The 144,179-nt window shown below is 40.3% G+C and overlaps 1 protein-coding gene across 2 annotated transcripts; it reads right to left on the reverse strand.

Moving 5' to 3' along the window:
• Positions 1–8,518: 8,518 nt before the first annotated feature.
• On the reverse strand, positions 8,519–117,783 carry MAP3K1 (mitogen-activated protein kinase kinase kinase 1). 2 transcript variants are annotated; one of them, XM_054032018.1, is made up of 21 exons: positions 117,356–117,783; positions 45,870–46,020; positions 44,654–44,857; positions 41,691–41,891; positions 40,617–40,733; positions 39,853–40,001; positions 36,942–37,063; positions 35,297–35,378; positions 34,989–35,169; positions 33,255–33,545; positions 32,650–32,771; positions 28,965–29,056; positions 28,486–28,675; positions 26,875–28,135; positions 26,678–26,749; positions 25,110–25,262; positions 20,456–20,618; positions 15,733–15,864; positions 13,500–13,642; positions 12,859–12,990; positions 8,519–11,483 (listed from the first exon to the last, which is right to left on the reverse strand). In XM_054032018.1, exons 1-21 carry the CDS (start codon positions 117,781–117,783, stop codon positions 11,334–11,336), a joined length of 4,536 nt encoding a protein of 1,511 aa, XP_053887993.1. In that variant the 3' UTR covers positions 8,519–11,333. The 2 variants fall into 2 exon arrangements, with proteins under 2 accessions (XP_053887993.1, XP_053887994.1); XM_054032019.1 differs by lacking the exon at positions 26,678–26,749.
• Positions 117,784–144,179: the final 26,396 nt, after the last annotated feature.

Genomic DNA, 144,179 nt, shown 5'->3' on the forward strand with positions numbered 1-144,179 from the left:
ACAACCTATGCTCCAAATCTGGCTGCACCAGATATGGGGAAAGAATGAGATCATCTGGAATGGGTGAAGCATGTTGACAGTTCAAGCCTCCCTGCAGAGAAGTTAGAATGTTATGCTGGGTATTTATACTGAGTAATTTTTAGGAGTTTTAAAATAAACCTATTAAGCTGTAGAAAAAAATGAAAAATACTCTAAGTACAAAAACATCCTTAACCTCCCTTTTTTCTTTAACATTCTCTTCTTTATTATTCTAGCTACACACTTTTTTTCAAGAAGAGGCTGACATCCCTATCTAAAAGTTGGGGATGATGCCGTTACTTCACTCTTCTGGCTCTATCCAAACACATTTGACATCTGTTATATACTAATAACATTTTCCTCTTCAAAATGGAGTTGCACTTGGTTTTTAAAGAGATTTACTTGTAGGAGGAATTGAAGGAAATTCTCACCTCCCTCTCTTCAAACCTCTCTAAACTGTTTGCTGGCAGCCTGGCACTAACGATCCAGCACTTCAGGGGAGCCAGTCACAAAGCAGCTAAAGTCTGTCATGTGTGTAGGGGCAGGATTTTATAATTGTACTATGAGAATTAATGTATGATTTGATTTCATCCTGCCAGCCACCCTTTTTGAATAGTAGAAAGAATGACAGACCAAAACAATCCTTCTGACTGATTATGGTCACCCTTTTGTTTTAGGATAAGTTATAATGTCTACTATGGTTTCCTATATGTATTACAAATTAGGCACTCTAGTTAAATATACATTTCTTTGTTTTAAGGTTTAGAAAGTAAGAGACAGGATCTTGTATTGTGTCTATGTTAAGGAGATTAGAGGAATGTTGAAGGCCTGGGCCCCAATGTAAATTGTTTTGATTATAAGATTTAGGAAGGCTTAATTTACAATGACTTTTCTTGCTCAACATAAAAACTGCTGTATACCTTTGAAGGTCTCTGTAAAAGATTGTTTGTGTGAATGAGGAATGTATGTATCAGGAAAAGATAAGATGTGAAGGCCATTGTTATAGTCAGATGGTCAAGGAAGGAGTGAAGAGACTTAACTACACCAGAGAACCATCAATGCATATCCATAATGAAGGAAGGGCAGATTGACGACCCTGAGATGAGGCTGGCACCCCTAAGGACAAAACAAATTAACTGAATTGAAACCAGGACAGGATGACCCTCTCGGAAATGTATTGGAATGTTTACATCAGAAGATAACAGAGACTGACACAGCAAAATCCATAGACCTCAACAGAGAAAAAAAGACTACAGTAACTCCTCATTTAATGTCATCCCGCTTAATGTTGTTTCAATGTTACGTCGCTGCTCAATTAGGGAGCATGATCATTTAAAGTTGTGCAATGCTCCCTTATAACGTTGTTTGGCTGCCTGCTTGTAAGATTCTGTGGAACAGCAGTGACTTTACAAGGGAGTATTTCACAAGTCCCTCTTCTCCGCCTCCTCCCCCTTCCTCCCAGCTCTTCCCTTAGAACTTTCGGGGAAGGAGGTGGAGGGGCAGAGACAAGGCGCTGCGTCTCCGCTCCTCCCCTTCCCCCCCAAAGTCCTAAGCACCACCAAACAGTTGTTTGGCGGCGCTTAGGACTTTGGGGGGGGAAAGGGATGTGGCGTGCTCTGGAGAGGAGGTGAAGTGGGGGTGGGAAGAGGTGGGCCTGGAATGGAGGGGGAACAGGAAGAGGCGGGCCTGGAGCATTCCCGGCAGTCGGAGCCTGTTCTTCTTCGGGGAAGCTGCTGCGAAGGTGCTTCCTAGCGTCCTTGCCTGCAGCGGGCTGGGCCTGTGTGGGGTAAGCCAGGGGCACTTCCCAACCACAGTACAGCACTGTACAGTATATGCCTTTTGTCTGCCCCCCCAAAAAAAAATTTCCTTGGAACCTAACCCCCCGCATTTACATTAAATCTTATGAGAAAATTGGATTCGTATAACATCGTTTCACTTAAAGTTGCATTTTTCAGGAACATAACTACAATGTTAAGTGAGGAGTTACTGTATAAGAACAGGGTGGTTTGCCATGGGACTTTGGGTTTGTCTTGCCACACTCCAGGAGCATCAGATCACGACCGACAGAGCCCGGCTCCCCTCTGCGACCAATCTGGCTGGCCACTAGATGGATCCAGACTCTGGACTGGTACTATAAACATCAACTGGCAGGACTGTGTGTATGTATGTGTGTGCATGTGTATGACTGAAAGCATATGCTAACTGCTGTATTCTCAATAAATGCAACATTTTTGCCTTCTCCTCTATAAAAGATCCCATGTGCTTTGTATAGCATAACATGTGGATGGGACCCTCAACAGTTTTGGAACTGGGTTGTCTCTGGTCAGAGAACAACCATATTGTAACCGGGTACCCCAAAACCCAACAAAGTTATACTTGTAATGCAGACAGAGCATAAATGTTAAATAACTTTCCTGTCCCTTGGAACAGATTCTTCTGTATTTCTCTCTCTCGTGTATAGATTTTTGGATAGATTTGCAAAATATGGTCTTGATCCTGCACTATTAAGGTTAGTGGGAGTTTTTCAAACAACTTGAGGGGGAGAAGGCTCAAGCCTTATTGATCCTTATATATTGTGACTATGACACTATTTTTGGTCCACAGCATCAAAATCCTTCATGTAGATTCTCCAATATGCTTCTCAGGAATTTTCCAAATACCGTATTTTCCGGCGTATAAGACGACCTTGTAACCCAGGAAAATCTTCTCAAAAATCGGGGGTCGTCTTATATGCCGGGAGCTGAAACTTCCGAGCCGGACTGCGGTCACCGCATATGGTGGGGGGAGCTCAAAAACGGATCGGCCCATTCAGAGGCTGCTGAGTGTGTGGAACCGACCTTGCTCCTTCCTTCCCACGAACCTGAGCGATGCCGCTCACCAAGTGCCAGCGAGCCAGGAGTTGCCTCTCGCCCCGCGGCCCTGACCCGTGTCTCCCGGGCTGCTGCGGCTGCCTCCGCTCCCTCCCGCCGTGACAGGAGCGTGGGAACCAGCTGCGGCTGCCGCAGAGTGCCCGGGCGGGGGGATCCCTACTGGGAAAGGGAGCCACGATCCGCACAGGAGCAGGCCAGGGGCAGAACGGGGCGAACAGCGGGGGGCGGGAGGGCATCTTGCCCCAAGGGGTGTCGGTTCCCGGACAGAGAGAGCGGTGCTGTGCCCAGAAAAACACGCCTCTTTCACCCGTCTGGCCCGCCCTTGTATCCTATTACCTCCTTCTCTGCCTCTCAGATCTCGCTCCTGAGGACTGCAGTGAAGTGGCGCAGGCGCGCATGTGCGAGATCTGAGAGGCAGAGAAGGAGGTAATAGGATACAAGGGCGGGCCAGACAGGTGAAAGAGGCGTGTTTGCGCTACTGCTCTGATAGTCTTGGAGACAGGGAGGGCTGGGCAGGCAGGGAGAGCTGACCAATCCAAGCAGGCTTTGTATACAACAACCAGCCAATCGCCGGTAAGGTACATCGCTTGCCGTGATTGGCTGGTTGTTGTATACTGGGTACCACATACAGTACAGCACCAGTATCTGTACCTGTTCATACAGTATAGCACCAGTACATACAGTACAGTATACAAATGTCCAACAGTCAAAACCCCATCATGGCTCCACCAGCAAGAAGAAAGAAATATGAAGCCAATTTCAAACTTAAAGTTGTAAACTTTGCCATGGAACATAATAACTGCGCTGCTGCAAGACAATATGGAGTAACAGAAAAGATGGTTCGGGACTGGAAAGCAAATGAAAAAGCATTAAAGAGTATGCCAAGGGGTAAGTGTGCATTAAGAAGAGGCACTCCACATTGGCCAGAACTCGAAAAACATGTAGCAGACATGGTGAATGAGCATCGCCAAAATGGTTATGTAGTGACACGAAATAAAATACGTTTGTTTGCACTTCAGTGGGCCAAATCTAACCCAGATCACAGCAACAGATTTAAGGCCACTGTATCCTGATGTACTAGATTCATGGAAAGGCATAATATGGTACTGAGGCAAAAGACGAAAATTGCCCAAAAATTACCTGCAGATCTTGATAGCAAAGTAAATAGTTTCCATCGATACATAATAAAACAGCGCACTAAACATGGCTATGCGTTAAGTAGTATTGGAAATATGGATGAAACTCCAATGAATTTTGATATGGTTGGAAATAAAACTGTCCATCAAAAAGGTGAAAAAACAATTTTAATTAAAACAACAGGACATGAGAAGTCCAATTTTACAGTGGTACTAGGATGCACAGCTGATGGCACCAAACTGAGACCAATGATTATTTTTAAAAGAAAAACAATGCCGAAACTCAAGTTCCCTGTTGGCTGTTTTGTACATGTGAATGAAAAAGGCTGGATGGATGAAGAAGGGGTAAAGCTACGGCTTGATAATGTATGGAGCAGGCGACCAGGTGGACTTATTCAAAAATGTAGTCTACTGGTGTGGGATATGTTCAGGGCTCATTTAACTCCCAGCACCAAGCAAAGGCTTGCAAGACTAAACACAGATGTGGCAGTTATTCCTGCAGGATTGACATCGTTGGTACAGCCACTGGATGTGTGCCTAAACAAGCCATTTAAAGATCGCATTCGAGAACAGTGGAGTGAATGGATGGTTAGCGGCGAAAAGTCATTCACAAAAGGAGGAAACATGCGTGCTCCACAGTTGGATGTTTTGTGCAAGTTTGTCATAAAAGCCTGGAATTATATTGATGCAGAAACAGTAATCAAGTCTTTCAAGAAGTGTGGCATATCAAATTCATTAGATGGTATGGAGGACAACTACTTGTGGCAAGATGAAGAGGAAGCCGAAGCTGAGACCACACCATCTGATACGGAATTCGATCCATACGATGACTGCCTTACAAATGTATCACAAGATGTCATTGATGTACTTATGATATCAGATGACGAACAGGAAGATTTTTGAAGGCTTTTAAAGGGAAACTGTCACGCCAGCAAAACCTGTAAAAATACCGTAGCTTGCAGTTATGATGGGCGTTGCTAACTCGCCAGGGACTTGCCCGGCACTTGCTCTCTCTCTATTGTTTGTTATCTTCCTCCTATCATCATCAGTTCCAGTTTGGTTGACAGCTTAGAAAACAAACAGCATGGCAGCTCCCATGGGTTTATTGTCTTATCCTTCCTTTCAGCTTTAGAGTGAATTAGGAAAAGTTTAATCCACTTGCACTGTTTTATGTTTACATGTTTGATGACAAACAGCCTTATGTTTATAAGTGACAGTTTTCCTGCTAAGTACCTGCATGTCATAAGCATTTGAATTAAAATTACCATATTGAAATCAAATCTGATGTTTTTTTAATTTTTATTTGGTGTGCATTGGAAGAGGGGTAGTCTTATACGGCGAGTATATCCCAAACTCTATATTTTAACTGGAAAAGTTGGGGGTCGTCTTATATGCCCAGTCGTCTTATACGCCGGAAAATACGGTAAATCATTGGTTTTAATTGATTGTATGTTTTTCCTTGACACAGGTAATATTTGATTTCAGCATAGTTTTAGATATATTACAGATCTACAATAGCTTCCATCCACAGACTGACCCACTCTAATGCGGCTTAACTCTTGAGGTATAGGAAGAACACAGGACATGACACGACAGTACAGCTGCAGACAGGCCATTGTCCTAAAACCATATTTCTACCTGTGTAGCCAATTCATATATAACTGCAGTTCACAGTGTCACATTTTAAAGGCCAGTACTCCATATTTGGGCCTTTGCAGGTGAACTTAATAACTATAGACTCAATTCTACATTCACCCTGGGAAAGTACAATCCTTTTAATAAAGGGTTGGGATGGAGGTCCAGTAATGGAGGAAGTTGGTGTGTGCATCTGTGCATATTAGTGCTCAAAGGCCCCTCTTTGAATTAAGTGCTGTACAAACACAGACAACAGGAAAACATCAAGTATTTTGGACAAATTCTGTAGTTTCAGGAATTACACCCCCAACAAAAGGAAACACCTTGGAGAAAGAGATGAAATTACATTAGGGATAAACTGGGGAAAGTTTTCATAAATGAGAAATTAACTGATTTGCCAATGGTCTCAGAAGTATGTTCATAGTAAACTTAGACTGGTGCTATGCATGATAAAAAGAATGGTAGTGAACCTGAATGTGTGTACCTATTGTTGAATTTTAATATTGATTTTAACTGACTTCTAATCTTGCCTTGAAAGAATCAGAGACAGATTAAAGTGGTTTCTTAGTGTTTCCTACTAGGATAATATGAAAATAATAGTAACATGAAACTATCCCTACATTAAGATGTAACCTTTTGCTTCATGTTTACCCTTTTAGTGATGAGCTGTGCTAAGGGGGACCACAGATCACTAGGGCAGTGAACATAAAGCAGAATTAGCTGGTCTTATGCCTTCTGATTACACTTTTATCCAAGCTGTCCTTTGCTATTGTCCCTTCCACAGCAAATGCCTACTGTTCCATTGTAATCATGATACTGATGATTACTGTGGCTGAAGCAAGGTGCATCCTGCAACCTCCCTTACCCAGAAATGTCGAGCGTCATACTCATGCATTGCTTCCCACCCCGGCTGACACTTGGATTGCTCCCTGTCCCTTGGTAGAATGTTATGAGTCTTTTCGAGTGTAAATGTTAAAAAAAAAAAAATGGACACAAAGAGCTGGTGCTCTGTGTTGTGTAAGAGTGTTGGTCTTAGGATGTATAGAGGGCTAAAGTAACAAAGTAACCTTAGAGCAGAGGTGAAGGGAATAGTAGTAGGTGGGCCTGAGCCACAAAGTTTGGATTTGGAGCTGAATTTCCCTAAAGTCTGCATTGTTTTGATCCAGGCCAGTTAAAGCAATGGGACCAGGAGAAAAGTTTGTCCCCAGATTCAGTTCTGAATGTCCTCAAAGTGCTTATAAAATGCCTCTGCCCACCCTGTACTCACACTGATGCTCTCCTGTCTTGCATGTCTTTCCTGAGAAAGGGGGATTAACCCAGTCTGGGTGGAGGAAAGTATTATTTTGCTGCCATCTTCTGGACTGTCTATGTAACGACACCCAATCTCCCTATCTTTAAGCTTTCACTATTATCAAACTTAAAAGCTGAACTCCTAAGCTTTAATATACAAATAAAAGTACATTTAAGATACCAAATCAGTAACAAAATACCAGCCTGGACTTATATCACAGGACATATAAGCCCCCATCACAGTCTCCTGTCCCTGCAGAGGAGGCCTGTGTGAGATTCCTGACTTAACTGCACCAGGAACAGAGAAACCCAGCAATGACAGAATGTAGCTGGCTTTATTAGGGAAATGCATCTACTTGGGAGGAAACTGAGCTAAGGGAAATTAACTACTCCATCGGGCTAAGCAATTAGGTATGTAAGTTGAAAACGATTTGAGAGCTGTGTTCTTCCATGGAGCTCTGATACCAAGAACTGATATCCAGTGAGCATAAAAAAAATCCGAAGAAGTGAGGTTTTTACTCACGAAAGCTTATGCCCAAATAAATCTGTTAGTCTTTAAGGTGCCACCAGACTCTTTGTTGTTTTCATAAAAAAAATGTAATTAAAATAATTGTTTGCTAAATTATAACCAATGAGGACCTTTTTATCATGAGCGTAGGCCTGGCTTGACATGATTAATTGGACAAACCACATCCTGCCCGCGGGACCCTAGAACAAGCCTTAAGGATACATATTTTCAGATGATTTGAGTATGAAGAGAAGTTTGACATGATTACTACTTTAATGCAGAAACAAAAAATTTTATTGTAGCTCTAGCAAGCAGAGCTGATTAATTTTTCTTTCACTAGAGACATACCATAATAGCCCAGAACTGATTTACTAATTTCTACTCACCTGATTTGACAAAGAGGTTTATTTTTTGTAGTAATACAAACTCTCACAAGCACTTTTTAAAGAATTACTGCCACTCTGTTTACATGTACCAGTATGTAAAATAGTAGCTCAAATTTAGGAGAGTGATTTTATATTTAAAAAACAAAAAACAAAGGAAAAGGGAAAGAAATAATGGAAGAATCTAAATATTTCCCAGTATAAAACCCATAATATAGGCCTTGATTCATCAAAGCACTTAAACCTATGCATATGACATCACCGTAAGTAACTCTGCTGAACAAAGACAGACAAACACATGGCAAGTGCTTTTTTGGATGAGGGTCATGATGAGCAGAGCAGTATTTCAATGATTTTTTTTTTTTAAATGACAGGCATAGTCATTGAATCAGATTGAAAAGCTTCCTATGTTTGGATATTTTTGAAAATATAAAAAGTTAACAGAGTCATGGAAAGGTGAGAAGTAAAAAAAGATAAAAAAAAGTGATGCTGATTAGCTGGACTGTTCAATTCTTTGTCAAATAGCTGAGGAAAGTATAAGATCCTTTCCTGAGGAGTCTGAAGTCTCTGTTTGCCTCACAGCGGCAGCAGGTGCTGTATACATCTGCGTATAAACAATGAAAATGTGCCAGAAGTGTTTCTCATAATGCAGCTGTTTTGAATCAAAGAGCAACAACATTTGTTCAAAATCTTTTATTTACTATAAAGACAAAAACACCAAAATAGGTACAAATTATACTATAAAATTGGTTCAACGGGGTAAAAACTTTTAATTAAAATATCTTGATATATTTAAAATAACAAAGGATACAACGAAGCCAAATTTTCTTAACCCAGAGATTTCTGTAAAATTTGCTTGCACAGTAAGGTGCTAATAGAAGTTAGCCCTTAAGCCCTGGAAGTCTTAGGAATCAGTCACATAGCAAATATAATTTCATTGTGAAAGTGAACTTTGGTAGAAGAAAATCTATAGGACACCTGAGGTAGTAGAAATTGGAATAAACAGCAGTAGACGTTATTTACAACTTAAGTACCAAATAACATTAAGAACACAAAAATAATTACACAATACGATTTTCAGTCCAGCTTTGATCCAAAGAAAATAAGAATATTACATCACATCTGCATTTTAAAAACACCACAATTACCAGCAAGCCGAGGGAAATGCAAACAAACTCAAACAATATGCATTTGGACATCTAGAGGCAGTCTGAGTTTGAAATGTGGTAGGCATGGTGATCTACAAAGTAATACTGATTAGCTGAGGTTCATCAGTGTATACAGTTTACATTTCTGCCAGAAAAAGTACAAATCTGACAACCGATCTTCCAGTACATGAATTGGCAAGAGTGCATCCTTTAAAGCTTGCACATAAGAAAGACTTGGAAATAAGAATTTTAAGCAGTTAAAAAAAAAAAAAAAAATGAAAGAAAAGTCAAGTACAATACAGTTAGAGCTACCAAACTTCACATTTCGGTATTTTTTTTTAACTCTTCAAAGTTTGCCAATTTTCCAAAACAAAGGAATGTAAAATTTCAAAAAGAAATACACATTCATGTCTAATGAAACTGTTTTATTAGCATGAGCACTATCATTCCTGTAAACTTATCTTAAACTTGTTTTACTTCCAATTTATGTTTTGTGTACATTTTTAATGTACTGTAGCTTATTTAGTTTGTCCTGAGTCTTTGAAAATAACCAATTTGATTTCAGTCCAGCAATTCAACTGGCTTCTGAAGAGTTAAAACATGAACAGTTATTAAAAAAAAAAAAAAAAAAGGATTAAACACAATCAGTACTTGATTTAAAAAGACCCCCCCCATTAAAAAGCAAAAGAACAGCTGCCATTTTCCTTCAGAATTACATGCATCAGAATCTAAAAACCTGCCTTTAAAACCATTAAAAGACGGTTTTAAAAAAAGAAAACGCCTGTTTAAAAAACTCAAAGTTTTGTACTACAGGTGAAGCTTTACATCAACTTTTGTCTTAACTTGCTTTTCAAGTCCAAGTTCATTTCTTGTTAAAATCAAGACTTTTTTATTAGGGTAAGGTCATATTTTTAACAGATTTTCAAATTACATAATCAGTTGCTACTGTAAATAGATGATGTATAGCAGAAGGAAAACAGCAGCTAAAACTTAATATCAGTGGTGAACATGAATACAGTTTTGTTACACAGGAAGGCTACGTCTTCACTACCCGCCTGAATCGGCGGGTAGAAATCGATCTCTCGAGGATTGAATTATCACCCCTCGTTGGGACGCGACAATCGATCCCCGAATCGACACTTGTACTCCACCAGCGCAGGTAGGAGTAAGCACTGTCGACGGGGGAGCCGAGGAGGTTGATTTGCCGCTGTCCTCACAGCGGGGTAAGTCGGCTCGGATACGTCGAATTCAGCTACGCTATTCGCGTAGCTGAATTTGCATATCTTAAATTGACTCCCCGCCCCCGTAGTGAGGACGTAGCCTGAGAGACTTGAATCCAGACCCTGGTCCTACTCCCACTTAGGTCAAAGGCAAAAACTCCCACAGACTTTAATGGGAGCTATGGGCAGGGCTCTTGACATGAAACTTGTCTACACAGTTTACCAAAAGAAATTGTTACACGAAAATAGGCTCAAAACCTAACATTTAACATGATCTGGGGTTACAAGTTGTTTTTATGCACAGAAATCTTCCTTTTTAAAAAAAAATACCTGCACTATGAGAGCCTGAAACTATCAGTTTTTTTTTTCAGATTTCAAATAAACCTGTATTCTTCAATCAGCAAGATATTCAGTGACATCTAGTTCTGAAGATTGATTGTTTTAAAGATCACCTTTCCCTGAATGTAAAATAAAATGAAAGTATAGAACCATAACTTCAAAAAGGAAATTACAGGGCCAGCAGTAAATGCACAGTGAATCACAGCTGCCTTGTCACATTTTTAATGACGGCAGAATATGGTTTTAAAAGTATTCATCCATGTTTGTATTTATTACTCCACTAAGAGAACATACTTTGTGAAATAAAAGGAACATATACAGAATTTCCTTTTTAGTCAGTGATGAAAAACTGAATGGAATTGCAGAACCCTCTGCTTATGACCACAATGTGAAACGGAACAGTGATTGCAACATTAAAATAGATCCTGAGCCCCTCAGCTGCTAATATTGCTGAAAAAGTGCTCCAAAAGAAAATAAATCTTATCTGCTAAACAATCATGCAGATTTAAAGAAAAATGTTTGCTTGTTCACCTAGAGCCAGATCTTTGAAAAGGCACAGTTCACATATTTCTTCACAAGTTGTGAAAGGTTGCATACTGAGCTTAGGTAAAGATCTCGATTTGTCAATCACATACTTAGGTAAGGATCCTCCACTGGCCTTAAATCCTTGATGTATAATTAAGACCAGTAGAATAATACATGCTGCGGTGCTAAACAGCACTGCGAGATGGGCATTGTTCCATATTCAGTAGCATCTTCAGTAAATCATAATTTTTACATAATTAGCTACCATGTAGTACGGAAGACTGGGTGTTTCAGCAGTTCCCGTGATGGGGGTCTGTCCTGAGGTTGAAGTTCTAAACACCGAAGGGTCACATCTCTTAAACCAGGAGACAGATGTGAGGGGATTGACGGTGCAGTAGTTGCGCTAGCAATCTACAGACAGAAATAAAAATGTTTTTAGAAGTTATCAACAGTTTTGATTTTTTTTTTTTACTCCATTATTCCACTAGATGCTGGATGACTGAATAACTCCTCATTTCCAAAACCAGTTTCTCTACAGATTACGCAAGTGATTACATTATGGAAAATAATGCTTTGGCCCTGACCTCACTTTGGGACTTTCCTGACCTCAGTTAGCTGTGATGTCTGCTTTCCCAATATTCATGCCCTCTGCTGCTACTCTTAGTCTCAGTTCTCTCCTTGCATCCTCTTATAATTCTGTTTCTAGGACAAGACTCCTTCATACCCATCAGCTCAATGAACTGGGAAATTCTCCTGCCATGCTTATACCGTATAAGCATTATTCTGGCACACCACTCATCTGTGTTTAACTGGCATAATGCAAGGAAGCCTATGGAACTGGTGTGGGTTGGGTATCTGTAGTATACCCTCCCTCACAGTGCCTTGCCAGTGCATTTCAACCATAACTTTGAAGCAGAACCACTAAGTCTGAAGTGTAGTTCACTCTGTTGATTCAATCCATAGCCTCTCTATATGAATGCCAATTAGGGTTAACTAGGATGATGGTTGTGGTGATGTAGACCCATAGCTATCATTAACTAGACTGAGACCACCAACCAATTCATGTATGCCCTTGAACAACAGAGGTAATATTTTATTCTAATGAAACCCGGTAAATTGTAATCTGTGCATGTTTACTGTTGTACTGGCTCATATTTTATTCTTTCATTTATGCATGCTATTCAACTAGATTATTTCTATTAAGATTTTTATAGGTTTTTTTTTGAAAATTGAATAAGAATTCTGATTGCCAAAAAAACGTGATCTAGAGAAAAGGGTTAATATCCTTTACCAATGCTCTGAGATTGCCAGTCCATCAAAAGGATGCCTATTTTATTCTAGCCCTCTGGGGCTGAAGCCCTGAATGCTAAATATCAATTTTTAGTTAAGGATATTCTTCCCCAAGTTATAAAATATTAATGTACCCAATTTTATAATTTGTACTACAGTGATATAAAACAGGAAAATAGGAAACAAAGATCTATGTCAGTGACATCACACATCACTCCTGCTTTGCTTCCCTAACTTATGGGTGTATTCATATCTTAGTATAGTGCTCCTGTCTAGAGGCTATTCTTGGGGGTGAATCGTTTTTCAAAAAAAAAAACCCAGAGGAAATAATTTGTAGCTAGAATGTAGCAGATTTACATTAGTGTAGTATTTGTATATAAAAAGGAAGCATTGTAATTATTATTATTCACCGTGTAACTTATTTCTTCCTAAAACCGACACTGCTGTACATGAAATCAAGCACTGAACTTATTTATAATACAACAAGGTATCTCACCTTAAATATCAAAGCTAGGTGATTGGAGTGCTTCTCAGCATTCCAAGGTGGTTTAGCACAAGCCATTTCTATAATAGCACAGCCAACGCTCCATACATCACAGCTCCTACCATATTGCTGGCCTCGCAGTACCTACAAAAGAAAGATACATCAGGGCGTAAGCTAATTAATTCCATGCCACTAACACTACACATGCATTATTTTATACACACAGAAGCCAAATCAAGTGCATTTTCATTATAATTTTGGGTTAAGTGAGTTAACAAGGGTGTAAATATTGACAAGTTTTATCTATGTGTGAAGTACAACAACAACAATTAAAGGGCCCGGCCAAACAAAAAATTAGTGTCCTGTAATTAGGAATGCTCAGGGCTATTTGCACGAAGGAACAATATGTCAAGATGTGGTCCAGCTCAGAGTAACCGGAACAACCATCTGGTAAGGGAAAACACCAAGATAGCAACAAAACATGATATATTTACATAATTCCAATTTTTTATGACAATGAAGTTATATGAAGCTCTGCTTCACTTATGGATACTGTTTCAAAGAGTTTTCGGTTACCATTTGGCTGAATTAATTATTTGCACAAAGCTCTACCACACATCCCCCCCCCAAATTTTTTCAAAGTGGCTTCTTACCTCTGGTGCCATAAATGCAATAGTTCCCAACAACTGTCCCTGAAACTCTCCAGCACCAGTTCCCTTTGACGCCAACCTGGCTGCAGCTCCAAAATCAGCAATTCTTAATCTATGACCTGTGCTGTCAATTAGCAAATTGGCACCTGTCAACAGCATAACAAAAACACTGCTAGTTGGCTCTCAGTCAAAAACACGATGAGATGCTTATCTGTATTAAAAAAGTACTAAGGGTCTGACAAACCCATGAAAGCAAGGAGATGAGGAGCTAAGAACGGAATACTGCCCAGAACTGTCTAATAGTGGTTGATCGGTCTCCATTATGCTTAGATAACATTACACACAGTGGCGTGAGAATATGTGAGATAAAAGATTTTGAGAAGCAACATGAAACCTCAGAAGTGGGGCAAACGTAAGAGTAGGAAGCAGAGTACAGCCCTGGAAGATGGTGGTGACTAGAACTTAGTGAAGGCCTTATACAGCTACAGTAACTCCTCACTTAACATTGTAGTTATGTTCCTGAAAAATGCTACTTTATGCTAAATGATGTTAAGTGAATTCAATTTCCCAATAAGAATTAATGTAAATAGGGGGGGCTAGGTTCCAGGGAAATTTTTTTCACCGGACAAAAGACATTATATACATATACAGTATAAGTTTTAAACAGTTTTAAACAAACAGTTTAATATTGTACACAGCAATGAATGACTGTGAAGCTTGGTTGAGGTGGTGGAGTAAGTGGGTGGAATATTTCGCAGGGAATGCCTTGCTACTAAATGATGAACTAGCACTTGGCTGAGCCCTCAAGGGTTAATACGCTGTTGTTAATGTAGCATCACACTCTACAAGGCAGCATGGACTGAGGCAGGAGGGAGGAAACACAATAGGTGCAGGGCAGTAGCTGCAAACACTTCCCTGCAAAAACTGAACCTGATGATGATCCCACGCTATCCAGCTGGAGCGTACCACTCCCTCCTCCTGACAGCACATGCTGTCTCTCCAAAGTGCTGGGAGGTGCATGCATGCATGCATGAGAGAGAGAGAGATGTGCATTGCCCCTTTAAGCAGATCAGACAGGAAGCAACAGCTTCCAGCAAGTTCCCTCCTTTTTGTCCCTCTCCTCCCCTTTGTAGAGATGGGGTACAGAATGGGGGTGGGAGGGCAGGAGCAGGGGGACATCCTGATATCAGCACCCCTCTCCCCCACCCTCCCCCAGCAAGCAGGAAACTCTGGGGAGCAACTCCAAGGTAGAAGGCAGGGCAGAAGCAGCAGTGGGGGGCAGCTGCCAAGCCACATACCTTACAGGGAATTTAGGGGAGCTGATAGGGGGTCTGCCAGCCCCCCCAGTTCTAATCCCTAGAAGGAGGGGCTGCTCTTCCAGAGATTCCTGCAGACAGTGGACAAAGCAGGCAGCTGCCAAAGGATGTTATAAGGGAGCATTTTGCAACTTTAAACGAGCTTGTTCCCCAATAGATCAGCAATGTAACAACAAAACAACGTTAAGTGAGGAGTTACTGTACCTATATAAGATCTCCTATAAACCTTACATCCCTTTATCTGAATGTAAGTGGCTCACATCCACTTGAAAATAACTCCAGAAAGAGGGGGCCAAAGAAAGCATTCCCTTGAAATTTGTTCTCATATCTTAAGTGTGAATATAAACTGCCAGAAGTAAGCCTGAAATCAGAGACCGGGGTGTTCCTACTGGATCTTTACTGTACAGTTATATCAACATTAGTTGTAAGCAAAATTCCATAGGTTTGGCGGTTTTCCTTATCATAAGGACCAAAAATTTAGATATTCGTCTGAATCCCTTACATCTACAAATTTAAGCGAAGACCAAGAGCTCAAATAATAAGATGCCCCGGGGCCAAATAAATATCTAGAAAACAAACTGGTGACCAATAATGAAAAATGGAGAAAAGCTATCTGAACATTTCTGAACCTTCAAAAAGATTTGAGTTTGGTTTGATCTGCTTATGTTAGCTGAACCAATTTGCTCATCCCTAAATCAACCTTTTGCATCAGCAACTGTCTCCAAAGTGTAAGGCGGTAAATGTCTCTAAGCACTATATGAACGTTTGGATGCAGTTTAGTAGCTTCAAGGTTCCTAAATACAACTAGGCAAATCAAGCATAGATCTCATCTCCAATAAGAGTGAGACACAGATAACTGCCCTCAAACAAAGCAGCTGTCTGAATTCTAATAATTAGACAACACAATCAGGAGTTCTTACCTTTGACATCCCTGTGGATAATCTGATTCTCATGGAGGTAAGAAAGGCCACGCAGCAGTTGTTCTGTGTAGTTAATAACAACTGATTCTTTGAAAGCTCCATATTTACTTAACAAATGAGCAACTGATCCCCCTGGAAGATAAATTGTTTATATTTTTTATCCAATATTTATACGCATGATTAGCAGTAGGTAGCTTTAGCTGCCATAATTGGACTAATTTTTTCTATGATTTTATTGGACACTAGTGACTCAATTTTTCAAAAATGTGTGCTGCACTGTATAAGCAAAGAAATCTACCATGAGCACAGCTGTGTAGTTTCCAACTGCAACTCAGCACAAATTTTAAAACTATTTGCCTTAAATATCCCTTTAAAAAGAAAAACTGAAAAAAGCCTTATAAAAGTTAGTGAGTTCTGTTGCTGATGGAAAGTAACCTACAGATATTAATTCAATTTACTGTACTAAGTATCAGAGGGGTAGCCGTGTTAGTCTGAATCTGTAAAAAGCAACAGAAGGTCCCGTGGCACCTTTAAGACTAACGGAAGTATTGGGAGCATAAGCTTTCGTGGGTAAGAACCTCACTTGCATCTGAAGAAGTGAGGTTCTTACCCACGAAAGCTTTTGCTCCCAATACTTCTGTTAGTCTTAAAGGTGCCACAGGACCCTCTGTTACTGTACTAAGTTTCTCAAGAAGAGCAACAGTTTTAAAATATTGTTATTGTAAATGGCGATGTTAGAACATAAACAAGCCTCCTATTTAGTGTTCCTCAGTGGACCTTAATTTTCTCTTTTTCTTACATTTATATATCTGTATTTAAATATTTAATATGCAATTACATTTTTTTAATTTAACAGAAAAAATGAAAACAAAATTGTTTTTCATTTTTGTTTTCTAAAGACAATATTTGCATGTCTCGTGTTCCTCTATCTACTCTTGATAACAACTACACCTGGGGAAATTCTGTGCCACTGTGCATGTGCAGAATTCATGTGTCCCGCAGAATTTTATTTTTTTCCTGCAGAAAATAGTCTGCCCCAGAAGTGTTGCAGTTCTACCTTTCGCCCACCGGAGGCCACTGTGGTGCCAGAACAGACAACAGCATGAATGCAGCAGGCTGTTCTGGTGCCACAACGGCCTGTGGTGGTCAAGAGGTAGAACTGCAGCACTTTCGGGGCAGAATGTATTTTCTGTGGGGAAAAGTTCTCTGTGTGCGCAGTGGCAAAAAATTCCCCCGTTTCCCCCCTTCTTACACCCCCCCAAAAAACACTTGTTCCATATTTCCCCCACCCACATCCTAAAAACCTCCAGGTTCACTCCAGGCTCCTTCCCTCTCCTGCAGCTCCTCCATTATCCCTGACACCCCCAAGCCTTTGCATTGCTTGGCATTTCATTCCATTGAAAAATCATGGAGCAGGTCCTCAAGGAATCAATTATGAAACACTTAGAGGAGAGGAAAGTGATCGGGAAAAGTCAGCATGGATTCACCAACGGGAAGTTGTGCCTGACTAACCTAATTGCCTTCTATGATGAGATAACTGGCTCTGTGGATGAGGGGAAAGCAGTGGATGTGTTATTCCTTGACTTTAGCAACGCTTTTGATACGGTCTCCCACAGTATTCTTGCCAGCAAATTACAGAAGTATGGGCTGGATGAATGGACTGGAAGGTGGACAGAAAGCTGGCTAGATCGTCGGGCTCAACGGGTAGTGATCAATGGCTCCATGTCTAGTTGGCAGCTGGTTTCAAGCTGAGTGCCCCAAGGGTCGGTCTTGGGGCCGGTTTTGTTTAATATCTTTATTAATGATCTGGAAGATGGTGTGGACTGCACTCTCAGCAAGTTTGCAGATGACACTAAACTAGGAGGCGTGGTAGATACACTAGAGGGTAGGGATCAGATACAGAGGGACCTAGACAAATTAGAGGATTGGGCCAAAAAAAACCTGATGAGGTTCAACAAGGACAAGTGCAGAGTCCTGCACTTAGGAGGGAAGAATCCCATGCACTGCTACAGACTGGGGACCGAATGGCTAGGTAGCAGTTCCACAGAAAAGGACCGAGGGGTCACAGTGGACGAGAAGCTGGATATGAGTCAACAGTGTGCTCTTGTTGCCAAGAAGGTTAACGGCATTTTGGGCTGTATAAGTAGGGGCATTGCCAATAGATCGAGGAATGTGATCATTCCCCTTTATTCGACATTGGTGAGGCCTTATCTGGAGTACTGTGTCCAGTTTTGGGTCCCACACTACCAGAAGGATGTGGAAAAATTGGAAAGAGTCCAGCAGAGGGCAACAAAAATGATTAGCGGTCTGGAGCACATGACTTATGAGGAGAGGCTGAGGGAACTCGGATTGTTTAGTCTCCAGAAGAGAAGAATGAGGGGGGATTTGATAGCAGCCTTCAACTACCCGAAGGGGGGTTCCAAAGAGGATGGATGGCGGCTGTTCTCAGTGGTGGCAGATGACAGAACAAGGAGCAATGGTCTCAAGTTGCAGTGGGGGAGGTCTAGGTTGGATATTAGTTACCTAGGGAGGTGGTGGAGTCTCCTTCCTTGGAGGTTTTTAAGGCCCGGCTTGACAAAGCCCTGGCTGCGATGATTTAGTTGGGAATTGGTCCTGCTTTGAGCAGGGGGTTGGACTAGGTGACCTCCTGAGGTCCCTTCCAACCCTGATATTCTATGATTCTATGATTGCTTCTGATGGGTGCAGGAAATACAGTTGTGTATTGTAATTTAAATGAATTATTCAAAGTTCTGTATTAATATGCCTAATTCATTTGCCAAAAAAATTACCAGAATCTTTTTTTTTTTTTGGTCTGTATTGTTACAGATACACTTGCCGATAGATATTTTGAAATAAATTACCAAAATAATTTAAAAGGGCATGATTATATTGTGTTATTTTAACAAAAAATATGCAGAATTTTAAAATATTGTGCTCAGAATTTTAGACGCAGAATTCCCCCAGGAGTATAATATTACCTGGACATCAGTAAAATGTGAGGACCATTCCTGACATTATCTATACCATAAAATCAAACTTTTTGACTTGAGTGCTCTTCTTCTCTTGCATTTTTTTCCACTCTGCTGGTGTTTCAGGCAAGTGTTTTCTGCACCATTACATTCAGTGCTACCCACTTGAGGTTTGCATGTTAGATGGCTGATAATACTGAGTAGTCTACCAGGATACATAATTGTTGAAGAAGATACAATGCTCTCCTTCATGGTCTCTTATTTGTCATTAAAGATACCACTCCATAAGTGTTTGGATTTTGAATAACTACAAGACACGTTTCTACTGAACTGTACTGGTAAACCCCTATTTTAGAAAACTCAATTTAACCTAAACTGTCTTTGGGGCCCTCTCCAGCCTGGTAGTGGGTTACTCTACCTGATTTTTCCTGATTGAAACATAGTTTTATAAAAATGTTGAGCATCCCAAGCAGCTCTAGCAAAGATTTTTTTTAAAAAATAATTTGCTCTGAATTTGATACTACGTGGTTGAGAATAAAATATTTTAAAACTAAGGTCTGCATCCCCGGAGCACATAACTTCTCCCCAGCTGAATAACAGATCTTTCCTTGATATAGTCACCTCATGATTTTTTGAGATGTGATGTGCAGTGTTTAAGGTTTAATACACCTTTTGTTGCATGCAATTTCCCAGTCTAATTTTGTTTTTGGAGGGTGGGGAGATGGAGGAGAGAGTACATGGAGATTAAAAAAAGAAAATCTGAAACTATTCAGCCCACAGAATTTAAGTCTCTTGAACTAACAACTGTGCTCTTAAATTGTGCACATGTGCTTGGCACACGTGTTGAAGTGCTCACCTGTGAGCATCAAGACAGTTTCTAGTGCACATTCTTAGTATGAAATTTTCAAATGTATATTTGTTAAATCAGCGGTTCTCAAACTGTGAGTCAGGGCCCCAAAGTGGGGCACGACCCCATTTTAATGGGGTTGCCAGTGCTGGCATTAGATTGCTGGGACACAGGGCTGAAGCTGAAGCCCAAGGGCTTTAGCTTTGGCCTCTCTACCCCGGGCAGGGGGGCTCAGACTCCCCCCCACTCCTGGCCGGCAGGGCTCGGGTGAGCTCAGGCTTTGGTCCCCTCTCCTGGGGTCATGTAGTAAATTTTGTTGTTAGAAGAGGGTCACAGTGAAGTTTGAGAACCACTGTATTAAATCAAACCCACTCTTTCCCCTAAAACGAAAACAGAATAGTTGTCTCTCAGTAAGGACTACGTCACTACTAACTTACAAACGTCATCTGCTTTAGCCCCATTCATAAAGTGTGGGTAGAATTTTTTCACAGCAAGAAATCCCTCCCCACCTACACATGCACTCCTGTAATTCAGGAACAGGTGCAAGGATTTTTGCTCAAACTTCCCAAATAAAATTCACCTTAAACATGGAAAAGTTCAGGTAAAAAAAAAGTGAGTGTTTTGGAAAGATACCAGTATGATCACTTGAAGACACAAGAGTTGTACAGTTTTTCAACCTAAAATACTGCTGGCTACTGGTGCCTACAACTATACTAATAAATGTGCAAAGTGCAGTCATTCATTAAAATATATTAGTGTGGAAAGACACAAATCGTAACACTCATTTAACACAGTGAAAACCCTGGAAAATGGAGAATTACTTTCTTCCTAGAAGAGGAACAGATGTGCATTTGCTTTTTTACCAGAAGTTTGGTTACCCTTTTGCTATGTACAGAATGCTGTTTACCTGCCATCCATTCTATAAAGAGATTATAGTTGCTCTTCTCACATGTAGCACCCAACATTCGAATGATATTAGGATGGTTCAGATGATTCATCATCCTTATCTCTTCTCTCAGTGCTTCGACTACCTCTTCCTGTTCAGATGATGTGTTCCTGACATACGTCACCTATTTCACAAAAACATTTAAATTTTACCTTAGATAATAGTTTTGAAATTAATGTCATAGTTTCATAGAATCATTAGGGTTGGAAGAGACCTCAGGAGATCATCTATAGTCCAATCCCCTCCTCAAAGAAGGACCAACCCCAATTAAATCATCCCAGCCAGGGCTTTGTCAAGCCGGCCTTAAAAACATCTAAGGACGGAGATTCCAACACCTCCCTAGGTAACCCATTCCAGTGCTTCACCACTGTCCTAGCGAATTAATTTTTCCAAATATCCAACCTAGACCTACCCACTACAGCTGAGCTCCATCCTCTTTGTAACCCCCCTTCAGGTAGTTGAAGGTTGCTATCAAATCCCTCCTCTCTTCTCTTCTGCAGACTAAAGGCCAATTCCCTCAGCTGCTCCCCATAAGTCATGTGCCTCAGCCCCCTAATCATTTTCGTTGCCCTCCGCTGGACTCTCTCCAATTTGTCCACATCCTTTCTGTAGTGGGGGGCCCAAAACTGGATGCAATACTCCAGATGTGGCCTCACCAGTGCCAAATAGTGGGGAATAATCACTTCCCTCGATCTGCTGGCAATGCTCCTACTAATGCAGCCCAATATGTGTTAACCTTCTTGGCAACAAGGGCACACTGTTGACTCATATCCAGCTTCTTGTCCACTGTAATCCCCAGGTCCTTTTCTGCAGAACTGCCGCTTAGCTAGTTGGTCCCCAACCTGTAGCAGTGCATAGGATTCTTCTGTCCTAAGTGCAGGACTCTGTATTTGTCATAAGAACATAAGAACAGCCGTACTGGGTCAGACCAAAGGTCCATCTAGCCCAGTATCCGGTCTACCGACAGTGGCCAATGCCAGGTAATGATCAAGTGATCTCTCTCCTGCCATCCATCTCCACCCTCTGACAAACAGAGTCTAGGGACACCATTCCTTACCCATCGTGGCTAATAGCCATTAATGGACTTAATGGACTTAACTTCATTGTCCTTGTTGAACCACGTCAGATTTCTTTTAACCCAATCCTCCAATTTATCTAGGTCACTCTGGATCCTATCCCTACCCTCCAGCATATCTACCTCTCTCTTCCCCCAGCTTAGTGTCATCCGTGAACTTGCTGAGGGTGCAATCCATCCCATCATCCAGATCATTACTGAAGATGTTGAACAAAACCAGTCCCAGGACCGACCCCTGGGGTACTCTTATTGATACCGTTTGCGTTTCCTTAATTGTTAATTTGGTTTTGGCATCATAGATCCATCAGATTAATAGGTATGCATGCCTCATTCTGGAGAGCCTCAAATATCGATTCCTTTCTGCTTCTACTCACTGTCCAGAACTCTGCAAGTTCTGGGTCTTAAATATTTTGAGTCCCTTTTGCTGGCAAGATCTGTAGGGATTTAACTCTAAGGCTGCTTGCAGCAATCATTCTCCTGGTATCTTTGCACATTAAACTCATTTAAACTATTCTGACTATAAAAAGAAGCCCAGACTATTCCAAATTCTTGGGAATCACAAAGCAACATTACAGACCTTTAACTCACTCTGAGTGGACAGAACAAATGCTGCTACAGTAAAAAGAAAATAAAAAAGACTCTCTCTCTACATTAACACAGCGAAAATTGAAAAACAGGGTTTGTGAGGGTCTGAGTCTACTTTTAGTTCGTCGATTCCTTTCAAAAACAGATAAGATTAGGGTGTCACTTATGGGCAGGACTTCCCTCTCCAGCCAAGTTCAGGTGGGAAAATGCCAGGAGTTCTCCAAAAGCAGAACCCTTGTGATGGAGTAGTCATGCAGCATGCCTTGTGAATTCTCACCAATGTGGAGCAGTTAATAATAGTTGGGGCCACACCTCCCCAATGAATCGTAGGATCGCATTTGCCTTTTTCATGGTGGATCAGTCATCCTGTGATTCATTAATACAACCAAGTCTTTCTCCTCTGTTGTTTCAAACTGATGAGACCCCATCTTACAGCAGAGATTCTTGTTCATTAGTCCTGAAGGATCACATTTTCAAAGGCACCTAAAGATGCAGATAGGTGCTTTTGAAAATCACAGTGGTTGCCTGTCATTGATTTCAATGGGAGTTAGACACCTAATCTACTTAGGTGCCTAATGGGATTTTTGAAAGCGCGTATCTGCATCTCTTGGTGCTTAAATACCTTTGAAAATTTGGCCCTAAGTGCATGACCTTGCACTTTGGATTATATTTCATCCCATTTCTATTACTCCAGTCCTTAAGGTCATCCAATCTTCCTGTATCATATTCTGCTCCTCCTCTGTGTTGATGCTTTCTAACTTTGTGAGCCAATGCAGAGGCAAAAAGAGGGGAATCTATAAGCAATTGGGAACATGAAACATAATTTCAAGTACAATGCTTGGAGCTGTGGTTGTTGGACAGAGTGTCTCAACAATTAATTGCTCTAAAGTGCATGCAGGACTCCGGAGTCTCAGAAATTTTTTGTAAATGCTACAAAATGAAGCACTGCAGAGACCACAGCAAATTAAGTATCTTTATAAAAGAGGCATTGTAGTCTATTTGGTTGACCACTGGACGAGGATATTGGGAGAGATGGGTTTTAGCCTTGGCTCTGTCACTAACTGTGTGACCTTGTGCACGTCACTTGTGACATGGGTTTCAGAAGTGCTGAGCGTTTCAGCTCCAATTGAAGTCCTCTCTGCAGATTAGGCTTAAACTCTTTGTTAGTCTCTCCTCTTCTGTGAAATGGTATACGTAAAAACCATCTTTCCACATCAGTTTATTGTAAGGATTAATTAATGTTTGCAATGTGCCTTGCAGGAGACTATTCACATTTTCAGTATTAGTACTACTGACTGTCAGGAAAAGGGCAAGAGTCAGAGGGAATCATTTGGTTTTGATAGAATCTGGAAGTGGTCTAGATTTAGAAAGCGGGTTCTTTAAAGATATAAATCAAGAGAAACACCTACATAAACCTGAGTGGGGGGGAGAAGGGAAACAAGATGAGAAAACCAGGAAGGACTTCCTGAATGGATTCTGAGTAATGAAAGGTTACTTACCAGTAACTGTTTAAATATATTGTGTCTGCAGATCAACAATGCAGGAGTCTTAGAACCCTTTCAAAGGAGTAAACTCTTGAGGACATATGTGAATGCTCCCTGAATCCACAACTCTGGAAGGGAGGGTATGAAAGCCTCCATCTCCTCCTCTTTCTCCAATTCCAGAAATATCTTTTTAATCTCTGAAGAAGTAGGAAGAGGGAAGGTCTAAGGCTCTGAAGACTATGCTGGTATTTAGATCCTGACTACTGCAGTAAAGGTAACCTGCTATTTCAGATCCATGGAGAGGCCCTATTACCCTAGGACACAATGGAATCAGTAGGCCACATGTGCTGGGACATGACTGAAATTGATCCTCGGTTCTCAATCCTTACTAGATTTGAAAGGACAGTATCTTGCAAGGAAATCTCCCTACGCCGTCGCTTCCTCTTTGTTCTGTAAGAGGAGTTGCACAGGAGTTGAAGGATTTAGAGCCCTTCATAGACCTGACATCCACTCAGAAGAGAGAGATCAGAGGACACTGGATCTGAAGACCTGAAAGTCCTTGAACCTGTACGTCTTAGATTATTCTCTGACTGATCTCAGAATTTAAGAGTCAGAGTTTATGGCCAAAAGGGATGACCAGATCATCTTGTCTAACCTTCTGTATATCACAGACCACTAAACACCACTTAGCCACCTTCATATCAAGCCCGATAACCAAACTTTAAAGTCTCGCAGACCTGAAACACCTTAAGCAGAAGATCTCTGCTGAGGTCTAGCAGCTCCTAAATCCTCTCTATAAAGGAGCTCTTGCATTTGTGGCTCCTCTCTCATACAGACTGTCATCTAAACATTTTCCATATTGAGGATGCTGGTCCAACCCGGATAACTCTGTGGGGTATAAGAATCACCTCTTAAACAACATCATCTTCTCCATAGCATACGAGTCCTTTGCGGGCAAAATCCTAACCGCTAGAGAAAGAATAGTTCAACAATTATACTAACAACTATCCAGTGAATACGGCCTGGACCAGGAGTCGAGATCTGGGTTTCATTCTCAATTCTGTCACTGACTTGCTGAGTGAACTTGGTTGAGGCACAAAAGTATTTAAAGGTCTACAGAAGAAAAGAGCTATATAAATTCAAACTATTACTTTTGCTTTTAGAGGAAGAACCCATGTAAATATAACATTCACACCATACAGAGAAAGGGGTGGGTTCTGTGATCACACCTGAAGATAGGGACGATTTGGAGAACTGGGAAACTTTTAATTTTCAGGATTCTAGAAACAATGCATCAGAAAGAGCAAGCAATGACTCAGAATACAGGGCATTGTGGATCTGCAGAGAACGTTGTGAAGGGCAAACATTATTACAAACTGCTCCCAGTAAATACATCTTTATTCAAGTTCTTTCCCTCTGTTTATTCAGTCATTAAACGTCTAGAAAATACTCACTGAAGTAGAGCATATACCTGTTTCACCGCCATTAATGTCCCAGTTCCTACATCTTGAGCTTGATAACAGGATGAAAATGCTCCAAGGCCTATTTGCTGACCTTTGAGCCATTCCGCATCTTCTCTGTAATGGTGTTTTGCTTTGGTATGTCCAGGCAGTGTTTCCGGTGTCTGCAAATTGAATTAAGAATTAAGATTAACTAGCTAAAATCTTTAAGTGCCTATATGAAAACTACGACTTTTAAAGTTAATTAAGGACAACAGTCTGATCCTTTGTCAATCAATGCATTTTCCTAAATCACCCGTAAGCTTCAGATCACTAAACCAGACAGCATGGGATTACTAATGCCAAACATGAGAATGGCCCTTGTTTAGGAATAGAATCTCTCAACTACAAAGAGAAAACATTCTTAAGTATTCAGAAAACTAGTTAGCTTATACAGAGATGATAGCTGACTATAATACTACAAACAGCAAGAACCCACTTCCAGTAAGTGTCTTTTTGAAAAGTAAATTAAACTATCTATTTTTAAATGTTAATTTGTTTTCAAACCAATTCTGTGTTTAATAAAATGCATCTTAAATTTAGACACAAGCGGAGAGAAAGGGCCTGAAATATTCAAATTCATACACTACTCTTCCCTCATTATTATTACATAGCACTTAGAAGCCCCATTTGAGATTGGATGCCATAATGCGAGGTGCCATAGCAACACATAGTAAGAGTCCCTGCCCCAAAGACCTTACAATCTAAACATACAAGACAGAGTAGGAGGGAAAACAGGGGCACAGAAAGTGGAAGTGATCTTTCCCTCTATATTTTATCTCTATTTGACCTCATCTGCTCTCAAAGTTTCAATTAACTTGATGAGACCTAAATCTACCTCTCTACCCTAACCTCTGCTCATTTTGTATTTCTGACATCTTATATTGGATGCGTCACCAATTCCCATTCGACATGGCAAAAACTGAAGTGTGTATTCTTTTCCTCATGACCCCCCAACAATTTTTGTCCCCCGCAACAATTCAACTACCCTTTCCACTATGGCTTCCAAACTGTGTAAAACGCCTCTTTTCCCTTCCATAAATAGGCTCTCATCAAATCACATCAGCTCTTCCTCTAAAATATCTATAAAAATATGATCCCCTCCATTCCTATTTCTAAAGCTCTTATCTATTGCTTGAGTAATGAATGTATTCTTCTCTATTCTGGCCTCCGTATATCTCACCTAGCTCCTCTCCCCACATATACTGCTGTTAATTCTTTTTCACTCCTGCTGCCTGCTTGTGTCACTGAGTTCCCCTCCTCAACTTCTGCATCAAGTTCAACCTCATTGTCAAACACCTGGCACAACTCTGTTCCTCCTTAAATCCAAGTTCTCACTTTTGCTTACTCCACCTTTCTTTCCCTTTGTTCTCCTCTAATTGCTTCGTACCCTTCTCCCCATTCTTGTCTTCAAACTTTCTTCTGTCACCTCATGCCTGGAAATCTCCTTGGTGCAGCAGATTGTGTCTTTCCTCCAAAAAAAATATCAAAACATTTCAACAATGACCTCCACAAGATTCTATCAGTACTTCAAACTCACACTGGCAGCTGCTTGTCTGTATCTGTATTTGATTCGAATTCCTAGGAACTGTGTCCTCCTTATGTCTGTGCACTGTTGAGAACACACTACATGTTCATTAAATAATGGCAGTGAACTGAAACATGGCCTTATTACAGAACTAAAAAACAACCCCCCCTCTTCCCCCCAAAAACCCCACCCAACCACAGTATACTCACATCCTGCTGAATAATTATGATATCTTCCCCATTTTCAACCTGTAGTTGGGGAACTATTGGTAGGGCATCTTGAGACGCTGACATTGCCATGGCAATAGCTAAAGCCTCCTCTTCTTCGGCTTCCATCTTTTCCTTGCATTTTTTATTATGATTTACATCATCTTTGTAAGTGTCATCGTTTTCCACCCGTTCAGGAGAAAGAACTGCAACTTCCGACTTGAATGTAACCGTGCCATCGCTTGCAGGCATAGAGGCCTCAAGTAAGTCCTCAATACTGGAATTGAGCTCTGCATTGACATCCAGTTGACTACTCTTCTCCTCTACTGGTGTGAACACGGTCTCTTCACTTGGTATAATTGCATTACTACAACTGCTACTGCTGTCACACTGTAAAATATCATTCAGATCAAGTGTCATATTGGTTTTTGAGGCTTCACCTGGAGTAGGTCGAGATGGCTTTGGCCTGTGTATATGACTGGATGGCATAGCTCTGGCCTGGGTAAAAACTGGGGAAAGTTTCTCTGGTTCTTTATTTTCAGAACAGTTTCTTTCTATGTGTAGAGAAAGTTTCCGTTGTGTTTGAGGAGAAGTTGAGGGTATTTTGCAGGGAATGAATCCCTGAGGTCTGACTTTAGACATATCTGTTACAGGGCCAACTGGTACAGCTGGGGTTGAGGGAGAGGGCAGTATTGGGAATAATGACTGGGAATGACTGGATGAGGGAGAAAAGTTCAAACACTGACTATGGGGTCTGCCTTTTGTTTGAACGGCTGGCTTTGGTTGCTCAGTGGTTACTGATGAAACAGGAAGTCCTAAAGAAATGCCAGCCAGTATCTCAGAAATGTCCTCTGGACCGGCACTCAATTTTTTATCACCCAATCTTCTTCCACTTTTCCCTGATAACTGGACAGTATTGTTAGGAGTATTACTTTCTGTTGTTTCTGGAGAGTTATCTGGGGCAGATAGCTGCATAAAGTCATCACATCTGCATTCCACAGAATGCACCTCTTCCATGCCTAGCTGGATGGCTTCTGCAATCTCCATTTCATCTGCTATTGCCAACAATCGTCGACGCATCCTTGTGTAATGAGTTGAGCTTGTCACACTCAACATTTCTAATAGTTTTACGAACACATGGGGTACTCTTGCAACCATTCTTGCAGCACTCAAAAATACCCTCCGGGACAATTTACCCACCATTGAGTGGGAATTATCAATTGACTGCAAGGCAAAATTCAAGAGGGACAGCAGCTTCTTATACCTAAAAATAAATAAATAAATAAGTGTGTGTGTGCACGTATTTTTATATACATTATAAAATATAAATAATACTGTTAAAGCTCATATGTACTAATTACTATTCTAGAAGCAATCTACACAATGCATATGAACAATAGATCAGTACATTGACAGCTAATATATTAATTATCGTATGAGTGTTTAAGTATATGTTTTCAGTAGGAAAGGCAAATTTTCAAAGCTGGCAACTAGCTGTCTAAATTGTGCATCCAAAAGTCAACTCTTTGCCTCGGATAACTTAGGCAGCCATTTTTGAAGACCTGGCCAACAATTCAGTTACAGAGAAGAAGAAATGAAATAGTTAAGAAATACCTGTCTACTACAGTGTCAGCCTGTAAAACATCCCCGCTGACAATGTGAGGATAAAATTCACCAGGGAATTCCAATAAAAGTCTGTCTATAAGACAAAGACGTCCAAGTAGGGCTTGCCAGTTGTTCGATTCAGTCTGGGTTCCAAGAATACAATTTAAGATGTAATCAACACCACCAATACCAATGGACCCTATGAAAAAATAGTTTATAAGATCAGAGTTAAACCAAGAGTCTATGAAATACTGATAGATCAAATCCTAGCTTACTGAAAGGTAAAGACAGCATGGTTATAAAGTACATAGAAACAGAACTTTTGTGTCAGAAAATTGAATAAAAAGTAGAAAATTCTCAAAGCAACACAGTTCCCTTTACAATATTGACTTTTGATACGTTCTTCAATATAGTTAAAATGATTCATGATATTTGCTTACAGACAAAATGTGACGATAAATTGCGTATGTACAATAAAGCGGTTTTACCAGATTTAAGTATTTCTCTACCAACTGCCAGCTCTCCTGCTTGGCCTTTACACATCTCCAACAGCGTTGAAACTGAAAGTTGGCTTGTGCGGCTATGGGAAATGAAAACCAAAAGTAAATCCCACATCTTATATTTTTAATTAACAACATTTTCACCATTAACATTTCTGGAATTGATATATCAATAGACTGGAGATTGTTTGATTTTCTTCATTAATGAGTTATGATGAACAAATTATTCTGACTGATTTCACATCATTTTCTCCCTTTATATCTTAAAAATGTTTTGGCATTGTTCACCTAGAATCATGCACTGCCTAAAAATCTACTGTAAAAATCTAATACCATGCATTCTCTTGCCTACATAATTAAAATCTAACAGTTTCTGAATTTTTATGTCTTCTGGAGAGAATCCTTTTAGTATAGAAAAAACAATCCGATGATACAACCTCGCCCACCTACATGAGTGGCCAAATCTTGGAATACAACACTACTCTGTTTAAAAAAAAAAAAAAAAAAAAAATGCTTATTTCACCTGATGTCATTCCTTTACATTTTTCAGATCAACACTTACTCTGTAACTGGACCAATACAAGATTACCATTCCAAAAGACATCTCTATTAATATGCAATTATAAGTGCCATATACTAATAACATAATGAAGCAGATCTGTATGGTATTTTATCACAATGGCCAATTGTGTGTGTGTGTGTGTGTGTGTGTAAATACCTATGGCTTGATATTATAGAATCATAGGACTGGAAGGGACCTTGAGAGGTCATTATGGAACTTTTACTTTCTAGTATATACAAAGGTGGAGAATTGAGCCTGAACCATTATATCAGTATGTGTTATTTTTAGGGCCGTCGATTAATTGCAGTTAACTCAAAAAAATTAACTGTGGTTAAGAAAATTAATCAATGGAATACCAATTGAAATTTATTAAATATTTGGGATGTTTTTCTACATTTTCAAATATATTGATTTCTATTACAACACAGAATAGAAAGTGTACATGCTCACTTTATTATTTTTGATCATTTTTACAGTTCAAACGTGTAATCAAAAGAAACAGTATTTTTCAATTCACCTCATACAAGTACTGTAGAGCAATCTTGATCATGAAAGTGTAATTTACAAATGTAGATTTTTGTTACATAACTGCACTCAAAAACAAAACAATGTAAAACTTCAGACCCTACACGTCCACTCGGTCCTTCTTCTTGTTCAGCCAATTGCTCAGACAAACAAGTTTGTTTACACCTACAGGAGATACTGCTGCCCGCTTCTTATTTACAATGTCACCTGAAAGTGAGAACAGGTGTTCGCATGGCACTTTTGTAGCTGGAGTTGCAAGATATTTACGAGCCAGATATGAGCCAGATATGCTAAACATTCGTTTGCCCCTTCATGGTTCAGCCACCATACTGGAGGACATACTTCCATGCTGATGTTTGTTTGTTAAAAAAAATAGTGAGTTAATTAAATCTGTGACCTAACTCCTTGGGGGAGAACTGTATGTCCCCTGCTCTGTTTTACCCATATTCTGCCATTCATTTCATGTTATAGCAGTCTCGGATGATGACCCAGCACATGTTGCTTGTTTTACAAACATTGTACTGTCACTGCAGATTTGACAAAATGCAAAGAAGGTATCAATATGAAATTTCTAACAATAGCTACAGCACTCAACCCAAGATTTAAGAATCTGAAGTGCCGTCCAAAATCTGAGAGGGAAGAGGAGTGGAACATGCTTTCAGAAGTCTTAAAAGAGCAACACTCAGATGCGGAAACTACAGAACCCGAACCACCAAAAAAGAAAACCAGCCTTCTGCTGGTGGCATCTGACTCAGATGATGAAAATGAACATGCATCGGTCCACTCTGCTTTGGATTGTTTTCGAGCAAAACCTGTCATCAGCATGGACGCATATCCTCTGGAATGGTGGTTGAAGCATGAAGGGACATGAGAATATTTAGCACATCTGACACATAAAGATCTTGCGACGCTGGTTACAACAGTGCCATGCCTACGCCTGTTCTCACTTTCAGGTCACATTATAAACAAGAAGCGGGCAGCATTATCTCTTGCAAATGTAACCAAACTTGTTTGTCTGAGTGATTGGCTGAAGTAGGACTGAGTGGACTTGAAGGCTCTAAAGTTTTACATTGTTCTATTTTTGAATTCAAATTTTTTTTGGTACATAATTCGACATTTCTAAGCTCAACTTTCATGATAAAAGAAGAACAGGAGTACTTGTGGCACCTTAGAGACTAACAAATTTATTAGAGCATAAGCTTTCGTGGACTACAGCCCACTTCTTCGGATGCATATAGAATGGAACATATAATGAGGAGATATATATACACACATACAGAGAGCATAAACAGGTGGGAGTTGTCTTACCAACTCTGAGAGGCCAATTAATTAAGAGAAAAAAAAAAAAAAAAAAAAAAAAAAAAAAAAACACTTCTTATCACACTGTCTGTACTCGGCTAGCTTGATTATCACTTCAAAAGTTTTTTTTTTTTTTTTCCTCTTAATTAATTGGCCTCTCAGAGTTGGTAAGACAACTCCCACCTGTTTATGCTCTCTGTATGTGTGTATATATATCTCCTCATTATATGTTCCATTCTATATGCATCCGAAGAAGTGGGCTGTAGTCCACGAAAGCTTATGCTCTAATAAATTTGTTAGTCTCTAAGGTGCCACAAGTACTCCTGTTCTTTTTGCGGATACAGACTAACACGGCTGTTACTCTGAAACTTTTCATGATAAAGAGATTGCATTACAGTACTTCTATTAGGTGAACTGAAAATACTATTTCTTTTTTTTACAGTACAAATATTTGTAATCAATGATAAATATAAAGTGAGCACTGTACACTTTGTATTCTGTGTTGTAATTGAAATCAATATATTTGAAAATGTAGAAAACATCCAAAAATATATAAATAAATGGTATTTTATTATTGTTTAACAGTGTGATTAATCGTGCATTTAATTTTTAATCATGAAATTATCGTAATTAATTTTTTTAATCGCTTGACAGCCCTAGTTATTTTGTATTACAGCAAGAATCAGTTCCCAACTTATCTGTTTGTACAGTGGATAGTAAAAACAGTCCATGCTCCAGAGGCCACAATCTAGAATTATTACAATTACTGAGTCCTGAAAGAATGGTACATAGTACTACAGAGGAATAAACAGAGAGGAATAATACTAGAGGAATATTAAGAACCAGACTAATAAAAGAGACTCAATTGGAATACCAAGCACTAGGTCAGGGCAATACAAGATAACCAAGAGTATAAAGAAGGATGGTGAGAACATACACCCAAAATTTCAAGTCAACATTTGTTGAGAAAGAAAAGATAGGCCCCATAAAGTCAACAAAAAGAACACTGCATTCGCTAAGTATTGCACATACTGAAAAAATATTATGAGGTGCCTCCAAAACACACCTAGAACTCTGTCACGGTAATTTGAATACTACAAAATAATTTCTCCAAAGACTTCCAGGACCTATACAACATATATTTATAGCCCTACTTGTGATCCACACCTCTTAATCTATAGCCACCAAGAGTCTGCATACTCTCTGCTTCTACATGAAATAAAAGTTCTGAATGTAGTTTTAAAAGATTATAGAAAACTTGAAGACCTACTGAATCAACCACCATACCTGTTGGCATCTGCACATTTAACTAATATAGTCTCTACAACTGGCTTGAGAAGTCGCTGTAGTTTTGTCCTTTCTGCCAAACTATGACAAGGAGTATAAACCAGCATGGCTCTTAATGTTTTCTAAGAAAGGGAAAAAAAGAAATATGAAGTCAGGTCAACTACACTTCAGCTTATTATAAAAACGTTTATAAATAGGTTTATATAACGCATATGAAACAGAGTGCTTATTAGTGTGACAAAGGGTTAATACCTTACTATAGTATATACTTAGTGTTAGAATTACTCAATCTGAAATCTGGTCTTATGAACATTGTAAGTATGATCAACACTCTAGCTCACTGTACCAGGCATCTGAATATATTTGGCCAGATCCTCAGCTGGTGAAGTCAGTGAAGCCATGCCAATTTACATCTGCTGAAGATCTCATCTATTCCCTTCTCAGACAATGCTTAAGAGCTAAATAGGGTCTGACTTTCAACTGTGATGAGCACTTACAATTCCCACTGACTTTTCTGGGAGCTGAGTGTGCCTATTCGTTCTAAAAATCAGTCTCCAAGCTACTTCACAAAACTGTCAAAATATGGTAAATAAACAACTACTTACTAAAGCAGCAACATACACTTTGTAGACAGGGTCAGCACAGACCATGGACAGCACACTGCAGCAGGATTCCACTACAACATCTCCTGAGATACCGGTCTGAGATGATCCACTAGCTGCTCCCAGAACTCCAGCACTTGTGTTGTTTCCATTGCTGCTTCCAGAATTTCCAGTGCTTTCACCATTAGCCAGTAATAGAGCACCACTAACATCATGGGAAAGACGTCTAAGTGCCATCTCCCGTATATTCCAGTTTCGAGAAAACAAGCAGCCAACTAACTCCATTCCAAATACCTAATAAAAGTAAACATATTCCATTTGACTTGGTTGCAAAACATAACATTTCAAGCGTAAGTATTTATGTACAGTATTTCAGGAAATGTCAAAAAAGGTTTAAAGGGAAAATCTTGTCTTAATCTTTTATGACAGAAAATATACCAGCAGTATCAGTTTTAAATATGCAGCCTGTCATATAAAATGAAATACTATGAATGGTAATGCATAGATCCTTCAAAGACTTAGCTATATTTTTGAAAATAATTATTTTCCTCCATTACATTTTTTTAAAATTCATTATAATTCTGAAGCCAATTACAAACTGCTAGTGAGCTTTACAGGGAGTAGTTCCCTTTGCTTCCTTCCTGTCTTCAGTGGGAAAATCCTTTCCGCATGAAAAGTCAAGATTGGTAGTTCTGCTGACAAAGACCCTCTATCCACGAATAGGTACAGACAGAGGGGACGCTAGTAGTTTCCCCACACAGCCTTCCTAAAGTGCCTCATCCATGTTCAGCTAGTCCCCTCTTTAGAGGTAAGAGAGTAGTTCATCTTCCATGGCATTCAGTACTTGGCATCTCAGTTATGGCTACCAACAAGAGTGTCTATTAGTGCTAATTATGTTTGCGATGTGACACCTGTCCACTAGGAATTAGGACCAAAAACACCAACTCTTTTTCACTGAAGAGGGTGTGATAGTCTCCAACTGAAAATCCCAAAGGAAAAAACCAGATTGGGGGTGGAAAAAGTTTCTGGATATTTTTTATTTATTTATTTATTTTTAAAACACAATCAACCAACTATGAAGCCGATGTGGTTCAGAATAATTTGTAGAGTACCATAATGTGCTTTAGATTGTGTCAGGAACTCCAAACACCCATATATTTCTAATTTATAAATGAGTGCACTTCAGAATTTTTTCATCTTTTTCATACTGTTTTCATTGCATGAGCGTAAGACCTCTGTCATACTTTTCTTAATATTCTTGGGTAGCCTACTTAGTAACTTGAACACAATACTCTGTGATATTCTTTCAGGCAGACTCAACAGAATTATGCAGGAACTCACTTTTTGCTGTATGGATGCTTGTAGCTATCATCAGGTGATTTCTCATATTATATTTTAAAAATGAGCAAGCAGGAGGTGCATAACAAAATGGAGCTTTGAAAGAATTTGGAACAGGGAGAATAAAGCTCCGCTGTTGAGCTTGCATTAAAATCAAAAGAGGGGTAATACATTTCCAAAGCATCTGCTTGCTGGCCCATATGCACAATGACAGTGGCTTCTTTGGAGGAAGAAACAAGACCTGGCACAAGTGGTTTTGCACAGGCAGCTACTGGGATGACCTTACCTTAAAAAAAAAAAAAAAAAAAAAAACAACCACACACACACACCAGGGAAAATCCCACCTCAAAATGACAAATTGTTTTAATTTGAAATTCACTTTGTAAGTTAAACCGTTACCTGAATCCATGGCTCAGCTAAATCTTTATAGGCGGAAGGGATCTGCTGAACCCCATAATGAGTAAGGTTAAAATTACTATCTTGTGTTCTCCTTTGCGATCCACCTGTAGGCTGCTGCTGATTTTGCTGTTGAACCACTCTGAGAACTGAAGGAGAATCCACAGGGCTTGGCAATTCATGACTACAAATAAACAATAAATATTTAATGTGGATGAAAAAATTAAACATTTACACACTTTAAAGCTCTATACTTTAACTACAGATCCAGAAATGTGAGATTCAATCTGTTCAGAAAACTGAATACTTACCTATAGAAATCATGAGATCTCCACTTAGATCTACAAAGAGGGCATATAAGTGGCTCTCTGTTTCTTCTACATTCTTCTGCCCCTGAAATGCAGTAATCACAGAATAACATGATGCCTAAAGCATATTATAGACTTATGGGAATGTAAAAACAAATGTATGGTTATAAAAATCAACAAATTAAATAGTAAATTTTACTTTAAATTAGAATATATCCTTTTCCTGATAAGGTAAATGTAGTTCTGAATTCAGCTGTCTACAGCATATTGTATGGTTTACAAGACAATCGAGGCATATTGGACCAACTTCTGTTGGGGAAAGAGACAAGCTTTCAAGCTTACACAGAGCTCTTCCTCAGGTCTGGGAATGGTACTCAAAGTGTCACAGCTAAATACAAGGTGGAACAGATTGTTAAGCACAAGGAGTTAATGTATGTTGCAAAAGACCATTCAAGATGAAGTGAGCAGTTAACACTCATTTGTCCTATGACTGCAGTGGTGTTAAGTGGCTTACAGATTGTTGTAATAAGCCATAAACCCAGACAGTTACAGTTTATACAATTACAACCCATACTCATGAGGATCACATCCTGAAGGAAATCTTACCAGAGCCCCAACTTCTGCCTACAAATAACCCTCCAACCTTGCCGAAGCCATAATCAGAAGAAAGTTCCCCACACCAACTCAAAGCAATACCTGATCCAGCCATAACAGATGCAAAACCTGCAGCCATATCTCCCCTGCTCCGATGAGCAATTATCCCACCCTCAATACACCTACAGATGCTTATCACAACACACCATTACCTCATCCTGTGCACTACATGCTCCGACCATCACTATATGTGGGTGAAACCAGACAATCGCCATGCTCCTAAATGAACTCGCACAGAAAAGTGATAAGACAAAAACACCCTATCAGTCATGGTCAAAAACTTTTCACAAAACCATCACCCTGTATCTGACCTCTCAATCCTCATCCTCAAAGGAAGCTCCTTCAAAAGACAAGCCTGGGAACTAAAATTCATAACTTGAAATCATGGACTCAACAAAGACACTGGATTTATGGCTCATTATAACAATCTGTAACCCACTAAGCCTCCTTTGTCCTACAACTGTAGAGGTATTAGCTGCCCACTTCACCTTAAATGGTCTCTTGCAACATGTTAACTCTTTATGCTTAACAAATTTGTTCCACCTTGTATTTAGCTGTGACACTGAGTATCATTCCCAGACCTGAAAAAGTACTCTAAGATTAAAAGCTTGTCTCTTTCACCAACAGAAGTTGGTCCAATAAAAGATATTATCTCACCCATCTTGTCTCTCTAATATCCGAGGACCAATACGGCTACAACTACACTATAAATTTTAACCACACTTTATTTGTGCTGCTTCTCCTAAGGCAACATTGTTCATTTACATTAATCACGATAGTCCACATTAATATCCACTAGTTGACAGAGTTTCAGTAAGTTCTCCACAAGCAACACAATGAAACAGAGCTTCACATTCATCTTTCAGGTCTGTATACTTTTAATATAAAGCTTGTTTCATTAACTTGCATTTCAAAGAATGGGTATCATCTATACTACAGTTTGTTTATGTATTTAAAGTCACCAGTAATAAATGTAAAAAAAACAATGACATACAAATTGACATGCAGTGATGATGTAACTTATTCCTGCAGCCATCTTCACACACAGTCAGGCTCTCTTCATCCAGCATGCCTAACAAACAAATGGGGCACATCTGTTCTTCTTCATCCTTCATACTATAAAAAAACCCAGACATTAGCAATATGAAAAATTGCACAGATCAGAAGCTAATATAGGCATTAAGTCAAATACTGATTAATGATCAATGCTAGTTGTCATAATACTCTATAACGGCATATCACATTAAAACAGTTAAGACCAAGAGCTAGGAGCCTCAGTGAGCGGCGTGATTTTCAGAAGTGCTGAGCACTCAGCAGCTTCTGTTGCAATCAATGGGATCTGCGTGGCATTCGGCACTCAGGAAAATCAGGCCACACAGCTAAAAAATGACTTAGGAGCATAACTTTAGGGAAAGACACAATTTTGAAAATCTTGTCCTAAAGAAATCTACTTTGCTGTTTACTCAATATTTATGATTGGAATGATTAAGGAATTATTAGTAACTTATACATTGAAACAAAACATATTTCTTCTTTGTTACACTTCATCCACCACTCAAGACATTTGTTCAAAAGTTGCTCTTTAGACCATCACAGCAGGTCTTGAATACTATTTGATGAACATGTGTAAAATTCAAAAAGCAAATGTAAAATAAATATAGCTGCTCTATATTTTTGCTGCAAGCAGGTGTAAATATTTACCGCATTCTCGTATGCAACAATATACTAATCAGAACTATTTTATTCAGATCAAAACACCAAATTTTTATCAGCTAAATTTTAGATGTACTTTCATTTTGTTTTCTACCATTAAACAATTACCTTAATTTCAAACTAATAATCTGAGACTACAGAGAGTTTATGATTGTATTTAAATTATACTGACAATGTATAATAAAATAGCTGAAATTTACCTATCATAACACATTTTTGCACATGGGCACAAATATATATTTTAATTATAATCATTAAAAGACAGAAATAGGAAGAACGTGCTTGCAACAAAATGGAACGGTGTGGTGTCAGCTTGCATTTGTGGAGGGACGGACAAGGACAAGCCGGACAAAGGTGATTAAAAGATATATTACCAGTTATGCCATTGTATACACCTACATAACTTGAAAAAAAACAACCTACATTTGTCTGGCAACAGTGAATTAAGTTATGACTATAGAATTGTATATATTTATGTTTTATTTGTGTATTCATTGTGCCTTACACAATCACTTTCATTTTCTAAAAAGTTTTTCAATAGAGATTTTTTGCAGATCTGAAAAATCCACATCAGTAAATTTACAGTGAAAAATGTTCAGTCTACAGTATCCTAAAAATACAAATTTCAGTGTGGTCATAACTGTATTATACTTTTTACTTTCAAGAATTATTAGTAATCCATTAATTTAAATAAAGTACAACAGAAACAAAGATTGTGTAAACTTATCTCTAATGAAATGGAAATATAGTAATACAGTGACTGTTATATATGAGATAACATGCCAAAATGGCTTCACTATAAAACTATTGCAATACATTTTGCTATATCAACAGCTGCGTGGGTTTTCTTCAGGTGTACCCTAATAATGCAACAATGTAATGTAATAAATCAGAAAGTTATCTAAGTTATTACTATAACAAGTCTTCCCAGACATATATCTAACTAAAGGAATTAATCTGTCAGAAGAATAATTTCAGGGAAACAATTGTAGTCATTTAACAGATCTGTATGTGTTTATACATAAATATGTATTTACAATGAAACAGTCTGACAGGGAAATACACAGGCAACAGGAAATACAAGGCAACAGGAAACCATGTTCATGATCTAAAAGCACAAACTGAAAACATGCCTAAATATATTAATTTTGCCAGATGAACACTGTAGTCTAAAGTAATGTACCAAGATTATTTATTAACATAAGGTTCCATTTTATGCTAAGGTAAGAAAGTGTCATTTTTGGTTTTCTTCTAAGCATCCTCAGAGGCGCATCCACCATAGTTTATTCAACCAATGTATATATTCACAGAAAACATTTAAAAAAAATTAAGAACATAAGACTAATAAAATGAATGTTATTCATTTTAGCCCCTAACAAATTTACAAGATCCGTTAAGCAAAAACAATGAAGTAAAAATAAAAATTTGAACCAGCTTTTCAAAGAATCATTAACTTTACTAAGCTTAAGTACTGGAAACATCATAAATATGCTTCCAATATGGTATGTGCCAGAATGAGACAGATTGAAAAAGAAAATAAAAAAATCCTTTTAAAATAATTTAGTTACTCAATGTATATATGTGGCTCAAAAGTGAATTTTGTATGTGTGTGTGTGTATACACACACACACACACACACACACACACAGACACGGAGTATACTTACTTGGCACTTGCAAGCATATGACTGTTGCTTCTAAGTGATATAGCTTGCTTTCAAAATTATTTGCACAGGAAAAAATGAGATATTTCCACATTTGTGAACATTTGCATGCATGCTGCATATAAACACATGCGCACACACAAACACGTCAGTTTTGGGAGCTAATGTGTACTCCAGTCTTAAAAATGATTGCATACTTTTTTTTTTTAATTTTCACTTTGAACAAGGAACAAAGAATAGATTCTCTGCAAAACATCAATATCGAACACATTTTTCAAACAGGTCTTGTAAATTCAATATGCCTGTGTTGGTATCAAGATGACTGATGTAAACTTGATTGATTTTTTTTTTTTTTTGCATACACAAAATTATTTTGTGACTTAAAATGGAAGCAGCTTTAAATAGATTAAAATAAAATGTAAGTGTATCTAAACCTCCAAAATTTGGGGGCAGGGGGAGAGGAGGGAGGGCACGGTGAGGGAGAATGCTACAGAACAAAGCTTTTTAATCCCTTTAGAAAAATACTAACCTGTTTTCTGAACTAGATGTAGAGGTACTAGATGATGACAACGTATGAGAATTTGACATGCGTGAGACAAACTTCTGGATGGTGTTACGAGATGGAGCTTTGATCCTTGAGCTACGCCTACTGTGATATTTCTGGAACAAACTCTCAACCTAACATTGGGAAAAGATAGTAACAGTAGTATTTATGCTATAAATACCTCACACATAAAAAGATGTTCTTGAGATTTCAATATTGATAATGAAATATATTTATCTATATGTTTATAACACATTATTATTATTAAATTGTAATTGCAGCTGCAACAGCAGGGATTTCACTATGGTCTTGAGAATAAAATGATTTGCAAGGAACAAACTAATTTACATAAAAATCATTAGGTCCATTTTTCTTTACTTTGTACAAAGATTGTGTGGCAGAAACTTGCTCAGCTTAATAATTTACTATTGAGACAACAGATAAGTGATACACTACAGATGCTGATGAAAATATAAATTTAAATTAAGTGGAAAAGAAAGTTTTATAGCATATTCACTGAACCAAAGATTTCTACTTTTCAGTTGCTCCTTTTATTGCAAAAATATTTTTCTAATATTTAGATAGTTTCAAAAACTAACACCCAGAAACACTGGCTAAATTAAAAACTTGTAACTCTATTCCTTTAAAACTTGGTACAGACTTCAGCCATTTTAAAAACATGCCCTAAAAATGCTGTAACTTTGTGTGTGTACTCACATCTGCTATTAAATACATCAGGAATTAATTACCTCAAAATTCTTCAAGGTCTTTCTCCAAAGCATTGGGTCTGGGGGTTCTAACTGGAACACTCGAAGCATGACAAACAGCAAATGAATACAAAATGTTCCACGCCCGCAACTGCATGTCTACAAAGAAACATATAGCAGATTTAGGGCTCTAGTGTGGCTTGATACTTACACATGTGCACATTCTTCATTTAAGCACCTACACGGTCTAGTACTTTGCCCAGACAGTGAAAATACAAGACCATGAATGGATGTAGAGTGAAATTAAACTTCTAAAATGTGACTAATGCTTCTGTTCTTCGTCAAGAAAGAAAGAAATGGGAAACAGCAAATTAGCTACTTTTCTCCTGACACTTTTCCCCTCAGAGGCTGTAGTTACCATTCATAACAAGGGATCTTATGCACCTGTTCCTCATATCACCCAGTACGAAGGCAATCAAGAAATTTTTTTCTGCCATTTATAGGCCTTTGCACCCTGTTCCAAGAACACACAAGTCTAGTTGTTCCCTACTGAATAGTCACACCATCATTAGGAGGGTCTATTTGGAGAAGATCCCATAGCAGGTATTAATACTACTATGAGACTGTTCAGAGAGCTTTCATATGCATTTGTTCTACATTTACCAGTGAACAGTGTGTATATATATCCAGGAAGTGTAGACCATAAGACATAGCTATAAGAAATTAAAAGTGCCTCCTTGTAGTGGAAGGAGCAAAACAGAAAGTGGCAAAATTTCAGCCAAAATAGTAGCTAGAAATGAATATCACATCCACTGAGGGAGTGTAAAATGGGTGAAAAATAAATGTGAAACACTAAATTTGCACATTATCAATGATTCCTCCGCTAAATTAAATGGATTTTTAAAAGAAAAGTGTTTGCTCCAGACAACCTAATGTCTGAAATATAGCTGGCACATAATCATCATACGTACACAATACACCTTTTAAATGCTATTTCATAGGATAGCTAAATATCTAACTTTGTTTTATGAATTTATAACTTCATCTAACTTGGTTCTATACAATTTCCAAACTCTGTAAATAAAAAATATTGTAGGCATGCTAGGTGATTCCTACCTGAGGCCCAATGAACACCCTATACTTGTTATCAGGGCTGTCTCCTCCAATTAAGAAAGAATTAGGTCCTATCTGCTGCAACAGGTACAATCTGGCTCGCATAACTTTGTTGACACGACGATTTGTTTCCTCAGGGCTATATGGTGAGAAGCCATCTGGAGACGGAGCTCTTCGAGGTGGTGTTATTCTCCCACTTTGAAACTGCAACAAAATTGTTTCCAATATCAACTATTTCTCTCTTCACTATGAAATTATTACACAAGACTATTATTTGTTTGTTAAGCGACAAATATAAGCTCAACAATGCTCTCAGCACTGACCAGAACGCAAAATGAGAAAAAGTCCCTACCTTAAAGGGACTACAAGGATTATCAAGGTGCATTTATTTTCTTCCAGGCTCAAATCCAGCAGACATCAGATGCAGCAAACATAGGAAGTTTTAAACAAGCTTGTTGAAATATTAACAGAGGAAGTAAAAATCCAGTAGCTGGCTTTTATTTTTCTTAAAATTTTTGTTCATTGATTTTATTGCACTATTTTACCTGAGTAATTAGAATTGAGAGACCATTATGGACTTGTGAAGGGCAACACTGAATACTGGTTCTGTGAGATGAAATTTCTTCATTTATAAAGTATATTAGCACTTTTAAATTCTAGCCATTGAAGAATAAGAGTTTAAAAGAAATTTTCAAAGGAAGATATCAGATAAAAGATGAAATGCCTCTCTCTTGTCTTAACTATGCAAACAGATTTCTCACTTAGGCCTCTATATTTTTTATTCTAAAAGAAATGACCCAACCTAGTATCAAAGTGCATTTGTCTTCACTTGAATTTCTCTAACATATTAAGATTTTTTAATACTTTTTCTGATGTTAAACTTAGTATTGCCACTGAATGGTTGGAATTTAATTGGAATTTCAAATAGTGAAGTAGAAGATTGTAAGTGAACTATTCTTGTTAGTCATTAATTCTAACATGGACTAAACCAGGGGGTTCTCAATCTTTTTCTTGCTGAGGCCCCCCTTAACATTCTATAAAAATGCCAGGGCCCAGTGGGGGCAGGAAGGGGGAAGTTGGGGCTCCGGGCCAGAGGGGACACCCTTGGGCATAGGCATAGTTTGACTTCTATTTGGGGGAGCAAGGGCTGGTGAGGCACGAGCCAGCTCCACACAGTGGGGTGCAGGGAGGGAGCGCAACCTCCACCCCAACTCACTCAGGAGGTCACTAAGCCTGTCTGGGCTGTGTGGGGACACAACCAAAAAAATATAAACTCTAAGGGGGGACTCAGCTCAGAAAGTTTGAAAACTGCTCAGGGTGCAGGGGGGGATAGCTAGGGTCTGTGTGAAGTGAGAGGTGTAGCTCAGGGTGCAGGATGACCAGACACCCAAGTGTGAAAAATCAGGACAGTGGGTGGGGGGTAATAGGAGCCTATATAAGAAAAAGACCCCAAAATCAGGACTGTCCCTATAAAATCGGGACATCTGGTCACCCTAGCAGGGGGGGATAGCTAGGGGCTGTGTGCAGGCAGGGGAGTAGCTCAGGGTCAAGCAGGGGACAGCTAGGCAGGCAGGGGAGTAGCTCAGCCTCAGGGTGCAGGCAGGGGGTTGTTAGGGGCTGTGTTGGGGGGGCTCCCAGTGCAGCTCGCAGCTTCAGTGGGCAGTGGCTGGAGCTCCCGACTTCAGTGCTGGGGCTCGGGGCACCGGGTTTCAGTTGCAGAGCTCTGTGGCCACCCTGAAAGGCCTCATGGACCCCCAGGAACCACTGGACTAAACTTTACTTTTAAATTAACTTTATTTCCAGTGACAAAAAATTACGAAAACTCATTCAATGGAAAAAAGTCCATTAGCTACAAATGGAGGAAAGGCAAAATTAATTTTCTTAATTATAATCTTGGTCTCTCCTAGCATGGTGTCACTGTTCCCAACGGAAGTTACAACTCGTGGCATTTCTGACCAATCAGTTGAAAGGAAGCAGAGTGCTCTTCTTGGAAACTGAAAGTCTACAGCAGTAGATCTATCACGGGAGAAAGAAAAGTAAACTGCACGCATTCTACCTCGTGCTCGGATATAATGCTGTTTTCTGTAGCAACCCCATGTGCTTCGGCCAAGATTTTCAGAAGTGGAAACCTACAGTCAGACTTCTTAATAAATCAGGCCACTTATTTAGGAGCCTAAATTGGGATCCAGGAGCTTAACTTAAGGTTTAATTGCTCTTTTGCCAAGTGGTAGCAGATGTCCAGGGGCCCGTGCAGGTTGGCTTCCCAGTGACAGAGATATCAGTGAAATGGAGTCTAAGTATTCTATACTTATTCTAAGTAAAGCTTGTTTTATTTATACACTTACACCAGTTCTGGAACAGAGGTGTTCACAAACAGCATGTAGGCAATTGCTTCTTTTAGAAATCTCAACCCAAAAACCAACACCTGGTTCCCAGGGAGCACCTCTGCTTGAAGAATTGACTCCACTCAAAGATCCAGGAAGGGAGCAAACTCTGCCACCAGAACTTTACATAAGCAAACTAACACATAGCATGTGTCTTTCCAACACTGGATACTTTCTCATGTGCTAAGAAAAAGATCTTGGAAGACTATGGGTAACAGCACCATCTGGTGACACCTGCCATAACAGATTCTATTTTTGAAAATCTTGATCCAGGTTTATTTGCTACAAAAACAACAGATCAAATCAAGCATGGAATCGCATCCTTCATATTTAGTTTCCTAACAACTATGAATGTAATATTTATTAGGCATACCACACGTTTCATTATCCTAAGTAAAATCACAAGTGGGAAACCCCTTTGAACATGCATCTTCTCTCCAAAACCAGTAGTTAGAGATAGCCTTTGTTTACAATTCAGAAGTACCAAATTTTGACATGTGTATAGCAATACCCCCTCTTCCATAAACGGTGACATCTCAAAATAAAGTCAAAACGATAATTATATTACATTTTCCAACTTACAGGCACTGGAGATACCCTTTTTCTTCTAACACCTGGTGATTCTGATTTAACAGTTCTAGAGGATGAGGATGAGGAGCTACTAGGAGAAGGGCTACGTCTTCCTTTCTGAGTTGCAGAAGCATTGCTTTGCCCTTCAACGTGAGGTTCTATTGATAGTTTGTTGCTTTCAGAGCCATCACCTTTCACTGGGATTGGTTTTACCACCTTGTAGGAAATAAGTCACATAGTTTGTGGTTAGTAAAATGATCATCTTCTAAATAAAGCAACAGAACACACTAACTTGAAGTCTGGTTTGGAAACATATGTACAATGTTTACATTTATTTGTTTCACATCTGATATATTCCCTTTATACTGAAATTATTAGCTATTCCCCAATTATTTTAGTGATCAGTGTTTGAGAGTCACATTTGAAATGCCAATGTGTGTGTATTATTAGATTAATTCCCATTCTGTTTTTCTTAGCAATCATATGTCCAAAATTAACATTCATTCATGTCTATAATGTTAAGTTTCTGCATGACTTATTTGCCACCTTTGGTGCTTCCAGGTTATAGCTGAAACTATTTATTAAGCAATCTGAAGTCAAGAAGAAGTGGCCAAGTTCTTTATTGTAAATAATTATGCTTTTGATCTTGCTCTTTTGCATGCATCTTTCAATGTTATTAGGACAAAACCAATCACAAGCCATCTTGCAGAAGAAGAGCAAAATGAACTACTTGCATTTTGGTTTACGTAAAGAATTTATCATGGAAAATGTTTTTTTCTCGTGATAATCACCTGTGCTAGACAAATGGGGGATTAATACATCAGAGTTTTAAGAATGTGATTTTTTTTTAAATTAGAAACAGAATTTTGGGGGGTTTTGACTGAGAAAAGGAAGAGAAAATGGTTTAAAGTTTTATTCTGTAAACAAAGCTACTTTGGATGTCAACAGAGGGCAGTGTTGTCACAATAATATTTTTAAGCAAAACAATATCAGCTGAGCTATTTGACTTTCTAAGTATCAAACACATTACAGATCTGTAAACTATACAGAATTAGCAACAATTCTTCAAACAGCCAATAAAAGTGAACAAAGGGACCATAACTAAGATACAGCGTAGTGGGGTTTTAAGAACAAATATTTATTAAGCCGTCTTGGCACTTTTCACAATTGTAAATAATCAGTAAAAAAAAATTCAAATTATTATTACCCTTTCTTGAACACTACTTACCACAGGGCCTCTCCTGCTTCTCCTTTCCAGCCATTCATGCTTCCAGGCTGGCATACATGTTGCCTTGAGTTTCTCCCTGATCATGCGCTCTTCTGGGCGGTCATCCATTTTCTGCAACCCCCTGAGGGTTTCTTTATTCTCCATGTCACGACTAAAATAAAGAAAAAACGAAAATAAAATCATAAATGTGATTGTCTTTAATTAAACTTAGAGACATAACACTGTGGTATTCTTAAACCTTGTACCATCATAAATTTCTCTCTCTCTTCTTACAATATAATTATCAAAACATTAATTCCAACTGGCTGGAGCAAGCCACTTAAGCGTTACTGTGAACAATCTGCTACCCTGCTATTTGGAGCATAACTGCTTTGAGGCATATTTACTTGAAATGTGTACTAGTCTGGGTATTAGACCTCCAATAAGAAAGGCTTCTTTATGAAATACTAATTTGAACCAAAACAAAAACCCCACATCAACCAATTCCCCGCCTCCAGAACCGCCCATAAAAAGCTCAGAAGTTTAAGGTTGCTCATACACCTATAGACACATGAAGGCTTGCAGTGTCTCATGTATTTTAAGACAATTTATAACATGAATAGTGTAGAAGATTTAGAAAGAGGAAGGTATAGTATAAAAATATGTCATGCCACAAGTTATTTGTGCAAAGAAAAGCTTAGTGAAAGCACTTAACACTTAATTTGTTTAAATTAGAAAGGGAAGTCATAAAAGTAAGGATTAGTTAAGAGCTGCTTTCTGGACTACTTTTGACTCAAAAGCATTCCCAGTCAGCTATCATCATAACAAAATATGTAGTCTGCTAATATCACTAAAATGAATGCTTATATGATTTTGACCTACAGCAAAGTAGTTGCCTGTGTTTACAGGCAACAAAAATACTCAAATACTTAAGTACACATGAGAACAGTCAGAAGGATTAACTGATTCTATAGAGCTCTCTGCCAAATCACCAAGAAAACCACATTCCTAGCCACAACACATGATTCCTTACCATGTTCTAGAAGTTAGTTCATTTAAAAGAAAATAAATTGTATTTTTTCAAAAAGCAAATCTATCGCCTAAACCCAATTAGACTGTCAATCTGAATGGATTTCAAAAATATTAAAAAAAAAATCAAATTAATGTGGAAAAAATAGGGCTTTTAATAATTTGTCTACACAGAACAAATAATTTGCATATTTGACGTTGTTTCATATATACACACAATCCCATCTTAACTTTCTGAAATGTTTATCTTAGTTATGCAGATAGAACTTCACTACTATACACTGTCTTCTATGAGTTTTTTGTAAGTAGTATTACTATTAGACAATCTGCAATACATAAATTATCTTTCCTGTGATAAAAATAAATTTAAAATGTCTCTTCTGTGCAACAATCCATATCTAATGGTGAAAAAGAGATTGTAAAGAATGAAAAAAAAATACTTTGATCAAATGTTTTTGTTGGCCCAAAACAGCATTGATCAATGTTACAAGAAATTTTTTCTCTCATTGTAGAGACAAAGGAAACAAACTATCTAGAGACAGGAAATATCTTTTTCCTGTTCAGTGCAGAACTGCCATACACAGATGGACACCAGAAAACAAAATATTTTCTTTTCTTTCAAGCAACATCCTCTAAACATACTGCTAATATGAGTTTGATTTTAGGTGTTTTATTGAAAGTGACCGATTAATCCTAAATTTCTAAATACAATAAAAATTCCATCCAAATAAGTAAACCATTTTAAACGCTGAAAAAGTCAGGCCCAATCTAAGTCATCAAGGAGATCAAATATATATTTAAACAAACCCAAAATTGGGATAGTCATATCTCTGCTGCATGAAAAAAGTGTCTGACTCCTAATATAAACAACAACAAATTCTTCAATATCGTGAAAGACAGAATATTATTTGTGTTTCTGTAGTAGTCAGAGTTCCAATCAAGAATGAGGCTCCACTGGGCTGAGGGCTACACAAGAATATACAAAATCACTCCCTAGCTTATATAGGGCCTTATTTATATTTCTTCCTTATTCAGCCAAAGCACCCCAGACGACTATGGGACTTTACCTGAATAAGAACTGGGCCCATATAATGGTACAGCCACAAAAATCTAGGTGAGAATTTGCCTTAGATATTTTAAACTACTTAAACATCTAAAATATACTGTAGCTGTAATTTCATGATACTAGCCATTTCAAATGCATGAAGACTTTTGTATACAAGACAGAAAAACTATGCAAGCAATAAGAGAATGAAGCATACTATTTCATCTGTTCACATAACCATGATTAACTTCCCAACTGATATAAAAAAAAGTCTTAGTGGCCCTTGAACTTGAATTCATGAACAATGTAATACAACAGTGAAGGCTTCACAATCTGTACTTGTTCTCTAAAAAGCAGAAGCAACTATCTGGTTCTCTCATGTGACAGTAAAACCAATATATTCTTACTTACAAAGAACTGTTGTTTTTAAATGTAGGTGGGATAGACCAGCTGAATCTGAAAGTGTTCTCTCTAGTAATCTAAGATAAGTTCTGCAATAGGGTATTCTGCAATGAAGTATCATATATTACCCCAGAACACTGTTTTGGGGGGGGCGGGGGGGAGTTTTTATGTCACTGAACTCAAATATAGTTTTAAGTGAAGGGCATTATTAAGAATTCTTGTACTGAGCATTTAAGACAATCCCCTCCCCCAATGTGTGCATGGAATATCCTTGTATCTTGCAATGTATTTTATAAACTGAGTTTATCCACAGTTGGGCCTGATCTTCATAACTAAGGCAAGACTCCCACTGACTAAAATGGGCAATGGCAATTTTGAGTCATGTTAGCAGGATTGGTTCCTATAGTACTCCATTTTAAAATCCTCAGAACAATAAAAATAGCTTTTGATGGATTTTGTGGACTGCACCACTCCAACAAATCATCAAGTGCCTGATCTTGCAAGGTGCTGAAGACTAACTCTGATCCAGAAAAGTTTTTAGGCACAAACTCAACTTTTAAGCATGGCAGTACTCCCAACTGAAGATTAACACTAAGCATGTGCTTAAGTGCTTTGCTATAGCAAATGGAGAGCACTTGGCTGAATTTTAACGTTAGATCTCTGCGAATAAAACTACTGCAATATTGCTAGCGGAATATAATAATCAGTAATTTTGTGTGCATGTACACACACACGTACACACACACACACATAATTTCAGTTCACTTTTAACCAAATATACTTATAAAAGCCACACTTTTGCCACTGATCATTTTTAGGACTACTACATAAAAGTATTCATATAATAAAAGATACAAATACAAGCTTAGGCAGTTTATTAATATTTGGAAGTTCACATATAATTAGGAAGAAGTATTTCTGATACACATTTTATGACCAACTGCTACAATGACATGAACTACTACTGAACCTACTTCTTATATTAAGTGTTTGAGATTCAAATACCAGAATATATAAATCTTTTATAACCTAAAATTAAATACCAAATGTTCAAAAACAAAATGGAAATTAGTTTCCAGTTACTGTTCCTGAATAACTTCACTACCACCACCTAAAGAATGTCAAATTATTAAATTATCCATCTATTCAATACACATTTTATAATCTGTCATTGTAGCGCAGTCTTTCCACTGCATCAGGTGGCCATGTATTCAAGTCACAAACTAGATTCAGATTTATATTTAATGCAGATGGCAGGACCTCAGAGAGAAAAAAGGTTACATTCCTTTGTCTGAGGGGTTAAACAGATGTTCTCTATCTGCACATGCAGTTAGAAATTAGATAACATCTCAGCACTATAAAAGTACAGTGCTATGTAAGTAAATTACATACAAAAGTCTATGTTAAAACAACATTAATTTAGGTTGCAAGGTCAAGCACTGGAAAAACATGAAATATCAGAATTAAGGTTGCCAGTGCAACTGTATCATCTGAGCATTTCACAAACACACAGATTGCATTTCAAATCAGAGAGTATTATCCTCATTTTACAGACGGGCTAATGGAAACAAAAAACTTGCCTGAAGCCTCACAGTGAATTACTGGCAGAACCTCATGACTTTCAACATTGAGTTCATTCCTTCAGATCATGCTGCTTTACTGCCAAAGTGTTGAGCATCCACAGCTCCTACTCCCTTCAGTTGTACTAGTGAGTGCTCAGTACTTCTGCAAATCAGACCCCAGGCATTCAAGCTGGGTACACAGAACTGAGGAACAGACAATTAGTGGCCACCTGCCAAAATTTGTGTTTAAGTGACTTGCTCAGCATCACACAGGAAGTCTGTGGCAGATGCATGAATAGAACGGAGTTTTTCTGCCTTAAACACCAGAATATTTTCTCTTCCTGAAACACACTGCCTATCTCATTCTCTACACATTCTAACTTCTACAGCAGGAAAGGAAGGATTCCTAAAAACAACAGCCACATTTAGTACACTGCCCCGATTCATTCCTTGAGCCCCATCCATCCTGTGCACTGACTGTGGCAGAGTCCTTTGGAAAAATGGTATGTGATCACATAAATTACAATGCATATACACAAGAGGGAAGAATTAGGGTTGCCTGGGCAGGCAACAGAGCTTTCAAGAGCCATGACCTACAACCTAAATGACTCGCTTTTCACATTTTTTACATGTAATTTCCTAAATTTATTTTTAAAGGTAAAAATAAATTATATTATGCAATTGTAATAACCCCCACATAATGCATCATCAGGCATTGAGAGACTAAGGGTAGGTCTATGCTGCAATTAAACTCCTGTGGCTGGCCCACACCATTTGACCTGGCTTGCAGGGCTCACGCTGCAGGGCTGTAAAATTTCAGCATAGACATCCAGGCTTGGGCTTGAGCCTGAGCTCTGGGTCCCATCGCCTGGGCTCCAGCCCAAGTCCAAACACCTACGCTACAATTTTACAGCTCCGAAGATCCCTGCGAGCCCTAGTCAGCTGGGTGTTTAACTGCAGTGTAGACATACCCTAAGTGACTTGTACTGGGTGTGTGGGCTGGACAGAACAAGCTTGACACTTCCCCCACCCAACTAAAAGTGCTCTGGCAGGAGCTGGTCTGCCTCTGGTCTCTGAAAACCCCAGGCAGCAGTGTGCTGCTGTTACACTGACAGCAAGAGACTTGGCTCTTCAGAATATTGGCTTGCTGCCAAAATTATTATGAGAAATGCTAACCAAAAATGAGAAGTGTTGATTTTCAACTTCCGATAGCTCAGCCAAACCTGAGTGGAATTTCATGGAGCAAGCAAAAGGCATATTCCTAGCCCAAAGGCTTTCTCCCTGATGAATTTCAAAAGTCTTCTCCAAACAATGCAGGTAGTAGAGCTTCTCAAAAAGATTACAAGAATCATGTATTATGGAAAGTTTTAGGCAACCTAAATACAGAAGTTGTTGCCAGCTCCTCATATAATAATGAAGTGAAAGATTCCATAGAAGTTTCCTAAAAAGTAGGTTTCTGAATTGCGTTCATAACAGTGAAACAGAGAGAGTGTGTCCATAGCTTTGTGAAAACTATTGCTTTTCACATGACTGTCTCAGGCTAGGTCTGGGGGGGAGGGGGAGGAGAATCGATTTAAGATACGCAAATTCAGCTACGCAAATAGCGTAGCTGAATTCGATGTATCCTATTTGACTTACCCCGCTGTGAGGACAGTGGCAAATCGACCGCTGCGACTCCCCCGTCGACGGTGCTTACTCCTCCTGACGAGGTGGGAGTACGCATGTCGATTCGGGGATCAATTTATCCGTCTAGATGAGACGCGATAAATCGATCCCTGGGAGATCAATTTCTATCCGCCGATCCGGGCGGGTAGTGTAGACTAGCCCTGACTCATCTAATAGGAGCACTGCACTGCCAATTTTGAATAACTATTTTACCTCAAATATATAAAGTTCAATAGGACCAATGCATTATATTAATAGTCTATGTTAAATAAAATGTTATATAACATTGTGGAATGCAGATTATTTTTTTTAATTATTATTTTTCTCAAAATTCTTTTTTTTTTTTTTTTAATTTGATGGTTTGTTATCTATCTATTTTGTACTGCTTTGTAAGGCCTGATTTTCTAAAACACAGTATTGCCCTTCAATGACAATTTTAACAAAAAGCATAGGGTACATAAACTACATTATTTCTTTTTAACAAAATAAAGTTGCCTATTTTAAATGGCATGTAAGCAGTCCAAAGCAAATTTTATTTTTTGAAAGTTCAATGTACTGAATACTGATTTTCTAGTAGTAAAGTACTATTTTTCATTAGACCAAGGGCAGCTCTAATCCATCTGTCTGCGGCTCTCAACAATTGCAAACTATTAAGAAAGAAAACAAGGCATGTAACTAGCTTCTTCAGATAAGTAGTTTATTTAGGATACAGGTAAACTGACTTCTCCCATTAGTAGTAGAAAAACTAGGGGGGGGGAAAGCCCCGCAACATCTGAAAACAGGTAAGGGCAAATTCACTAGTAAAAGAAAAGCTCTGTCTGCCCTATCCATAAATAGGTAAGAAAAAAAATCTAATTAGTAACTGTTTACATTTATGTGCCCACCTCAAGAAAGTTAGCATGTTTGACATGTGGGATCCTTAAAAGCAAACAATCTATTCTTTAGATCCTATCTTCTGGTCGCTAACATTTCAGTAATACTTTCAATGTTTTCCTCTTGTGTGTCTAAAATATTATTCTTTATTACCACCAGGATTTTTTTTAAAAAGGAAACTAGCTTGTTCAGAGTATGAAAATATGGAAGAAAGGAGAATTGCCCATTATTCATCCCTAAATCCTTAACCTAGATCTACTGTCTTTTCTACATTGGGAATGCTTACGCTGCATCTGGAAAGCACTTTATCCTGTGAGAGAGAACCTTAAAGGTTCTCTGCCTTCTCTCCCCAAACAGTCATCTACCCATAAAGACAACTATAAACACACACATTTATGGAAATTTGATATGCTAATGACATGCTAGTCAGAGAGGACAACTGGCTATATATAATAAAGAATGAAATATTCAAAAGCTCTAACTAGACAAGTAGAATCATCATAATGAAATTTATTAAAACTCTATAAGGAGGTAGTGAATGAGAAAGCTTCTACTTCTGGAAGAACAAGGGTCTCTAAGACCAAAATCTTCAAAGCTGGATACCTAATATTAGGTACCTAAATAAGTGGCCTGAATTGCAGAGGTGCTGAACACGGAGCTACTGTTCCTCGGCACCTCTGAAATTCACGCCGTATATTTAGGTAACTAAATATGGGTTGCACTACTCATTTTGAATTACTTATTTTGTACCTTAGGCACACAAATTCATGTAGCTATTTAAGAAGAGCACTCCTGAATAAGCAGGATAATAAATACTGACTTATGCTGCAAGACAGTGCTTGCAAAAGAGTTGATGAAATGGGCTTATCGCCTTAAAATAGAAAGCAAATAATCACATAAAAAAGGAATACAATAACAGATCCTAGATCTATTTAATCTGCCTTTCAGGACTGCTATGCCAATTTATATGTATTGCAGTACACAAATTCTATGAAGCAGATACAAATATTTTTTAAAAAGTAAAAGTAAAACTATCAATTCTTTCAGAATATGAGAATCTCTGGGCATAGATTCAAAGGGCTATTAATAAGTGAAGTTTGGGGAAAACTTAGTATTCTCTGTCTCTACAGCCCAATTCTTTAAAACTTTTAGGCAAGAACTTGTTCCTTTATTAAGGAGCGTGCTGAAATTCTAGACAACAGAAGTCTCATAGAAAGTATACACTAGAGCCCCCCAAACTATGGGGTGCACGGAGGAACATTCAGGGGGGCATAGCTGGGGCCCAGGCCAGCCCCTACATGGTATTAGCCACTGACTGAAGACAGTATACTGAGCTAGATGGACCATTGGTCTGACCCAGTATGGACATTCTTATGTTCTTATCTATATACATGTACATCTAGATATAAAAATTATTCTAAAATATTGGCAACAAGAGGTTTATCAAACAATTCAAACAAAAAAATTCAACATGTTTATTACTGGAAGGTAATCTTCAGATAATCTAGGATGTACACAACTAAATCTACTATGCCTGATCTAAGAAACTGGAATCTGCTTTATCATCTCAATTCAATGAAGGCCTTCAACTGGGTTGAGAGGCTATTGTTGGTTACTTACTTTTAAAAACAATATCAACAGTATAACTTATTTTCTTACACAGGTATCAAGAGAGAAAGGTAATTACAAATTTAAACACCAAGTGCATGTCTTGTAAGTGCAGAGCTTAGGTAAATGACTCCCTCCCAGAAATAATGCCACTAAAAAGGGGAATGAGATAAGGGTGTGTGTTATTCTATTTGTTTGAACAACAGAACTGTCTACTGGGGGGAGGGAGAGGGGAAACCAACAAGAATGTTACAAGACCCAAAATTGAAACCACAGGGAAAAAAAAAATACCCCTCTATGTAAATAACATAAGCACGGCCATACTGGGTCAGACCAATGGTCCACCTAGCCCAGTATCCTGTCCTCCAACAGTGGCCAATGCCAAATGCTTCAGAGGGAGTGAACAGAACAGGCAATCATCGAGTGATCCATCCCAGCTTCTGGCAAACAGAGGGTAGGGACACTCAGAGCATGGGTTGCATCCCAGACCATTTTGGCTAATCACTATTGACACACCTATCCTCTAGGACCTTATCTAGTTCTTTTTGAATCCTGTTATAGCTTTGGCCTTCACATCATCATCTCCTAGCAACGACTTCCACAGGTTGACTGTGTGCTGCGTGAAGAAGTACTTCCTCCTTTTCTTTGTTTTAAACCTGCTGCCTATTAATTTCATTGGGTGATCCCTGGTTCTTGTGTTATGTGAAAAATAAATAACACTTCCTTAATGATGGGTGAGGAGAAAGTGAAGATTTTATAGACCTCTATCATATTTCCCCCCATCCCACTCTTAGTTTTCTCTTTTCCAAGCTGAAAAGTCCCAGTCTTTTTAATCTCTCCTCATATGGAAGTTGTTACATACCCCTAATAATTTTTGTTGTCCTTCTCTGTACCTTTTCCAATTCTAATATGTCTTTTTTGAGATTAGGTGACCAGAAATACATGCATTATTCAAGGCATTGGCATACCCTGGATTTATATAGAGGCATTATGACATATTACTGCATCTTATTCAATTCTCATCTTTTGTGCCAGCAGTTCTCCAAGAGCTAGCTAGCTTTAGCCAAGTCTTGGGCTACAAAGTAAATATTTTAAAAAGTTAGTGTATATACTAATGATACAAGAAAATATAGTAAAGCCCAAAATGTCATGTGTTCTCTAACGGATCTCAGAAAGAGAGAAAGAAAGGAAGAAATCTTAAATATATGCAAGTGAAACTCATTTTATAAAACTAACTTCCCTCATCTTCTGCAAAAATTCAAGAAGGAAGCCAAAGCCTGAAATAAACAATACAAGTAAATTAGGGGTTCTCAAACTTCATTGCACCGTGACCCCCATATGACAACAAAAATTACTTCACAACCCCAGGAGGAGGGACCAAAGCCTGAGCCTGCCAGAGCCCTACTTCCCCGGGTCGGGGGGGGGAGAGGGGGGGGAGAAGAGGGAGAGGGAGGCGCAAAGCCAGAGCCTCACCAGTCTGGGCAATGGGGGCCAAAGCTGACGCTCAAGTGCTTCAGCCGTAGGCAGGGGGCTTGCAACCTGAGCCCCGCCGTCCAGGGCTGAAGTCACGTAACCTTTCCATACTCAATGCTTATAAAACAGAAGTTACTGTATTTTTTTTTTTTTTTTTTTTACTACCGATTATAAAGGGGCACTGAGGCCTTAATTAGTGGTTGTAAAGTTCTTTACAATTTTTGGATGGAATCCAGTGAAAAGCTTGGGAATCTTAAAAAGAACCACAATCAGGTATAGATTACAACTGCTTTCAAGAAAAATCCAATGAAAAAGAAGTAGCCATGTCATTAAAGGGGACTGCTCAAAGATGGGAGTCTTCTTTTTAATATCCAGAGGGTTTTTTATTCAAAATTCAAATCAGTAAACCAAGAAATGTTTTTTGCAATATTTTTGCAAAATTTCTTCAGCCATTGCTTCTCCTGTAATCCATATTGAATTCTCTGGAAAGAATTTGTATGTCTATGCGTACAGTGCTGCAGCACATCTGGTGAAGACACTCTATGCTGGCGGGGAGAGAGAGAGAGAGAGAGCTCTCCTGTGGACAAAAAAGAAACTACCTTCATGAGTGGCATAAACTATGTTGGCGGCAGAACTGACTCCAGGCACCAGCCGACCAAGCACGTGCTTGGAGCAGCACCTTGTAAGGGGCGGCCAATCTTGGGGTGGCGGGCCGGCGCTCGGGGTTTTTGTTTGTTTGTTTTGGTTCAGCAGGGCGGCACTGGGGGGGTTGTTTTTGGTTCGGTGGGGCGGCACTGGGGGTTTTTTTGGTTTGGTTTTTGGTTCAGTGCTTGGGGGGGGCGTTGTTTTTGGTTCAGCGGGGCGGCGCTGGGGGGGGGAGGGAGGAAGGGTTTGTTATGGCGGGGCTTTTTTTTTTTTTTGGCGCTTGGGGCGGCAAACAAGTTAGAGATGGCCCTGGTCGGCGGGTGCACATCAACACTTGTGTCGGTGTAATTTATGTTGCTCGGGGGTGGAACATTCACACCCCCGGGCGACATAAGTTTTGCTGACATAAGCTGTAGTGTAGACATAGCCTTAGACTTCTCACTTTTGTGTTTGACAGGTACTGTGACTTTTCCAGGAGCCTGAATTTGGTAGAGCATGCTGTGCCTCAATAGATAAAGGAAAATGATTCTGCCTATTTATTTCTCTAGGCTATTTTGAAAGGAAAAGCTGCGATCCAACACGACCCTGGGCTTTAATTGTCCACAATCTATCCTCAAATACTGTAGAAATTAGTCTGTTTAATATACGTTGCATTTCAGCTGCCTCGGAGCAGTATGCTTTGATGGTAACTAAATATAATCAAGCTACTGTTGTGTGTGTGTTAGATTGGTGTGTGTGTTATATGTTCTAAAGTGGCATAGTTTCCCAGATAAATGTAGTTTTATTTGGACCTTTTATTGATAGATGGCTATTGTTGGTAAACTGCCACATTTCCTGGGTACTTGTTAAAGATAAAGGAGAATAGACAGCGTCTAAGATGTCAGGATCCCTATAGGGAATGAATACAGAAACTTACTGCGAGGCCTTTTGTTATCAAATTCTATTTACATGGAATTTGCTGTCTGCAACTCTTAAGATCATTGGAGCTGCAAAGTTGGAGCTTTAGTAGAGTGGGATTTCCTTGATATTCTGCTTACATATTTCTCTTGTATTAATTTGTGGTTTTGCAATTTATTTTAGATTAATGTTTTTGAAAATACTGATTATATCCCCCTCTCCTTTCCCATCAGAACCTCCTTTCAAAAGAGGTAGAAAGTTAGTGGGTTTTCACGAACTATCAAAATAATGAATTAGATGAATCAAGTGGCCATATCCCAAAGTACATTGCATTTGACGAGTATACTGCAGGGACAGTACACATATTACATACTGGAAGTTGTAAAGTACATAGAAGCATAAGCAGGATAAGAGTACAAAATATATCTTTATTTCAGAGCCAGGAACACATGTAGGAGGCACAGGAGAAATCATACCCTGAATCAGTAGTAGACTATATGCTCATCAGATTCTAGTTCATCCGCATATTCCGTTTTGGTTGTTTGGGCTTTTTACAACCATTTTGATTTTAGGTTGCCTCACTAAAGAGTCAGTTTTTATCAGGCAGTATTTTGGGGCCATTCACCTTCTCAACACACTCTGGATAAAATTAGCTCTCTGATTTAGGAGTCAGCCTATCAGCTGAAACCATAATCATCATTTTTAGCCAGGCACTCTTGAAATTCTTGATGGCATTCACTTTTTTTTTGGCCTCTCTCTTCAGAGAGAATCATGTCACACCATCTTCCCCCCTCCACCCCCCGCCAATCTCCACCCTCAGTTCCTCCTGCAAACAAATCTGTTCTCACTATTAGCCCAGAAATTGAGCTATATTTACCTTGCCTCCAACATGTATTCGGATTAAATTTACTCAGCAGCAACTTGCTTTGTTGAATTGGAGTACAGCTTTTGCAAAATAGACTCTTATTTGTTTCATTGGATATCTTTTGTGTTTTGTACAGCATGGAGTACACTGTGTTTAACAAATAACGGAGGTCTAGAAAATGAAAATCCTCGATTCTATTCTTGATGGAGGTGCATGGAGTTTAGCTGGCAGCAGTTGCTTGTGCCTATGGCTTCATTTTGATAGTGTACCGTAGATAGGGTGAATGCTCCATTCATAGTGGAACATGCACAATCAATGAAGCACAAGCGACCAGGGAGCTTTGCGAACAGGGGCTGCTAACAGGGAGTTTCGCAAGGGAGTTCTCCAGGTGAAGGAGGAGCAATACAGCAACCTTTTGGGGTAAGTGACTGTCTGTAGTGTGTGTTTGTTTGTGTTTGAGGGTTACTTGCTGTGTGCTGAGCTTGTGTTTGTCAGTCTGTTTGTTTGTTTTGGTTGTTTGAAGGACCGTGTGCTGTGGCTGGCAGTTGGAAGCTGTGAGCTTCAAAGGAAGGTTTGAAAGCTAGAAGCCTCTGGTAAGTGGCTGAGCCTTAATCAGTGGGCGGGGCATTCATACAGGCCAGGGCTTTATAAAGCAGCGCACAAGCGACCAGGGGCTGCTAACAGGGAGTTTCGCAAGGGAGTTCTCCAGGTGAAGGAGGAGCAATACAGCAACCTTTTGGGGTAAGTGACTGTCTGTAGTGTGTGTTTGTTTGTGTTTGAGGGTTACTTGCTGTGTGCTGAGCTTGTGTTTGTCAGTCTGTTTGTTTGTTTTGGTTGTTTGAAGGACCGTGTGCTGTGGCTGGCAGTTGGAAGCTGTGAGCTTCAAAGGAAGGTTTGAAAGCTAGAAGCCTCTGGTAAGTGGCTGAGCCTTAATCAGTGGGCGGGGCATTCATACAGGCCAGGGCTTTATAAAGCAGCGCACAAGCGACCAGGGGCTGCTAACAGGGAGTTTCGCAAGGGAGTTCTCCAGGTGAAGGAGGAGCAATACAGCAACCTTTTGGGGTAAGTGACTGTCTGTAGTGTGTGTTTGTTTGTGTTTGAGGGTTACTTGCTGTGTGCTGAGCTTGTGTTTGTCAGTCTGTTTGTTTGTTTTGGTTGTTTGAAGGACCGTGTGCTGTGGCTGGCAGTTGGAAGCTGTGAGCTTCAAAGGAAGGTTTGAAAGCTAGAAGCCTCTGGTAAGTGGCTGAGCCTTAATCAGTGGGCGGGGCATTCATACAGGCCAGGGCTTTATAAAGCAGCGCACAAGCGACCAGGGGCTGCTAACAGGGAGTTTCGCAAGGGAGTTTGGAAGGGGAGCAGGAAGGGGGCGAGGGTCCCTTGCCGGTTCCATCTGTTTTCTCTTGATTCCCCTTAATACCTATAAAGCAACTACATTCTAACTGTTTGCTTAAACAACCCTTTCAGCTGACAGGGGGCTGCAGACGGGAGTTTGACAGAGGGAGGCTTACGATGGTTAGGAAGACCCGCAACACCTGTGCCAGCACTGCTATTGTCTCCTCCACCTGTGCCTGTAGCCAGACAGAGTGCCTAAGCATGGATGCCTCTACCCAGATCCTGGTGTGGTTTTGCAAAGACTGTAACTTGCAATTTCCACTTACGGATATCCAGGCTGGGGGGACCATCCAATGTGAAAGGTGCCTGCTGGTGGAATCTCTCAGGCAGCAGGTGAGAGAGCTACAGGAGGAGGTGGCTAGGTTGAGGAGCATCCGTATCCACGAGCAATTCCTCGACAGTGTCCATGTGGAGACAGCTGAGGTAGCTGTCCCAGTACACAGGACTGCTGATACACCACTGGTGGAGGAGGAGATGGCTCAGGGTGGACGCTGGCAGCTGGTTACTTCTGGCAGCAGGCAGTGCTCCACCCTTGCTCCGAACCCTCCTGCCGTGGTTATAGGTAACCGTTATGCTCTTCTTGATACAGGAAAGAAGGAATCACTCCCTACAGTAAAGGAGGAGAAGCCTCGTACCCCTAAGGCTGGAGAGTCTGCTGCCACCACTGCGAATAGGAAACGTAGGGTAGTGGTGGTCGGAGACTCTCTGCTGAGGGGGACGGAGGCGCCCATCTGTCGCCCTGACATTTCATCTCGAGAGGTATGCTGCCTGCCGGGGGCCCGTATCCGAGACGTTACGGAGGCATTGTCGAGGATTATCCGGCCCTCTGACTACTACCCCATGCTACTCATCCATGTGGGCACAAATGATACTGCGCGGTGTGACACTGAGCGGATCAAGAGTGACTACAGGGCTCTGGGAGCACGGGTGAAGGAGTTTGGAGCACAGGTGGTATTCTCTTCAATTCTTCCTGTTAAAGGTAGGGGCCCGGGCAGAGACAGATGCATCATGGAGGTGAATGCCTGGCTGCGAAGATGGTGTCACCAGGAGGGCTTTGGCTTCCTAGACCATGGGATGCTATTCGAGGAAGGACTGCTAGGCAGAGATGGCGTTCACCTTTCGAGGAGAGGGAAGACCCTATTCGGACACAGACTGGCTAACCTAGTGAGGAGGGCTTTAAACTAGGTTCGACGGGGACAGGTGAGCAAAGCCCACAGGTAAGTGGGGAACATGGAGACCGGGGAAATGAGTCGGAAACAAGAGGGAGTGTGGGCTATATTGGCAGAGAGAAAGGAGAGTCAGGAAAAAACTGGGAGGAAAGATCAAACCAGTATTTTAGATGCCTATATACAAATGCGAGAAGTATGGGGAATAAGCAGGAAGAACTGGAAGTGCTAATAAATAAATACAACTATGACATTGTTGGCATCACTGAAACTTGGTGGGATAATACACATGATTGGAATGTTGGTGTGGATGGGTACAGCTTGCTCAGGAAGGATAGACAGGGGAAAAAGGGAGGAGGTGTTGCCTTATATATTAAAAATGTACACACTTGGACAGAGGTAGAGATGGACATAGGAGACGGAAGTGTTGAGAGTCTCTGGGTTAGGCTTAAAGGGGCAAAAAACAAGGGAGATGTCATGCTAGGCGTCTACTACAGGCCACCTAACCAGGTGGAAGAGGTGGATGAGGCTTTTTTCAAGCAACTAACAAAATCATCCAAAGCCCAAGACTTGGTGGTGATGGGGGACTTCAACTATCCGGATATATGTTGGGAAAATAACACAGCGGGGAACAGACTATCCAACAAATTCTTGGACTGCATTGGAGACAACTTTTTATTTCAGAAGGTTGAAAAAGCTACTAGGGGGGAAGCTGTTCTAGACTTGATTTTAACAAATAGGGAGGAACTCGTTGAGAATGTGAAAGTAGAAGGCAGCCTGGGTGAAAGTGATCATGAAATCATAGACTTTGCAATTCTAAGGAAGGGTAGAAGGGAGAACAGCAAAATAGAGACAATGGATTTCAGGAAGGCAGATTTTGGGAAGCTCAGAGAGCTGATAGGTAAGGTCCCATGGGAATCAAGACTGAGGGGAAAAACAACTGAGGAGAGTTGGCAGTTTTTCAAAGGGACACTATTAAGGGCCCAAAAGCAAGCTATTCCGCTGGTTAGGAAAGATAGAAAATGTGGCAAAAGACCACCTTGGCTTAACCACGAGATCTTGCACGATCTAAAAAATAAAAAGGAGTCATATAAAAAATGGAAACTAGGACAGATTACAAAGGATGAATATAGGCAAACAACACAGGAATGCAGGGGCAAGATTAGAAAGGCAAAGGCACAAAATGAGCTCAAACTAGCTACGGGAATAAAAGGAAACAAGAAGACTTTTTATCAATACATTAGAAGCAAGAGGAAGACCAAAGACAGGGTAGGCCCACTGCTTAGTGAAGAGGGAGAAACAGTAACAGGAAACTTGGAAATGGCAGAGATGCTTAATGACTTCTTTGTTTCGGTCTTCACCGAGAAGTCTGAAGGAATGCCTAACATAGTGAATGCTAATGGGAAGGGGGTAGGTTTAGCGGATAAAATAAAAAAAGAACAAGTTAAAAATCACTTAGAAAAGTTAGATGCCTGCAAGTCACCCGGGCCTGATGAAATGCATCCTAGAATACTCAAGGAGCTAATAGAGGAGGTATCTGAGCCTCTAGCTATTATCTTTGGAAAGTCATGGGAGACGGGAGAGATTCCAGAAGACTGGAAAAGGGCAAATATAGTGCCCATCTATAAAAAGGGAACTAAAAACAACCCAGGTAACTACAGACCAGTTAGTTTAACTTCTGTGCCAGGGAAGATAATGGAGCAAGTAATTAAGGAAATCATCTGCCAACACTTGGAAGGTGGTAAGGTGATAGGGAATAGCCAGCATGGATTTGTGAAGAACAAATCATGTCAAACCAATCTGATAGCTTTCTTTGATAGGATAACGAGCCTTGTGGATAAGGGTGAAGCGGTGGATGTGGTATACCTAGACTTTAGTAAGGCATTTGATACGGTCTCGCATGATATTCTTATCGATAAACTAGGCAAATACAAATTAGATGGGGCTACTATAAGGTGGGTGCATAACTGGCTGGATAATCGTACTCAGAGAGTTGTTATTAATGGTTCCCAATCCTGCTGGAAAGGCGTAACGAGTGGGGTACCGCAGGGGTCTGTTTTGGGACCGGCTCTGTTCAATATCTTCATCAACGACTTAGATATTGGCATAGAAAGTACGCTTATTAAGTTTGCGGATGATACCAAACTGGGAGGGATTGCAACTACTTTGGAGGACAGGGTCATAATTCAAAATGATCTGGACAAATTGGAGAAATGGTCTGAGTTAAACAGGATGAAGTTTAACAAAGACAAATGCAAAGTGCTCCACTTAGGAAGGAAAAATCAATTTCACACATACAGAATGGGAAAAGACTGTCTAGGAAGGAGTACGGCAGAAAGGGATCTAGGGGTTATAGTGGACCACAAGCTAAATATGAGTCAACAGTGTGATGCTGTTGCAAACAAAGCAAACATGATTCTGGGATGCATTAACAGGTGTGTTGTGAGCAAGACACGAGAAGTCATTCTTCCGCTCTACTCTGCTCTGGTTAGGCCTCAGCTGGAGTATTGTGTCCAGTTCTGGGCGCCGCATTTTAAAAAAGATGTGGAGAAACTGGAAAGGGTCCAAAGAAGAGCAACAAGAATGATTAAAGGTCTTGAGAACATGACCTATGAAGGAAGGCTGAAAGAATTGGGTTTGTTTAGTTTGGAAAAGAGAAGACTGAGAGGGGACATGATAGCAGTTTTCAGGTATATAAAAGGGTGTCATAAGGAGGAGGGAGAGAACTTGTTCACCTTAGCCTCTAAGGATAGAACCAGAAACAATGGGTTTAAACTGCAGCAAGGGAGGTCTAGATTGGACATTAGGAAAAAGTTCCTAACTGTCAGGGTGGTTAAACACTGGAACAAATTGCCTAGGGAGGTTGTGGAATCTCCGTCTCTGGAGATATTTAAGGGTAGGTTAGATAAATGTCTACTAGGGATGGTCTAGGCAGTATTTGGTCCTGCCATGCGGGCAGGGGACTGGACTCGATGACCTCTCGAGGTCCCTTCCAGTCCTAGAATCTATGAATCTATGAATCTACCATCCTTTTGTCCTGGCCCCACCACAAGTGTGCGGCCACAATTAGTGGCTCTAGGGGGCTCTGTCTGCTACTGCCCCCCCGAATTAGATGTTTGCTCAGTAACAGGCTTTTTTATATCCATGCCCTGGAAGCTTTGGGATCAGTAAGACACTGATCCCGTATAGACTTACACACATGCTTAACTTTATGCCTGTGAGTAGTCCCATTGACTCATAGTACATAAAATTAAGTATGTGCCTAAGGGCACATCTTCACTACCCGCCGGATCGGCGGGTAGCAATTGATCTATTGGGGATCGACTTATCACGTCTAGTGAAGTCGCGATAAAATCGATTCCTGATGGCTCTGCCGTCGACTCCGGAAATCCACCGCGGCAAGAGGCGGAAGCGGAGTCGATGGCGGCGCGGCAGCGGTCGACTCGCCGCCGTCCTCACAGCCAGGTAAGTCGACCTAAAATATGCAACTTCAGCTACGCTATTCACGTAGCTGAAGTTGCGTATCTTAGGTTGACACCGCCCCCCAGAGTGTAGACCTAGCCAAAGTCTTTAAGGAATAGGGCTGAACATAGCAGGTCTCTGCTACTCTACATTTAGAAACGATCAGGTCTGACACAGGATTCTGTTTTAGCAAGGTTCAAAAAGCTACTTTTGAAGGCAAGGTATACAAGTGTGCATGTACACAAGCAACTTGCTTATTTAATGTAACTTTTAATTAAATTCATATCCATACAGCTCTACAGATCAGACTGATACCCATTCCCAATATACATTCAACTTGTGTGCTAATCTTGAGCTTCTTGTTTCCTCGTCATAACCACCCTATTCTGTGCTTGTCAAATGGAGCATCAATTAAAAAAATCTGCATATCAGATAATGAAACCCTCCACACAAAATATGTAAATAATAAAGTAACAAATCCTATTGTTTGTACAATGCCTAGTACAATGAAGTTAAATCTCCACTTTATTCTGTAGACACTTGCCACTCAGAAATTATCTTTTTAAAATATTAAAAGAAAATTGTTCTGTTTGTCTACTGCCCTTCTGTAGCGTCCATATAGCTTTAAAGATTTCCAATTTGTTTTGAAAAGAGTAAGTCCAAAACTCCATTTCCACTAGATGCATAATCAACCGACTTCCATGCTTTTTTACTATATTATGTTTCCTTGCTAGAAATAACTTTTTACAAGCCTTTGTGGTTTTGCATGTGCTATTTGTGTATAGTTTGTTTCAAAGATTACTTCATGTGGAGAGGACTTAGAATTCTCATTCCAGTGGTGTTTTGGGTATGTTTATTTTCTGCCAATAATTCTTTATTTAACAACTCCAAATGGTGTTCTAAATTGCTTTCCACCTTGTGATTTCTTCAGCACTGCTTGTTGCAGTAATTTAATGGGCCACAATGTTGCATGGGAACGATATCTACACAGAACTTCATACTAAACTTTCATTAACTTCAAGGTAGTGGCACTTTGTTTAGTGGATGCTCATTCTATTTGGTAATCAAAAACATTTCTCCACTTATTCTTAGAACTTATTTTGCTAATTTTATAAAAACTATGTACAGTCTATATGTTCTACCTAAACTCATTCTGTGCCTCCCATCACAACATTATTTAAGCCCTCCAGCATAGGAACCACGTGTTTGTATAACACCTAGCGCGGTGGAGCCCCAAATCAGCTGGAGCCTCTAGGCCAATAATTCCCAAACTTGTTCCGCCGCTTGTGCAGGGAAATCCCCTGGCCGGTTTGTTTACCTGCCGCGACCGCAGATTCGGCTGATCGCAGCTCCCAGTGGCCGCGGTTCGCTGCTCCAGGCCAATGGGAGCTGCTGGAAGCGGTGCAGGCTGAGGGACGTAAGTTACCTCATTATTCACCTTCAAACTCCTCAAAACTCTCCTTTGCCATAACATCTACATAAAACTCTACAGTGAGACTGTTAGTGTGCTAAGACTACTGCCTGTCACGCTGACCAATATTGTCTCATTGTTTCCTTGTACTGTCTCTATGTACTATCTTACCCATCTGTTGTATTATACCTGCATTGTAAGCCACTTGGGCTAGGCAGTCATGTGGTGTCAGATCTTTCTCTAAAAAAATAGTTGCTATTTCGACAGGATGCAGAATGTTGCAAAGTGCAGATAGTAAATTTATGTAATATGTTCAATCACTCAATAAGCAACCAATATTTCAATGTAAACTCTCAAATTTACACAGCATCATTCCACCACACAATGGATTATTGAAATGGCATCTTTGAGACCTCAAATTTTGATTATAAAATACTAATTGTGAATATTAGAAGTTACTAGTTCAAGTAACAACTTCAACCATGACTGTTGGTGAAGTCACACAGGTCAATTTGCCACTGTTCATTGTTATACCATTATTGGCATCTTCTCCATTCTTAACTTCTCATATCCAGCTACTACTTCCTCCTGTCTTCTTTGAACGCCAGCCTAACATTCTTCTTCCCCAAACTGTCTCCATCTCTTTTGTAGATAGTCAAAATATTCCAGCAGCCTCTTCTTGATTTTCCCATCTTGTCTCTTCATAGAATGTCATACTGCCCATGGTAGTAACATGAGACTTCCAAAGAATATCTACTTGTCTTCACACTCAGATAATCAGACCAAAGACAGATAATCAGACAAGTCTGAATTATATTGTCACCAGTACTGTACTTTTCTTCCTCTCCAAATGTTTTCAATTTCAGACCACACAGTGGTAGGAAGTGGAGATATTTATAAGCACTCTATGTTGGTGGTTCTAGTCCACTGGGGCAAAGGAGTTAGCAAGTCAAATACTACATCAGTCATTAACTCTTATTTAGTTTCACCCCATGGAAACACTTGGGATTTTGCAATAGGACAAGTATCAGAGGGGTAGCCATGATAGTCTGGATCTGTAAAAAGCAACAGAGTCCTGTGGCACCTTTAAGACTAACAGATGTATTGGAGCATAAGCTTTTGGGGGGGGGGGAATGCCCACTTCGTCGGATGCACGTAATAGGACAATAAACCCTGACTGATAGAGTAAATGGTAAAAATTCTATTTGGTTAGCCAGTGTTTTTCAAATCATTGTGTGTACCACTTTAACTTATTTCCAAAGTATAAATCCTTTCTCCAGAGTACAATGCTTCTTGACTTTGCAATACCAAGTCTGATATTTATTGGGTTCATTATGCCCTAGATATTATACCAAATCCTTGTGATTCATTTGCTCACCCCTAGGATATGCACTCTTTAAACATTTAAATTGAAACAAAGATCTATTAATAGAGAAATATTCTTGATCCATATACCACTTGATGGTTATTAGAAGTGTTTTACTTGATCATTTGCATTTTGAGATTTGGACTTTCAACATCCAGATTGAGGGTTCCTGACATCCCTGTGTGCTGCTAATCAGGCAGAGACATCAGCCATAATTTAAGAATTCTGGTGCCAATTTTTCTTTCAATCATACCTGACCTATTCATTCTCAATTCTGAAGTCCCAAGAGCACATTTAAAAGACTCAAAAACAGAAGCATTCCCACAACCCCTTCATACTGAACATAATCATGGGCAGGTCTTTGAAATAGCAGCTCAAAATCAGACAGCCTGAATTACCAGGTAAAGTTTACTTCCAAGAAATGGAATGCAGCCAATCCAGACTGTTAGAGCTCATAAATTTAGAGATAGGAAACTAAATAATTAACTACTCCTGTAATGTCCCTGAAGACTAAGCTTAGTTCAGGTGGATGCATCAGTTGAGGACTGCAAATCCAAAGAGAATAGTGGAAATTTCTTCAGAGTTTTAGAAACTGGACCCATTTTAGTCCAAGAGGCAGTGCTGTATTCTTGCTTCTACTGACTAACTACATAATCTCAAACTCCCTCTGTCCACTCTTTTGTAGCTCACTCTGTACATCAAGTCTGAAATTTAATTGGAAGCTCTGTCGGATTGGGACAATATTGTCCTATTTGAACTGAGGGGTGGCTCACACACTTTTCAATGCTGTGAAATAAAATAAAAACTCCCTCTCTACTTGAATATTCCCTACCTCCAAGAAGAATATGAGCCATTCCAATCTTTGGGCTCCCTAATACACAAGCATTCAGATATAACACATCAAGAGGCATCCTAGCTTTTGAGGTTTCATTAAAAAAAAAAAGTGAATTGCATTTTCTTAAGGCTCACAGCCAATCAAAATATTTATGCACTCTGCACATTCGAGTCACACTTGGCCAATCTAAGGGAGAAGAAAAACTAGACAAAGAAAATCTAACATCACTTTAAGCACAAAACTGTTCTAATTTATCTTTGGAAACTGAGTTGCCTTTTACTGAATTTTATAAAAACAAAATGAAAGCACTGTGCATTATACCAAAAAAGTGTTCAAATATTGTAACATTAAGTCCACTAACAAGATCAAGTTATATGTTAAGATCAGTTCTATCTAAAGGGAGAGTGGTCAAATAGGACAAAAACTGAAATCTATTCAAAGAAAAATTTTGTCTCAAGTCATCATTCATTCAGTTGTGTGCATATGCAAGATAGAAACAAGAGGATCTCACAATTCCCCAAAGTAATTATTCACAATACAGATTTAAGAGATGAGGTATTATATAAAATACTACATACTTAAAAAGAATATAAAATTTACCCACCCTCAGGATAACATTGTTCTACAGTTCTATGTAATGGGAAGTTTTGCTTTTCCAGTGCATTGAAATAAGGTTACTCAAAGCTACCTAAATTTTTAAAAGGTTTCTTTTTTCCCATTGATATAGAGTAATAAGATAATTAGTATTCCATTATCAGTGTCTACACCTTTCTGTTAATGATGCTTCCTAGCACCAAGTTCGTTCTTTAGAAACTAACTAGCTGACTGGCTACTGTGGCTGCATTTTGTTCATATCTACTTAAGCATTTTTAAACCTCATTGAACAAGAAAAAGTCTACTGCCAAAAGATCCAACTGAAGGCACTCTCTGGTTGTACAGATTCCCCCCCCCCCAGTTTCAACTGTGAACATATATGGCCCAATTGCCATTGTCCTGAACACAAGAGATGTTCCATATTAGAGATATTCCTCCACTGTGGCAAGAAATACACAATGCCTCCACTTCAACTGCGCCTCTTAATATTTCTCAATTTTGACTCTATTATTTCCCTGAAGCCAAAAAACAAAATAAAAAAAATGGCTAAAAATGTATGATGAAAAGCAAAGAAACGGGGTGAGCAATACTGGGAAGCTAACACCTAGACTGATCTAAATAGGCAAAGCTATAATGATAGATTAACAGGCCACAGACTGAGAACACATTAGTCTACACTGGTGACAGTCTGAATCAGAGGAAAGAATGATAACATTTATTCTTAAATCTATTTAAACAAGTAACATGCCAGACACAGAATTGGGGGGGGGGGGGATGCCTTGAAAAGTATAAATTTTACCTCTGATTATTCTTGTACTTTAAAAAATACATACAAAATAAACAAAAATCCTATTGCTTTGAATCTGAGTTTCATATTTGTTACCTTGGTTTATTAAATGAAATTTATACCGAAATTATCTTAACTCAAAGGGAAAACTAATATGAACCATAAAAATTCCAGTTTGTCTGGGGAGGTCATGTAAAGAAAAAGTATATATATGCACTCTCAATTCCCCCCCGCACCCATCATCAATATATTAAATTATTTCAGATACTTTGCAACATTTAATAAACAATTATACTTCATCTTTCTGCCCATGTACGTGGCACCGTCTTCATACTTCTACCAAGTTCCACAAGCCAGAGAGCCTGCCTTTGGCTGAAAGGTACGGGATGTTATACCACATCCATAGTAAGAATGAATGCTGTTTAATGTATACATTTGACTATTAAACCTCCCTGGGCACACACTGCTACAGGTCAACCAATGTCAATCTTACCAAGTTTAAATCATTTGAAAGGAAGAAAGATTTCTCAAGTCTCACATTACATCCAAATATATTACTTCTTCATGATCAACATTGTCATTCATGTTCTGTGTATAGCTGGACTAAAGATAGGTAGGCATATTCTGTTCAACAATGTCACCTTTCTACTTTAGGACTTGTACGGAAATTGTCCAATTTGCTGTGCATGAGGAACACAAGGAAAAAGAAAAGTAATGGATCATTTACTCCTAAGTATGTATCCAACAGTCACTTGTTAAACACGATTTTCTTTCCATCTGGACCCTTAACTTAACAGTGCATTAAAGATTGTTCACTGAGTAGTTCAGTCTAAAGTAAACTTATTTTGCATTAACACTTCTGAAGACAATGTTCAAATTAAACAAACTTAATTAAATAAATCTGCATGAATATTAACTAAAAGGCCCTGCATATACTTTTGAAAAAATTCTTTATATAAAAGCTTGATTTATGCCCAAGATGCATAATTTTACCTTTTTAGTTTATTTTTTAAAAAGAAAACACTACATTCAGTTGAATTATTTCCATCTGTCTTTTCAAATGCAAAAAAAGTGAAACTGAAAAGTGTTTTCAATGCTCAAGCTAAAGGAAGTGGAAACAGCATAAAAAAGGTGAAGTAAATTAGATAATTAACTTATTGTTTTAATAAGGTATGGTGTTAAAAAAAAAAAGCCTTCCCTAGTTTTAAGTATAATTTTTTTAAACTGGGTTAATCTGTCTTCTATGTATCACAGTTATGTTCACTCATCCAACATAACGAATTCTTATTTGAATTTTACCAATACAGTCAATAGGAAATAACAGTATTAGACTTTTGCAATGGTTAGCATAAGGAAAACTAAAAACACATCTTTCTTTAAAAAAACCTATGTTCAGATCAAATAAATCTGATGAAGTTAGATATCTATGCAGGTAAGAAAACCATCAGTACAGACAGCCCCCATGATGGGGGCTGAATTCACCGTGAGCCAACATCAGCCCTGGAGAAAAAAAGGTACAACTCCTATATACACCAATAGTAACGCACCTGTTTACACCTAATTTGATCCTAAAGCAACAAATCAGAAAAGCTGCCTTCCCTTGCACACAAGTTAGCTCACAGATTACTACAGGCTGCAAGAAAGTTCTAAAAGTTTCCAAACTACTTGCAGTATGTGACAGAGGTGTCCAATTACTGTAACACTATAATGTGGTCTTTAAAATAAGCTGAATTGAATCCCAGGGTGAAATTCCTTGCAGAGTTTGGAGTTTCTCTTACTAAAATAGGTTTTTACAAGATGCTGTCAAACTGAAGGTCATATACTGCACTGGCAAACATGGAAGTCCAATTCAGAGATCAACTCTAAAAAATAGCTTAGGGGATGATACAAAAATTAAACTTGCCATTTAATTTTAAAGTTTATTTTTAGTTTGCTAGATTGTCACAAACTACAAAAATCAAAATGAAATTAAGGACTAACCCTATAAGGCTAAAAAGGTCAAAGGCTATAGAAACCCTGAAGTCATCTTTTCAAGGTTGTGAAACTAAATGCAAGTAAACTATATTAAATGTTATGGTGGAGATTTTACATATAAGCCAGCCATTCAAAGTCATCGGTCTCACAGCTGTTATAATTTGGTCCCTGTCATATTTAAATTTTTAAATATTCCAAATGCTGTGAAGGCATTAAAGTTAACACCATATTTAGTAATACAAATAGTGCCAAATTGTGGCTGCTGTGGGAACTTTAAATTTCCTGACTTGTTCACTGGGGACAATCTCTATTATAAACATTGCATTAACAACTTTAAGCATTTAAGTTTTGTGGTTAAAAGAAAAAATGTGATACAAGTACTGTGTGTTTAGATGAATGTTTTCAAATATAAATGGAATGGCACACTGGGTGCTTTTATTTCAGTGAGTAGGTATTCATGAATGCAATAGGCATATGCAATATCTGTTTTAGTGTGTGAATGTCCACGTATAAACTCTGATCACCTGAGTCAGCCACAACATGGCAATGAATGTACAAAGATTTGGGAACTGACAGACAATTTACTCTCCTAGCAGCTGGATAAAGAACTATGTTGCAGTTTCTGAGGAACAGGAACTCTTCATGTTCCCAGCCCCAGGATAACTCCAGCAATCACAGCTACTGCTATCAAAGGTAGAAGAAAAATATGAAGGCGTTACTTTTTAGAGTGTGGAGGAACGGAGTATTTACGAAGTGTACAGCCAATTCACACCTCACCTGGCCACTACTGATGGGCTAATTTCTTGTTGGTATGCCAGAAATAAGCCTTAAGAAGCTATATGAATGAGCAGAGGGTAGTAGCTTTGCAAATCAGTATTTTAACATTTTTTTTATTTTTTCTTCCTATAATTTAGGATGAATTAAATGAAAGGTAGTTTATCACTAATTTTATATTTAAATTATTTGTTCCAAGCTACATACTCTAGAGGGGCCTGGGACAAGCCTAACCCTCCCAGCAGAAAGCTCTGTATGTGTTTGGGAGTCCCTGTCAGTCTTGGATACAGTGGCAGGAAAACATGCCTCATTCTCACACATAGAGCCCTCTTGTTGGTGGGGTGGAGTTGGTGTAGGCCTCACATACAAGAGCCATACACTGGGGAGACAGGCACGGAGACTGCTACCGCTGGTCTTCTGGATAATTAGAGCCTTCCCAGCTCCTCAAGCCACAGTCTGATTTAGGATGAAGGAAATCTCAGCTGTCCCAACCTCCCTGCAGAGGATTGTGTGCATGCCAACATAGTCTGATTTATTGTGGGGACAGAAGGAGTATTCCTTCATTTTTGGGTTACGTAGAAGGAGACATTGATACATTTGGTGAGTGTGTGGAGGGAGCAGAATTAATTGGGATGCAGAGAGCAGTTAGCGGGAGACAGGATGACAGCATGCAGGTTGAGACACTGGCCTATTTCAGTCTAGTAAGCAGGCTTAGTCACTGCGTTAGTATATGTTGGGTAGGTCCTGCACGTCCAAGTATTTAAAACACAGTCCAGGTTAAGTTTTACAAGTCAGAAAATAAGTATTTGCTTCACAGAAGTAAGAATTTTACCACAAATTAATCATTTCATGTATTTCAGAAATACAGGACCACAGAAGACTTTGAAATTCTTTAAATCATTAGTTTACTTTGAAACATAATATATGAATATAATGCAAAAGCTGTTAAACTACAGGTCACAGTGCAAATGGAACATACAGCCCTGCAGAGGTATGTAATAAGGTTTATATTTTAAGGCCACCAATATACAAAGCATAGTATATCCCTCTCAAATGAAGAGTTACATAGTGAATTATTCCTGCCAGGTATTTTATAGACAGTCTCACAAGCAATAATAGCCATATTCCAATTCCATTTGCACCAAAGAAAATAAAGGAAGTTGAAATGTAAAGAGTGTCTCAAATGGAACACGTTCACTGTGCACGCTGTTAACTGTTTTGGAAAAAAAAACGTGATTTTTTTGGTACACATGAAGAGCCCATAGTTTTCCCCTTCCCCATTCTGAAGAGGGCAGGGACATCACTTGCTTCCGTTGGACTGGAGGATGGGGTACGTGGTGGGCATGCTAGATTGTGGGGACAATATTGCTTTTTCATTGCTCTCTCCTGCAGAGATCCTTCAGAAATTAATTACATTTCCACTACTTCCCATCCATGGTGGGAAAATACCCTTTTTTAAGCCAAAGGCTCCTTTGGGGACAGCTGTGGCCAAAAATTCCAACAGCGTGGCTCCAATGAAGCCCTGCCAGCAGGGAGCAGTTGGAGCAGAGTCAGAGCAGCAGGGGACTACAGCTGCTGTGGATTCACAGAGCTTCCACATGGATGGTTCTGCAACCCTGCAGGATCTTGGGGTATCTGCTGGGTTTGTGTGCAGACCCCACCTGTGACCACAGAATGTACAGGAAACTCCACAGGAGAGGAAATTCCATTAGGTGCCCCAGTGTAGCCCTTAGCTACCTGAGAGACTTCAAAATATGAAGTTAGAAAATAATCCATGCTGCTCTCGTGATGGAAAGATGTCAGTTATCTTGTATATAGCATTGCTGAACAAAGACAGAGCTAACCAAAGAAGATTTTATAAAAGAAGATTTTTAAAGTCAGAGCTGAGATTATTCATTCATTTTTGCACCCCAAAAATATGTAGACACTTCATAGAAACAAATAAATGAACAGTCCTTTCCCTGAAACAGTTTATGATCTCAATTCACACAGGGCAACAAATGAGGGTCAGGGACACAAAAATCAATAAATAAAATCAAAAACAGGAAGGGAGAGAAGAGGAAAGGCAAAGGATACAGTAAGATCAAAATGTTACTCAGCAATGCACCGACATGTCTTGATAGTTCCATTATAATTTTTTTTTAAATTGTTTCAGGTTTTCTCCATCGTAATTATCATAAGAGACATGGCAGAAATGTGTTTTTAGGAGGATGCCTGGTGAACAAGTATATCTCTTGGACTGTTTATCCCTTATAGCTGCTATTCTTCAAGTGCACTTGAATATACACCTCTACCTCGATATAACGCTATCCTTGGGAGCCAAAAAATCTTACTGCGTTATAGGTGAAACCGCATTATATTGAACTTGCTTTGATCCACTGGAGTGTGCAGCCCCTGCCTCCCGGAGCACTGTTTTACCGCGTTATATCCGAATTCGTGTTATATCGGGTCGTGTTATATCGAGATAGCAGTGTAGAAAGATTTTTGAACTGTACCTTTTATATATTTCAATAGTACTATAGAGAAATTTGTGGCAGCCAGTAAGTAGAGAGCTTCAATTGCTTTGCTTTCCTAGTGACATGCCATAAATAATTTTGGTAAAAAGATCATTGTCAACGTCACATAAAAAAAAAAATCACATGTCCTTCTTGATTACATGCTAACACTGCCATGCTAGGAGACTGTTATAACAGTCAAATAGAGTAATGGTTTAATAAGAAAACCAAGTATACATTTTGAATGCTCAGATAATCTTGGGCCAGAGATTCTAACAAATAAAACTGTACTCAAACTACATAAGGAGAACATTCTCCCACCACCACACATTGAAAACTCCAGTTGACATTACTAGGAGCGCGGCATATCCAGTGATCTAAAAACAGATCCCTTAAATTGGTAAACTTTTAAATGTAACAGTAAGATATTTTTAAAAGTTGTAGAAGAGAGCCATTCAGCCACTAAAGCCTCATTCCCTGAATGATACTTTATTGTCACATAACATTTTATTTTTGATTATGATCTTCGTATTATAGCGTATCTTTAGCAATGCTAGGTTTTGAATGAAGATGATCTTTTGAGGAGCCATGTTTTGAGACATAACATTCTGAAAAAGTTGCCAACTGAACTGAAGTTTTCCTGGCATTTTTATCCCAAAGATTAGTGTGTGAGGGAGAGTAAGATATGGTACAGTTGCATTTGATCATTTTTTTACATGAGAGTAAGAAACAGACTTTTCCACAATGGTAACTCATTAATGTGAACAGGTCCCCTTGTCACATTTGAAGAAGCTTGGGTTTAGAAATGGTTAGGTGTTGTGAAAAATGTGTACTGTGCATGTATATTACTTTATTTTCCTTAACACATTTTCAGCCACTAACAGGGCAAAGCATATTCCTGGGGGAATTCTGTGCCAAAAAACTTAAAAATTCTGCACACAATATTTTAAAATGCTGCAAAATTCTGCACATTTTGTCAAACAGAATATAATCATGCCAGTTTCAATTATTTTGGTAAATTTCAAAATATCTGTCAGCAAGTATATCTGTAACAATACAGACCAAAAAAAGATTCTGGTAATTTTTTTTTTTTGGACAAATAGATTCCTTACTAGGCATATTAATATAGAACTCTGAATAATTCATTTAAATTATAACACACAACTGTATTTCCTGCACCCGTCAGAAGCTGTGCAAAGGCTTCGGAGTGTCAGGGATAATGGAGGAGCTGAGGGAGAGGGAAGGAGCTTGGAGTGAACCTGGAGGGTTTTAGGGCATGGGTGGGAGAAATATAGAACAGGTTTTTTTGGGGGGGGAGGGGCAAGATTGTTAGGGAGTAGGGGAACCTCCCCCATGCAGACCGTGGATGATACCAAGCCTCTCCCATTCAGTCAGGCACATCTTCCCTTGTCTCCACACTCCCCCATCCCAATGGGTCCCTGCAGCCACCCTCCCCATGTGGCCATGCACCCACGCTCCCATTCAGCCTCTGGCTCAACATTGTCACCCAATTAGCTCCTGAGCCCATACCCCAGCCTGTTCCCCCCACTAACCATTCTGAACCCCAGTCTGTGACACCCCCCCCAGCAGCCCCATCTTCCCCACTCTGTCCTAACTTGGCTTCACGGGCCAGGTGCTGAAATGAACTTCTACTTCTGAGGGAATCCCGTGCCACTGTACACACAGAATTTTTTCCCCCCCACAGAAAATACATTCTATCCCAGACATGCTGCAGTTCCTCCTTTTGCCCACTAGAGACCGCTGTGGCACCAGAACAGCCTGCTGCATTCATGCTGTTGTCTGTTCTAACGCCACAGTGGCCTCTGGTGGGCAAACGGCAGAACTGCAGCACTGGGGGAAAACGTGTTTTCTGCGGAAAAATATAAAATTCTGTGTGACACATGAATTCTGCAAATGCACAGTGGTGCAGATTTCCCCCAGAAGTAAAAACATATGGCATATGCATTCCAATGAATATACACTGATAACACATTCAAATGCAGTGATCAAATTATGGGTGTAATTGTGGGCCGCCTTACTACTTTGGCATTGTCAATACAAATTCTGTTACACTTTCTTATAAGAGGAAAATAAGATCAACTCAATCAGAAAACAAGTTTTAAATTCTCAACTGCAACACTGCATTCATTTTGGGGGGCTGAACTCTATATTTTTGGTTTGCCTTAAAAATTCCAACCTAAAGTGCATTCAAATGGGATATTCAACTGTAGTGCAGACTTGTGCAAGTCTCACCACTTACACAAATACACCTGCCAGGTCACAAGCAGCAAAGATTGAAGTATTTTCTACACCAAATTTTTTTCACTTGTGTAGCTACACTAGCATAGGTGCACTGATGCAAAGCCCTGCTGTAAGTGAACTGCACTGATGTGAAACATGTCTTGCAGTAGTGTGGCTTATAAATAGTGCAACTCTGGTGTAAATGGAATTAAGTGTGTTCACACAAGTGTTTGTGCCAATTTAACTAAAGTGGTTTAAAAATCACAGTTTTAATTAAACCCCTGGAACTTTGAATGCAGGCATGGCCTATGACATGGCTGCTCCTGTCCAAAAGGTGTTTTCACCATGAGTTTGTAGCTATCTTTCATTTTGCCAAAATCACACCAGTTTCTGTTTACTCTTGCTCTGGAGGTACATATAAAATCTGAGGTTTGAAACTATTCCATTAGGACAAATTCCTCTCTCTTTTCCCCATCATAGTTCTGTCAGTATTCTGTTACATTGCTACAGCAACTTTTCTTGTTCAGTTCAGAACACATGGTAATCTAGCACAACCATAGGGAGTTAAAGGAAAAGTAAGGGAATACTAAGAGAATCAAATAAGTCAAAAAGCAACAAGGCTGCAAATATTAAAAGAATTGGATAGCAGAACTGATCACATCAAAAATTCCCTACAGGCCTGGCTTAATAGAGGAAACAAAAGGAAAAAACACTTACTGACCTAAATACATTACTTAAACAGAAGAAAGAATGGAAAGAGTGAACTGTTTGAAACAGATAAAGGTCTAGTCAAGTCTACTACTGTACAGGAGAAATTATGGAATAGTCATGTTATAATATGCTACACGGGCTATAAACTGCCAAATTCTTTGAAAATCAATAAAATAGTTTCACAAAGTGATAAAGCTAAAACAGAAGCTAAAAATAATGAGATACTGTTTCGGAATACATTATTAGGAATCTTAGCAATTCTTCCTGCTTTAAGCATCACAGTTTCTGACTCAGCCCAAGCAAGAGAGCCTGCAATTTCCTGACTTGCAGAGTCACCATAAAGAGTCTTAAATTAGTAAACATTTGGACACTGAACAGGTGGACTGAAATGGATGGCCCTACATAGATGATGAAAGTGTCAGTATGTTTGAGTACCAAGATGAAAATGGTGCTTCGTCCATATCTGAAGGGAAACTCATGTCTTGTCAAAATTAGTGGAAGATACTAAAATCTCCTCAACCTATTAAAAACAATACAAGATTCTCTCCGCCTAGGCCTCAACAGAAAACAGGCAGCTATTCATTAAGAAGCCTCACAGTTCTTTCCCAACAATCATAACACAGGAATAGAAAATAATGAGAGTTGTAACAATTTATTTTAAGAGTAATAAGATTACGATGAAGTGACAAACATGTACTACTACAAGTTAAAGACAGCTTCATGGCTAAGGAGTGGAATCCTTTCCATACTAAAGATACTGAAAACAGAAAGTCACTCTGCACCGAGAAGCACCTGCTGTTTTCAAAGGCAACATAACAGTACAGTATTCATACAGCCTTCTTAAAGTGGCTAAGAGAAGTAAAACCTCTCCTTTCTATGGGCTGGTCCACACTAACCCCCAACTTCGAACTAAGATACGCAGCTTCAGCTACATTATTCACGTAGCTGAAGTCGAACTATCTTAGGTCGAACTTACCGCGGGTCCACACGCGGCAGGCAGGCTCCCCCGTCGACTCCGCGTACTCCTCTCGCCGAGCAGGAGTACCGGCGTTGACGGCGAGCACTTCCGGGATCGATCCCAGAAGATCGATTGCTTACCGCTGGACCCAGAGGTAAGTATAGACGTCCCCTATGGAACAAATAAACAAAATAACCTCTTGACAATAATTTTACAAGCAGCCAGTAAAATAATTGTAATGTTTTTGTGTTATTTTAACCATATACTTTTGTTGCTGCTGTTGTTGTTAATGAAGTGATTACTTTCATATGGACCATTACTTTTCAAAATTATGTTAGGGCAATACAGAGGGCAATTGCAGTTTGTTACATGAATGGTATAAATTATTTTTATAAAGGAAAAGACGTAAACTCTATTAGACCCCATTCTACGCTCTGAGTATTCATTATGTAGATTACCTTACAGTAATTATATAATCTAGTATAATAAAAAGAATTGCTCTTCCCACCGTATATATGGTATGGGAATGAATGTATGTTTAATTTATTTCATGCATCTTTGTGCCATGATGATAGACACAGATATGCAGCATTCTAATACGCTTATACGTAATAAACTGCTCGCACTACTACATGCAGCACTCCAGTTTCTCTTTAGCTGATTCTAAATATTAAACCACCTTCGTTTGAGACAGGTCTCAAGATTACAGCTTGCAGTGGCATGGTTGAAGAGCAACACCTCTTCACTCTGTACCATATAAATTTGTAGAATGAAAGAAATTTTTGTACCAAGTACTCTAAAACCAGGATGATGAGAGAGTGTGTGAACACACAATGCCTGGGGTTAACCAAAGATTCCTTCTTACTACCAGAAGTAACTTCTCAAGTTTGAGACTACTCATGTATTGCCTGTGGTATGTCAACAGAATGACATTTGATTGGGCGATACAGTTTGGGTGCACTGTAATTTTTGAAGAAATTAGTATTCCAGTTTTGCAAGATGTATACTATTTTTCTCTGGAAAGCCAATTCAGTGGAAGAGAATTTAGGTGTCATTTTGTTGTGATATGCAACGTATAGCTGGAGTGGAAAATGATAGGAAAGAAATAAAAAAGAGCATTACACACAGAGTAAAAAGCCACTAACTTATACAGCAACCAGCTGATTGAAACTGCACAACAGAAATGCTATTTGAGTACCCATACAGTAAATTATTAAAATATTTATGTTTGTTTATATAGCAGCATACATTCTGCCTCAACATGCAATATAACCTGATAACTCAGAATAGAGATGTCCTCATATGAATTTATTGTAAACTTAAAAACAACATTCTGACTAAAAAGAAAGCACAGCATGCAACCTATCTCATGCATGAAGGATCTGTCAACAAAAATTAAATCATGATGCTAGTTATCTAGAAATCTTATTAGAATTTATCAAACAAAAATATGCATAGTCTGTTTCTTCCTTTTAAAGGACAACACAATATAATTGTATGCGGTGGTTATTAAGACCTCTGAGGTATGTATTGTGTATGTGTATTTAACAATGAGGGCAACCGAAAAATCTTCATACACAATTCTTTTTCCTTGGATGGATACTCTGATCATTATAGTAAAAGCAGAGAGGGTTATATCATTATACACATTTGCCCAGGTTCATAAATAGTGGTCAAAGCACTTTATGTTTCTAGCATAAAAGTAGTATTGTTAACTTTATGCCCAAAATTTGCAACAGTGTCACAAGAGAGTCCAATGCTATATTGGGTATTAACAGTAATCTCACAAGTGACACAAGTAAATTAATTCTGCTTGAACACAGGACTGTTTAGGCCTAAACTGAAGTAGTGTATTTATTACAGGACACCACTACCAAAAATGCCCAGAGAAAGGCAACAAAAATAAAAAAGGTTTGGAATACGAATGAGGAAACATCAAAGGGAGACTGGTCATTTATAAATCAGGGTTTTCCCAAAAGACAAAAGGCTGCAGATACCGCCATGCATTCTCTGTCCTGAAATCACTCTCTCTCTTAATCTAAAATAATATAAAAACAATTTAAACTGCTTGTTAAAGTATTCAAACCTCATAAATGTCACTTGTACTATATGTAAGCAGAGTCAGTTCGTGGTAAGGCTGCGGTGGAACCCCACGGAGAAGCAGCCGGGTTGGCCTCGGATCACGTAAGGTGCCCCTTAACACCCTGCTCACCCCCCCCCCTTTTGAACTCTGGGGCTGCACTGATCAGGGACAGAGACTTTGGGGGGTTGTCGGACTTTTGGGACTTTTGTGATTCTTGGGTTGCTGGACCCAAGAGACTTTGGGATCGGTGGACTTTTGGGACTTTGGTGATTCTTGGGTCGCGGGTTTCAAGAACCAACGGGAGAGGACACGGCCCAATTTGCTGGGGTGGGTCTTCGCTCATGGTTTGGTCTATGAACTCTAGTTGTGGTGTTTTCCCAATTTAATGCTATGTCGTTTACCTCATGTTATTAAACATTTTCTGCTACACCGAGGCTCTGTGCTTGCGAGAGGGGAAATATTGCCTCTTCGAGGCGCCTAGGGGTTTGTGTAAGATTTTCCCAGGTCACTGGGTGGGGGCTCGAGCTGGTTCTGTGTCACGCTGTTGGGAAGGGACCCCTATGTACTGAAACCGGCCCTTGCTGCTATCAACTTGGCCTGGCAGAAGGGTTACATTTTGGGGGGCTCGTCCGGGATCCCTGGGTCAGTACCCCTCGCAAGCACATCTTGGGTGATTCATTAACTTGGGAAAACCTAAAAAAATCTTCTTGTTGTTGTTTTGATCTGATATATTTGTAAAAAATTTTACAGTTTGTATAATGGCCCTACACTTGCTAGAGGACTGGTGCAAGGGGATGAATATTAACCCTAGGAACTGTCTTTTGGTAACGGGGGTGCCGGAGGCGTTTGATGAGGGTGCAATAGAACCTATCTTAAGGGTATCCACTGAGTACCTGAGTAAGTGCAAAATGCGTGGGCGCATGTTTGTGAGGGAGGAGGGGGCTTTTGCTGTACTGTGCGAGCTGCCATCGGCTGTGGAACCCCTACAGGTTCCAGGCACGATAGCAGTGGAAGATGGTGAGTGGACGGTAATAACCACTGGGAGCCAGCCCTCACCAGTCCCTGCCCCTGATGTAGAGTTTTTAAAGAAAATGTCGGCCTTTTTGGGGAAAGAGGGAAAGACTTTGGCTGATATGCCAGGTCTGTTGGGCCTTGACCCAGGAGTCCCACACCGGGAGAGTGCTCCTTCACCTGATGACTGGGTGAAGGCTTTGGGGCAAGCATTAGAGAAGGTTATGCCACCCCACCCTGAGTCAAGCCCCTATCGTAAACTGAGGTTGTTTTCTGGGGGTCCCACCCCAATACCTGGGGAGGAAGCATTTGAACCCTGGCTGGAACACACCACTGAAATGCTGCAGGAGTGGGCGGTGCCTGATGCTGAAAAGAGAAGGCGACTAGTAGAGTGCCTCAGGGGGCCAGCCCTAGATGTGATTCGCACCCTGAAACTCAGTAACCCTGGAGTCAAGGTGAAGGACTGCCTAGAGGCCCTTGATCATGCCTTCGGGAGAACCGAGGGCTCAGATGATGTCTATTGCAAGTTCCTCAATGCCAGGCAACAAAAGGGAGAGAAGGTTTCTGCCTATATCCAGAGGTTGGAGAAACTATTGCAGAGAGCCATCATGAGGGGAGCAGTGGCAGTTGGGCAAATGGACCGGACTAGGTTGGCTCAGATTGTGAGAGGAATTCAATATCAGAACCCAATCCTTCTCCACCTCCGATTAAGAGAACGGCAAGACAATCCACCGAGTTACTCTCAGCTGATAAAAGAGGTCCGAGAGGAAGAAGAGAGGCAGGCAGCTGGCGAGGTTTGGGAGGTGCAGTCACACCCGGCGACTGGCACAACATCCACCCGAACGCCCAAGGCACTGATGGTGAATCCTCAAGAGGAACTTACCCAACGAGTGCAGGTCCTGACACAGAAAGTGGCTGAATTAGAGAATACCATCGATTCAGCAAATACTTCAAGGTACATGGAACCCTCCACTACCACGGTTCAGAGGACTACATTTAGAACCTCTGCCCCAACGAGACAACAAGGGAAAAGACAATCCTTCTTCTGCTACCGGTGTGGCCAGGGTGGACACATTGCTGCAAGGTGTCAGAATGCAGAGAATCCCACGCTAGTATATCAAAAGCTGAGGACCACCTGGGGAAAGTCGGGAAACGGCCCCAGGGCCTGGGAAGGGAGCCGCCTAGGCCTACAGGGTGTGGAGGCTCCCCTGGAAAGAACCATGCAGCCCGAATCCCACCAGGATTGATCGGACCCCGAGCGGAGGTAACTATAAAGGTTGAAGGGACAGAATGTAGAGCAGTGCTTGACACAGGATCCCAAGTGACTATCATATTCCAGTCTTTCTACCAGCAGATGCTTAGGCATCTGCCTATACGGCCCCTGACAGGGCTTGGCCTGTGTGGCCTCAGCATGGATGAATACCCCTATCAGGGGTATGTCATAGTACACCTGGAATTCCCAGAAGAGATTGCGGGGGTAAGACAGGAGGTGGACACTGCTGCTTTAATATGCCCTGACCCTAAAGGAGCCTCTGATGTGTCCGTGCTAATAGGGACCAACTCCAGCCTCTTTAAGGTACTCGCAGATTACTGCAGACAGCGAGCAGGGGACCAATATCTGAACACCTTGGTGATACACACACACTGTGCCGCAGCCTACAGAAAAATTGAGGACACAAGAAAAGTGATGCCTGATTTGCCAGTGGGAGCATTGAGGTATGCAGGCCCGGTCCCCTTAATGGTTCCTGCAATGACAGAAAAGGAAGTGATTGTCATGAGTACCTGCCTAAAAGACAGTAAGAAAACATTAGCAATGGTGGAGCAGCCGACCGAGGGAGGGCTCCCAGAAGGAGTGCTGGTTCTCAGTGGAGTCATAACCCTACCTGCTGAAGCCCAGGAAGAGGTGGCTATATTGATTGCTAATGAAACCCGCCGTGACGTGTTTGTAAAACCAGGGCAGAAGATTGCAGACATCTTTGAGCCTGAAACCATCGTGAGACCCCAGTGTGAAGCTGAAGTTCCAGTGATGGATCCTGCAAAGTTTGACTTTGGGGACTCCCCACTGTCTGAGGAGTGGAAGGATCGCCTGCGGAAGAAGCTTTGCGAGAGATCCAAGGTATTCTCACTGCATGAGTGGGACGTGGGATGTGCCAAAGGAGTGGAACACCACATCAGGCTACAAGATCCCCGACCCTTCAGGGAGAGATCTAGGAGGATTGCTCTCTCTGAGATGGAAGACGTACGCCATCATCTTCAAGAGCTGATCGCGAATGGTATCGTTACAGAGTCCCGAAGCCCCTACGCCTCTCCCATTGTGGTGGTTCGTAAGAAGAGTGGGAAAATCCGGATGTGTATTGACTACCGCACTCTAAACAGGCGCACTACAGTTGACCAATACACCATGCCTCGAGTACAAGATGCCTTGGACTGTTTGCTGGGTAGCCAGTGGTTCTCTGTGTTGGATCTTCGGAGTGGATACTACCAGATCCCTCTGGGAGAAGAAGATAAGGAGAAGACCGCCTTCATCTGCCCGTTAGGGTTCTACCAGTTCGAACGCATGCCCCAAGGGATTTCTGGGGCACCTGCCACGTTTCAACGTCTCATGGAGAAAGTCGTGGGAGACATGAACTTACTACAAGTGTTGGTTTACTTGGATGACCTGATTGTGTTTGGAAGAACCTTGGAGGAGCATGAAGAAAGACTTCTTAAAGTGCTCGATAGGTTGGAGGCGTATGGTTTGAAGCTTTCAATTGACAAATGCCAGTTCTGCCGAACCTCAGTGAAGTATGTGGGTCACATTGTGTCCCAGGAGGGTGTGAGTACTGATCCTGACAAAATAGAAGCACTCACTACCTGGCCACATCCAAGAAACTACAGAGAACTCAAGACCTTTCTTGGATTTAGTGGTTACTACCGCAGATTTGTGAAGAACTACGCCACAATTGTAAAACCCCTGAATGATCTTACCAGGGGATACCAGTCCAACAAGAACAAATCTAGGACCAAGAATAAGAGGAGGCCTCCAAAGCCTCCTGTGCAGAGACATTATGGCCCCTTCGAACCGTTTGGGCCAAGGTGGGATGAGAGATGTGAGAGGGCTTTTCAGGAAATCATTAGTCGCCTAACTCATGCCCCCGTCCTAGTCTTTGCCGACCCAAGCAAACCGTTTATCCTACATACTGATGCCAGTTTGGAGGGTCTGGGAGCAGTACTGTACCAAGAAGTGGAAGGCAAACATAAACCCGTAGCCTTTGCCAGCCGAGGACTGTCTGACAGTGAAACTCGCTATCCCATCCACAAGCTGGAGTTCTTGGCCTTGAAATGGGCCATCACTGAGAAATTTCGAGACTACTTGTATGGTGCTCAGTTCCAGGTGTGGACAGACAACAACCCATTGACTTACGTGTTAACAAGTGCTAAGTTGGATGCTACAGGGCAGAGATGGGTGGGAGCCTTGGCTAGCTATGAGTTCAGCATTCAATACCGATCAGGGAGAAGCAATGTAGATGCAGATGCATTGTCCCGGCGACCGCAGGCACCTGAAGTGGCTATGATACCCATGGATGGAGTGAGGGCTATTTGCAGTGCGAGTCGCCGAGAGCCAGAGGCCCATGAGAGTCTTCATGGATGTGCTGCAGAAGCTTTGGGCCTGCCCCCTGACTGCGTGCCTTCTGCTTCTGTGAACTATATTGCATTGGACCAATCTCCCTTGCCCGTGCTCAATGCGGCTGACTGGCAAGAAGCCCAGCTGCAAGATGTTGACATTCGTGATACACTACTTGCCAAAAGGGAGGGGCGAAGCCCAGCTGCAGTTGTCCCTCGTAACCCGGAGGGTAAACTACTATTGAGAGAATGGACCAAACTAAAACTGATCCAGGGAGTGTTACATCGAATGACCATCGACCCTTTACAAAAGCAACGAGCACAACTGGTGCTGCCAAAAGAGTACAGAGCCCTGGCCATGAGGGCCCTGCATGATGACTTTGGACATTTAGGGATGGAGAGGACCCTGGAACTTCTTCGTAGTAGATTCTATTGGCCCCGGATGGCTGAAGATGTTCGTAGGAAATGTGAGACGTGCGCTCGATGTGTTCAAAGGAAAACTCTGCCCACGAGGGCTGCGTATCTCAAGAACATCACCAGCACCAAACCTTTGGAACTGGTATGCATCGATTTCTTGTCTTTAGAAGTAGACAAGAGGAATATTGGGAACATTCTAGTAGTGACTGACCATTATACGCGATATGCGCAGGCATATCCCACGCGTGATCAGAGGGCCACCACTGTTGCTCGAGTACTGTGGGAGAAATATTTCTCAGTTTATGGATTTCCAGCCCGGATACACTCGGATCAGGGGCGGGACTTTGAGAGTCATCTTCTGAAGGAGGTGCTGAGGATAGTGGGAATTAAGAAGTCTAGAACAACGCCTTATCACCCGCAAGGTGATCCTCAGCCAGAGAGGTTCAACCGAACCCTATTAGATATGTTGGGGACTTTGCGACCAGAGCAGAAAGCAACCTGGAGCCAACATGTTGCATATCTGGTGCACGCCTACAATGCCACAAAGAATGATGCTACAGGAGTCACCCCATATCTCTTAATGTTTGGACGAGAACCAAGATTACCCATAGACCTGTGCTTTGGTGTATCAGAGGATGGAGATAGCTATGAAACTCATCAGCAATATGTATCCCGACTGAGAGAAAAGCTGCGGGAGGCTTATCACTTAGCTACATCTGCAGCTCGGAAGAACGCAGACCGCAACAAACATCGATATGATGCTAGGGTACGTCTGCAAGAACTCCAGCCGGGGGACAGAGTTCTGCTGCGAAATTTGGGTATTGCTGGCAAACACAAGATAGCCGACAGATGGAAGGCAATACCTTACTTGGTGATGGAAAAGCTAGGAGACCTGCCGGTCTACAAGATCAAACCTGAAGAGGGTCCAGGGCAGACAAAGACAGTGCATAGAAACCTTGTGCTCCCTGTGGGGGAATTGGTAGGCACCCCATATGAGATGGGCCACAACAGGGCAACTGGGCAGAACGAAGGTGCTGGACCAAAGCCGCCCTCCAACATGGACAGCCAGCCCCCTGCAGCTAACCTACCCCCATGCAGCACATCCGAGAGTGAGTCTGAGGAGGAAGACACAACCATGGTGTATCCTGGGATGGAGACAAGATTTCAGTCTCGATCGGCTGAATCAAAAGAGAGCTCTTCTTCTTCCGCCCTAAACCCCATGGCAGAAGTATTTAGGCCCATTCCTGACACCCCTGAGCGACTGGTGGGACCCCCATGTGATGACATACCCAGGTTATTGGATAGTGGAGACATACAGGTGGAGGATGTCCTGGGCACCTTGGACCCTCCACTGTTAGAACTAGAAATGCAGGGGCCTATGCCAGTAGCCGAGGGACCCTCAAAGGAAACCTCTCCATCCATCTTTCAAGAGGCTGTCCCGCGCATCACGGCAACAGAGATTCTTAATAGATGAGACAGGGTAATAAGACCAGTAAAACGGTTGACTTATGATGCACCTGGGGTAACTAGTGAGGAACCAATATGTTTAGCACACAGGCTTGTGGAAGCTAAAGTGGGCTATCTGAGGCCCTTTGGAGGGAACCAGTGAGTTGTTATAATAGGGAGTGTGATTTGTCGGGACGACAAATTTTCGGCTGGGGGGAGGATGTAAGCAGAGTCAGGATGAGCTCTACCCTGACATCTGGTGGTGAATTATGGTGAGTGTGGAAAAGAACTCCAGGGGCTGATCTTGTTTGCATAGGCACACCCACTCGCCTGGCAGGAAACAACAGCAACTCAAAGTGGTTACTTTGGCTGGTGTGGGATCCCCAGTTTCTCTGTTATTGGGGCAGGAAGAATAAAGTTTTGTTACCCTGATTCTGTGAATCAAGGCCAGTGGAACTGGTGTATGACAGAAGGACTGAGTGAGTCATTCACCATTACCTAAGTAGCATTTGCTTGTCAAGGGGCATGGGTTACAAAACCCAGTGAATTGAGAGAGGTTGGGGGCAGGTATTGGTACCTGGTGGTGTGGGTCCCTTTTGTGGGCCTGAAACACCAATTGCACCTCCTCCTCTCTCCACTGTTGAATGTCAGAGCTAACTTTGATTCCCTTAGGAGTCTAGTTACAGACTGCTGAACTGAATTTACTCTGGGCCATTAGTGCACCAGCACTGGGGCTCCCCTACTACGAGCTGAAATCACTAAGAGCTGAAATCACAAAAGAGCTAAAGCTATTTAAGAGCTGAGATCACTGAGGCTGTGTTAACTAGTGGGGGAGCCTGAAGCTATATTGCTAAGCTAACTTAGCTTAGCAGGGGCGAGCGGAGCGGCTGGAGGAGCAGCTAGCAGAGCAGAGCCTTGTGGGAGCAGCCCAAGGGACAGCTGGAGCGGAGCGGAGCAGTGCGGCTCACAGGTCGGTGAGTGGAGCGGAGCGGCCTGGCTCACAGGTCGGTGAGCGGAGCGGAGCAGAGCGGCGCAGCGCGGCTCACAGGTCGGTGAGCGGAGCGGCTGGAGGAGCAGCTAGCAGAGCAGAGCCTTGTGGGAGCAGCCCAAGGGACGGCTGGAGCGGAGCGGAGCAGTGCGGCTCACAGGTCGGTGAGTGGAGCGGAGCGGCCTGGCTCACAGGTCGGTGAGCGGAGCGGAGCGGCGCGGCTCACAGGTCGGTGAGCGGAGCGGAGCGGAGCAGCTGCAAGAGCAGTTCGTGGGACGGCAGGAGTAGGACTGCGGGTGGAGTGGAGCAGTTCGTGGTAAGGCTGCGGTGGAACCCCACGGAGAAGCAGCCGGGTTGGCCTCGGATCACGTAAGGTGCCCCTTAACACCCTGCTCACCCCCCCCCCCCCTTTTGAACTCTGGGGCTGCACTGATCAGGGACAGAGACTTTGGGGGGTTGTCGGACTTTTGGGACTTTTGTGATTCTTGGGTTGCTGGACCCAAGAGACTTTGGGATCGGTGGACTTTTGGGACTTTGGTGATTCTTGGGTCGCGGGTTTCAAGAACCAACGGGAGAGGACACGGCCCAATTTGCTGGGGTGGGTCTTCGCTCATGGTTTGGTCTATGAACTCTAGTTGTGGTGTTTTCCCAATTTAATGCTATGTCGTTTACCTCATGTTATTAAACATTTTCTGCTACACCGAGGCTCTGTGCTTGCGAGAGGGGAAATATTGCCTCTTCGAGGCGCCTAGGGGTTTGTGTAAGATTTTCCCAGGTCACTGGGTGGGGGCTCGAGCTGGTTCTGTGTCACGCTGTTGGGAAGGGACCCCTATGTACTGAACCCGGCCCTTGCTGCTATCAACTTGGCCTGGCAGAAGGGTTACATATATAAGTATATGCCTGAGTTTGACTGTAAACTCCCTGACTACTAGCAAGCAATGGAACAAGCTGCCATAAGAGACTACAGGACTGCCTTCACATGAACTATGCAAGGCTAGACATGACAATGATCTGTCCGTATTGTTCAGGATTATGCTGAAATAGATTCAAGAATACTGTACAGTTTCCGATGCATAATGATAGTTTTACAATTCCCTGCACTCCCATTAGTTGTGGATGTCTGATTTACGTAATTACTGTTAGTTTTTTTTTACCTATACTGTGAGTATGCAAACTTTCCCTACTCTGATTGGTTACAAGATTCTCTCTGCTGTGACTGGCTCATGTACTAAGAATTGTCAAGCTGTTTGCAAGGAAAAAATGATTGCCTCAGCCTTTTTCTCCCTTCAGTTGAAGCAGAAAATTTCAAAAATACATGAAAACAAAACAAAAAAAGAAAATGAGGCTGCCAAACCGTTGTAAAGTATGTAAGATAAAACTCCCCGACTTGTTTCCCACATTCCATTATCTCTTTCTCTTTAGAGGCCAACAAAACTCTTATCCCCAGAATAATGAGTGTGTTTGTGTTTACATTGATAATACCAGGACATCCTCCCAATTCAGTTTGGGAAGACAATGTAAACAATTAAAACTATTCTGTAGAAAACTGATTTGGGCTGTAACTCTTGCAATCCCAAGCTTCAGCTGCTTGAAATTCAGTTTGTTGTTTTTTCCTAATACTAATAATCTCTCAGATACATTATCAGTTTCTGAACAGTAAGCACACTCGAGTTTAAATTTAATCACTCTTCCCTTTATGAATAATCAAATCCTCTGTCTATTGGTTGATTTCATTATCCATTTGAGGTCCACTCCAGTTCCTTCAATTCTATGGTTTTAAGAAAATATTGCAGAAAAATCACAAAGAATAGTATTTGGCAGTGCCTCATCTTTAGTAATCGTTAAAAAATTTCTACTCATCAATTTTTAAGTTTGTGTTTGGCTTAAACAAAACAACTTCAGAGTTAAAGCTGAAATCTTGTACTTAATATACCCAAATGAGCATCTATCTACACTTGACATCCATCTGTACATATTTAGGTCTATTGACCTCAAGTCACTGATTCCAGTAGAAGTTATTTTCACTGCTTTGAATTACATTCAAAGTACATAGAAAATAACTGTAGTTAACCATTAGTCTTTCAAGAGTTGATTACGTAACTTTCTTTCATAGGGTGGTTCTTAGACTGTAAGCTCTTTGGGGCAGGGACTGTGTCTTAGTGTTTTTTTTTAACCACACCTTGCACTGATCCTCACTGCAGGCCTCTGAGTGCTCCAGTAACCTAAATATTAAATAATGTTTGTGGGCACCTCATTCTTAACTGCAATACCAGGTAGGATGATGGATCTAGCTGAGAACAATTATCAAAAGCCAGCAAATGTGGTTTATCAATTACAATCTAAAGACGCTGAGTTTATAAATGACAAGCTTGACTCAGTTCAGAAGTTCAATGGAACCCAGACCCATTTGTTTTGCTCTCCACATTTGACATCCAATCTCAGATTCATAGACTCATAGACTTTAAGGTCAGAAGGGACCATTATGATCATCTAATCCAGGGGTCCCCAACGCGGTGCCCATGGGCGCCATGGTGCCCACCGGGGCATCTAAGTGCGCCCGTGTACTGGCCGGCAGACAAGCATCTGCCAAAATGCCGCCGACAAGCAGTGTCATCCAGAGGCATCGCTGCTGAAATGCCGCCAATTTCCAGTGGCATTTTGGCAGCAGCACCTCTGGATGACGCTGCTTGTCAGCGGCATTTCGGCGGCGACGCCTATTGATGTTGCCGCTTGTCGGTGGCATTTTGGCAGATCCTCGTCCACCGCCACGGTTCTCCGTGGCTCGTTGTCTGGTGCCTGCCAGACGAAAAAGGTTGGGGACCACTGATCTAGTCTGACCTCCTGCACAATGCAGGCCACAGAATCTCACCCTCCCACTCCTGTAACCAACCCCTAACCTATGATCCTTAAGAGTCCATTGAATCTTGAATATGAGTACCCATTCTGTTTCTTTAAAACAAAGAAGGATATTAAATGGTCCTGTGTTTTTAAAAATGTTGGGTTCAATTTCTGAAAGCAAAAACATTTTAATTCACCAGTTTATGGTTTTTAATGAGGTATTAAACCCACTAGTATTGGTTGAATTGTACTTCTATTCAAAATCATGTCATGCTTGCTTAATGCAATAATAAACACAGGTTTTTGTAAGATGTACTGCTATGCAAAGTAAATTAGAGGGGCAAGTCACAAGCCTTCTGTGGTACCTGAAAGGTTTAATGCTGTGTGTAATAACAAAACTAAATTTACATGCTTTATTAGGAAAGACCAAATGCTTGAAAAGTTTTGGCAACCACGGAAGGTTCTTAGTCACATACAACCACACGTTAATCACACACACACACACAAATGTCATGTAATCCATTCAAAGAACAGGGCAAGCTGCACCCTGATAGAGCACTGATTGGTAATCACCATCCCTCCCACTGCAAAAACACAGGAGAAGTACAATAAGCTTGATGCAGACAGCAGCAAAATGAGGACAGACACATGGATAGTTTTGAAGTGACAGGCAACAACTTTTATTAAATGTAACCACCGGAGGCGCACTACCTGCCCATCACCATACTCTACTGTAGTAGGTATGTAAGTGGTTCCAGTGTGTGTGTACGTGGACGGGTGGGCTAATGGACTCCTACCACAAGGAGGGGCACAGTGGGCGCAGAAAAAAGTGTAAACCTTGCTCCGCAAGGTCTGACCCTATCCCACGAGCCCAAGGCCTATCAGCAAAATCCCAGGTCTTTTACCTCTGGGAACCGTTCATCTTATCCCTTTAACTGCGCTAGAAAACATAGGTGCCTAAAAATAGACTTAGGAGCCAAAATCTAGGCAACTCTGGTCTTAAGCTTTTTGCATTATTGAAAATAGAATAAGCAGGAAAAGAGTGATAAGTTGTCACAACTTCAGGAAACCTTCAAAAACAACAGTTAAGTATTACTAGAAGGAAAATGTGCCAACTATCAAATTATTTAAAAAGCAGGTTTAAGCATTTTTCCATTTTATTAAGTGCTTTATAAAGTTTGAAAGTTTGGCTACAATGATCTATTTATTTCTTTTTCTATTGATCTGGTTTCTTTTAAACTCCAATATTCTAAATATTGTACACGACAGATAACCAAGGGATTAAAATTAAAAAACAGGAACAGTAAAAAGTGAAATACAGTGAACGTGAATCAAAATGAAAATTAAATATTGTATGCAGGAGCTACCTGGTTTATCAAAAAATGCAGCAAAACAAGCTATTAAGAGTAAGCGTGCCCGTATGAGACAAAAATGTTTGGTTCTTATTGGTTCCTACCTATGTGAGGTAGAGAGGAAAGATTACCACCAGTCTGCAGTGATAGCAAAAAGGTCACAGAAAGGAAGTTTATCTTCTGATACTAGTGCTGAGGAGAGGCATTGTCTGGTGCTTATAACAAAGGCCTAGGAGTCAGGATTTCAAGATCTAATCCTGGTTCTGATGCTTACATACTCTGTGGCCGTAGCCATGTCACCACCTCTGCCTCAGTTTCCCATTCTGTAAGACAAAGCTCATTCATTCTTCAATGGGGAGTTTATGCAGTTAAAGTTGGCAAAGCACTCTGAAGATGAAGAGGAGTGCTAGGCATTACTAGCCTCCATATTTGTTATTTTAAATAATTTTCCATTGATTAAATTCTCTCCTCCCACTGAAGTTGCTGCATCAGTTTTGTAGAAAACGGAATATTTGGCTCACCACAAGGTTTTCTTTTGTATTGTTTCTATTGCTATATAAATATTGGCATATCAATAACACTTGGTGAGGCCTCACTCATTCCCTTTTATCTACATGTTATGGATTTAATGATTCCCAATTTATTTGCTTATGCTATCATTGATGCCTTTGTTTTTGTAGCACTCCAATTATGCAATAGCAACTTCAGCAAAAGTTGCAAATCTTGCACAACATATGAACCTACTGTTTTGCAGTCCCATCCTCCCCTAACAAACCTTCCGCTCCCAAGTTACTGCTGCTATGCCTTAGGAAAGTGGCTATTTTAAGTATCAGGGGGTAGCCGTGTTAGTCTGTATCTACAAAAACAACAAGGAGTCTGGTGGCACCTTAAAGACTAACAGATTTATTTGGACATAAGCTTTCGTGGGTAAAAACCTCACTTCTTCAGATGCATAGAGTGAAAGTTACAGATGCAAGCATTATATACTGACACAGAGAGTAGGGAGTTACTCATGTGTCAGTGTCAGTATATAATGCCTGCATCTGTAACTTTCACTCTATGCATCTGAAGAAGTGAGGTTTTTACCCACGAAAGCTTATGTCCAAATAAATCTGTTAGTCTTTAAGGTGCCACCAGACTCTGTTGTTGTTTTTGGCTATTTTAAGAGCACAAATGTTTTCTTAGATATCTTACTTCATATAACCAAAATCAACAGCCAATCTTGAATCAGATTTCAGTATTTTAAAAATGTAGAGTTAATGATTCTTGTCTTCACATAAAATGCTAGTTCTTATTTGGAAAGAATGTAAAATACAGGACCAAAATTTTCAGTCCGGCCTTAACTAAGCCTCCATCTTTGGGCTCAAAATTTCACTGCTATCTTAGCATACAATTTCTTCTGCATATGAGATACATCAATGACTAAGATATATGTACATAAAGAGAGAGAGAGAGATTGTCCACACTTTGAGGGTGCAAAAATGGAAGCCAGCTGAAAATCTGTCCCACTCAAAACTAAACAACCACCAACTCTGCATGAAGGAAACTGTGAAGGGAAGAAATATGTAGAAATGACACAGCAAGAGTTGTGGTATATACATGTAGACAATATGAAAGAGGGTTGCTGAGAAGTTTCTTTAGGCTCTAAAACTTGGATTTGGTTTCTACCTATTAACATGAAGAGAAAACAGGATGATGAAACAATTGTTGAAATAAAAACTATCCAACCACTACACTGGAATATAGTATTATGTAACAAAACTACATTAACAGTATTCAAGTAGAGCATGGAGCAGAGAAGAGCAAAGGTTGGCTACTGTTCATCTTTTCATAAGCAGTGAATTGGGCTGTAGTTTAAGAATAAACTTCCTTTGCAGAAGAACAGATATTTTAAGGTCCTATTTTTGATTAGACAATTACTATATCTAAATTTTTAAAAATTCCTAAAAGCCCAGACATTGACTTGCTTAAAATAAAACCAATGAAGCACAGCAGGAAGGATTCAATACCATGTCATGCCTTTTAGAAAATAAAGAGAAGGAACAAGATTTTTCACTTTTTTCTACCTTAAAGATTACATAAAACCAACACTAAATCAGATTTCTGCTACAAAAAAATAACTGAAAAGAAAGGCAAACAAGACACCTGGTGACAGCAGCCCCAAAGTAGGAAAGACTACAAGACAGACACTATGACAGGTGAGAACAAGAATGAATTGTATTTAAATACCATTCATGCACTCAATCTGCATATTTCTTGATCTATCACAGATACTTACAGATCATTACCTTTTTATAGACAAATGACTTCTTAAGAAAACTCTCTTACAAAACGCATTTTTATTTTTTTCCCTGTGCAGTTAAGATCTGCTATGAAGGCCATTCTTTCTTGTCTGGAGGATGCAGATACATTTTTGAAGGCAGATATCCAGTAGAAGTCTGACAGCAAACTCAAGGTTAAGTGGAAATACTACAATTTGTTTGTGACAGTGGAACCCACGCAGATTGTCTTAACATTCTGATTTTCCATAAGGGTAAAAAACAAAAGAAGTGTTGGGATCCCCCAAACTATTTTTTATTCAAAAACTTACATTGACATGTGCCTAGTTAACATGCTAAATCCGCAAATCATATGGTTCTCAGACCATTTTGGGGGCTGTGATGGTTTGTAGGCTCTCCTTGTGGGCACCTTGAACAGCTGCGATTCTCCTATAGATGGACTTTTCAACATCAGTATAAATCCAGCCCCCTGCTTTTTGTGTTAATATCTGTTGCAATAAGAAATACCTCACATATTTTCTAAGATTTCCTTTAGCTGTTATAAATTCATTCCCTAGTTGCCTCCGTTCCAAGATCTGATGAAAACTAAATAGAAAATAGAAAAAGAATAGGTCTCTTGTAAGTTTGGAAAATGCTTAAATTCCATATTTACTTAACACACTGCAGCAGTTCCTTTTGCACTCTCTCCATGTGTATGTTTAGCAGCTTTCTAAATCATTTTTTCCCCAGGTGAGTTTAGTGCCCCTGAAAGGAGCCAGCCAGCCAGCCTGCCTCAAGGATTCAAAGACTTCCAGACATGTACTTGTTATTCACCAGATTGTACAAAAACAGTACTTTGTAACCTTCAGGTTTTGGAAACAATAGTATGATGCAATCCCTTCCCCCCAAAAAATTTATTTTTTAAAGGAACTCGAGGTCTAGACTGTCAGTGTTAAGAACTCTAAAAAAGATATTTATTGTAACTTCTGCAGATGGACAACTCATCTTGCTCAACTTTTTTGTGTAACATTCTAAAAAAAAAAAATGTACTGCGCAAACATTTCTAAGCAAAATATGATCTGATTTTTCCATCTTTTTCTCAACAATCCCCCCCCAAACACACACACAGTCTGACACTTTCAAACTGCATATAAGTAAATCCATCTGCCTTCCTGTTTGACAGTTGCACTTGATGCCCCGTAATACGGATGTCCAAAATGATTTTTGCCAGAAGAAACTAGATACCCTTCTATTGTGACATTAAGGGCATGTTTCAAAATTACAGACCTAATAGAGGACTTTGTGACACCTTGAGCAGTGTTCTGGTACAAATCTAAAGCAAGAGGATGGCTTTGATTGATTTGGTAATTTTAAATGACAAGGAGAACTTAAGTTAAAAATGTTGATCTCACTGTGACCAAATTTGTATTTTGGACCACCTCCTCCCAATTCATGATTTTGCAAACCACCTCCGCACCCATTCACAATCACACATCCCTACTTCCTTCAATTCACTATCACAACATCTCTATGAAGACTAATGTAATTGCTTACATGGGAAAGGAACAGTAGGGAAGTATTTAATGTATTCTTAGCCGTTTTTATGACATTTGACTGCAGGAGATAACGAAGAAAGTCAACCCAAGGTGACCAACCAACTCTTTACAGATCACCAGCAGTCCATGAAAGACAGTTTGAAAACCTCTGTACAGCATTTGTTAACTTCCAGTAAGCAACAGTTTTTCACAGACAAGTTATTTCATCTTCAGTGCTCACTACTGTAGGATGTAAGTGTCCAAGATTAAAGCTGCATCATTTATCTATAGAAGGCAGAAAAAGGTTACTTACCAGTAACTGTAGTTTAAGCAATAATCTGGGATGCTCAGGTACAAGTCCCAACCTGCTGAGCATTTTATAACAGGGCTGTTTAGGGAAATGCTTGTTTAAACAGGTGCATCTTGCAGCATGCCCTAATCAGTAGCTGAAAACTGACCATCAACAGAATCACCATCTCCCTGAGTTTAGAGGCAGCAGGGAGCACAGACTGTTACTGTGGTAACTGTCCCTATGCATATCCAGAGATCGGAACATGAGGACCTTAACATGGACCCTGAGTAGGATTGACAGCTGATGCAGAGTCCTGTCTGAAGGCGGCAAACACATAGAACTCTGTCACTAAAATCTGCACTAGAAAGGAAAGGACAGTTATTGTGCCAGGTGAAGAAGACAGAAAACAGAGCTGCCTACAAATACCATCCAGATGCTGAGGAGCAGACTGAGACAGTGTATCACTTTAATCACCAAAGAAAGGACAAGCACCTTTAATGAGTGGTAGCTTTTTTAGGTACTTCCTCACCAGCTTAAATATTAAATATTCACCAGTTCATCTATTATATAACTAGAGGAAACTGGAGTCTGCATTTGTTGAAATGGTGATATAAAGATACTGTAAAAGTGGAGTGGTACAGTCCTTCAATATTAATACAGGGACTGCTGGTTTTGGACAGCTGTAGTACTAAGTCCTGGATAAACATCAGGATTATTCATAAAGGCCATGCACTAAAATAATTTAAAATGAAGTATACAATAACCTATTAGGTCCCTGTGTTCACTCACCAGAAGCGGTTATGGTGTTGCTGTGCTGAAGGGAGAAAAGAGCTATGCCGGATGCTTCCTCCATGCATAACCACCTTTTCTCCTTATAAAAACATGCCTTATAACTGAACATGGGAAAGGAGTAACAAGGTTATGACCCATATTGTGTCATTCCCCATTTCCTTTTAGGTAACAAAATATAAACCAGCCTGTGCAAGGCTCAGGAAGGTAGTGAAGTAGACACAGGGTCTTCAAAGGAAAATCTTCGAGCTGCTGGGTCCCCAGAAAGTGCTTGGGAATGCAGAGGAAACCAGTAAGAGTCTGGCTGTGGAGCAGCCTGAGAACAAATTGCTGGCTGCAGACCTGTAGTGGCTGGTCAGGGACATGTTGAGTGAGTTAAGGGGAAGATTCTCACAGGCAAAGCCTGTGAGATTGGACCCATCTTCCATGAATTTATCTAATTCCTTTTGAACACAGTTATACTTTCGCCTTCACAACTTCCCCTAGCAACAAGTTCCATAGGTTGACTGTATTGTGAGGGCCTGACTCCTGCAGGCTCCAGAAGCAGCCTTGGGTTAATAGCCATCTTGGCTGTACTCAAAATACTGATTCTGTGTCTTTCCTTGCTGCATTCCTAAATTCTTTGTGGTTGTAAACAAAAGATCCTGCCTTCAAGATACATGAACCTGTCGTATAGCTCCACAATATCCATGTATGTCACCACCTAAGCTTCAAAGAAAAAGAACAAATGGATATAAACTGGCCATCAACAAGTTTAGGCTTGAAATTAGACAATGGTATCTAACCATCAGAGGAGTGACATTCTGGAACAGCCTCCTAAGGGGAGCAGTGGGGATAAAAACTGCTTTCTTGATAAGTTTATGGAGGGGAAGGTATGAAGAGATTGCCTACAACAGCATGTGTCCCATCTGCGACCACTAGTAGCAAATATCCCCAAGGACAGGAGATGGGCACTAGATGGGGAGGGCTCCAAATTACTACAGCAAATTCTTTCCCAGGTATCTGGCTGAGAGACCCTGACATGTTCATGAGACCTAACAGAACGCCATGTTTGGAGCTGGGAAGGAATTTTCCCCCAGGTTCCCCTGGGAGTTCTCTGCCTTCCTCTGCAGCATGGGAGATGGGTCGCTTTCTTGTTTGAACTAGAGTAAATGGTGGATTCTCTGTAACTTGAAGCCTTTAAATAATTATTTGAGGACTTCAGGAGCTCAGCCAGAGGTTATTAGTCTATAATAGGAGTGAGTGGGTGAGGTTCTGTACATCACAGGCTACAGGAAGTCAGACTAGATGATCACAATTGTCCCTTATGGTCTTAAAGTCTATGAGACATAGGGGACAGCTGTTGGCTCTCCTCAAAGAAGATCCTCAGTAAAAATCATGCCAAGTTAATGCTTTCAGCAGCAGTAACTCTCGCTACTCATGCTGTGATCCTCCCCACACAGGGATCAAAACACAGCTGACCCCATCACCATGGGTCATGGGAGATAGCACAGAGGATTCCTATGCACAGCTGGCCAGCATCCACAGGTTTGAAGGCCTAGATACCAAACCTGTAGAAACTGAACCTCCACTTCATTTTTTTTGGCCCTGTCCCCCACCCATTCTATATGTCAGTCTTGCAAATCAGGGGAGAACACAAGAATGCCCATATGGGATCAGACCAATGATCCATCAAGCCCACTATCCTGTGTCAACAATGGCCAGAGCCAGATGCTTCAGAGGAAATGAACAGAACAGAGCAATATTGAGTAATCTATTCCCTCTTGTCTAGTCCAATCTTCTGGCAGTCAGAGGTTTAGGGATACCCAATGTATGGAGTTGCATCCCTGACCATCTTGGCTAGCAACAACTGATTGGACCCATCTTCCATGAATTTATCTAATTCCTTTTGAACCCAGTTATACTTTCGCCTTCACAACTTCCCCTAGGAACAAGTTCCATAGGTTGACTGTACTGCGTAAAGTAATACTCCCTTATGTTTGTTTTAAACCTGCTGCCTATTAATTTCATTGGGAGGCCCCTGGTTCTTGCATTACATGATGAGATAAATAATACTTCACTTTCTCCACAACATTCATGTATTTATAAACCTCAATCATATTGCTCCATAGTTGTCTCTTTTTCAAAGATGAACAGTGACAATCTTTTTTAATCTCTCTTCATATGGAAGTTGTTCATACCCCTAATTATTTTCGTTGCCCCTTCTCTGTACCTTTTACAATTCTAATATAAAATTTTCTTGAGATGGGGCAACCAGTATTCGAGGTGTAGGTTTACCATGGACTTAAATAATGTCATTATGATATTTTCAGTCTTATCATCTATCCCTTTCCTAATGGTATCTAACATTGTTAACTTTTTTGACTGCCGCTGCATATTGAGCTGATGTTTCCAGAAAACTATTGCAATGACTCCATGATCGCCTTCTTGAGTTGCAACAGCTAATTTAGACCCCATCATTTTGTATTGTACAGTTAAGATTATTTTTTCCAATGTACATTACTTTGTATTTATCAACGTTGAATATTATCTGCCATTTTGTTGCATTGTCACCCACTTTTGCGAGATCCCTTTGTAACTCTTCAGTCAGCTTTCGACTGAACTTTTCAACTTAACTATCTTGAATAATTTTATATCATTTGCAAACTGTCATCTCACTATTCACCCCCTTTTCCAGAACATTTATTAATATGTTGAACAGCACAGGCCCCACTACAGATCCTTGGGAGGACCCCACTACGTACCTCTTTCCATTGTGAAAACTAACCATTTTACCTTCCCTTGGTTTCCTATATTTTAACCAGTTACTGATCCATGACTGAACTTTCCCTCTTATCCCATGACAGCTTACTTTGCTTAAGAGTCTTTCATGTGGGAACTCAAAGGCGTTCAGAAAGTCCAAGTACACAATATTGACTGGATCATCTTTGTCCACATGCTTTTTGACACCCTCAAGGAATTCTAATAAATTAGTGAGGCATAATTTCCCTTTACAAAAGTCATGTTGACTCTTCCCCCAACATATCAGTTGTGATAACTCTGTTCTTCACTATAGTTTCAACCAATTTGCCTGGTACTGAATTTAGGCTTACCAGCCTGTAATTGCCAGGATCAGCTCTCAAGATTTTTTAAAAAATCATTATTACATTAGCTATCTTCCAGTCATCTGTTACAGAGGCTGATTTAAGTGATAGGTTACATAGCACAGTTAGAAGTTATGCAATTTCACGGCTAAGTTCCTTCAGAACTCTTGGGTGAATACCTTCTGGTCCTGGTGACTTATGACTGTTTAATTTATCAGTTTGTTCCAAAATCTCCTCTACCGAACCTCAGCCTGGGACAGTTCCTTAGATTTGTCACCTAAAAAGAATGGCTGAGGTGTGGGAATCTCCCTCGCATCCTCTGCAGCGAAGACCGATGCACAAAATTAATTCCGTTTCTCTGCAATGACCTTGTCTCCCTTGATTGCTCCTTTACTGCCTTGATCATCGAGTGGCCCCACCGACTGTTTGGCAGGCTTCCTGATGTATTTTTTTTTTTTTTTTTTAATTGCTGTTGGTTTGTGTCTTTTGCTAGTTGCTCTTCAAAGTCCATTTTGGCCTGCCTAATTATACTTCTACATTTGTCTTGCCAGAGTTTATGCTCTTTTTTATTTTCCTCCGTAGGATTTTACTTCCAATTTCTAACAGATGCCTTTCTGCCTCTAACCACCTCTTCTATCCTGCTATTTAGCCAGGGTGGCTTTTTTTTTGGTCCTCTTATTGGTTTGTTTTTTTTATTCAGGGTACACATTTAGTTTGAACTTCTACTATGGTGTTTTAAAATAGTTTCCATAAAACTTGCAGGCATTTCACTCTTCCTTGCAGGTATTTTACTCTTCGTTTAAATTTCCATTCAACTAGCTTCTTCATTTTTGTCGTCCCCCCCTTTGAGGTTAAATGCTGCTACTGTGGTGTGTTTCTTTTTTATCTGCCCCCCCCCCCCCCCCGCACTACACGGATGTTAAATTTAATTACATTATTGTTGCTATTACTGAGTAGTTCAGCTATATTCACCTCTTTGACCAAATCCTGTGCTCCACTGAGGACAAAATCAAGAACTGCCTCTTCCTTGTGTGTTCCAGAACTAGTTGCTCCAAGAAGCAGTCATTAATGATGTCTAGAAATTTTATGGGGATAGTTGAAATCCTCCATTTTTACTGGGTTTTCTGGGTTTTTTTTTAAGCCTCTCTAATCTCCCTGATCATTTCACAATCAATGTCACCATTTCCGTAAGGTGGTCAGAAACATATTCCTACTGCTATACTCTTATTATTCAAGCATGGCATTTCTATCCACAGAGATTCTATGGTACAGTTAGAGTGAAATATAGTATAAATCTTTCACACATGGTGCCACTCCCTCACCAACATGACCTACTCTGCCATTCCTATATATTTTGTACCCTGGCATTACCATATCTTATTGCTTAGCATCCTCCCACTAAGTTTTTGATATGCCTATTATATCAATATCCTCATTTAATACCAGGCAATCAAGTTCACCTGTGTTAGTATACAAATGCTATAAAAGTCTAAATACAAGCACTTATAAAACCTGTCAATATTTAGCTTTCTGCCTTCATGTGACGTAACTGAATTGGACTCCTGTTTGACTGTTTCTCTTCAGTCCCTATCTGCACTTTATCAATTTCTATCCATTCCTCTTTACTAGGATATAGAGTATCCCCTTTAATAAATCCTCCCCTAAGGCATGTCTATGTCTGAACTGCAAGCACCGCTGCACCTGTTAGTTTTCCCTCAGTCCTTAGTTTAAAAACTCCTCTACATTTTTAATTTTACATGCCACCAATGTGGTTGTGTTTCGGTTTAGGTGGAACCCATTCTTTCTGTATAGGCTCCTCCTTTCCCAAAAGGTTCCCCAGTTCCTAATAAGCCTAAATCCCTCCTCCCAATGCCATCATTTCATCCACACATTGAGACCCTCCAATTCTGCCTAACTGGCCTATGCATGGAATCAGAAGAATTTCAGAGAATGCTACCATAGAGGTCCTGGACTTCAATGTGCAGGCAACCTGGGTCAAAGATAAAAGATTGATTTAACTTGGTTGTGGATCGATTTAACTCCATGTATATTTCTGCACAGAAAGAATTTGTTAGCGAGTCTCAAGGTTATGAACAAACACAAATAAAATTGAATAGGTTTCACAAATAAGTAAAAAGGAAAAGTGAAAATTTGTTATTAATCAGAATCCTACAGCCAAGATTTTTTTAAACTTTGTTTTACTAATGTTAGAGGTCTTAAATACACTATAGGATGAGAAGAGTAGATATAGGTTTACACTTTGAATTAAATTTTTGACATTTCCCATGATTCAGCTAGATCACAGGGTGCTAGTATATTAAAACCTTTCACATTCTGAAACTAGGGTTTTAATCCAGATCAATTCTGTCCACTTCACAAATCACCATATAACTCAGCACAACTGGCAATCTCTGTACACAAGAAGCCCAGGAATGTTAAAGATCAGAATCAACATGCACTGGCACGCACACGGAGAATCTTTACAGAAACTGTTAGTACTAGGGAATCAGACACTTTGCAGCTTCTGTAGGCAGAGAACATTGCATCCACGAGGGGCTTCTTCCCTTTGCTCCACAAGCTCCCTTTGTGTTACTTCAGGGGCTCCCTGCAACTCATTCTCACCCACCCCCACTATATTTAGGGTCCCTCATTTGCACCCACATGGTACAGTCTCTTTGTGCCCTGCCATTATCCCCTACTTCCCATTACAGGTCCCATTACAGGTCCCCTTCCCAAGTCCCACCCATCTAGTTTCCCCCTCCCCTCTTCACTACCACTCCCTACCCGCCCCATTCCCTTGGCTGTCCCTGGGTGGCCCTCCATCCATTCCCTCCCCCCAGGTTCCTGCTTACCCTCCATTGTGAAGCCTACTCTCTGCCTGGATCCCAGCTTTCCTCACCACCAGCCCTGCCCCGCTCCGTCCCAGGCCCGTTTTCTACCCCTCCAAAGTTCCTGCTTCTCCCACCACCACTGCCCCACCGCTCCATTCCCTGTTGCTTTCCCTCCTACAAATCCCCCCTCTAAGGCTCTCTTATTTTTATTTGAGTCCACGCTACTGACAATGTTCACATACAGTTTTAAGCTGCTGCCTCGGATATGTGTAGGCAGCAGCAGAGAGTTCCTCTACTTGCAGCACCAAGCAATGTTGGGGTCCTGATTTTCCTGGGAACCAGGCTTTTCCAATATGGTGATTTGCACTAAAATCAATAGATCAGACAAATGTCATCAAGCTGAGTGTTAGGCCTTTGCTTCACTCCGGCAACTACGGCCCCAGTCCCGCAATCAGATCCTCACTTGCACCCACAGAGGCCCACAGAAGTCAACGGGGCTCTACATTCACACAGGGGTCTGCCCACACAAATCTAATGGCAAGATTGGAAGCTATGTCTTTATTTAGGCCCCAATCCTGCAGATACTTATGCATAAACTTAAATAAACATGTACACAGTCTTATTAAAAACACTGTGCTTGAAGATAAGCAAGTGCATACATGTTTTCTAACAAAGTCTAGTAGAGATGAACAGTTGTTTACTTCCACGAGTGCCAAATTCACCCAGAAATTAAAACTAGAGCTAGATTAGAGCTGGTTGGAAAAAAAATTTCATCAGACTTTGCCAACCATCAATAAGCTACCTGGAGACAGTCTGATTTTGACCAAGTTTCTTCAGTGCCTTGCCTGGCTCCTCAGCAACCCACCTATTCTTTCTCCATCTAGCTCTACTAAAGATCTTTGCTAATAGCAGAACCGTAAAACATTGCCACATACCCATGGTTCAACACAACAAGTTACAACATATCAACAATACAGCATACTAATTTTTTTTTTTGCTGATGTACAGTATTAAGGATATTTACCTGGATAATAAAATGCTATACTATTGCATCTGAACATGCTGAAGCTGAACTGTACTTTAGAAAGAAAACCTGAAGATATCACAATAATCTGTATCTTACCACATATATGTGACTATTTTAAAATATATACTAGACTAATGTGATTTAAAGACCAAACAGGGAACTATTCGTAGGACCTAATATTGTAGACAGACAATTTCACTCCCTCAAACCAAACGGTTTTAGAAGCATGACCTTTAAAACACTTGGAAAATAGATTGAAATGAAAATTCTAACACTGGATTTGATAGTCTGTTCTGTAGAAACCTTTTCAAATCTTAACAGAACTCTTATTTCTGATCAAGTGAGGATTCAACTTGTTTTAAAAACTTACAATTTAAAGAAAAAACATACTTCCACATTTTTAATTTATATTTTTATTGTGGATTTAGAATTTATCCACAAAAATCTCACATAATTCTGAAGATTTAGAACTAGCAGTGTAAAGTAAGCAAACAGCACAATATAGTGACCTGAGATATGAATATATTTCATGGTAGGAGGACAAAGCAAAGAGAGTCTTCCAATTGCTTGGAAAAATACACATGACAAACTGACCGTTCTATAGAACTACTTTTAATAAGAAACCATCTTTTTTTGTTAAATAAAAAGTACACCTCTACCCCGATATAACGCGGTCCTTGGGAGCCAAAAAATCTCACCACCTTATAGGTGAGACCGCGTTATATCGGGTTCAGTCCGGTATGCCATGCCGGACTGGACCGGCTTCCCCGGCAGTGATTTAAAGGGCCCGGTGCTCCAGCCGCTGCGGGGAGCCCCGGGTCCATTAAATCACCGCCAGAGCTCCGGCAGCAGGGCTCGGGCAGAGATTTAAAGGGGCCGGGGCTCCCCGCAGCGGCCGGAGCTTCTGGCCCTTTAAATCACCGCCCGAATCCGGCGGCCGGGCTTGGGTGGTGATTTAAAGGGCCCGGGGCTCCACACGAATTCGGACATAATGCGGTAAAGAAGCGGGGCTCGCGTGGCGCATTAAAGGGCCTGGGGCTCCCTGCTGCTTTACCGCGTTATATCCAAATTCGTGTTACATCAGTCGTGTTATATCAGGGTAGAGGTGTAGTTAGTTTTTAAATATATTTAAGAAGGTTAAGTAAGGCTACTTCTGTCTGTCCAAACCAGAACAAAAATATTACAAGTTACTTAGAAAATTAGCTTAGATGCCATTAGCATCAGAAAGAATATGGGCTGAAAATGAGTTTCCCCATTTAAATATTTGGTGCCAGAAGTCTGAAATATGATATAACCCACCAACATTTGACAATGGCTAGGTAAATGACAAGCTAAAACATCAGCTTATTAGGCTAAACTTAATTTTGTTTTATTGTTACGTGAACCTCCCACAAATCATCTTGCCTCCCCCATTTTGTTAACTGAATGCATCATGTCATATTTTTAGACTAATCTCTCTGAGGCAGAGTGTCTTTGTGACTAGCACCATGAGGTCCCTGATCTGTGACTGAGGTCCCTCCCTAGATACGACTGCAATACAAATTATCAATCTTTGCTTTTTTTTTTTTTTTTTTTAAATGACATTTCCAGGTTTCTGATTCCTACTCAGTAGAAGAAACATGAGTCATGTGGTTGATTAGTTGGAAAGATGATTTTAATCAGTATATGAAGAGAGCGATGGAAGTCGCTATCACTGTCCTTGAGTATTGAACGTATTCTTTCACTTTCAGGGAAAGAAAAAAAGTAACAGGATGCCCTTAGTAAAAATATGATGGTAAAGAAAATGCTTTATTTCCATTTCTAAATGCAACAGAATGCACTGAAGTCACTGGAAAGACTGGATCAGACCCTTAGTCACTATTCTGCCCATTTGGGAGACTGGAGACGGAAGTGAGGTGATTAGACATCAGGGTATGTTTGCAAATGGAGAGGAGATTTTGTAGCCTATTTATTATTTGTGCAGGAGGAATTAAGACAGAGCTGCCTAACTCAATGATGGCGGAGAGAGAAGAAGAATCAGTAGGATCTGGGACAGACTGGATGGGAAGAATGAAACTATGAAATGAGAGAGGAGAAGCTAGTGAAAGGGAGTGAACACTGTGCCCATGGGGGAACGTGAAGCTAGAACTGAGGAAAGGGCAATTACAATGGATTAAAAACAAAGAAAATTATGCATATTAATTTCTATTATATATTTACAAAAAAGCTCATTATTGGAAATACAAAGGGAAAGGGAAGTGTTATGGCAACTTCTGTTTTTAAAAATAGTAATGTTTATTTATCAAACTGAATATACTTTCTAAAAAGAGTAAGTCCCTTACTTTGTTTTTAAATTTTTCATTTTAAAGTTTGCTGAAATTTCCTGAGAAGTTGCTTATTTCTGTTCTCAAAAGTGTTTCAGGTTTAAAGGTTGTGGAATATTCACAATTTAGGACCCCATCCTTTCCAAATAAAATTGTTCAATTAAGAGAGTTTATTCCTAATTACACTGTGTGTTTTTGGAAAAAACATTGGGAGCTATTTCAGTGAGCTTATTCACTAATTTGAACAGTAATAACACTTTGCATACATTAAGCAAACAGATATAGTCTATGATTAGAGTGGTCACTGCTGTTACATGTCGGGATTTTTTTTATTATACATATTTAAATTACTGAAAGAACACATGAAATTAAAAACTATGGGATATTCTAGATGTGGTTTATTTGAATATTCAGTATATTGATTAAATAAATGACAACAATCTAGTCAATTTAAAAAAACAAGTTAAAAAAAGTACTGGGTATTACACCTGGCCCCACCATCCTATTTCAGTTTTTGTGGTTTTACAGTCACTTTTTGGGATTCTTTTTAAATGATTTTCTTTCCCCTTGCTGCTGTGTGAAATACTGACAGGGAAGACAAAATGACTACACATAAAAGTGTAATTCTTCCAAGTCTATTGATCAGTAAATGTTGATTTCACCATACACACACAAACCGACAAACATTTCCATCATTAATAACTGAAATTTATAAACAGGCAAAGTAAGAAAAATGCTGCATGAGAACTAGAATGTGATTTAAGGATATTTAACTTTGTATGTTTTGACATGTGATGTCCCAAATTTGTGTTTTAAAGCTTTAACTTTTTGAATCTCAACAACTACTGTGATTAAAATAAATTGTCTGATATCCTCTCCATTGTTTGCCCCCCAAAAATGTCTCATAACTGTGGACATTTAAATCAATAATAGAAAAATATCTGTCAAAGTTGTAAAAAGATAAAAATCTAATTATGCTAAGCCTGCACATAAAGTGCTGTCAAACTACAAAGTAAGCAAACTGAAAGAAAATTAATCTCTCTGTAATTGCCTTGAGTTATGGTCTTATATCTTAGTTGTAGCATCAGCAGAAAAAACTCTGACAGACGTTTGACTGTATCACTAACCTATAAATGAACCTCTGTGGAAGTCACGAAATACATTTTCATAAACTACGCGTTTCATTACATGTTTTAGATACTAGCAACTGTGTCTGGCTCCATATACATAGCTGGTGAATAGCACCTGAGTAAGGGGAGACCGCATAATTCACACTGTGATTTATAGTTTTTTGGTTAGAGAAAATAGAATGCCGGTCGGTGGTATTGAACCTGGGGCCTCTGAAGCTTGAAGCATAAGCTTCTACTGCATGAGCTAAAAGCCAACTAGCGGTTAGCTAAGGCTGTAGAGCGCACTCATTTTATCTCTCTTTCTAAGTGGTCTCGATGCTACTAGATGGGACAGAACACCACACCCAGGTGGTGTGTGGGTTACACCATGTTTCAGAAAGCATACTGTAGACACACTTCATTACTACTAGGATTAGAGATTGTAATTTGTTCAAAGAATCCAATTTTCAAATTAATGTCTCTATGAATCAGATTTCTGTCCCTCTGATGCTGAAAGTATACACACACAAGCCCTATCGCAACATTCTAAAAACACACAGAGCAGAAGTTAGGCCAGAAGCAATTCTGAAGATATAGACATGATGGCCATATATAAAAGGTTCACAATAAGCCTCAGGGCAGTCACAGTAAGTCTGAGGGAAATAAGTGAAAAATAATTCATAGTGGAGGGGAAAAAATTAACTGCTCATACTCCTCATAGGGTTCTGTTTTAACTATCAACTCAGGGAAGGGACTTGTGCCTCATTCTGCAAAGCTGAAAAGACCTCTGCTTAATATGCAATGGAAACCAACCACTTTAGGATGCATTAGAATAGCATGGGAAATAGTAAAGAAAATAGAATGACATTATGAAAATCAATGATATGCCCTCATTAGAGCACTGTGTGCAGTATTGGTCATCTCACCACAAAAAAGGATACTGCAGAATTACAGGTTTCAGAGTAGCAGCCGTGTTAGTCTGTATCCGCAAAAAGAACAGGAGTACTTGTGGCACCTTAGAGACTAACAAATTTATTAGAGCATAAGCTTTCGTGGACTACAGCCCACTTCTTCGGATGCATATAGAGTGGAATAAATATTGAGGAGATATATATACACACATACAGAGAGCATAAACAGGTGGGAGTTGTCTTACCAACTCTGAGAGGCCAATTAAGTAAGAGAAAAAAAAACAACTTTTGAAGTGATAATCAAGATAGCCCAGTACGGACAGTTTGATAAACTATCTTGATTATCACTTCAAAAGTTTTTTAATCTTCTATGATTCTATGAAGTATGCATTTTTGTGTGCACCAAAGCAGGGATTCTCAACCTTTTTCTGAGCCCCCCACCTTCCCAACATGCCATAAAAACTCCATGGCCCACTTGTGCCACGACAGTTTTTCTGCATATGAAAACCAGGGCCAGCATTAGGGGGTAACAAGCAGGGCAATTGCCAGGGGCCCCATGCCACAGGGAGCCCTGCAAAGCAAAGTTGCTCAGACTTCGGCTTCAGCCCTGGTTGGCCGGGCTTGGAGCCCCGGGCTTCAGCCCCAGGCGGTGGGGCTTAGGTTTTCTGCCCTGGGCCCCAGTAAGTCTAATGCCAGCCCTGTATGGCAGCCCCCCAGAGGGCTCCGGATCTCTGGTTGAGAAACACTGCACTAAACGATGACCTTTCAACTTGAAATTATCTCATTCACATAGGTGTAGTGGGAGTTTAAAAAAAAATTAAAAAAAAAAAAAAGACTAAAAAATGTGATTCGATGGTTTTTTAAACCTCAAATTTTGGGGGACTGACTTTTTTTAAATCTCAAAGTTAGCAACACTGATAAAAAATTTTGCTGGACCTTCTACCAATTTTGCCTACTGGAAAAGGATTTCATTCAATTTAGGGGTATGGCTATGTTACAGCAGCACAGCTACAGTGCTGCAGCTGTAGCACCATAGCGTAGATGTTTCCTACATTGATGGAAGTGCTTTTTCCATCAGTGTAGGTCAGAGGTGCCCAACTTACAACCCACCAGAGCATTTCATAAGGCCCGCCACCTGATTCAACATAATATACTAATGGCCAATCATTACTGTTTTGTTGTCATGTTTACATCATTTTAGTTTACACAAGTGTGTAAATAGACAATACTGTACATAGGTTGTTTCTATTTAAATAAATACAAAACAAGCTGAACTTAAAATATTAATCAATATAGGTAACTTAATCTGTTTGGCCCACATAAGGTAGCGCTTAGGCTTATTACAAAGGAGGGCCATATGAGGTTGGGCATCACTGCTGTAGGTAATCCACCTCTCCGATTGGTTGAATAGAAGTAGGTAAATGGAAGATTCCTGCTGTCAACCTAGCTGCATCCACATCAGGGGTTAGGTCAATCTAACTACAGTGCTTAGGGTGAAAAATTATTCACAGCCTTGAGTGATATAGCTAAATTAACCTAAATTTTAGGTGTAGAACAGGCCTTAGTCTGACAGGGTTCAGAGAAGAGCCATGAGAGACTAATGGATTAGAAAACAGATCTTACAGTGAATCTCGAAGAGCTCAATTTATTTAGCTGAACAAAGAGAAAGTTATCGGGTGGTGATAGTCATCTCGAAGTACCTACATGGGGAGCAAATATTTGATAATGGATTCTTCAATCAAGCAGCCAAATGTATAACAAGATCCAGTGACAGGAAGTTGAAACTAGACAAATTCTGACTGGCAAAGGGTGTAAATTTTTAACAGTGAATGTACTTAATCACTGGAGCAATTTACCCAGGGTCGTGGTGGATTTGCCATCATTGGTAATTTTTCAATAAAGATTGTTTTTTGTTTGTTTGTTTTTAATAGCGATGTGCTCTAGTTCAAAAGGAATTATTTTGGGGAAGTTCTATGGCCTGTGTTTCATATGAGGTCATATGATCACATGGATGCCTTCTGGCTATGGAATCTATGACCGAATAAGAGCAATTACTAAAAATTAGAGACTTGGGAAGTTTAAACACAATGAGAACAGAATCATTTTAACTGTCAGGGGAAAGTAAACAATGGCTAGTTTTAAATTGTTCTTGAACATCGAGTTTTAGAATAAAATACTGTGTTGCTATTATCTTGGATATGACTTTCAGCTCTTTTGTGGAGCCAGCTATTTTCCTCAATTGTTTGGCTAGTGTTAAGATTCCACACAACTGCAAGTCTTTCAAAGACTTAAGCAAAAGAAAAAACCCACAATGACTTAATTAAAAGTCACATTAAGGGACAGCAATATTCTAGTTGCATGGATATTCATGTTGGAGTCCAGGGCTGGCCTTAGGGAAAATGACGCCCTGGGAAAACTTGTATTTTGGTGCCCCAGACCCTCATGGGCGCAGCATCCCCCCCATTGCCCCTGGCCCCCTGGATGGCCCCCATTGCCTTGGTCCCCCAAGACTCCCCACACTGTGCCTCCTGCACTCTCCTCCTGCACCCCAACCCTTGCACTGTGCCTCCTTCATGCCAATCCCCAAACCCCTGCACCCCCCCCCCTGCACCCTTATCCCTGGCACTGTGCCCCCTTTGCCCCTAACCCCTGTACCTCCCTCCTGCACCCTTAACCCCTGCATCCCCCACCTGCACCCACCTGGGGAAACTGACCTAGATGCACAGAATATTTGGCATTGCGGTTTATTGCCCCCCTCAAACACTGCTCTTCTACGCACCCCTAGGGGGCTGTGCGGGAGGGAGCAAGGAGCAACAACAGGGCTCCCTGCATGCAAGTCACTTTCCCCACCTGGGCTGCATAAGGGGACAACAGAAAAGCAGCGGCCCAGAGGCGAAGTGACCTGGATGCACAGAGCACTTGGTGTTGCTCCTCACTCTCCCCCGCATAGCCCCCTGGGGGGCACAAAGGAACATCTGGGGGAAGCAGTATCTGTGCATCACTGCTCACCTCTTCTTTCCCCCCCACCCCATGTTCCTCCACCAGGAGGAAGCACAGAGAAATCTGGGTGCCCCTGCATGCAGCACCTCCCTGCCAGCCAGGAGCAGCTTCTGATTCTACACTGACAGCGCACACTTCTGTGCTGCCACACGGTGCCTGCTTGACCATGGCACCCCTGGGCAGTTGCCCGAGTTGCCCACCCCTAAAGCTGGCCCTGTTAGATTCCCAACTCTGATCTTGCAGGAAATGGAAGGTGTTCTGGAGGTATCATGCTCAGCCTCTGGATGAAGAGAAGAAGGGAGGGAAGAGCAAGTGAGTTAAGAATCTGGTCTACACCTAACTCCCATTGAAATAAATGGGTTGTTACTTAACAGCAAGCCCCACAGCCAACAAGAAAGCTACAGTGACCATCTCTTAAGAGACTCCTGTTCAATTTGCCTTGATAAAAACAACCGAGGCTACAATCATAGAACCTTAAGTAGTATAAGTGGAGACGGGGCAAAAGTAAGGTGAACATCAGGCTCTGACAGAGGATTGAGGACTCTCTGAAAAGACAAAAGATTGTGTTCTGAACTCTAGAAATTCAAACCATACCAATTCCTCACCACCACTGCTGCTACAAACACAACCCCTTGTTTTAGTTCTTAGAACAATTTCAGTGCAGTGTGGGACTTCTGACTTTGAACTTTATTTTTAAAAAATTGCATACAAAACACAGTATTTAAACAAACTTAGTCAGAGCCCAACTTTGCTATGTAACAAATGCACCACAACACTAAACGTTACAGGAAAGATGTAACATTTTTCACTCCTCCTAGAAGTCTTAAAAATAATGATTAAAGGTTATTTGAATTTATCTTCAAAACATTCTGCACTGTCACTGTTTGGATTTGCACTGTCTATTTAAGCCAAACATCTTAATGGATAACACCCTCTATCTGTAGAAGTGAAGATTTAATCTACAATACCTGTAACTCCCCTGAAAGAGCTCCAGGTAACTTAAAGTTGCAATCTGTATACTTTGCATAAGATCAAAGGAACTGCCATGCCAGATCAAACCATCTAATACAACATCCTGTCTGAGCAATAATTGTATACCTGATGCTTCAGAGAGAGACCAACACAACCAACCCATACACAAAAACATTTGTAGGTCATAGAGGATGGGGGGAAACCAGCAGAGAAGGTAGGAGAAATTCTTTCTTCATTCCCATGCAGTTTAAATCTTGAAGCACAAGATTTAATGTTTACTGTGCATTGGTACCTTAAATTCATAGCTGCAAATCCTAATGTGGTACTGAAGTTATTATCATGTCCTATTTTAAATTCAGACATAGAGACTTAAATCCAGCTAGGCATTGCACATATTCCTTTCTCCCTACAGCCTCTTCACTCCATTTTTAAACCAGTGTCTGAGAGGATCCATCATGAGAGCCTGGCATTTGTTGTGTTGGACTTGCATAGTGCTCTCTCAGCAGTAATAGCAGGATGAAATTTACCAGGACTGCATTCATCACTTTCATGCTGCTTCTGCTCACTCTTCCACCTGAAAAAAGCTAGTGTTAAATAGGGGGAGAAGTGATTTTCTATTTATGAGCTCTTAGGGATATAATTAAACTTGCCACTATCAGTGAAAGATAGTTTACATTACTGACTTGATCAGAATACTTAAAATATTATTTTAACTATATTTTCTTTACACTCACCCACTCCGGCAGCTCCTGCCATGCCAAATACATTTTAACTTCAATCGCAGGGCCGCATCAGGTTAGCAGGTGCCATATATATGAAAGCTTAACATATGGCAAAGATGCAACATAACTACTTTTCATTATCACTTATTCAGAAGGACATGAACCCTTGACCAAACTATGTTTTAGCAATGAAAAACATTCAACTCACCCCATTCTTTCTTTACTATAAAGTATTCTGTAGTATGATATATTTCTGTCCTGCTTTGGAATTCACAAAACAAGGCAGGTGTCATGGATTGAGGAGCAGATCTAGAATTGGCAAGCTGCTAGTGCTCCTCTACTAGATGGCCATAACAGCAATCTTCCCTCTGTGTTTTAGGTGTTTTTAACATGCCAGAATACAAGCACCAACACAAGAAAACCAACAAAAGACATCAGTCATTTATCTACATAGTAGTGTAAGACCAGGAGCAGGCAATGCCTTCTTTACATTTGAGATATCTGATAACAAATCTGCCATTTATAGTCAATATAATATTAAAATGGGTGCATTTTTAGAACAAATTTTGTTTGTGCTAGATGGAAGACACTTCTATGGGAAAAAAATTATTGCTTATGGATACTAGATAAAGAGGATAGCTGTGAAGAAAGCTGAACTGCAGCACTTCCTGCTTTTTGTTTTTATAAAAAATGGGGCTGACAGTGTTAGAAGTCTTGAATTGCAGAACACTGGTTAACCAGTCATCCATGCCAACATAAGAAAATAGTTGGCAATTATTTGATTTGAACACTGTAAAAGAGTTATATTAAAACTATACAGAAAGCATTAATTTTCTTGGCCCAATATTTATTTTAACTGCCTTGGAATGGAAGCTACAAGAACTTATCAATTGACTGGAAAAACTGTCTAGTTTCACTACTTCTGCAAATTCCGGTATCTTTCTAAAATGCTTTTTAAATTCCTACAGCGATACTCTTCAGTTAATCATAATAAAGTTTCCCTACAGTCCTTAAAGCAACAATATACTTTCCCCGCCTTTTCTAGCAACAGAACCAGACCAGTGTCACAAACGGTTGTATTACCTCAGGAATGTAGCATTCTATTCTGATAAAGATAATGGAAGGTTTTGTTAGATTTTTGAAGGCAGTATGTGAAGCATTTAATTTTGATAAAAAATTGAAATGTTAAAAAGTTCTATCTTGTTCTTCCATGGATTCCAGCCCCAAACAGATTTTATAGCTCTCCAAATTCCAAGAGAGCCTAATAATTAATAATCTATTAACTAATTTAATAATTCATAACAGTTTGTTCAGTATTAAATGTAAACAGTATAAATAAGTTGATATCAAGAGAGATGGAAAATAACTTAATTGTTGTGTGTTCAGGTGGCATTTCACATTAACATTAGAGAATGAACCAAAACCACACAAAAAAAATCAATTTTGTTTGTTTTTTGTCACAATAGTAAGTAAAAGACAATATAACAGAGATTAATGAAACAACATTTTTATTTGGTGTATTTAACAGCACATTGCAGAATCAGTTTCACTCTTTCTCCAGTTTATACCTCTGCTTTATGTGGATCTTTCACACAGAAATAGAACAGGAAAATCTATTTATAAAAAAGAAAATGTGATTGTAATACCAAAAATGCTGGTAGGGGGACTTGAGAGCAATTATAGCATCTGCTAACTACTAATGGCTGGGTAGAGGGGAAGAAGAGTATAACTAGTGTATTTATTTAAAAAAAACAACAATGTACTATACATGCAAAATATTGTATTTTGATGGACTTCATTCCATCCATCAAATGTTTGCTTTCTTAGATTTTAAACTCTTCTGGGTAATGATTTTGTGCACACATGCACATTTATATAATGCACAGAACATTGTAGGCATTTCTAGTACACAAAAGAAATTTTAATTATTTTGTATTTGACTAGATTACTTTATTACTATAGTAGATGTAAAAACTGTTTTAAATTATTGAAATACTCTGACAAAGAAGGGTCCCCACATCTGTTTACAGGCAAGACTGCATTGAATATACTGAAGTCTTTAACATGAGGTTTATACAATATTGCTGAATTTATAGCATAATTAATCCTTCAGTTAGGTCTCTTATAATTAATTACCAGAGACTGAAACTAACATTTCAGAACTATGGTGTAATCTCATTGCACTATTAAACAGAATAATGAATTTGACATTTAATATTCTCTCATATGAAATAATTGTTACATCTCTATTATTAGAACTATGGAGATGGTGCTACAAGCCATTAAAGTTCTTGAAACCTTTCTTCCTTCAAATTGCATGTATATTCATACTTCAACATGTGCAAACTTAGGTGCTTTAACTATAAGAAAAGCTGTCAAAAAGTGTTTGAAACAGAGAACAGGAATTACCTTAAAGAAATTCTTGTATCTGTGGAATTGGCTAGCAAGGATGGAATCAATATTTCAGTGTAAGTGTGATCTCCTGATGTGACAAATTTTGACCTTCTTGAACCCATAACAACTAGCAATATGTCCCACTGAAAATTATTGTGAGAATCTTTCACTGTTTTTAAAGGCATGTTTTGATGCTGTTTGCGCTAGTTATTTTTCCTCTGATGTGGTACTGAACTGTTTATATTTGCTACAGTGGTGACACCTACATATGAGGGAATAACATGAAATAAAATACATTTTAGTTTCATACCTTGACAAAACCCTAGAGATAATGCTACAAAATCAAATACAAGTCACTTGCCGAAGTCAATATATCATCTTCTCCTTAAAGTAACTTCATTAACATAGATTTCCTATTAATCTTTCTATAGCTAGATTGGTGGTTCATCTGCTAGTGCCATACTACTGTCAAGTAATGTACACTGCCTTAAATATAGACCAAAGTCCACAAACAGTACAGAATAGATCTAGATACCTAAACAATTGCTGATTATTAGACAGATTGTGATATTAGTAAAGCATTCTCTAGAATGGAAATCTTTTATTTAATATCCTTCTATGACAAACGTGAAAGACAGATTTCTTGTTTGTGGTTTAAGTGGCTAACTAAAAGCTCCTTTTCTCTGTAAAATCATTTTAAAAGTAAATCTATCAACAGTCAGTCTTCACCTCCAAGTACTGCAATTCACTATTTACACAGGAAGTCTCACATAACAATCCTTATGAAACTAATTGTTAAATCTATGTCAAGATTACAAGATCTATCACCACCATTACTCTCACCTATGAACACACTAAAAGCTAGCAAGTGTACATTAAAAGTAGTAAGTACAATGTATTCTGAAGCACATAACGAGGCATCTTAAAATATGCACATGGTAGCTATCATTCTGAATGCTTTTGTGTATGTAATATATATTATGTCAAATGCACTGTAGTCATTGAACTTGTGTCTCTGTTCACATCACAATACCTGTTAATTGGTATTGTGATGCGATGTTAATTGCTCTGTAAAATCTCAACTCTTACCAAATAAGATACAGAATAGAACAAACATTGCAAGGGCTCAATGTATCATCTCACACAATGTGCAACCATTCAAATATGTTTTCTCTAGTATAAACCCCTGAAACACATTGCACTGTCTACATTTTTGCAAAGTAGATATACATGTTTTTTTTTACTAAGCAAAAACAAAACAGTTCTGCAATTTCAAGTGAAACAAGCCAAAGGAGAAAGGACTCATTTTTATTACTATTTAACTTTAAATATATTTGCCTTTACTTTCCCACTAGTTTAAATGTAAAAATCTAAGAAATTTAGAGAGATTACTATCTAGATTACACAAACCAGACGCACTTTTAGGCGGGGGGGTGAGTACGGAGGGAGTGATTTAGAAAAAAAAAGATTCAAGTGCACTCGGCTATCGCTCTTGCACCCAAAGCGAAAGACTGCTGGAAGGGTTAACGGGTTTAACTGCATTGAAACTGAATGGCTGACACATCCGGTCCTGGGTCCTCAACCACCAGGGCAAATTCAAACTTCAAAGCCTCTCGGAGCTCAGGCAGAAATAAATCACACACACACACGCTCTCCAAGCAGTTGTGACTCCCATTTAACTAAGACCCAGGACTCCCTGAGACCAGCACACACAAACGGGGTGGCAGGGCAAAGGCAACACAAATGCAATAGTTGGTGCTAAGGCTACAGTGCTGGGAAACACAACCTCAGCTCCATTAACCTGCAGCTCCTCCTGCATAAGCCAACTAGGCACTGAACACAACCACACAAACTACTGGCCATTCGCCACCCGCGTCTCTTACAGCTGACAGCTCCCCTACAAACACGGGGGGCTGACGAGGGTACGACCCCACACCAGCCACCCCCATCACCCTGTAACACCGTCCCCCACGCAGATCCCATCGCCCCTACAAGCAGGCTCGGCCCCGGGCGGCAGCCAGCAGCACGTCCCCGCTACCTGCCCGTTGGGTGCTGCGCCAGGCTCCCGGGCTGGGTCTCTCGGACCCCCGAAAGCTCGAGCGGTGGCAGGGGCAAGGCTCCGGGCGAGCTCTATCCCCTGCTCCGCCAGCAGAGCCGGGCCTCGCCGCCGCCCCCGCCCGCCCGCAGCAGCCTCCCCCGCCTCCGCTCCCCTCCCAACGGCCTCCTGCCCCCAACATCTGCCCGGGGAGGGGGCTGCCCCTGTGAGGCTCCGGGGTCCCCACCGCCGCCCGCTCTCAGCCCAGCGCCCCTCACCCGGCAGGGGGAGACGGCTCCATCCTCCTCTCGGCGGCGGGGTCGGCTCCTGCGGGGCTCCCGTCCGGCAGCGGCTCGTGGGGCGCGGCGCAGCGGCCGGGGGAGGACGCGGGGCTGGCGGGGCCGGAGCCGCCGGCGAGGCAGCGGGGCGGCGAGAGGTCGGGGGACTCCGGCGAACCGGCCAGGAAGAGCGGCGCCTCCGGCAGCCGGTCCAGCTCCACGCTCCGCACTTTGCGCAGCTGCTTCCGTCTCCAGTCGGAGCGCTGCTCCCGGCACCCGCCGCCCGCCGCCCGCAGCAGCCCCCCGCCGCTGCCGGGCACGCTCCCCGCGCCGCTCTGCAGGCTCCCGGAGGCGGCGGCGGCGGCGTCCGCGCTGCTGCCCGAGGATAATCCCGACGACGAGGTGCGATTCCCCGCCGCCGCCGCCATTTTCTCTGGCGGGTCACATCGGGCCCCGGAGCGCCAGGGGAGGGAGGCGGGGGATGAGCCGCGCTCCGGCCGCTGCGCCAGCGGCGTAGGCTGCACAAAAGGCGTACGGGGGGTGGGAACTGGGCGCAGGCTCGGGGACTGTGGGGGCGCCGTCGGGAAGGTGAGGCTGGGAGCGGCCGCTCGATGCCGCCCGCGGGCAGGTGGTGCGGGACTCGGCTGTGCCCACGCTGGGCAGTGCCCCGGCTCGGTAGAGGGGGCCAGGCCTGGCCAGAGGAGCCCGCACCTGTCAGGCGGGAGCGCGCGGCCGGCCGTCCCCGAGTCCCACGCGGGGATGGAGCCCGGGCTGGAGGGTCCGGGACCGGCAGGCGGCCCCTGCCTCCCCCACTCCTCGTAGACCAACAGGCCGATTTCTGCCCCTGGAGGAGGGTGCGAGAGTCTCACCCCGAGAGTCTGGACACTGTGTCACAAAGGAACCTTGCCCCGCTCCCCCAACCCCGCGGAAGAGCTCCGTGCAGCAGGGAAACTTCTCTCTCACCAGCAGAAGCTATTTCTTCACCCACTACAAATACACTGCAAACAACTTTTTCACTCCAACACGTGCAGAGAACTACACAGATCTTCCCCCCCCCCCCAGCAAAATGTACTCCATGCATAGACAAACGTGGGTTTGGATCAGAAATGGGGGGGCGGGAAGCTCATGATTTTGGTGCAACGCCCCTCTAACAAGACGATTTCTGATCGTTAAAATGGGGTGGAGGGTAGGGGAGAACATTCAGGCACACGTGGAATGGAAACAAAAATAACACAACATGCAAACTATAAGTGGCAAGTTGGCACATCTGTCTACACACCAGTGCAGGCAACATATTTGGAAGGTTATAAAATAAGATGGATAAAGTATCAAGCATTGAGGGCCAAATGTTGAGAAAAGGGAGGTTGGAAGCTTGCAGAGAAAAGTGCAACTGCCCATATATTTGAATGCTCGTCTGATTTTTGCATACTGTTCAGATGCCTAACTGGCCATTTACACATGTGGGTATTGGTATACAATCAGACTTGCATTTTTGCTTGCAGGCCTCCCACTTTCAGTATTTGGCCCTAATCATTTATTGCCCCTTCCATTTTACACTATTTCCCTCTCTCGCTATATGCTTAGAAACTAACTCCCAGGAAAACTCTCATCCCAATTTATATTTTGTTTGTAGTTTGCCTTATAATAAGCTAAACATATTTGACCATATTTGACTGCACCTCAAAGAGCAGTGTCAAGGTTGGTATGTGGCTCCACTCATCTATCCCAACACAGAAATTTCACAAATTGCCTAAAAGTTATTATATATATAGGGTAATACCTACTTTCCAATGATATTTTAATAAGGGCTGATGAACATAATCACATAACAGATCTTACACCTGGAGTTGAGGTTGCTTAACACTCGCCACTGTTTTTAATTGTTTATAACTTTGACAAACTAACCATTTGGGATGAAGTTTTCCATGCCGGTTGCCTACCTATCACTGAATTTTGGGGGATTTTTTTGGCAAAAACAATTCACCTATTTTTCAGAATGAGGTTTGGGAAAAATACATTGTTTTGGCAGTTTTAAGAAGTAATTACAGCCAGTTTGCTTTGAGAAGCTCTATCCCAGTGATTTTCAACCTATGGTCGGCAACCACTAGGGGTCCACAGACTATGTCTAAGAGGTCCATGAAAGGTTGTCATTACCATAGAACAGAGATTTTCACCTGGGCTCCACAGATTATGTCTAAAATTTCCAAAGGGATTTGCACCACCATTTGACATTTTTTAGGGGTCCACAAATGAAAAAAGGTTGAAAATCACTGCTCTAGCCCCTCCAAGCTTTGGAGCAGGAACTTGAAAATTGACTGGAGGCAGGGTGAAGGAGGGGGGTGCCTTTGTGTCAGGGATGTGCGTTTTGTCATCCCTAAGAAAATCTCCCAAAATTTGGCCACTTTATAAACCTCTGATTATCTCAGTTCACAGACACTCAGTAGAGACTTATAGTTTGGCCACCAAATTCTCTGAAGATTCCATCTGTGCTGAGTATGCTGCAGCCAAGAACTGCAGGGACTGTGCAGAACTTTCCATGCAATTGCTCCTGCTGGCTGCCAGGGCCCACTGTGGTGCCAGGAACAGAACTGAGCACAGGAGCGTTTTGTACCCTTTGTCCCTGCTGGTATCCAGGTCTAAGCAGGAAGCAGCCACACTGGAAAGCAGAGGGTGAGGGTGGTCTGAGCCTGGGAAGGTAGGGACCCTTAATGTTCTTTTAATATAGATTTTTTTGTATGCAATATATTTTACTCTCAAATGACATTAGAAGAACATTAAGGTTGTAAAGTCCTGTTTAGTTCTGGGATGGAGCATGCTCAGTTCAAACAGAATCGTCAGGGAATTTAGCTGCAAAGATCTATCAAGTCTCTACTGAGTATGTGCTAACTGCAATTTTTCAATGGCTTAAAGCTTGGCCAGATTTGGACAGACTTTCATGGAGACAGCAAAAGGCACATCCCTGTCACAAAGGCCACCCCCCTGCCAAACATCAAGTAACTGCTCCAAAGTCTGGGCATGCTAGAGCTTTTCACAGAAAAGGTCACAAGAATTTTTTAACATGGCCAAAACAATTTTTCCTTAACCTTGTTTTCAAAAACAGCAGAACCATTTTGATTGGTTGACATTTTTTGAAAAATATCAGCTCAAGGCAGACACCTGGAATAAAAAATTTCAGCCCAAATGGGTAAAATTTGGCAAAATTATAAGGTATTGAAAACAAGGTCTTATAATGGGAAGTGTCAGGCAACCTTAGTAATAGATGGTGCCACCATATGTGCCTATAATACACACATTTTTAGATATATATATAATGCCTAGATATGGATGCATCATGCAGGTAAACATCAATACATTACAGACAATTATTGCGACTAGAAAGGAAAACCTCTTTAGTCTTATTTAGCTGGGAGACTAGGAACAGACATGTCAATCTTTTGCAACCTTGTTTTGTAATCTCAGTAATTGTCTTGAACTGAAGTTGTAAATAATCTAAGATAATGGGGCATGATTTGAGAATGATTTACATTTCCTTGCTCTTGTTAGTGTAGACTTTTATAGTTCTGCAAGAAAAACTTGTTAAAGCTTAATTATGTCTAGCTCAGTTTATCAGATATTGTGCAAATACCTGCTCTTGGAGCTCACTTTAAAATTTGTTACATTCATGGTTACAAATCTGAACATATAGGGATTTGGTGGAATGAAGTTTATATTTTGGCCTGTGGTATTTGATACCAGATAAATCTTCAGAAGGGGAGAAACATTTGAAACTCAGTGGCACACTCTCTTGCAGTTTCAGATCTATATTGGACTAGAATTATTCAGCTCTTCTAGTGGCATGTCAAATGCAACATCCAGGCCATATATTGGGCATTTTCTATGTCTCCCTGCTTTCATCAAAGTATGCAGTATGTATGTACTATGGGCCAAATTCATCCCCAATGTAACTGCAGAAGTCAACAACGTTTTGGATTTATTTGGAAATATGTAAAAAGCCTAAGGTAAGAGAAGGCCTATTGCACCAATATACAACTGATGTCCCCAGAAAGCTTTGAAAGGTACAGACATTCATCTTCATTTTATGTTATTACAAATTATACTCTGAAAATAAATAACAGTAGATTAAAAGTTGATTTACTAAAATATGTGAATAATCATTAGTTTTGGAATTATATCAGGCCTCAGCCTCAAGTACTTCAAATGGAAGTCAGATTAACATGCCACCACTCCCTCTAATAATGGAATCTGAATTTCTGTTGTGACAATTATAGTGTTACATATTTTCTTCACACCAGTAGCTCCTCATAGGCCTTCTTATGATAACAGCCAGCTTCCATGATTATTTACTCAGGCTATGAGCAAGCTATATAGGGGACTTGGTCAGGGTAAGAGCATGTTTCCCTATTTGCAATGTATAAAACAAGACTTTATTGCCCTTATATTTAGCTGTGTTACAGTAAATATTCTGTTCTTTATGGAATAGCATGTACTGTAGTTACCATCTTTGTTCCACTTTACTGTACTTACATTAGGAAGGCAAATATACATATCAGGTTGCCACCACAGTTTTCTTATTTAAAGGTTTTTAAGAAAGGATCCATTGTTGTCTTTACAGTAGGAAAAATATGTCTTTAGAAGCTTCTACAAGGGAAAAGAAGAAACCCTTTTAAGAATATTTTCACCACACACCTCATTCATTCTGTCAGAGTTTCAAACAAATGAACTCAACAAGAATCACATATCAAGTATCACTGCGAAACTGCTTATTAATTAATACTTATTTTACTCTGTGGATGGATGTAACTACTTTTGTCCTTCCAATCCAGCTTCTGAAGTGTAAATATAAAATACTCCACCTGAGGAGAAACTGTTTTAAATATAGCAAATTTTGCCATGTCCAAAATTAGATCAACATGAAACCTACTTTTGCTATAGTGAAGATTAGCTTTGCTCTCCTGGCCATTTTTAGAGTGATTTAAATATATAAACAAAAATATTGATTTGAACCATCAGCATGAAACTAATAACTTAGAAAGAGAAGAATTTTAAACCATTAGTTTATTTAAAATTTTTATGAAACAAGAGATGGTAAAAGTAAGTTGTTTTAATAGCTAAGCATATGGACATGTATAGGAAATCAAGTAAGAGAAATTGTGAAAATGAAGTAATTACTCAAGGTAGTAGATTAGATGAGTAAGGTTTTGTACTTTGAGAGGAAACACTGAAACATTAACAGACTTCTCCAAATTAGTAAGAAGTATATTCTGTACCATGAGAACATCAATATTTGTCTACTTGTTTTATTGTGGTTTTCAAATCATTGTTTAAGGCTCCCATCTTGCACTTATGTACGTGCTTAATTTTACGGCTGGGAATAGTCTCATTGACTTCATTGGGAATACTCATAGTAGTAAAGTAAAGTACATGTTTACGTTTTGGCAGGATCAGTGCTAAATCTGCTAAACGCATTGGATTAATCTAAGTTTATTGCATGACAAGAGCAAATCAATTATTGCACAAGAAAATTTCCAGATATACAGTCTGAATTTTTAAGACTAACAGAAGTATTGGAGCATAAGCTTTCGTGGGTGAATGCCCACTTCATCAGACGCCTGATGAAGTGGGCATTCACCCACGAAAGCTTATGCTCCAATACTTCTGTTAGTCTTAAAGGTGCCACAGGACCCTCTGTTGCTTTTTACAGATTCAGACTAACACGGCTACCCCTCTGATACGAGTCTGAATTTTGTATTTCTCAATTTTGTTTTAGCTGGATGCACAAAGTCTTCTCCAATAGCAACATAGACCAGAGAACTAGAGAGACAAAGACTGAGAATCACTCTAAAATTAATAGAAAGATGTTAGTCATCTAATGCTATTATCTATATTATCTATCTATAAATAAAGGGACTATTACAAGGAGAGGTGTGTTATGGTGCTTTGAGCATGGGACATCAGATCCCAAGTTCTAAACTCGTCTCACAAAAACTATTTATCTTGTATTGGGCAAGTCTCTTAGCCTTTGTGTCCATTTTCCCATATGTAAAATGGAGATTACTCTTGTCTACCTTGCAGATTGTGAAGATTAAATAGCTAAGGTTTGTAAGCCACTTTGAACTTGAAATGTGCTCTATGTAAGTACAAAACTGTACTATAGATGGTCAAGTAAATATGCACCCAGGAACATAAATTTAAAGAGTAACTGTCCAAGATACTCTCATTTTAAAAGTGTTAGGGCCTGATTCTGTCACTGGTTCCTAGGCCCCAGTGTTTGACAACAGGAGTAACTTGTATCTGTTCTCTATCCATGAGACATGCAGAAATTTAATCTTGTCAAAACTGAAGAAAGGGTGTGACCAAATGCTGCAGGAAAGTACATAGTCTGACTGGAAATGGGGGAGGAGACTTCTTGCATTGAAATTCTGAAGTAGATGAGTGAAAAGAACTCAAATTATTGCCAGTTGGCAATACAACTTGCATACACATAGGGCCCTCTAGTATTCAATGAGAAAAAAACTGCACAGTGAGTCAGTCTTCAGACTATTCCATGCCGCCAGAGGAACAAGACCTAAGTGCAAAGAAAGGACCTGTTTTTTAGTGGTGTTCTCAACGGACAAGCAACTTCACAAACTGGAAGCACTGTAATAAATTGCAAGGGAGGTTGTGGAATCTCCATCATTGGAGATTTTTAAGAGCAGGTTAGACAAACACCTGTCAGAGATGGTCTGATAATACTTAGTCCTGCCATGAGTACAGAGGACTGGACTTGATGACCTCACCCTTCCAGTCCTGCAATTCTATGATTCTAAACTACAAAATATTCTTATGCTTAAAGCACCACATGGAGCTTGAGCAGAGGTTTGAATAGCACCTGTCTAATCTCAGTTCAGGTGGGATGAATGGGAGCAGAGGAGGAATGCTCTGATGAAACTTGATTCAGGGGGTCAGAGCACACACAAACCTTTCCCTAGTCTAACAAATTAAGTCCTAAGGGGAAGTTCTCCCAAGGTTCCAGCATGGGAGTGAAAGGGGCAGAGACCTGGGGAGCTGGAGACAAAATGAGAGGGGTGCGGTGAGGAAGGATACTGCCAGCTGCACAGTAGGTGAGTTGCTGACCAAGCTCCAGCTTTCTGTGACACAATCTGGAAGAAGAGTGAGGCAAAATGCATAGTCCTTGGGGGTGGCCTCCTGAGGTCTCTTCCAACCCTAATGTTCTATGATTCTGTGTGGCAGGCAGCAATGCTAGAAGGAGCTGAGTGTAGAAGAGGGAGCTGCTGCTGCCATCCATTTCAGGCTATTAGTTCTGCCACTTTTGTCAAGCCATGGAAAGGGCTGTACTGTGAAATACAAATTGCTGAACCTTCATCTTTTGGATAAGATGGAAAACTAAAAACCTATGTAATCATTAAAGAATCTATGGCATGCTTCCTAAGTGTAAGGGAGCATTAATCCCCGTAAACTGGCTAACATCAAAGTGTCATAAATTACATTCTGCCCGCCATATCTACATTTATCCTACAGTTTCCAATAGAAGAGTATTTCTTTACTCCCTGCCTAGAACAATTGGATAACATGGCAATGCACTGTTAAACAGTTGCAACATTTCCTTCCAGAGGTGGCTACATATGAGTGGTAGATGAATTGATCCCTGTGTGTAGTTTAGGTTTATAAAGAATACGGGATCCCAAAGGTACTATATAAAGTAATATAAGATTGTGAATATCCTGTCTTCTTTGTTTGTGAGATTTTTCCTAAGTACTATTTTGCATTTAATGAGTATCATTAAGCATGAATGTACAAAGCATGAAACATATTGAAGAAATAAGATGGACGTTGTATCATATCCTGCAAGTATTCAGTCTGCAGAACACCCATTTGGATGTGTTAAAGAAACATAGAACTGCAATCAAGGAACTCTCAAACTACTGAGCTCCAATGGGTTAATTTAATTTAAAATCCACAGTACCTTAGAGTAATATGAAGCTTTAATAGTTTTCTATGTGCACGTTTCCCCTAAATTGTAAGTGGCAACATCCAAGGCTGGTTGTGAAACCGAAGCCTTTGGCCTAGAGCCTCAAGTTACTTGTCTTGCAACAGTTGGAACATTGTGTCTGTTGTTCACAGAGAAAGTTCTATTTGGGAATATGGTAAATTTTGGCAAGCTGAAGACTCTTCTTTTTTCACAATACCTACAATAATGTCATGAATATCCAGCATAATTTTCAACACAGTTAACCCCAAACACAGTTAAGTATAGAAGCAAATAACATGCAATTAAGAATCTTCTATGCCTCAATGCATAAAGTAGGCAACACTGTCTACACAGAGTAAAGATGAGAGATAAGATGATCATATAACATGATAGCTTTTGGTCATGCCTATACAAGCAACGTGTGTTGTAACACTGCATGATAACTGGATCCCCTGATGTGGTAGATTTGGCTGTGGAGCTAGGCCTATACACATCTTGGTCCTCCAGTCATTCTGGGTTTATTTAGTCTGCAGAAGAGAAGAGTGAGGGGGGATTTGATAGCAGGCTTCAACTACCTGAAGGGAGGTTCTAAAGATGAAGGAGCTAGTCTGTTCTCTGTGGTGGCAGATGACAGAACAAGGAGAAATGGTCTCAAGTTGCAGTGGGGGAGGTCTAGGTTGGATATTAGGAAAAAACTATTTCACTAGGGAGGGTGGTGAAGCACTGAAATGGGTTACCGGGGGAGGAGGAGCTGGTGGAATCTCCATCCTTAGAGGTTTTTTAAGGCCCAGCTCAACAAAGCCCTGGCTGGGATGATTTAGTTGGGGTTGGTTGCTTTGAGCAGGGGGTTGGACTACATGACCTCCTGAAGTCTCTTCCAACCCTAATCTTCTATGAGTTTATGAATGCTTAGATAGGCTGTGGCTGAAGAGAAAGCAAATGTGCTCCATAGCCATCTCCCTTTCCTGCTTGCACCACCACATGATAGAGAACTCAGACAACTCAGTGGTAACTCACCTGGAGATTAATGGTGCCCTCTTGGTCCTGCTTTACCATTGCTCTGCTAACACTTCACTCCAGTAAGAGCTCCTTTCTCTTAAAAACATTTTTTTCCTTTCTTGCTTGAAGCTCTTACTGGGTGACAAGTTTATCTTGAAAAGGAGTTTTCCCTTATTTAAAAAAAATAGCAGGACAAACAACTTCTCAGATCAAAGAGAGCAGGTAAGAACAGTATCTGCTGGAAATAAGACTAAATTTTTGGATCAAACATAGGTGTTAGAATGAAGAGTATATGTAGATTTCAAAATTACAAATAGATTTTATAACTAGAGAGTTGAAGACAAGCCCCTCCTTCATTTAGCAGTCAAGACATTTGTTCATGGTTCTGCTTCCCTTGCAAAGGTTGATAACATAATTAAATCTCGTGGCAGTGTGAGCCTTGAGCCTTCCTGCATGTAACAGGAACATTAGTAATATTTATTATTAATATTACCACAGTGCTTAGATGCCCTTGTCATGGACCAGGACTCCATTGTGCTAGGTGCTGTACAAACACAGAATATAAAGACAGTCCCTGCCCCACAGACCTTACACTCTGTATATAAGATGATAAACAATAGATCATAGAAGTGTAGGGCTGGAAGGAGTCCAGCCCCCTGCACTGAGGCAGCACCAAGTAAACCTAGACCATCCCTGACACACGTTTGTCCAACCTGTTCTTAAAAGCCTCCAGTGCTGGGGATTCCACAGCCTCCCTTGGAAGCTTATTCCAGAGCTTAAATACCCTTACAGTTAGAAAGTTTTTCCTAATAGCTAACCTAAATCTTCCTTGCTGCAGATTAAGCCCATTACTTGTCCTACCTTAAGTGGATGTAGAGAACAATGGCTCACAGGCCTCTTTATAACATATTTGAAGATTTATCAGGTCTCCCCCTCCCCCAGTCTTCTTTTCTCAAGACTAAACGTGCCCAATTTTTAAAAAAACTTTTCCTCAGAGGTCAGGTTTTCTAAACCTGAAATAGATTAATACAGACAAATGTAGTACAAGGAAACAATGAGACTACTGGTCAGTACAAGAGGCAGTGGTCTCAGCACCCCAGCAGATTAGCCGTTGTCAAGTTTTTTGTCATCAACTATTACAACTTGCATTCATTGATAAGTTGACGAATTTTAATGATTTGGCATCTCAAATAGTTAAAGTAAAATGAAAATAAAACTACATCAATGTACTTTGTCATCTAGCTGGTGACAATGTTTATCTATCTTGTGGGATGATGAATTAATACTGTACAGTTCTTTGAGATCCTTGGATCAAAGGAATTATGTGCATAAAATAGTGTTAATCCTATTCTGTTACATAGTTTGCCTCGCATGTCTAAATACTATAAAGAAATCTCTCAACATGATTATTGTGATCTTGAGTGATGCAGATCAGAGGCTCCTTTATCTCCAATTCCTCTTTAGCAAGACATTTAGTTCCCAGGAGATTAGTGCCGAAGAGCAGAGGCATGTTAGTGGAGCCAGCTACCTGGGTTTGATTATAATGGTAATAAAAAGGTATAGCATTGGTAAATTTTTATATTTATTTTGGCCTTTTAGTTGTGTGCATATTTTTGTATATAGTCTATTTTTCTGAGCTTTTTTAAAAATACATACTCATGTTTTTCTGAAGGGACTATTGCAAAGAGAGTTATTCTAAATATTCTTTTGAACATCTGAGGTGACAATATAGCCCTATACTCTCTAAAATTCATCTATTTTCATCATTGTGCCTCATCCTCTGAAGCAGGGGTCGGCAACATTCGGCATGCAGCTCGCCAGGGTAAGCATCCTGGCGGGCCGGGCCAGTTTTATTTACCTGCTGACGCGGCAGGTTCGGCCGATCGCGGCCCCCACTGGCCGCGCTTCGCTGTCCTGGGCCAATGGGGGCGGCGAGAAAGGACAGTGAGGAATATGAAAAATGAAAGGGGGGGGGGAAAAGAAGGACCAACCTCCCTCCCCAAAACAACCATCAAAAAATGACGGTTCCTCTTTTTCTCTGGCTGCTGGTCTTTCCTCTTGCTGCTGCCATTGACAAGAGCAGGGCCACCTAGGACAAACAACAAGCAACATCAGCTGCAGCTGCTACAGGGCAACAAGGCAGGGAAGGCACGAACACTGAACCATTAGTAAACACAAAAACTAGGCCAAATCTCAGTGGTGTGCCACAGCATAGTTGTGGGCAGAGAAACAGCAGGACGATGTGGCAGAGTTGGAGATTTATTTGGTTTATGCCACAAAAACTGTCTGAGCAGTCTGCAGAAGTTATTCTTAGTCAAACTAGAAAGAGTTACAACCTGACAGCCATAAGTGTGTGTGATCACCTCCTTAAAAGAGACGTATGTTTATAGCCCAAATAGCTTTACCCGGAGTAGCCAAAGAAACAGCTGGTACATCCTGCTTGTAATACTCCATTCACAATGACCGCTGCCATCACATATTCTGAATCTGCATCCCTGGATGAGGAATGCAGTGGTGGTGGCATGCTGCCTAACAATGTCTCCCTATTTTTTCTTCTCTGTGTCATCCTACTCTACCCCTGTTAGTAGTTCTGCCCTTATGCTTTCATTCATAAGAGCTAGCAGTTGCAGTAGCACTATTTCTCTTCTGCCAGGGCCTCCACAGCTGTCAGAAAGAATAAGCAAACCCAGCAGCAACATTAGTGCCTAGTCCATCATGCAATCCTTCCATGCCAAGACTGTGTCAGTTTCCTCTTGCACCACTGCACAAACAAATGAACTAGTTACCGGGGGAGATGGTGGTGCTGAATATGTAGCCTTTTTAAATAGTCAAAGACACTGGCTTTAGGCAATTGATGGGTCTTTTGCACCCTAGCTGTGAGAACCCTTTTACATCCACCTTTGCTAAAACAATGCTGCTTGGCTCCCAAAGATGTTACTGCAATGATATTTAGTCCAACATGAATTCAGTGCATGCCTCTCTTTGTCAGCCCATTGGCATGGTTACCCTTAAAGTGCTGCTCAAACACAGTGTTTCCAAGTATCACCTGAATTGTAGGTCCTCCAAATCTGAATATGATCCAGATACAAATATTGTAACCTATCCTTAGCTAATACAGCTCTGACAATATTGTAATCTAATAGTTTTCTCTTCTCAGTACATGTGCATAATTCCATGTAGAAATAGCCTATAGTGTGTCCAGGAATCTCAGGACAAGCTCTTTCCAAAATAATATTTCTAGTACAGAAAGTCCTATACTGAGGAATTCTTGGAAACATAACTTCAGTTTTGTAGGTTTTTAAAATAAACAACCACTTACCTTTAAACTGGAGGAGTTCCCATCTAGCTCCAAATTATAGTGGTGTGACAGCACCACTATAGTTAAGGTTGCATCACAACTTCTATTTAAAGGTCAACCTTTCTAAGTCCTCTAAAATTGACATGCTTAGTTGGATTCCTTTAAAATTTGGTGGACATCAGGAGGGTGTAGACTAGGATTAGTGACCCAAAGCTGGGGAAATTCGAGCTGGGAGTCGTGGAGATTTAAGACCCCTCACCCCCCCCCAGCCATTTTTCAAAAAGTTTCTAGGTAGTTTTTTTTTTTTTTTTTTGCCAGAGCTAGAGGGCAAACTATTGATGTGATGTGGGTCAAAATGGTCTCAATCTGTTGAGTGTACTCAATGTAGTGCCTGGTACCCACAACATTTTGTGGGATTGAGAAACCTAATTGTATTGTAAAGCATATATTCTTTGCAGTGTGCATGCACCAGTATAGAAAACTGGCTAGGGGGCTTCCGGTCCCATGTTTTCATATGCTTTAAACCTTAATTTTTGTAAGTGCTCTAAAATCCAAATGGTTACTAAGATTGCTTTGAAATTTGGGGTGCCTTATGGGGTCATAGGGGAACATTAGCAATCACATTTTAGGGTTCCTGAGTAACAGGTCCTCCTAAAAATGTCTTCTGCTGCCTTGTAGTAATGACTGGATAAATCACAGTCCTTATTAAGACTGATGGCTGTGAATTATCCTTCAATGAACGTACCTAAGGATAAGTCCCCACCTGAGACAAAAGGAGTATTGCATTGAGTGTCTGGAGGTTGCTACAATTTGTGAGTTATGGGTGGCAATTTTATTTTGAGGGGAATATAATCAAAGTCTTTGGGGGGAGGAGGGAATTAGACATGTGCATGATTCCTGAAAGGGGAGGTGTTTCAGGGGACAGAGGAGAGGAGGAATTGGTGAAGAGGGGTTTGAGGCTGCAGTGAGGGGAGAAGGGCTATGAGGAGGGGGAGGAAATAAAGGTTGGGGGCTCACATGAGGGAGGCATGGGGGTAAGTGGGAGTGGTGAGGTGGGACACTGGGAAGGAGGATGTGAGGATGGATAGCAGGGAGACTGGGAGAGAATAGAGGCAGGAGCACCCGTCAGCCCCACATTCTCGCCTCTTATGTGTGCCCAGATCTGGGGAGCTCTTACCCCTCTAGAAGGGTCTGAGCTATCCTCCCCCCTTATATGAGTTGGAATATGAGGGATTTGCCCTTTGGGGGTGTCTAAGCCAGGGTGCCATGATCTGGTGGGCCTGTGCCCATGACCATCTACAGGGGTTGGATCCCTTTCCCTACTCTCCCTTAGTAAATGCACAGTTAAGGTTAAGGTTGCCCATGCAACCTTATCTCTGTCCTCTTTCAGCAATGTCTCAGTATGCCGTTAACACACATACACAGAACACAAGGATTAAAAGGAGTGGAGGACGGGAAAAGGTTGTCCATGCCACCTTCCCTCTACCCTCTTCAAATAATGCCTCAATATCCACAGAGTACACTGGCCCTTGGCACTGTCAGAGTCAGGAGCTTCCAGCTCCTAGCATACACTCATACACTTAGCCAGCTTCCCGGAAATAATACCACACGTGTACAATTTAACAACCACTTCACAGCCTTTTCTGCATACCCTTATGCATACTCACAGGATATCATCTCAACCAAACCATTTGCATTAACCATTATTAAAGCATTAGAATCTTCTTACATTCCACCTTTCTGCTGATAATATCCTTTGTAATGAAAAGCCCTAAGTCCTGCTACTGACATAACTTACATAATTCTGCGTAGAAATGATGCATACTGCAGCCTGAAGGGATGCAAAACATAGATCTCCTCATGTCATAGTCATAGCTCTGTCATACATCTCAAAGTAATCCACAGATCTTGCAAACACACCTCTACCAAGCGGAGATAACTACTGTCTCCGCCATTCAGTACAGCTACACCTGACATTGATCACTCACACTTTACCTGGAATTCATGCAACTGATAAATGTTTTGACTGCTCTCATATCCTAGCTCACTACTGACAATGAGTACCCTTTGTAATAAAAGTTATACCATGATCCTAAGGCTGGAAATTGAAGCTAGACAAATTCAGACTGGAAATAAGGTGGACATTTTTAACAATGAGGGTGATTAACCATTGGAACAATTTACCAAGGGTCACAGTTGATTTTCCATCATTAGTAATTTTTAAATCAAGTTTGAATGTTTTTCTAAAAGATCTGCTCTAGGAATTATTTTGGGAAAGTTCTATGGTCTGTATTATACAGGAGGTCAGACTAGATGATCCCAATGGTCTCTTCTGGCCTTAGAGTCTATAAAACTATGAAAACCCCTGTGACATGTTAATTATATAATGTACCCCAGTGGTTCTCAACCAGGGGTATGTGTACCCCTGGGTGTACGCAGAGGTCTTCCAGCAGGTGCATCAACTCATCTAGATATTTGCCTAGTTTTACAATAGGCTACAGAAATAGCACTAGCAAAGTCAGTACAAACTAAAATTTCATACAGACGACTTGTTTATACTGCTCTATATACTATGCACTGAAATGTAAGTACAATATTTATATTCCAATTGATTTATTTTATAATTATATGGTAAAAATGAGAACGTAAGCAATTTGTCAGTAATAGTGTGCTGTGACACTTTTGTATTTTTATACCTGATTGTGTAAGCAAGTAGTTTTTAAGTGAGAAGAAACTTGGGGGTACGCAAAACAAATCAGACTCCTAAAAGAGGTACAGTAATCTGGAAAGGTTGAGAGCCACTGATGTACCCAATTCATCACTGAAATAATACATACTGGATCCTGAAGGTACACATGCAGATTTTCCCTTTGTTCTCACACATAGGAGGGTGAAAAACATAGATCTCGTATCATAATCACAGCTCTGTCACACATCTCGAAGTAATCCAAACGTGTCCTCATATCAAAAAGACACCTTTATCAAGCAGGTCCAGCTACTGCCTCCACTATTTAGGGTAGGTACACAATACATTGACTGTACCTGAAGTGTGTCTAAACAGTTCCTACTGACTACTGCCAACTCCAGTGGAACAGAGGGAATGTGGTGTGAGCACTTTTTTCCCCTCTCTCTCCTTTTTGTCCGTTTATACTGTTAGATGGAATCCTGTGGGTGGGAGTGAATGGGATGTAAAAGGAGGTGAAGAGCTTGTACATTTCAGCAACTGTGCGGTTGGCAGAATAAAGGTATGTGTGTTAATGGGGCATAGCTGAAAGAGGGCAGAATTAAGTTTGCATGAACCATGGGAATTTCCTCATTCACATAATTCCAAAGTAATCCAACATACACGCCCAAGCCTAAGCCAACTGCTTAGATATGAATGTTGTTCCTATGGTTCTTTCATGCCAGGACCAATATATTGGTCCTAAACCTTTGCTCCATTTGCTAGAGGACTACTCCCACTTTCTTTATTTTCAGAGAGGAATTTAATGAGCCTCACCTGTCCTAATGAGTCATCAGTAATTATTCTACAGCTCCCTGCATGTTTCCAACATCTAACATGGTAGGTTTAAAGGGGAATCATGATATTGCTACATTACGGTTCACTGTTCTTGGCATCTGCAAATATAGTTTTATATATAAGCAATATAAAAATAAAGTTTGGTTTTACACCATTTTGTTTCCAATTTGCTACACATCCTGATTATAGAACCTGAAAGGCTGGTAGGTAAAGGCTATCTATAAAAGCTTAGCCAGCCTCACAAACTCTCAAGTTGTTTCCTATGGAAGAGGCCTTCAGAAACACAGAACAACCTTGTTAAATATTGCATACATGGATTTTTTGCATTTATTTCATGCTTAACTAATGTACATAGTTTGCCTTAATACTCTTTAGCCTCCTTGTCACAGGAAATACTCCTTGTATTTTGTGCCAAAACTTGTTGGACTCTTGAAAATGACTTTGAAGTCTTCTATCTGAGTCTCACTGACCCCTATCTATGTAATACACTCACAGTGCAAATCATTTTCTGCAATTTACATAATTGCTTTTAAAAAACGTATAATATAAAACCCACTTTTAACTAGATTTAAGGTGCATATTATTAATGATGTGAATCTGATCATTTATCTTAATATCACTTTCTCTTGAACTCTGGTAACTGAATTCTTGTGATCTGTTATTGTTAATTTCTTGATGACTAAGAGGCAAGATTTTGGTGTGAACTTTTGCAAACAGTCTTAATACTAAACTCAGCCATGTACCTTGCTCTCTTCTTGTGTACTTTCTAACATCTTAAGCATACAGCTTTAAGAACATTCCAGGTTATGTCAGGAATTACAATAACCACAGTTTGTTTTAATTTTTAACTGACAGGATATAATTTCTATTTGCATGTTTATACACAGGGCACAATGACTTAGCTTTTGAGATGAAAACCATTTATATGCTCTATTTAATCAGAACAAAGATTCATTCTTAGATAATAGCATACCTGTTCAATCCACTACGTGAACTGATGGAGGAACATTTTACTAACTTTTCCTTGTGACCTGTGGATTATATCTGTTCTTACTCAAACATTGATGTTTCAGATACAAAGAAATACCAGCTATCAAGTTAAAATGTGAGATGAGGAAACTAGATCAGGAAAATTGCTTATTTTTTCCCCATCTCTTTTTTCTAACCCCTGAAACTCAAACATTCTTCTGTCTGGGTGCCCAAACTCCAATATGTATGACACGTCCCTGTGCCATCCCGTAACTAGCTAACTCAGTATATTTTCCTTCCCCGACTTTGACAGAGAGCTGCGATTTGTTGTCTGGTGCTAGTTGAGTTAGAGTGTTCACATAAAAAGAACAGGAGTACTTGTGGCACCTTAGAGACTAACAAATTTATTAGAGCATAAGCTTTCGTGGACTACAGCCCACTTCTTCGGATGCATCTTCGGATGTTCACATGTAAGCGCTACTATATCATGCATCGGGGAAGTATCATGAAAGCAGAGATCTCAGTATCAATGTAAAATACAGGTAGACTTTAAAGTGCCCAAATCTCCAAGTCTAGGTACTTCCACTCTACATTACCCAGAAAGGCCTGCTACTTCAGCTGATTCCTTTATTCTCTTATCTCATTGATTTAGTTTTAATATTTCCTTTCCCTGTATCTTCAGTCTCTCTCTTCTGCCTGTCTGATCACATCCTTGCTCCTTTCCACAGTCTCAAGAATACTTCAAATTCTTGGCTCTCAGCTTTCTTCCTGGGAATTTTCAGTCTTTCAGAGATCATCAGATCTTAATACGTACGTCCCTACTGCTCCAAACACATCCACTAAAAGCTAATGTTTTTCTCTCAGGTTTGCAAAGTGTTCTTACTTTGGATATATACAGTACTGTAACCTGAAGAGAATCTAGTTAGCAATAGACACCACAGTTTATCGCCTCCCTTAACCTAAATTATTAGATGTTGGAAAGAAGCTCTGAAGCATGATAAAAGCATCATCTTAGAAAGTGACCAAGAGAGAATGTGGTCTAGTGACATGCGCACAGGCCTGTGGGAATCCCAGCATTACCTTTTACTTGAGTGGCCTGAGGCAGGTCATATAACTTCTGTATCAGATTCCCCATCACTAAAATGAACAGTATTTACCTACTTACCTCACATGGGTAAAGGTATTAATCAGTTAATGATTGTACCTTGAACACTTAAAGATCTATGTAAATAGTTATTTTAGGTTAAACAATTAAGACAGATAAAAACTTACCAATTAAGATATATTAGTAAAGTATGTGGGGCCAACCCTTTTGCATTTTTTTTAAAAAGGTACTAAAAGAAAAGCTAAATTCCAATGCCTTGTGATGATTTTACGAAGGCAGAAGCTGTAACTATGAAAACAGAAGTCATTCTTTCTCCAAAACATGAGATGAAATATTACTATTTGCAAGGATCACATTTAACCCTTGAATAGCCTAATTGGCCTTGTGAGTTAATTTGTTTAAAACCACAAGAATGAGCTAAAGTAGGTGTCATATACACGATAGGTGACTAAATGAGCCAGTTTCTAGGTCTACATGTGCTGCATGATCAGAGTGGTGGATAAGAAGGCATTCCAACAATCTTATTTTAGTAATTGCACCATACCAAACATAACAAAAGCAGTCCTGAGGCTGAAGCATATGCCTCTTTCAAAGTGGGTTCATCGTGCATATTCAGAAGGTCATAGGTCTGAATTCCACTGATGTCTTACATTCTAGTCTTGTTGCAGAGGATGGGAAAGTGTGAATGAAAATGTTGCTTGTAGGGTGAAGTTTATGATACGATTTAGTGAGTATTTTGGCACTAATTGGTTCAGAGTGGAATGTGAGACGCACTGAAACTACAAAAAAGAAATCGTTTCCCTATTCCTAAGGTACAAATCTTGCCCAGTTCTCTGCAGCCCTGAAGAGCCTTGTTTAATCTATATTGGGGTTCTGTATAATGCCTATCACAGCTGAATTGGTGCAGTTCTATTGCATAGGCACAGGATGCTGTTATTGCCTTTTTCGAGTAAGTTTCATGCGGGCTGAGGGAGCAATGTTTTCCACCAGCCCATCCAGAGACCACTCTGGACCCTTTGCAGAACCCCCTCCGCAGGCTCTAGTGGACCCTGCTTGTGTGTGAAGAGTAGGGGATCTACACCCAGAGTTTCCTCTACGTACATGGAAGATGTTCTGGCCAAAGGTAATTAATATAAGTAGCAAGATGCCACACGTGTATCTAAGACTGTTGAAAATATGATATGCTGTATTAAGAAATACTAAAATGATCATGTAATTAAAGACTATTGTAATCCATACACACAAGAGACAGAGCTAAGGTTGCACATGCAACCCTATCATTGGCATTTCTTGACTTTCCAGAATTTAATTGCACAATATTAACATTCCCCAGGTTTAATTTTTCTAACAGCCTTTCATGTCTATTGAAAAAAATGGCAAATATATATCACACTTTCCAAATAAGATGAGGAATAACATGCATTTGTTAACTAATATACTTGAAGTATACACATCAGGCAGTTTCAGTCTGGGATTTTCTGCTATGCTGATTCCCAGAAAATGTGATTCATCTTGCTCATGTGGGGACCGGAACAGGGGAGATTAATGGACAGGACAAGTGCAATTGAAGTAAAAAACATGATTATACTTTGCTCATTCTAGCGGAGAATCTCAAAAATCTGTACATCCATTGATGCATAAAGGACTCGATCCTGCACAACTGAAGTCAATTGGAGCATTGCAGTTGACTTCAGTGGGAGCAGGATCAAGCTCTAAGCTTCACAGTATCTTAGTGAAGTAGGTAAGTTATTACCTTCGTTTGCAAATGGATAAACTGTACTTATGGACAAGTCCTACAGAATGAAACCGTGATGAAACCAGGAAGTTCATAGATGTCACCCTGCAAACCTGTAGACTGTAATACAGAATGCAATCCTTTCTCTAGGTCAGGGGTAGGCAACCAATGCATGCGTGCCAAAGGCGGCATACGAGCTGATTTTCAGTGGCACTCACACTGCCCTGGTCCTGGCCACCGGTCTGGGAGGCTCTGCATTTTAATTTAATTTTAAATGAAGCTTCTCTGCATTTTAAAAACCTTATTTACTTTACATACAACAATAGTTTAGTTATATATTATAGACTTATAGAAAGAGACCTTCTAAAAACATTAAAATGTATGATTGGCACGCAAAACCTTACATTAGAGTGAAGAAATGAAGACTCGGCTCACCATTTCTGAAAAGTTGCCGACCCCTGCTCTAGGTGTTTTGAATCACCCCATAGAATTGTACAGCAGGGATATACTTTTCTATTAATTCTATAGGACTTTTGTAAAAAGGTGAAGCAAAGAAGCTAAGTGACTTGCCCAAGATCATGGAGAAAATCTTCAGCAGAACCTGGAAATAAAGTCAAATTATCCAACTTCTTATCCTGTGTTCTAGTCACAAGTCCTTCCTTCCCCTCATCAATGATTGTTTTTGTGAAGGACAACAAGTGCCTTATTCAGCACTCTTTTCTCAGGCTAAACTCCTATTGATTTCAGTTAGGGCTCCGGGTTGGGCCTATGCTGCTCCTATTGACTTCAAACATCATATACCCTCACAATGGGAGCCTTACACACTCACCCCAAGCAGAATTCATCCAGCTCTCCTGGCTGCAAATACATGCGCTTTTTTCACACTGTATACAAAGGCATTTGAATTAAGAATGGCTAAACAGTAGCTTAGCTCATTGCATTCTAGTTAACCTACTCCTTGCATTTGATGCAGATAGAAAAAATAGAAATATTTTTTAAACATCTGATCAGTTGTTCATGTAAGTTAGAGAAGGGCAGTCCTGACAGGAAAGGTCACGGTGAAGCATACAGCTCTCTTTTTTCAGAGTAGCAGCTGTGTTAGTCTGTATCCGCAAAAAGAACAGGAGTACTTGTGGCACCTTAGAGACTAACAAATTTATTTGAGCATAAGCTTTCGTGGGCTACAGCCCACTTCTTCGGATGCATAGAATGGAACACACAGACAGAAGATATTTATACATACAGAGAACACGAAAAGGTGGAAGTAGCTATACCAACGGTAAGAGGCCAATCAACTGAGATGAGCTATCATCAGCAGGAGAAAAAAACCCTTTGAAGTGATAATCGAGATGACCCATAGAAGGTGTGAGGATACTTAACATGGGGAAATAGATTCAATTAGTGTAATGACCCAACCATTCCCAATCTCTGTTTAGACCTACAAATAAGGGGTTTTTTTATATAGCGCTTTTATCCATAGCACTTTACAATAGTTAGCTAACAGTACAAACAACATTTGGAAAGATCATTAAGTGGTCTGCTGAGACCTTCAGCAATTTTTAAGTGGTTCGTGGGAAAAAAAGTTTGAGAACCACTGTTCTAATCTGATTTAAATTGGTGTAACTTTTGTTTTTAGTAATAATACCTAGCACTTATTATCAGTAGATCTCAGAGCATTTAACAAAGGTCACGATCATTATTTTGTAGATAGAGAAACTGAGGCATATCAGGATGACATAACTTGCCTAAGATCACACAACAGGCCAGCAGCAGAACTGGGACTAGAACTTAGGTCTCCTGCTGTCTACTACAGCACTCTATTCATTAGGCCACAGTTGCTGTTTTTTCACTGAAGTGCATTATACTTCGAGTATTATATCTCTGCTAAACAGTTTTGCAATGATATACCAAGTATATCATAGTAATCACAATTGACTGTTAAAACAAAGCCCTGCAAAATAATATTTTTCACATTATAATAGCTCCTGCTAGGACCTTTATCACGTAAAAGTCACGGCCAAAGCAAAAGGATATTGAAAGCAATTGTAAAGTTTTTTGATCATTGCACTAAAAAGCATTAATTTTTAAACTACAAAATGTTCTCACACCAAAGATATGATCAGTTGACAAAAAAAGTAATATGACTATTAAACTGTTATTGCAGTGTACAAATTATGCCAAACTCCTAATCAGCCAAGTGGGATTATCGAACAAAAGTACATGCAAGAAATCAAAGGCATTTTACCATGAAATGCCTTTTTTACTGAAGCACCACATTCTCTTTTCCATCCTGGCTTTCAGGGTGCAATACATTAGCATGGCTTGGATTTTCAGTTAGTCCTATCACTGAACTGTCAATCAAAATGGAACCAACATCTAGAAGGGCTAGATTCAGCTGCAATAGGACATGAATTAACCAGTTTTTAAATAAAACAGGACAAACTAGAATGAGGAGAGGAGCTTCTGCTCCCAAACATTGCTATGTCCTTAGGCTTGATTTTTTGTATTCTTCTCCTTGTAAGAAAAAGAGGATTATGTATGCAAAGCAGCAAAGACATTTCAGTTAAACGATCAATTTCTTTCCTTTTCCTGGATTCTGCTTTTTTGTCTAGTATCTCTGGAGGCTATTAACTATGGGAAAAGTGATGTTAGAAAAGGTGCCTCAATCTTAATATATTATTAATGCCTTGCTAGACCTGACAATACACTTATATGTACTGGTGTAAGAGAGAACTGACACTGTGAAAAGCACAGGCATTCACACTGTATGCTATGTAGATCATAGCTAATATGAAGGCAACACTTCTCAAAAGATAACATATACATACTATGCATTACTGCTAATTAGAGCTGGTTGGAAAAACTTTGACAGAACCATTTTCCATCAGAAAATGCAGTTCAGTTGAAACTGAAACACTTAGTGAAATCACGTCAATTGCACCAAAATGTAGCTTTAAAAAAAACTGGGGGAAAAGTCCTGACAATGTTGAAACATCCTGACATTTTCTAAATGAAACATTTCAATGTTTCATTTAGAAGTTACTTTTTATTACAATTTTTAAAAATTCTGTGTTAGAATTGTTATTTGTATTACTGTAGTGCATGGTGGTGACTTCACTGTGCTAGGTGCTGTACAAACAATGTAATATAAAACAGGTCAAAATAAAAATGAAACATTTCAATTTTGTCAAAATAAAATGTTTTGATGAATCCAAAATTTTCCTGAATTTTCCTTTGTGGAGAATTTCACAATGTTTAGGTTTCATTCCAATTAGAAACGAAGCCAAATTTTTAAATCCTTTGTGAACCAGAATTTCTATCCTCCTCACAGGCGAGTATCATGGTTTACAAGGTCCAGGAGAGTTCTTTATATAAGGAGTGAAATCTCGGCCCCATTGAAGTCAACAGGAAAACTCCCATTGCCTTCACTGGGCATATCAACCTATGTCCTAGCTAATTACCTGTGCGGGGTGCGTCAGAGCCTAGGTTCCACTGAGACTCAGGTCCAAGCCCTATCATTTTGCAGCGTGGAGACAGATCAAGCTGTAGATCCAAGTCAGAAGGTCTGTGTAATGTAGACGTGTTAGTGTGGTTGAAAGACCCAGATCCAGCGATTGTCAATCCAGGTTGACATGCAGTGTGGCCGCTCAGGCGTAGGCTGGAAACAGAGTCCACGAAACTGGGTCCCACAGACCCAGGTTCACAATGCAGTGTAGACGTAACCAGTGGGGCCAGGATTTCACCCATGATTTTACTGGGTGTTTTACTGGGAAAGTCCTGGTTTTTCATAATGTTGTGCCAGTGTCCCAGGCCTTTTCTTCCAGGAGACCTGAAATGTATCAACATTTCATTTAATCAGTCAAAAGCATAGGCGCAGTTTGACTTCTATATTTGGGGAGGCAGCTCCAGCCATTCAACAGGTCTGGGGGGGGAGGGGGAAAGGGAAAATTCTGCACCTGCCCAAAGCTTGCAATTTGGGGGAGCACTTGTCCCCCCCAAAACTACACCCATGTTCAAAAGATTTATTTTTGTATATATAAACCTGCAAAATGTTTATTTATATTGCTCTGTTTTCCAGAAGCAAACAGTCCAGCATCTTGCTATCTTTCTCTAGGACTACAGAGACATTCTGCAAAGTCCTGCAACTAGTTTTCTTCTCCTGATCGTATTTCATGTTGTTACATAAAATGAAGCGTTATTGTTTACATAGCAACAAAAATGTGCTAGGTTCTTTTCAAGACAGGAGGACACTGGCCCTGCAGACTTTTTTTGCTATGTAAATAATGAATAATTATTAATCCTTTTATGTAGGACCATCTAGTGCCATCAAGCAAAGGACAGAAGACTTGTGCTAGTTTAAGAACTTAAATGGACAGTGTACCAATGAAAACAAACATGCAACAAAAACAGTGAAGAGTGAAATTTATCAGACAGTTCTTATTTTTTTTTGGAAGTTCTGAAAGACAACATTTTCTTTTATCCTTTTTAAGTACTTCTTTGAAGTGTAGACTTCTTGAAAGAAGCATGTTTTAAGGGAGAACATGGAGAAGATCAAGATATGCATGATTAAGAGCTACTTATGAATAAAGATTTGCAGGATCAGGCCATGGATTTCTAAATGAACAAATTTAACATTTTATACAAGATTAGTTGCTGAAATAACAAAAGTTCTTTTGCCTGCTTGATTTTAAAATATCAGGCAAGGCATTTCCAGTAGAGATGGAGAAATATTCATGCCATTATACAAGGCACTGGTAAGACCTCATCTGGAATACTTTGTACAATTCTGGCCACCATGTTCAAGAGAGATGAATTTAAAACTAAAGCAGGTGCAGAGAACAGCTACTAGGATGATCAGGGGCATGAAGGGCCTGTCTTATGAGAGGAAATGGAAGAGCTTGGCTTGTATAGCCTAGCAAAAAGAAGGCTGATGGTAGGGGCAGACCTCAGCCACCCTGGGGCTCACTTCCAGTTTGTCTTGTGTTCGTAAAGGCTCATGCTTCAAGATTTCAGTTGGCCACTTGCAGGAGTCAGGAAGGGATTTTTTTCTCCCCAGTATAATTTTTGTTTTAATCTCCTTCCTCTGAAGCATCAGAGATTTCCACAACTGGAAATGGGATGTAGGACAGGTAGGGCCAGGGCTCTGAGGGGGGACTGAGCATTCTCCCTTTCAGGTGCTTGGATAATTGGTTCTTGCTCACATGCTCAGGGTATAACTGATGACCATATGTGGGATCATGAAGGAATTTCCCCCCAGATTAGATTGGCAGTGACCATGGGAGTTTTTCACGTACCTCTGCAGCATATGGGCATGGGTCACTTGGCAGGATTAGCTGGGTGTATCTCACATAATCATTTCCCTGCCGTTGTGGGGCTCTCGGTCATTGGTGCACCTCAGTCCCTCCTATTCTCTGCCTGTGGCTAGCCTCCTGTGGGCTGCAATATTCAATCTAATTTTGGTTCTTGGGTGGTGTTGGTGGCCTGTAGAATACAGCAGGTCACACTAGGTAGTCTGGTAGTCCCTTCTGGCCTTAAACTCTATGACTTTGTAAACTAATTTTTTTTGCTTTTGTGTATTTCTCCTTCCTTTAGCTTTTGATGCCCCAGAGCATATCTTTTCCCTCAGGCTAAACAAAAGAATTTTGGGAGCATGAACCCCAGAGTACTGGTTCTTGTGTATTCTCCTCTTGTAAGTTCCTGAGTCAGGAATGACATCAGACTGAATTTTACTACCCTGTCTCGTGATTTTTTTCAAGAATTCCATTAGTTCTCGAGCAAAACTGGAGACAGTGGAATTACCCTGGATTTACATTGGTGAGACAGCAGCATTTGGCCCACTTATTTCAAATATACCTATTCACTTATTTTTTTCTCCATACATCTATGCCCCTATCTTCAGTACATATATAATATTCTATCTCAGAAAGGCTCGGTAGCAACCTTAGGCTCTAATCCTACAAGTGACTCCACACAGGCAGCCCCCTATTCCCAGACAGAGCTCCATTAAAGACAATGGGGCTCCACATGGGCACAGGGATGGCCTGCATGGAGTTGGTAGCCTTCTCAGTTGTCAGTGTGGTCCAGAAGACAGAGTGTTGGCCTGAGACTCTGAAGACCTGGGTTTTAGTCCCAGCTCTGCCACTTTCTTTGTGACCTTGGGTAAGTGTCTTCACATCTCTGCTTCTATTTCCTCATTCCTCCTATTTAGATTGTAAACTCTTCAAGTCAGGGACTAACTATCTTGTACTATACATCTGTACAGTGCCTACCACAATGGGTTACTGATCTTGGATGTAGCCTCTACCCGTGACCATCAAAATTAATCATAATAAATAAGAGAAAAGCCTTATACAGAAAATGTTTGGGAACTTTACTCACATGTCATTTTCAATTACTTCTATTTAAACCAATTATATAATAAACATATGTAAAGTACTTCAATACACATCCCAGTGGAAGGGTTTTCAAAAACAAATGTTTTTTTCTTACCCGCCACCTGGACTACCAAAATAGCAGCTACATTGATATGCATTTATGGAGTTCAGGACTGAATTTAAAGGGAAGAGAATTTAATTTTGCAAGGATTAGTACATCAAAGCTCTTGAAGAAGGCAATAAATATGCCTGTCACCATAGCACTGCAGATATTTGTTACTTTTCATGCTGTAATAGTTGGTAAATGAAAAGAATAAACAATTTGGTTTAATGACAGTAACAATGACTGTAAACAAAGAGAATATTCTATTTGAATACATTACACAGACAGAAACAACTATATAGGCAAGAGAGAAAAAGAAACTCCTAACTATGGAAGTAGCAGGATGATAGAACCACACAACAAAACCCACTAAGGATGAAGGAAGGACAAAGGCCAGACAAGTCCCTTTTATAATGGTGCCATTTCACTATCTTGTAGAGTTAATATCTAACTTGATTCTGGTAGCTTTTGTATGAAAGCAGAAGACATTCCCCCTTCCCCCTCCAACCTATTCAGTAGTAAAAGAACAAGTCTGCAAATAATATTTAAATGTGACTATATCAAGATGAAAATTGATGGTAATAATGCTTGTTGCAATTTGGACTAGTTTGTTTTGCTTCAGTATTATGAAACTAATATTGTGAAATGAACAAGTGAAAGAAACCTAACCCACAAAAAAGGGTTCATGTTACTGACTGAGGAAAGAAAATTGTCCAGACATTTAAAAAAAACAAACATGCTGGGATCTTTTA

This window comes from Malaclemys terrapin, chromosome 6, assembly GCF_027887155.1.
Source record: "Malaclemys terrapin pileata isolate rMalTer1 chromosome 6, rMalTer1.hap1, whole genome shotgun sequence".
Classification (NCBI taxonomy): domain Eukaryota; kingdom Metazoa; phylum Chordata; order Testudines; family Emydidae; genus Malaclemys; species Malaclemys terrapin.

What these genes read in the sequence shown, in the direction of transcription:
- MAP3K1 (XM_054032018.1), bottom strand. Translation starts at nt 117,783, where the DNA reads ATGGCGGCGGCGGCGGGGAATCGCACCTCGTCGTCGGGATTATCCTCG. An exon ending in TCATAATTATTCAGCAGGAT is followed by an intron (nt 26,750 to 26,874) that starts GTGAGTATACTG and finishes TGTTCTCAACAG; the next exon opens with TGCACAGACATAAGGAGGAC. An exon ending in ACAGACAAGCAGCTGCCAGT is followed by an intron (nt 25,263 to 26,677) that starts GTGAGTTTGAAG and finishes TTCAATTTGCAG; the next exon opens with ACACCGGAAACACTGCCTGG.